Consider the following 123193-nt stretch of genomic DNA (forward strand, 5'->3'; position numbering starts at 1 on the left):
GTCTCGAAACTTCTTGGCATGCCCAAAGCGTTTTAAAAGAACATCTTACCCCTTCTACAGGGCCTCAGCACAGCTCTGCGTTAATGATGGCTTGTCAGTTTGAACTTCAACCCTTCCTCTGAATTATTTGACATGGCCACTGTTAGAGAAAATGAGAGAGATAATTGCTATCTGTGGGTTTTTTCATTTTTTGCATTTAGTGCAATCTAGATACAGGTCTTTTTTTCTCGTTATGATAATATATAACAGCATATTTCAAGAAGAGGAACATCACGAAATGGAGAAAAGGCCAAAACCACCGCAGAAGGACACGCAACCTGCCAATACGGACAGACAAGCGTACCTGGGGTTACTGTGAGGGTGGCTCCACTTTGCAGTGGAAAATACACGTTAAATACTCACAGAGACATTCTTAATAGCAGCTGGCTAGGTTGGTTACTCTCCAAAAGTTGAACCCAGTATATATACGAGTATCAGAGCCGGTTTTCTTTTATTAGTACTGCTGAATATTGCCAGATAGGTTTCGCGTTGGTGACTGCTTTGAAAACAAACAAAAATACCCCCTATTAACAACGGGCAGACTGGCACGAATGCTTAGTGTTGTGATGTGTGGGAGCCACTAAAATGGGCTGCGCAGCTTGGGGGAAGTAGACCGCTAGAGCAAAATCTTTTTAAAGTAAGAAGAAAACATAAGAGTTATTTTTAGCAGTAAGAGGAGCACTTTTTGCAAGGTCTGCCTGCTCTTCTCCACTTTGCTGCTCTGTGTGTGTGTTTTTGTGAAGTTTTTATACTTTGGTGTTTGCCAGGAGTAGAAACATTAGCTAGATTGTCTGCTAGTATAAATAATTCAGTTCTATGAACTGCTGTCTCTTACACCCACTGAGAATCTGGTCCATTTTTTTCAAGTATATATGGGCATATTAAAGTGACTAATCTTTAAAAAATGCTCTGTTCAACCATTGCCCACCCTTCCGCTTCTCAGCTGCAGATTTGCGCTTCTGAGCCTTATTTTCAGTTTATTTTGGAATAATAAATAAACTGAATGTGCAAATCCATCCCAGCTGCCAAGGTTTCCCTTATTGCTTACCCCCTCCCCTTTTTGAGCTATGATTTAATTGTTGGTGTGGGTTTTTTTTTAATTCATATCCCTTTCGCTATCCAGTTCCCAGCTGCAAATTCCCAACGTTATATTCAGCGTTTTCACCATATGTTTAAAATAAAGAGTCGTCCTTTCCCACCCTTTTGGAGAACAGATCACTCCAACTCAACCAATAAGGATGTGGGGAAGGACTTGCTCAATATCGTAAGGCTTGGAGGGGAAAAGGCAGCATGCACAAAGATCCTCCTGTTTCTTCTCCTGAGCAGTGCTTCCTCATTGCAGTTGAGCACAGGAGGAAGTTATTCCCATAGGGTTGTGCTTTCAACAGAGTTAAAATTTACATTATGCTAGCCCTTTTCCTTCCCATGTGTGCACACATAAAGGAGACTATTTTATCTCTTGGATCTTGCAAAATAGACATTAGCAAGTTGTCTGAACAAATACAAAGAGGACGTTTATCGGTGTGCAAAGCTTTTCCATGTTAAATAAGTGAAAAATCACTGCATTTACTTACACCTTCCCTCTCCCTCTCAGCATATGGGCACTATTCAAAGAACTGGAAACCAAAAATCACATTTTTGGAGGTACTGAGAAGCCTCGGGGTGGCTGGTGTCATTGGGAGCTGTGTTTAATGGATGCCTTTTAAATGAAAACTCCCCTATCTAGAATAGCTAAACTACTGGCTCTGCTAACACCTTCATATATCAGAGCTCCATCCGCTGTATGTTCTGTACTCCTGAGGGCCATCAGATGGAAGGAATCCAGGAGTCGTGGATGATAGCAGTCCCTGCCAGCCAAACCTTTCTCTTGCAGGTTGGTACAGGCTTGCCCAGGATGGTCAGCCAGATCACAAGCTCTCCACGGGCCGTGTAACTTCAGCAGTCCCTTTGCTTCACTTACTGCCAGTGCTAGGAATTTAGATTATCCAGCCAGCGCAATGCCTCACATGGGAACTGCTTTTTAGACTGCTCCCTTAGCAAAAAAGCCTCACGCTGGTCACTGGCATGTGCAGCAAACCTAAGGCATGCTCCAGAGTGCTAGTTTTCCACGCCAAAATCACAAGATTTTTCCAGCCCACGAGCACTGCAGCAGACACTTCAGGCTTTTGGGTACTGGCTGGTAGAGCTAGTTATAAGGGAACTGAGAGCGAGAGAAGACCAGCCTCTTCATACTCACGTGTGTGCTTTACCATTGTCAGATTCAGCGATCTGTTGCTTTTGCTGCCATCCTTACATTGACATCTCTCTTTCTGTATAAGTTCCAGATAAAGTTATTCTGAAGGACACAGATTTTATCTCAGAAATGATTCCGTAGCAGCTATGGTTGCAGGGTGATTTTTACCATGTATGGAAAATCTCAGTGTCACCAGGTAGCAGCCCTCTTTCAGTATTCCACCTGGCCTTTTCCATGCATGAGTTCAGAGTTCATGACATAGAATATACCAGTAAATGAACTCAAATAATATTTAATGCCCAGAGACAGCTATCCTAGAAGACTGGACACCCCCTACATCAGTAGAGGTAAAAATAATAAGCTTAATGCTTTTGCAGCCCTTGATTAAATGAAATAAAATTATTTCTTATTGCACCTTTAAAAAGATATATCCTGCTTTTCTCTCAGAATATATCTGTTGTCTACTGACAAAGTCCAGATGTAACAGATCTGGTCCTGTATCAGAGATGCCCCTGCTGAACTGCTGTCAAGAGCCACCTGTGCTCTTGATATTTCTTGGGTTCTTGACAAACTTTGTCTGTCTCTTTCCCAGCTGCACATGGGGCAATGGAAGAGAATTCCTCAGGTCGGTGCCAGAGTCCATAACTCTGGAGAAGAACCAACCATTACCCAGGGTTACAGACTAGCGACGCGCAGCATGAACTGCTGTCACACTTGTGATCCACAGAGATGATTCATTTAAAATTCGATTGTTGGAAAAGGCTCTCTTGGAAAGGGCCACAAACCTTTGAAACTCGCTTCCCGTTGTTGGGTGAGAGCTGGCCGGGTTTGTTAGCCCTCTGTCAAACTTTTATTCCTAGTCTACAGGCTGTGAAGAGCAGTGATTATCTGAGGCTCTGGGAATAGTTTTAAAAGTACAGACGTTTCAAATAGGGCAATGCTGTAAGTGACTCACTGGCAGTGTCTGTGGGAAGCATATTTTCAAGAGCTTGTCAAAGGTATCTGAAGGGGGGAACAGGCTTTATTTGCAGTTATAAAGAAATAATGGACTCAGCAGCAGGGCACCAGTATATTTACTTCGTAGCAAGTAATCTCTGGAAAAAACTAATCTCTGCATGCTATAAAGTAGAAAAGAGCTATAGCTTACTCATAACACTGTCATGTTCTTCTGCAGAGCTAAAAGATACATTATTGAAATAGAAATATTTCACTCGTTTTGTGAAATCAGGACTTAAGAATTATTTCAAAGATTAAAAATATTTAAGTCAGTCCTTTTGTAGCAGGGACAATTCTTCCAATCTTTGTAGTTATATTAATGTGTAATTTGGACCAAGACTAACAAATTAGTATCTCATAAAAGACTAATTAACAAAAAAAGAGGGCAGATGATGTGGATTGTTGTGAACAAAAATACCTTTTCTATCTCTCTAGCCTTCCTCTGCAGTCTCAAGTTATGAAAGAGCAAATTCAGTGTTAGTGTAAGATCAGTGATTTTCATGAGGCTGAATTAGGATTTGAAGTGAGGAGGATGGAAGTGATCTGTTAGTCTTTCTCAGCTAAAAGAAATTGATAAATGATGTTTGTGTAAAAAGTATGGAAATAGTTTTCTGAGGTTTAAATGCTTATGTAATTACTTAGCAACTGTAACTACTCAAACTCTTTTTCCAAAATACTGACATTAACTCCTTTGGGTGACTGTATGTGGTGAAAGAGAGTCTATTGTTTCAATCATTACCTCTCAGACAATTACTGGGCTAGTTGGGTACCAGAAACCAGTCTCAGCTGAGAATCTGGCCCAAAGTCTGCTGAGGAGATCTAAGGATGTCACAGACAGCTGTGATACAACAGTTGTAATGTGTAGTTAGGTGGAAAGGTATAATTGCTTCTTTACAGTCACATGTGAAGTTGTCTAAGTCAGTTAATTCCTCTGGAAGAGTTAACTGCCCAGACAGGGTTCTGGTAAGAATACTGATATTCTTAACCATATAATCTGTAATCTACTTGTGGGGTGTTTTGTTGGGTTTTTTTAAGTAATATAGCAGCAAGATGTGATGGAAACAACATAACATTACCTTCGGCTTTTCCATAAGTCCTACAAAAAATATGTAAGTAAATCATTACAAGTTGAAGGTTGTCTGGAATATGACATCTTGCCTTTGATTTTCGTGTCTCTGTAAAAGAAATGCAGTCATTTTTTCAGAGTATGGTCACTGTCATACCAAAGCCCTGGGCAGCAATTATCTTCCTCATTACTAGGCATGCGATTGCCAAAAATAACATTAAATGAAGAGCTGGTTGGCAGGAACGAGATTTGCTTTCTCATGGTACAGCTTTTTTTCTTCTTTGAAGCTCTAGGAAGAGGAACCAATTTCACTTTTATTGCAAAAAGTGACAGTTTCCTATTCATGTCATTGTGCCTAAGATCATACTGTGTCTTGATAAGATCTGATGAACCTTGATTCTTTTCATATCTGTGCTATGGGTGCGTTGTCTCAACGAGTATAGCCTTGTACAGGGTAGGGCCTTGCTTTATAGGTAACCTGGGGAAATAACTGAAGGTACCACCAAGGAAAGCACAATTTAATGTGCAAAATAGACCATTAATCATCCTCAAGGTAATAGCTATGTTATTAAAGGTCAGTGGGATGATGACCCCTGAGTACCATAGAGGTCTTTTTGTACAGTGGAATGTTCAGTCTTCTTTATGGACCTATTCCCTTAACCTATGGAATAAAAGTATTGTTTGCATTTCAGTGGAAGCAGAACTGAATTTATATTGTGAAAAAGAGAGTATACAGTAAATCCTGAGTCACCGGAGGGTGGTTTGGTGAGTATGAGGGTACATGTTACCCTCATGCAATGCTTATTTTGCAAACTTAAAATTCTAAATGTACTAAAGATTTCTGCCAGTATCATTTACTTATTTTTTTATTGAAACAATCAAAGAATAATTCACTTTTCTCATTTGCTGAAAACCTGGCTAAAGCAATACATTCCAGTATGCACAGTTAGTAAAAAGACATGGGTTACTTGAAAGCAGGACAAGAGAGTTTTAAAGCCAAAGAAGTCCCAAGAAAATAGCAGCCTTTTGACTCCTGCCAGGGACTCCATCTATCAACAGTGTCAAAACGGATAAAAATAGTGTGTCTTTCCATTAAAGTTCTGTGAGGGGGAGATAAACCAAGGGAACGGTAGCTGTGTCACGGTTTAAAGCAGATCTGGCCACTGGAGGGCTCCTGTATTTTTCTGGCTGGTTGGAGGCTGGACTGTGCTTTTTGCCAGTGATACTGGTTGAGACGATGGCTCTCAGAGCTGTTGGTAATGGTGAAGCTGTCTCCTCTTGTGCAGAATAAGCAGCAAAGAAAATAGAGTACTTCAGGCCAATCATGTTAACAATTCTACCTGCAACCAAAAAGTAGCTTTTAAAATCATGAAGATTCCTGTTGTTCTCATTTCTTCAACTCCAATGTCATTATACTGAACCTCTGCAGCCTGCAGTGGAAAGATGTTTAAACCAGGGAAATACCTGGCAACCCTGGGTAAGTGGAGCAAAGATGATGCCGTTGACCCATTCTAGTTCCAGTCCTTCTCCTTACTAAGAATTTCAGCATCACCAGCACCTCTACCCCCGCACTACTCTGAGGATTGCTCAGCCTGCTGAGCAGCCAGCATGTGGAAATTCATCTGGTTTATGCAACCTTTGTCATATAAACAGAAGTCAGACCTGAATGCATTTTTCCATTTGTTACGGACAAAGATTGGAATTGATTCCTTGGCTCTATAATGAATAACTATGTATGAAGGTATTAGCACAGTGGCGTATAAATTAAATTCAGCATTTTGGAAACGGGATATGAAGTAAAATGCTTGGAGCCAGAGGATTTTCAAGAACTTTTGGCTGCGCTCCCCTTTCCGAGTTAGGGCACTTAACATAATGGGTCCTTGTATGCGATACTGGCAGGAGCAGATCTGTGCAGACACAGCGAAAGAACAGAGCTGTGCGGCAGGAGCTCTTGGGGCTGCTTCTCCAGTGCCTCACACAATGCCTGGGAACCTGTAGTGATACTGATATTTCTTTAGAAGTCCTTTCATGCCACATCTTTTAAGGAAAAGGGTCAAGAACAGAACTGCTGTCTCTGAGCAAAGACATGGCAGGTATGCGGCTAATGAGTTACTAGTTAGGCAAAAGGAGGTAATTAAAAAGAAAAGCACCCACAGGATTATTATGAGAGCCTCAGAGCAGCTCTAGTGATGGAAGCTATTGAATGTTGAAATATGGTGTATTTCCTAGATGTGATTGAGACAGTGTTCTATTATTACAAATGCGCATTACTAGCCCATTACTACATCTATAGCTCTCGCTATAGATCAGGAACAGTTATGTTACACAGTGTAGAGGCTTCAAAGAGAAGGACGTTTACAAAGAATTTTCCTGCCCAGTTAGGAGATAATTAAATATGAAGTTGAGTATGAAGAACCAGTAAGACAATAGTGACTGCTCTGAGAAACAATTTGACGCAGATACATTAGAAACTCAGTTACCACAGGCTATTGAAATAAACCTGCACAGGTTTTGCGCTTACTGCTATTTACTTGCTTTTTGTTCTTAGTCCTTAGTGAATCTGATAATTCTGAGATCTCAGCGTTGACTAGATGTTTGTGCACAATTGGGATTTTCATTTGAACCCTTTATCTTATTGTGGATTCTTTTGCTAATGTTTTACTCAAGGCTTGTCATGTGAAATTTATCAGCAGTTTCCCAAAAGGCTCAGTGAAGTATGCGATGTGTTCTGCAGTTTATGTCCTTTCTCGAATGTAATCAGGAAGATTATTTTAACAGCACCTTCCTCTGCTGAAGCCGTGCTGGTTAGAGGATGACTGTACATGCTCTCTATATTCTCTCATCCCTCAGGATGTTATTATTTTTAATGTTATAAATATCAGGATAATGACTCAATGGTCTATTAGGTTTTCTTAAATGTTCTAAAGCACAGTGTGGTCGGAAGCTTCTTTGAACTTACCACTTGACTGATTTTTAGAAATATACCAAAGCCAACATTCACTCTTAAATGCATCAGAGAAGCACCATAGATATAGTTGATGAAAATCACAAGATCTAAGCTTACACAGAGATCTCAATCTTTCTCCCTGTGGACAGCAAAATGACAGGCTTATGGAACCTCTCCTGATAGAGGAAACAGACAAAACATCTTCATTGCTTCTCTGAGTTCATTTTCCAGAATAAGCACCGATGTCTCACTCCTCACATGTTTATTTTATCTGGTTTTGAGATTACCCAGTTTCTGAATTGAGAGGATCTTTGTGTAGAAACACAGAAGGACATGCTCCTGCAAGGAGAGGATTTTAGGGCAGATGTATAGAAGTACCTGTGGACCTGAGATCTGTCCAGTTCCCACTTAGGGCATCAAGTCCCAAAACACACTAAAATACTTCTGCTTTTCTGCTGCAGTGCTCTAAAAGCACCCGAATCTTTAGCTGATATTTTGTACATTAACACTGCATTTCAAAACAGGTCTGTAAATGGCTCTGTCTGGGCAGCAAATTATCTGAGCTTCTAGGTGACCTGCACGTTTTATCTGAACGGTTCGGCCTAGTAGATGCAGGGTGCAAAAGACTGCGACTGTATTTTACATTAGGTTGTCTACTTAGCATTAGGGTATGCGCTGGAAGGACTGACATCCAAGTCTCTCATCTACCAAGCAAAATCCCGAACTGTTATTCTATAGTCTCAAAATAGAACTTCAACAGGAACCTACTGATGAATTCTTAACCTAGTTGAGATATGTGATACAGGGTTTATCATAAAATTCAAGTGATCTTTCCAGCATCTGAGTAAAAGCTCTGATAACTGTTAAAACATAAACCCAGTCATTTCTTCTCCTACCTTTACAAGAAAGGGCCAGATCATTTACCATTTTTAAGAGAAAAAGTCAAAACTTGCCTCAGCAAGTGCTTTCAAGGCTGTGAAACTCAAGTGGAAGGAGAAGTAAGCCTAACATAAGACACCTAAATTTTTTACAAGGTAAAAGCCTTTTCGTTGCTACCTTTGGTGTCTTGTTAGCCGAGATGGTGGTGGCAGCCCTTACCTCTGCGCACTGAACAGAAGGAAATACAAGTACTTAGTTAAGGACTCTGAACTCGCCTGAAACTCACGTGTTGCAGCAATGGGATTTGAATTACCTAAACCTCTAACATTCGTTATTGTATTTCAATAAACATTATCAAAACAGACCAAAAAGTGGATGATTACAGGTGGATCTCGTATCTGAGACTATGCTTTTAGTTTCCTGAAACCCCTGAAAAATCTTTCTTCTCTCTAAGCTCTCTTAGGATGGAAAAAAATTTACAAGTTTCTTTTTGTAAATGTTGGCATCATTGTAATAGAAGTGGTGTTTTACCAGTGTGTTTTTTAAAGAAGAAATAAACCAAATTGGATTTGGAAGGAAAGAATTTGTATAGAAAGACAATGGAAAACCAGTACTTCTATCTCCTTCTGAAGAGATACTCTGCAGTGGGGACTGTTAAAGGTTTCTTCTTGAAAACTTACGCCAAGAAAGAAGGAACAGACTGAGATAGTGACCCAAACAAGTAGGTGTATGTGGTATTTCAGTGAAAGGGAATGACCCCTGCATGAAAAGCAGTAAATGTAAAAGGATTTACATGCTAAAGTTATTTTGAGAATCCCAGGGATATGTTTAGTGAGGGCTGTGGCAGTAATACCAGACTCTGGGTGAAGAACAGTTAAAATTAATTGTTCCCATAAGCTCATTCTGTAACTCTGAAAAATCACTTACCTCCTCTTGGTTTGTTTTTTTTCCTCTTGTCAGTGATCTCTGCATGGGGAAAATGCAAAAGCATTTATGAGTCTTCATTCATAAATATTGGTAAAGCGCTTTCCCTTCCCTGAACTGAAGATGTTATAATCATATGAATGTTGTGCTATTAATCATATCCAGGCTAGAAAGAAATGGTAATAGCTATGGGTGAATCAGCAGTGGGTGGTGCCTTGGGTTTAGGAAAGCGGTGTCACCTGTTAGGCTTGCAGCCACTACGTTTCAGTAAGACTTTTTTTTGGTTTCCATAAACACCCTGCAATGTTGAAACTCCGCTTTTTGTTGCTGATGGATAGAGTGAAATTTAACCCGAACTCTGTGACTTTACCCATTTGGCAGAGGAATCACTTTAACTATAGAGGAAGTGCCGGTAGGAAATTGTGAAGTATTTATTTGAGTATGTACGGTATGAGTGTTTCCTGAACCACAGCTGTAAGGACAGGCAGGGTCTGCACTGGTGAGAGGGAAATGGAGTTCTCCTGGTGGAAATAAATTAATTGAATGTCTATGAAACAGGAGAATTCTTCCTGTTATATGATTCCCATTCCAGCTCTCCTCTTGCTGTGGGTCATTTATTATTGCTGCCATGCTTTATTGAAAAGGATATTTTACACAGGGAAAAAGTTTAAATAAAAGCAAAAAAAAACTCAATCAGGAGACTGTAATATTACAATATTTATACTGAACATGAAGTGAATGGACTATAGTAAGAGTAAATAATAAAAGATTATATTCCTGAGAGAACTGCTCTAAACAGTAAAAAGTTAAACATGTAGCGCTCCGATATAAAGGAATGTACCATGAAATCAGAGAATCACACTGGAAGCAACTTCAAAAGATCATTTAGTCCATTCCCTTTCGCCCACCAAGGATGTACCAAACGTACTTGTCATTCCTGACACAGTTGTCTAGCTCTTCCTTAGTTTTCCAGTGGAAATAGTCCAAAACCTCCTGAACCAGTCTTGCCATTGCAGGGATTTTTGTAATATGAAGATTTTCATAAATCTTCCTTGATCCAATTCAGTGCTTTTTTTCCTTGTCTTATCCAACATATACGTGAAGAAAGAGAACACTATCTTCCATTTTACAACACTTATTTGTATTAGGAGTACAGGAATGCGCTAATATTTGCATAATCGTAATACAGCATTTATTCTTTCCTTGTGGGCCATGTCTTCCAGACCTGTTACAATTTCTGATGATTTCCTCTGAACTTTTTCCAATTGTTCCAAGTTTTTATTGAAATGCAGAATCTAAGCTGATCATAGTGCTCTAGTGGAGGTCTAATCAGTGTTAAATTCAAAGATTTTTTTCTATATCTCATGAATACTATGATACTGTCTTTAAATTCAAGCATAACTTATGTTCTCTTCATGATCCCAGATCTTTTTTATTTCTCCATCCTATATTTTTAGGCTAAAAATTTCTAAATAAACAAAGTCTCTCGCACTGGTCCCTACTGAATCACAGAGAAGTGGAGGGTAGACCCTTTCACTTGTATTCTCATTCTGTCCTCTCAGCATCCTTTAGTCACCCCAGTTTGCCATCTTCATAAACGTAGGCTCTGTCCCGTTATACAAGTCATCATTGGAAGTACTGAATAGCACCAAGAGCCAGTGTTGGTTCCTTTGGAGCTCACTTGATGCCAACTGCCCTTCTGATAATGAGCTGTTAATAACGGTTCTATGGAAAATTTTCTAACAGCCTCTCCATCCACCCTGTATTAGCTCTCTTGTTCAGGCTCTTTTTATTTGTTCATACGAATAGCATTTCAAAAAATGCCAAAAGCTCTTGCAAATTTCTCTCTTTCTACAAGACTTGTTACTTTGCTCTACAAGTAAATTGAATTGGCTTGGCTTGACTCCTCACTAACAAAGTCACGCTGGCTTTTAGTCATCTCTGTCTTTTGGCCACAGTCCCTGGTTATCCGTTCTGAGATTTGGGGTTTGTTTTCCTAATAAAGTATGCCATTCATTTTTATTTAAAAGTTTTGCTTGTTTCTCCTCTTATTTATGCTTGTCTTAAATAGCACTGCTTTTTATTTGCATCAGTGTAGAGGAAAAAGAAAACGTAGACCCTTGTATGCACTCTGACAAAAGTATTGGGTGACCTTCCAAAGCTTCTAAATGTAAAAGAAAGAGCAATAGAATTAACAATAGAGTCTGATATGGTGTAGATTTTAAGGCTTTCTAAAGGATAAAATACATCTTCTGTCCAGTGAAACACTACAGAATTAAAAATAAGATGACTGGAATCTCATGTACAAGTTAGAGCCTTGTAGTCCGCACAACTGGCACATTGATCCTGAATAGCAGTTTCCCTCACCTTACCCATTTCTGAAGGGCAACCACCACATCCACGTACAAATCAGTGATGGTACAGTTGAGATCTGACAACTCTTTAATAGGGTGTTCTTATTTGCTAGTAGAACCAGTTAAATACTCCTTTTTTTTTTTCTCTCCTTACTCTACATTGGCTTAACTTATTTTGATTGCTTTTTGTTCTGTGGTCCTTGTGTTTTGTTTGCTTGTGCCTGGTAGAACTGTTGTGACATTGTGATTCCCTTGAGCATGACTTCGTTGTTGCAGCCATGCTACTGTTGTCTGATCTGACTTCAGGCTTTAGAACAGTGTGGGGTTTTGCTTCGTGGAAATGAGACAATGAAATGAGTGTCATCAAATCTCCAAAATCTGTGTATTTTCATGACTTATGCTCATAAAAAGATTTGAAGAAGATATTCTTCAAATATACCAGTTGGTTTATAAAGGTAACAGGCATATTATAAGTGCATTGCTCCCTGAACAAGGAGAAACACAAAATCAAATGGCTTTTCAGTGAGATGTTGCGCTGTGCCTGCAACATGAGCTTACTTTTGGAAGTATAAAGATTTGGAGTTTGCTTATTTTATGGCCTCTGTAATCATATAGGAAACTGCTACTTGTTTATGTGCTAATTTCTATTGCCAGGTGGGCAATTGCTTCTCAGTTCTAAAGGAAAGAACATCTTGTTCTTTCTGTTCTAGTGGCACAGTACCCACATGCTCATTTGCATTCTTAGATATTCATTATAATTTACAAAACAAAGTTTTCTGTTTTATGTAGCTATTATTCATAAATATAAAGAGCCAAAGCTGTCAAAATTCATCCTTTTGGCAACCTCCCACAGTTGTGCTGAAGAAAAAGTAAGGATTGAAAACCCATAAAGGAGATAATAATAATGAGAAATCAGAACTTTTTGAAATTTTTGATGTTCTTATGAGGAACCAGATACAAGATTCGTAAGTTTATGTGTTCTGAATAATTTCTGAGTGACTTCAATCAAAAAAGAGAATGCAAAGAGTTGTGGCATTAATGCAATGACAATGAACCTGTATTAGTAAGCAATTTCAGAAAATTTTGGGGTGTTGTTCCTACATATGCCCAGTCTTCAGTAATCATTATCTACTTCGCTTTGCCCCCTGATCTGTGCTGCTGCCTTTGGCCAATTATTCAAACCCTCCTTAACGAGATTGTTAGCCTAGCTAGAGATTGTAGTTAAAGGAAGTGAAATGTTTGCTGTTTTGTGGCTGACTCAATCTGACCACAGATAAAGTGACCCCAAGGAAGCCCTATGCTGTCCATAATGGAAATTACAGCCCCTACCACAGCTAAGTTTGTTTCTGCTCTCACCTGTTTGCAGTTGACTATGATTTTACAGCCAGAGACTTTCCTGCTAGGGTTTGTTTATCCAAGAAAGCACACACACCGTAACCAAGGGTGTGGATTCACTGCGTGTAATTACAGTGTATTAAAATCTTACATGCATATTTTCATCTCACTGGGACACGAAGCGAACAGCTCCCCACAGAATCATTCTTGGTGCACTTTAACGCCGCACGCACACAGGGCCGGCGTCATGGATGCGTGCCACAGCTTGCTACCCGCTGTACTAATTTCCTGCAGAGCCTAGAAGTTAGTCTTCCCCAGGAGCAACATGTAGTTGAGAGTTTTTGCTCACAGAAGCTGATCAACTGTTTTTAGGGAGCGAGAACAAAGGTCCCTACAGAACTTCCATTGTTTTACCGAGTAAGTTTGGAGATAATTTTTGAACGGTCAGTTCAAATGAGCAAAGGCAAAAGGTAAATATTTGGTTATAGAAAGTTTTATTCACAGAAGTGGTCTTTCCAAAACAGATTTTTGACTCACAAGCCTTTTCCTTTCCTCTTAACATTTTTAATTAACTGTCTTGCTCAGTTAATGGAATTTGCTCCTAAGGAATTTGCACTGTACCTGGTAACCCAGGCTCCAAAAGCAAACAAACTGTCTCCACTAAGGTGCCTATTTTTAAAAATAATTTCATACAGACCTCCCAGGAGCCGGCAGTAAGAGATGTCTGTGCCACTCACTCGGCACAGTTGCTTCTCTGTAGGCTGCTTCACTTTTTTTCACTTTGGGGATTATAGAAAATAACCTTTTCCTTTCCCCACCTTTATCTTGATGCATGCCAGGACTTAGCACGCATGTGTAGACGTCCAGCATTCCCGGGAAGCGCTGGATTTACTGCCTGTGTGCTATGGTTGCCCTGGAGCCAGGCTCTTGATTCTGTCTCTCTGCTTTGGCTGACTTGGTTCAGGTTGGTTCCTGTGCTTTTTCCCTACGCAAGCATGTACAAACAGGCTTTAAAACTCAGGGCGTGCTATAACCTGGCTGTCTGGGAACAAACGTGTGGCTATATTTGTGCAATGTGGTGCTCGAGCTAATGTTCTATGCCTACCACTCATGTGGGTCTCTGAAAAGGAGAGATAGTGATATGAACCATTTTTTGTTAGGGTTAATGAATATACTAATGACCAGCAAAGTATCTTTTAAGAATGGCAGAATATACCAGATAGCGACCACTAACTCTCGCCTGACAGTGAGAGGGAATTAGGGAGAGGGAGATCCAACAGTCCTGAACTGCTAAACAAAAAGCCTTATCTGGCCAGTGCCCACTTTCAGTAGTTCAGGATTTCTGCCAGTTCATGTGTGAAAATGTATGCACTCAGCATGAACCTAATACAATTTTCCACATGGATCAGTAAGATCTTTATATGTGTTTTCCTGATCTCTTGGTACTTACCCAAGCAGTGACATCTCCTTCCACGTAGAGAGGAGTGGGAGATGTGTGCCTCTTTATTCTCTAGCTATTTTCAATCTCTGATCTCCTGTCACTTTGTGGTATGTAACCTAGACACTGATACTGGGCAGCACACATAACTGATGCAGTCCAACATACATATTTTATAATATGCATGTTTATCTGGAATCTACCTCCTTTGTCATCTGTGGGAGTATACTAAAATAATACAGAGCCTAAAATAAATCTTGTACGGAAGAGCAGAGTAGCTAACCGGTGATTTTTCCCCCTAAGTGAATCTTTCTTTCTTTCCTAAGTAACTGCATCGTATGAAGGGCTGCCTCTAGTCAGTCCAGAGACTGCTGTATTTCACGGATGAATGAGGTAATCTCTTTACATAATCTGTAAATTATTTGGTTATGTTCTGCCAAACACGATCTGGCAGAAGGCAGGACTTCTCTACCTTCATGTTTTATGAACCTCTGCCTAAGCTGCTGCTGAGGCTACTTTGGTGTACCATAAATATTTACTATACCATGAAGAATATTCCCTTTCTTTTACCATCCATTTGTCTCAACCCTGCAAACACTGTATTGCATAGTGCGGCTGGCAACAGTAATGCATATTGTTTACTCCATTCACTCAAGCTTTGCTTTCAGTGCTGGCTTTTAATGAGAAAGGTTCTCCTAGCAGGTATCTCATCTGTCATCCAGTATTTGTGTTTAGTAGTTATAAAAACCCTAAGCTTGAAAGAGGACTTCTTTTTATTATTTATTTAGCCTGTTGTTCTTCCTAGCACACACACTAATATTTGTCACAGTTGGATAACAGAAGAAGTGGAAGCAATTTGGCATGACAGTTCTCAAATGAAACACTCTTCTAACCTACCCAGTGGCCCCAAGCTCTCCCTCTCCTTGTAAAACAGTCCAGTTATCTCCCATTTAATGAGGTCTCACCCAGTGGTGCCAGGATTACACAGTAAGTGGCTTTATAGAGTAGAAAGCTGTAAAAGAAATCCAGCTGGGTAACAGAACTTGGTACCTTTATAGGTACTGAATCATTTTATCCCTTAGGCGTTATTTTCTTCATTGGATTTCATGTTTTTGGCAGCCTTTGAATCTGTTGTTGCAGTCTTCTGTCTTACCGAAATGCTAATGAAACCTGGTTCCAATAAACAAATACAGTGACAAGAAAGAGCTTCCAACTTAACTCCTCAAACAATGTAATTGTTTGTTTAAGTGCAAGATGCAAAGTGTGGGTGATGGAGGAGAGACAGTCACCAGGCGAAGTGACATTCTCAGCAATGATTTGGAAGCAAACATTGAGTCATTGTGGATAAAATAGGCCAATGACATAAAGACTCATGGAACGGAAAATAATGACAGGGACAGGACAGTCATACGGTGCAATCGGAGCTTTGGGAAGCAGGATCTATGTATGTAAAATATGATTAAATGCAGCCAAGATACAGAGCTGCTTATCCAGCAACAAAAAAATCATTCATTGTAATTGCTACAGAATGAGGAATTATCCTAATTTTTTTTTAAAAGTAGTAGGTAGAAGTTTGGGAGTAATTTTACCTCATAACTATCACCGCATTTTTAATTTACATTTTATTTCAATTTGGTTGTACGTATACTCTGTGAGGAGGTACGTGTGTCCTGCTCCGTTTGTGAGTTCCTAATACGCCTCAGACATAATATACTTAAAATGGTTACGTTATTAAAATTTTTTTGCTGGAAGACCTGAGTCTATAAGCTTGGGTCCTTAAAGTAGACTAGTGTTTAAATAAAATCTCCTTTTTACAGGTTTCACACATAGAAACACAATATGCAAATTGTTTATGTATATTGTTTATGCAGGGACACAGGGAACACAGTAAATAAATTGCAAATTGTTTAAGATCTGCTGTTGAATCATTTGTAGGACTTCAGTTAAAGATTTTGAATAACTTATTGTTGTATGTCAGGCAGTAATCAGTGGGTGGTATAGGACCTAGTCCTGATTAATTAGCAGATAACAAGAAGCCATGAATATATGCATAGAGTTAACTCAGTAAAAAAATATTCTTTGTCTAGTATTTGGTGGTTTAGAGTTTAGTAATGACATTGTAAATTTGAAATAAATTTTCTGTAAATTATTCTCTTAATCAGATGAAGTCACTAAAGAACAAAAATGTTTCCAGTACTTTTCAGAAATGAGCTAAATAGTCCATAATATAAAATGTCTGATTCTGTGTGGCATTTACTATCAAAAAGGCCAAAGACAACAGCTCTGTATAGCAAGTAGCATATTTTAATGGTACTGCCATGAAAAAAAAGGAGGAGGAGAAGGATTGGGCTTCTCAGAGTTTGCTGTGTCACCTGGACCTAACCTGTGCTTTAGGTTCTCCATCTCTAAAAATGGAACAACACTGCCTATATTTTAAGATGCCCCACAAAAGATAAGATGTTTAGAAAATAAATACATACAATCTGAACTATGTCCACATTTATATTTCTTCTTCCTCAGCATCAGGTAATCTTTCTATCCTAATGAATCCAGGTGGTATGGTGATATGTGGTGTGATGTGTGATGATGTGACAGCTTATGTTGTCAAAGCCTCATCTTCCCTGTGTAGAGGATTTGAAGGTAGAGAGTTGCGAGTGCTAGTCCGTACTAGGTGCATTCACTTTACGCTGACTTTCTTGCTCTGCCTCCCAGTTAGGAGTACAGGAATGCACTAACTCTCCTCCGTGGTCACAGACCTGGCACAGTTCAGCGGAGACGTGAAAAGGCGAGGGAAGTGAACCCGAAAGCTCCACAGAAGTTCAGCCAGATGCGGGCAGCCGCAAGGATTAACTTCCTGCCAGTGGTTTGCCAACTTCCCTAATTCTGATGTGGGGAGACCAACTTCCCCAGCAGCCTTAACCAAGGTCTCTCCTTCTGCTTGCCAGGCCACTGTGTACATAGTCCAGCATCACCATCGGGACCATTTTCATCTAGCTGAAAATTATATATAAAGTCTTCTAGTTCAGGAGATGAGGTGAAACACATACATCTCTGCTAAAGTCTGTAAATTGATTCTGAAAGGAAGAAGTATTGAATATTGCTCGTTGGAGCTAAAGTTTTGCTTTATGATTCTTTTTCCCTGTACAATTGTGTTATAGAATACTTCAAATTACTTCCTGTCTCCCAGTGTTTGGGTTTTTTCCACAGTAAACACATATTTGAATCTGTGAGAAGCTAGCTCTGCTCTCCACAGGTCCCTTCCATCCTTAACTCTTCTAATTCTGATTCAGCTTCCACAAGATGCATATTTTCTTTTTTTTTAAAGGCAAATATTCAGCTGGTTTTAGCACATGTGTTAGATTTCTTCCTAGTGTTCTTTCCTGTATTTCTGATGTAGAAATTCCCAGAACTGGCTCACTCCCAGGGCACCTTTCTCTGTAACACTTACCCTGCAGGACCACCTATTTGAGGCTGTATTGGACTCATGTGGAAGAATATTTGAGACAGTCTTCTGACACTGAAATTTCTCCTGGCATTACATATTCTGTCATCTAAAGTTAAGGAAGGCTTATAATCTTTTAAAGGCTATTCTCTTTTAAAGTCACTGGTTTTACAAGATCTCACAAAACTTTTTAATCTCCCTTATGATTTTTTTCTCATACTTCATTTTTCTTTCCCTGCCACCATTCAGCACACAAACAGTAGGGTTTTTTTCTGCTTCCTCACAGTGCATTCTGATGTATATAAGATGCCACTGCTTCTTGCCACTGGTAATAAAGAAAAGGTTGGTTATCAGCACTATAGTGATATTTTTAACTGAATGCTGTCTTAGAAAGGAAAGCAAAAAAGTTCTAGTGAAATGTCCCTTCTACAGAAACACCCAAGCTGGATTGTGTCTCAAATGTCTGTCTTTTAAAAACAATTCAGCTGCTTGACTCATGAACTGCAAAATAGCTGGGGCTGTAAGAAACGTGATTTTATTTAAGTTCCATAATATGAACAAAACTTCTCAGCAAAAACCATCATATATAAAAACATAAGCCAAGGATATACTGTGAAGAGCAGGACAAATCCTTTGAGAAAGACTTCATAAATATTCATTACAGTAAACTCAGAAATTTATCTTGCCTTATTCATTGCTTCTAACAATACCTTTCTCAAAATTCTTAACTTTTGTTTAAAATAAATGTCTGACAGTCAGACATTTGTGGGCAACAGGTAGGCATAAACAGTTTATTTTTGTTTGATGAAATAATGATTTGAAAGAAAAAAAACATACTTTAAAAAAATATTTTTAATCTATTAATAAGTTTGAGTGGCAAAATCTTACAGAAAGTTGCAGAAGAGTCTCTCAGTCTGAGTAACAGAACCAGAAACAATATTGTTTGGCAGAGAGGATTTAGGCAAATGCCATCTTTTGCTGCTCTTCTGACATATTTCTACCTAGGACTATAATGTGCTGATGAATATATAGTTGGTAAAACAAATCTGGAGATACGGATGTGACATTTGTGTGCTTGAACTTACTTGCTTGTCAGAGCAGGAGAAACATGAATCTTGTTGTATTTTCTAATGCAAATGATGCCATTGTGAGATTGTAGCAAAATGCTTCTACCTCATGAATTCAGTATTCCCTTTCCTATGCTCCTGCTGTTGATTTTGAATCAAACATGTTATTTATTCTTTTGAAAATCTCCCAGTAGTTAGGCCCAATCGCTCCAAATCCCAGCAAATCCAATTTGCTGTGACAAAGTAAAAAACTTAACTTGTAAAAAGCGTGGTTTGTTTTTCCTTGACTGTCTTGCTACAGTGAACATTCCAAAAATATTCCTGCCGTTAAGTTCTGGTGCTCTCTTGCTTTGTTTCTAAAAATCATTACTCAAAGCGCATCCCGTTCTTGCCACTGCAAGAATCTGATTTACTGTGTGGTGAAAATGCACCGTGTTAATTACATGTTAAGTGTTGCTTTTCAAATATAAAAATCATTAAAATTTTTGCATTTGACATAGCAGTAAGCCATTCCATTAAAACAGAAATTAGACACCAGCTTCAATTTTGCCCTTGACAGTTTTGCCACGTATTCTGCCCTGCGGACCTGACAGTATGTCTTGTGCTCAAATTCCTCATTAACAACCTGGGACAATTTCTTTTTTGGTGCACCATAACCAGCATATGATTACAGAGTGAACAAATTGCTGTAAAAATCTGTTTGCAAAAGCAGGATGCCTTGTGGTTTATTATGAAATGCTTCAGAAGCTGGCTTCTTCCAAACATGCCACATCAAGGCTTGATTTATAAGCCATCTAGGTACTTCATTTTGGCTGGGACCACTGTATGCTGGGTAACAATCCTTAGCCCCTAGGAAATGAGAGGAGCCTACCTTCTTGAGAGAAGAATAATTTAAAAAAAAATTGTTCAAATATGAGCTAAACCAGCATGTGATGTCTCTGCTGAAGACAGTCTTGGCTTTTTGGTACTGGTATTGCAATATATTTACTGAAGTCAGTAGTTATTTTGACTAGTGAAGTATCTGGTCTGTATCTGATCTATTAGACTTTCCAAAAATTTCAGAGTAATCTAATCACTATTGGAAGTATTAATGAATGTGCACTTGGTAAAAATATAACACCAACCATAAAGCACCATTTTGTGTAAATCAGGCAAAAGGCAAAAATAAAAACTGTAAATACGGGAACGTAGAAAGAGGTAGATTAAACTTCATTGTTTGTTCTTACCCCTAGTTCCTCCCACTGAATAGATGTTTCCTGGCCAAGAGTGAATATCTAACATGCGTTTCCTATCCATACCCTGCTACTGAAATAAAACAAAACTCCTTTGAATAAGTACAGATGTTCTGAAGCTCCTACACTGGAGAAGGATACCAGTGAAGAGGTGCAGGATGAGGTAATTCTCTCTCACAAAACAGGCAGCTGTTATAAATGAGTTGGACACTGGAGCCAGAGATGTTTTATCAAACTGGTATGTAAGGCAATTCACTTTTTTATGGGTGATTTCCATGGCTGTACGTGGATCAGTCTCTTCTGTGTTTCTGAGGCAGATTTTCTTCTGATTTCAGCTGTGCTTAATGCTTTCTCAAAATGGCCCTTCAGGAGATAGGAAAGGTCCTAAGGCTCTTGGTCTGGATTCTCAGGGGCATGTAGGTATTTCTCTGAACTATTCCAACTAAGGCAGGAATTCCACAGGTGGATGGTGAGCTCATCTCACTGTTCATTGCTGCTGAAAAGGACATGTCCCCTCATGCCTTTCCCTCCCCACTGTGCTCCCTTCCTCTTTACCTTGCATGGTCACGTTCATCCCAGCTGACAGGTAGAGAACTAGCCTAGGAAAAGGTGGGACCTCAGCAGCGTGAAAGCCACCATCCATGGTGGCAGGAGTTCACGCTGCCTCAGCCATTTCAGACACATTCCCTACGTCGCTTGAAGCAGAACACCTAAACACTACGAGCAATTTGGCTTCATATGAATGCCATAAACTCATCTCTTTTCTTTCCTCTTTTTTAAATGGAGGAACAGCTCAGCTGAGCTTTTTGTTCCCTTCGCAACTCTCGAAGGTTTGCCCTCAGTGTTTTACCACCCAGACAAATGGCAAATCCCAAAGAAGTTACACCCATTTGGTTTCCTTCCTCTCTTTCCGTCTTTTAACAAAAACGCTGCTGGATGCACGGTGCCAAAGCTCAGGTCTGAATAGAAAAGCCTCCACCCAGTTGATGCCACGAGGGAAGGGTGGTTTTAGATTTACTTGCAGGTTCACTGTAATTTTCAAAAGATGATACGGGGCTGACAATCTGTTGCAACTCAAGACAATAAATACTGACAGCATTTTATGTAACATTTCACTGGAGAAGCAATTTCAGGGGCAGAGAGCTACCTAACTGACGCTGTCAGTTGGGTTTTGGTACCCAGGTTTTTTTAGCAGCTTCCATCTCAGAATGAGAGGCTCTTTTACTGAGCGATTTGTTGTTGCCTTTAACAAAGATCACACTGCCAGCATTGGTCCCTGTTATTTTTCTTAGTTCATTAACCCAGTCATTTAATTACCAGGGTACTTCTGGAAACTTTCAGCACAATTAAATCTTCCCTAATACTTTGCAAAACACCATTTTTTCCTTTTATTTGAAGGGATGTGCTTCTGCCGCTGAGAGGGTGTGTATTGATGCTGACCTGATGGATCTGGGTGACCTGCACAGGGTGTGCAGAAATGGACTGGAGACCTGAGAGGAGAAGGCAGGGCTGGGAGAAGGGAGGCACAAAACAGAGCATGGGGGGGCTGGAATACAGAGAAAATGGTGTTCGATAAGAAGCATATTGATGGATGTAGAAAAGAAGCTGCAAAAGTTTACACCAGCTCTGAAAGTACTGCACGTGTGAGTAAATGTAAATAGAGAATGCACCCCAAATGGGCTCAAGGAGATGGATGTGGCTTGGGAGACTTGCAGATACAAAAGTTCTAGTTCATAAGTGCAAGTGTAGTTCTTAACATAGATTTCTTACCAGAAGTTTCCCATTAAGGTAAAAAAAAATTTCTAATTGTGATGAGTGTGCAAAGAACCTTAAGGCTCTTGAACTCAAGTTGCATTATCAGTCAGATGTGGTGACTGGAAGATTGAGCACAGAGGAGTCAAAAAGTTCAAGCTCTAGAACCCCCAGAGATTTTTGATGCTTGTGAAGTCTGAGCCACTTTGAGGACTGCTTTGCAAGGTTCACTCAGCTCCATCTCTTAACTTTCTGTTGCTTTTTACACACTTATGGTGTGTACAAGCTATTTCTTGCTCTAACCACTGTTGTGAAAGGATTCTGTTTGCCCTGTGGTATAAATCCATGTAAGTTATCCCAAGCAATCTGTACTTCTTTAGACACTTCAGTAGGTGACATCCCTGGACACTAAAAAGCTATCTTTATTCATAGAACAAAATCAGTGTAATAACCAGCATGGCCCTTCATATTTACTTGCTTTACTATAGTCCTGATTCACAGGGAGGACCTAATATTGCTCCTGATTTCATTCCTTTTATAAGCTCTATGCTTAGAATGACAACTAGTGTAACACACTTTGTCATGCACCCTCCGGGAATTACATTTACATCTATTAAATGATTTTACATATACTGGAAGTAGTACTTGAAATAGTGTTACATTATAGTCAACAGCCATAACTGGGTGCCACCCAAAAAGGCCAGTAAAAATATTTCAGGTTCATTTAAATGCATTTTATTATAAGACTTGCTGTAAGAAGTGAAAAAAAATCTATTGCGCACAGAAATTATGCTTCACAATAAAACTCAGGTTTAGTAGACACACTATCTGGGACTGGCTGTGAATTAAAAATGGCTAATATTAGGAAGTAATGTGAAAACCAGAAATATTATGAGTTACATTTTTTAGCAACATGCATTTTAAAAGCTATGTCATTTTTGTATCTTAGTGGTACAAGCGGAGCAGCATTTTCTGCTACTGTAAACGTGAAACATACTTATTGCTTATGAAGTCTTAAACATACTGATCTGTTCCCTTAATGCTTTATATGCACATCTTACGTGTGTGGATGGACTTTATATAATATATATACCTACAGATAAAATAATAAACAGGTTGAGATATTCCTGGGGGTAAGTGAGGCCCTGTTTAATAACAAAGTAGACCATATATAAATCTCTTGCACTTCACCTCTTAATATATTTAAGAACTTTGAGTTAAGCAGCCAGTGAAGCACTAAACCTAAACCAAGAAATTATATCTAAAATCCAGCTTCTTAACAACTGAAAACAAGGACAACAACACTGAGTCATTTATTTTTCAGTATAAAAAAAAATACTCAGATCATCTCAGTAAGTTGATTACTTTTGTGAGCATTTTAAAATTTTGGTTACTAAAGCACACTTTGAAGTAGGAGAGATACTGAAACTTGAAAAAATATCTCATGCATTTTTTTAGGAAGGCAACCATCTGCTATAACTTTATAGGACATTTCTGAAGGATTTCTGTGCCACTGGAAATAAAATTTTTTAAAAAACAGTAAATAATGGCCTGGAGAATCCCCTTTAAAAGGATTTTTTATAAATGATTTGAAGTGAAGTGAGATCTGTAGGCTTGGTGGTTTTCCTGGAAAACTATGTATTTTTTAAGCTGCTTTATTTTTTTTCACTCAGCTTGGCATTTTTTCAAGAGTATTTCTGTACGCAGGTGCTAATCCAGCCTATAGCAATAACCCGGAACAGAAAACTGAGTGCCTTATGCTGTTCTTAAAAATTAAGGAAATTGTATATATATTAGAAAGCAGTACGAGGTGTTTAGTCTTTAGAAAAATAAGTATTGTTATGATTACTGAATGTCAGTTCTTGGAGAGGATATATAAGGCTGATTTTCTCAGAAACCTGAAATAAAAAACAAGATCAGGTCATTTTGATTATTAGCATTATTAACATAGGTTCCTATATTTGACTGCATCCTTACGCTGTGGTTAACTTATAGTTACTTCTGTGATTGTTAAATCACAGGAAGGGAACTAAGGAAATAGAAATCACAAGAAATAAACCTATACTGAAAATCCTTCTGGATTCTGCTTAACTTGAAGGTGACCCTGACTCTTCCATAAAAGAAAGGAAATTGCTTTAGGCTCATATTCTGACTTGCACTGAAGGAATCTCTAAAGGCTTAGAGTTTTCACTTTAACTGGATAAACAGACAGTTATTCACATGCAGTGAACTATCTTTGCACCTGCCAAAATGTCCTGGAAATCCTGTGACAACAGGTTTTTTGGCAAAAGTGAGTATTTTGCTTCCAGACACGACCAGACCTAAAAAAATCTTAGAAGTGCAGAAAAATAAAAAGAGGAGAGGAAAAAGGCAATACAGGTTTTGATTCGAGAAGAATTTGCTTCTTGCTTTTTGTGATTGTTTAGATTGGTTTATATTTTACCTCATACCAGCTGGAGGTTTTTTTTTTAATTTGTAACGAAGTATGGCAACTTGTGTGTTTGCTCATCTTGTCATTCCCAAGCAGCCTACTCCTCCATGCTTAGCTCCAAGTAAGCAGAAAAGGTGTAACATAGTATGGACCTCTAGCCTGATACCTAAAAAGAAAGAGTGGCCTTCAACAATAATCTTTTAAATCTAGTTCCTTGGAAAAATTCAGGAGTACAAATGTGCAGAGTGACAAACAGTTGCTGTACGTTCGGGGTTTGGGGATAAATGAGGGAAAGTTTCCTCACCGGGAGGGTTTGTAAGTGTCAATCATATGATGGCAAAACAAGTGCACCTTCAGTGATTTCTTCTGCCATTTTATTTCATTTTAGAATTCTTTCTCCTCTTGCCCCCGCCCTACCCTTCAGCGACCTGTTCATTTCTGGGCACCTATGTACAGAAGCCTTCTTTAAAGTACTGTGTTTGCAAAATAAAAAATGAGAACTGTCCTATTTAATCTTGGAAATGCATGTTTTAAGCAGTTAGGGTTTGTTCTTCAATTATTTTGTAGTTACCAAAGAGATTAGGGAACAGAACATGAGGGGTTCTGGTCTTTGAAGCAAAGGTGTGCTGAGGTAGATTTTTAGAAAATTTCAGTTCAGCTGTGTGACTGGTACAGAATGTGCTGGGCTTGCAGTGAATGTGTCATATAATCTCATCAACGTAACACAGCCATGGTTTATACTGTTACTACTGTAAAGAATTAACTATGAGATAAGTCATACAATGCCTGTGGCGCTTTCTGTTGTTGTTATTTTTTTAAGAGTAAAAACATTTTTGAACACTCTTGTATATACAATTCCAGAGCCTGAATTACTACAGCATTTGTCGAAGTTTATTTTGGCATCAGTTAAAATGTTCTGGTCTACAGCATTTGTTTATTTGCTTAACTCTTGTCCTAGGTTTCCAAAAGAAACCCTCAATTTCCATCAGTCTTGCTTCTCTGAAAATCAACACCGTTGTGGGTTCGGGGAATATGGTAACAATGAAAATCAATATCTTTGCATGGATTTCTTTTTATTCTTATGTCACCCCAAGTCACTGTGACAAGTATATCTCATAGACTGAGACTCCGAGTATCCAAAGTCAGCCAGGATTTTGCAGTGGAACACCCTAGACTCACTGCTGTAGGGAATTCCCTAAAAGGAGACAGATGATTTTACAGTCCAAAACCCAAAAAATTTATTAAAAATAGAAGATATTTTAAATAGATCTTCAACATAAACTCAACAGAAACAAGAACAGTTTATACACAAGCCTCTCCCTGCCTACCATCCCTTACCAGACTTGATTTCAGTGCACTCAGGAACTTTCTGACCAACAATGCTATATTGAGTCCCTCAGGAGCTTTGCTATCACTTCTTTGCCTCCAGTTGTGTCTCATTTACCTTGTGGCTTCTTGAACCTTTTCCTCCCAAGCGTGCTCAGGTAGCTCACCTGAATAAGGAGCAGTTTCTCATTCAGAAGAAATGACCTGACCAAGTCATTTCTTCAAGGAACATAAGACAACTGTGAACGTAAAGGAACAGTTTAAAAAAATGGTTGTGGGTTGGGGGTTTTTTTTCTTTAAAAAAAAAACCACTCCAAAATGTTTGTCACACTGTGTTTCACAAGAAAATTAAGGTTTTGTAAGCACAGACTAAAACCTTGAAAGCTCAGAAGGAATACCCCGTTTTCCTACAACATTGCAGTAATACAGCAGCTGAAGTGTTGCAGTGTTCCTCCAGGTTTTGCAAGCAGTTGCAGGGAAGCCTAGAGGTGCTTGCTGACATCCTGAGAGTAATGATCATGTTACAGACTTCCCAGGGCATCGATTTCTGGCTGATATCATACAGCATCTTGCTCAAAAGATGATTGAAAGAGGACATCTCCTTGTTCTCTGGCATGGCCGTCACCTATTACTACTGTTCTTCAGGGTAGCTTGACTGCTTTCGAGTTAAATTGCCTTCACAGTGCATGTCCGAAGAAGCTCTGCCTCAGGAAAAAGCAAAATTCTTTCCTGCTATTTCCCATGATGCTGGCAAACATCTATTTCATGTGCTATTGTACATCCTGTTTTATAATCTGATTTTATTCGCTGCTCAAAAGTTTTTTCTTCAAGATGCACCTAAAGAGCTACTACTGATCACTTTTATCTTTTTTTAACCACAATTTTACTTGAAGCCATTCCTACTTTCTCCAGAAAGAGAGGAAAATATGATGGTATGGTTCTCATCACTGAAGTCAAGGTTGTGTCAGCCTTTCCATTATATAAACCCTTATTTTGAAGAGTTTCAAATTCAGCTATAAAAATTTAGTCTCAGCTGGAAACTGGCAAATTAAGTCTTTGCATGGGATGTGTTTCTGTTAATAAAAATACCAAAAAAGCCCTGCATTTGATCGCCTTGTTTCTTAAGGCCTTGAAAGGCCTGTCAAGCTACACTTAGAATGCTTTTTATATGCTTGCAAGATCAATTTTCAGAGGTGCTGAGTGTTTTTTAGCTCTCAGTTTGCTGCAATTGCTCAAATTTTGATTTTCAATATTTTTCTAAAATGTTTTGTTCTTCTGGTTTTTATTTTTCCTGTGTTGATCCTCCTACAACAATTTAAAAAATGCTTTCTTTCCTTTTAGTAACATATTTACATTAAGAATGTGCATTAATTTCTTGTTCACTTCTATTCCTATGCTATTTTTAAATAAAATGGTTCAAGATTCTTTGTGTTGGATCATAACTATAGTGCAGTTCTGGCTTTGACAGGTAATTGCTACAGAGAAGTGGGACAGGAATAATTTAACTGACTCCTTTTTTTTTACAGTCAAGAGCTCTTATTGCAACCTAGTCTGCTGCCAAATTTTACCCAGTAATTCCTTCATCAGAGCCAGTAAGATGTGAAGGACAGGAGGGATATGCCTCCAGGTGCTGACCAGGGGTTGTTCTGGGAGATCGAAAACCAATTTAGGTCAGATGTTGAGGGAGGTCATCTCTGTTCTCAGACAGAAAAATAACCGGTGATCAATGTGGAAAGAGATAGAAGAAAGGCGAAGGTGTACTTCCCAGAAAAGTGTGATCATTGATAATTCTTGTTTATAGTTACAGGGAAAAAAATATGTCTATTCTTCTGCATTGGACTTCTGCCTTGGTTAGGTGATGTCAAGTTTGAAAAAGTTCTTAAAACATGACATTTGTTATTTTACTCTTTTTTTTTTAATACCTGGTGTTGCTATTTCCATGTTAAGTGGAGAGGTATTTTACACAGGTAAACCCTGAATCACTTCTGGACGAAGGAAACAAACGGTGAAATGAACCCTGCAGAATGGGCACAATGCCAAAGGAGCGTAGGGCGCAATTCAACAAGCATTGAAGCGTATGCTTAAGTTTATCCCTTGCCACCAAAGGACTTACATGGGCTTAACTTTAAGTATGTGCTTACATCCCCTTGAAAGCACATGATTAAGTGCTTTGGTGAATGTAAATTACTTAAAACTGTAGTGGGACAACTAATAGAGATAGTATTTTGCAAGACCAGAAAATGTATATTAATGGTAGGTTACAGGTACGTGCTTACTGTCCCCATAGAATTCCTCTTTTATATGTATAGAATTATAGAATGGTTTGGGTTGGAAAGGACCTATAAGATTATAGCTTTATACTGCAACTGGTTTTTAATGACAAAAGCTTACGTTCTTCATGCACCCACCGATTTCGGGTCTTTCCTCATCTGCTTTGCTGTTTCAAAGCTGGACATTTTGTTTGGTTGGTTTTTCTTAAGAAAACTTTTCCTGAAATCACAGAATTACTAGATCGTTTGGGGAATGCACCCATTTTTATTTGAGAGCTCAGTTGTGGACTTTGGCTCTGAACTTTGGGTACTGAATTCCCAAACTTTTGACCTGACAAAATAGCCATAATAATTGGACTTAGATTCTTTGTGGGGAACAGCTAACATTAACCTCCTCTGTGTCAGTACAGCCATAGAGCTTTCATGTTATTATAAATATCAGCTGTTAAGTGATAAAGCCTTACTTCTTAATTGAAAACTCTTACTTTTTTCTTCAGTACAATGCTTCTGCTGTTTTTAGTCTTGAAGTTTTGTAGTTCTTTATTTTGCTAATCCACATCTTCTCCCTGGCAATAGCTCTGTGTTCTACTGTACTTCAAACAACTTGGCAACTAAATGAGAGTTTGAAGCTGATTTAATTACATTAGCATGAGATGCCAATTAGATATTTGTAGAAAGATTTTGCTGAATGTTATTTCTTGAATAGCTGAACAAGGCACACTGGCCCACAGTTACTCAATTCCAGCCAGACTAAGAATAATGGAAAGTGAATCTCTTTCTGCATGTAGTCACTCCACACAAGGAATAAACAGTGGATGTGCTCTAATTCAAATGGTCTCGTTTTAATCATTAAAAAATATAAACTCCCAAGAAATGTCCTCATTTAGTTGTATTTTGCCTTCATTTTTATATGAAGCCTTGGCAGATCGACCAATTTTAGAGATGAAAATTGGATAACTTAAAGGACTGGAAGCCACCTTCCTTCAAATCTCTTCCAGCTAAGCTATTCACTCAGAAACAATATATCAAAAACCATGTTTATGCAAGTTAGAGATAATAAGCAAGCACAGCTCTCATGAAGGCCAAGATGACAGATTTCCTAGTTTATTTCTAGCTTTTATGCAAAGAGTTTCAAAAATGGGATTGAAAGTTACATCTAACATCCATTCAGGCTGTCAGATGATGATGCTCTGATTCCAATAATGGCTTTTCTCCTGGTAATTCCCACTAAATCCCACTCTACAACCCTCAGGGCTGCAGAGTGTTCAGCAGTTCTAAAATATTCAACTTTTATTTAGGAGGCTGGTTATGAATTTTGAAGCCTATCTGTGGGCGCATATTTATGAAATCATAAAACCCAAGCAATCATAATGATAGTGTTATTGGAGTAAGTCAGGGCAGCTTCTCTGTATTTTCAATAAATTGATATAGTTCTAGTTTAAATATTGATATGGCTCTAAAGGTGCTTGGAGCCGTATTAAAAATTAACGAATTAGAAAGCATTTTGGTAACTAGTGTGAAACCTATGGAAGTAGAAGACTTTTATGTACTGTATTTAGGTACTGTTACCATTCTTTGGTCATGGAAAGTTTGTCTTTGGAACTTTGCACTGAAAGAATAAAGAGATTTGCACAAAGGTGCAAAACAGAGCAAGATCTGGTTGTATAAATAGCAATGGCTTTTGTGGGTCCTTTGCTCTGTTGTAGCCGTAGCGGTTGAAGAGTCTCATCTATGATCTCTTGGCAATACCCTGCAAAAGCCATACTATTGTATTGCACAGTCTGTTACTATGGGAACAAAAATATTTTTAGTAGTGCCTTTCAGCTGAAAAATCTGTCTTTCTCATGAACACTGCCTGAGCCTCACGGCACCTGTGGGGCAGGTCAGCGGGAGCGATAACCTAGGGAGAGCTAAATGACTTCCCTAAATTCACAGATAACGCTCCCCTCAGAGTGGAATCCCTATCTCTTGGCTCCATCCCTTGCTGTAACTGCCCTCGTGGAGCACCTTTGCCCCATGAATGTGAGCTGGTGTGCAATTCAGTAGATTTCATGAGCTAAAAAGATAAACTGGATTTAAGTAATAATGTCTTTTATTGCTGATCACTTGAAATATTTTTTTAATTAGGAGCGATAATAACTAAGTTAAATGTTTGGGGGTTTTGTCTTCGACTATTTACTTCTGTTTATAGAAATGTGAAAACAGAGGATGTCTTCTAGTGAGAGAAAAGAAATAATTCAAGGTGTGCTGTTAGTGGATTGGTCTACTATCCTTTTACCCTTTCCTTAATCAGAATAACTTCATCTTCGTTGATAGTTTCTTTTTGCTTGCCAATTCTAGTTTTAATCCAATCTTTGTAATTTAGTGCTTGCACAGAAACCTGTTTCACATGGTTCTTCGTTCCCTGTACTCAATGCCTGGTATTTTTGGTACAGCTAGGATGCATCACAAAACATGTGCCAGTACAATCACTGTTAATATGCAATGTCATCACCAGTTGCTGTAGATCATATAGACCAACCTATCTTCTTACTTGAGCCCCTACAAAGCAAGGCTGACGCGATATATAGCTGAGAAACCTGTGTCAATGCAATTTTTTTTTATTGTTGGGGAGTATGCTTAATTTTTTAAACAAAATTCCTGCACTACTACCTTAATTCTTCTTTCCAGAAAGAGCTGTCTGAATTTTCTCAAAACTGGGAATAACTGTACTACAGAATTCATTTTATACTCTTATAAAAATGACTCCTGAAAACTTCCGCAAAACTCCAACTACGTTGGCAGCTCAAGTGGTAAAATGAATCCAAAACATAGCAAAAAGCAGCTACAAACCAGCCTTTTGGCTAGAACCCAAGAGATCTGTTAGCTCTTCTGCAGTGATATGGCTATCCTCCCAGCACTGCCTTAAGAAAGAAAATTGAGAAGATCCTATGGACTGGGAAAGTGATAATTTTATCTGGACTGTCATGGCCAAATTCTGAGGACACAGCATGTAAATGTCTGTAGAGGGAAAAAAAAAGACCTGACTTCAAAATTACCTCATCTAGAAGAAATCCGACTGCCATATGTTGGTTTGGCCTGCAGTCGATACCATAAAGATCCTAAGATACATGCAAGGAGGAGAGAAGGGTGGTTTCTTTCATTGAGAGGAAGAAACATATAATGAAGTAGCTGTAAATCTGCGTCTTGGTTTGTTCATGCTGGTTTTGAATCTGCTCCGGAGGCTTGCTGAGATGTAAACCACACCAATTTTAACCGGAAAAATGGACATATCCCACAGCAACAGTTCACTGTTCTCCCTCTGCCAACCAGAGACCATCTAGTATGTAGCAAGCAAAGACCAAGGCACATTTGCCCTTCTGTAAACCTGGAAAGCAGAGGCAAAACAAATCAATGATCCTACAATACTGGGAGATTTGGTAATAGTTTTTCCACTGATTTTGTGGTCACCCTTAATGAGTTATAGGAATTTAATTTGTGATGTAATTGATGTAATTTTTTTTTTCATTGGAGTTTAAATCCAACTACTATGAAAACAATAAGTGGAATGCAAATTCAAGTTCTAAACTATTTCTCTCATATGGGAGAGGCTTCTGTTCCCATACCAGTTTTAAAATGAAACGGCTTGTTCAGAAACAGTGCTGCTGAGGGGCTTCCACCCAAAACACATCAACACTTAATTAACTTGTGGTGCTATCTGGGAAAAGAAGGGCAGCGATTTCAGTGGCTGACAGCTGAATTTACACACATTGATTTCGATCAGCTGAGGCTCTGGTTTCACGATGGCCAGGGTTTGGTGGCAATTTGACTTCATGGCACTGTGCCCTTGGCACTGCAGCTCACTACTCCTAGTTTGTGCCAACACAATCTAATTTGTCTGCAGGCCCTTTTTGTGATATAGATGGGCTGATGTGACTTAAAATCTCTTTTTTCCTTCCTCAAAAACTTCTCTAAGACAATTCACAGCGCAACCTTTCGAACTGTTGCAGGAAAGGTGCCCTGGAACCTGAAGTCAAAAACAAGTGCCAGGAGGAAAGCTGGGAATTGTCACCAATCCCTTTGTAAAGTGAAAACGCAGCCTGGGGCTACCTACGCTGGATTGCTCTGTAAATGGGATTGTGCTCGAAGCTGCCTGCCAGTTCGTCAGGGGAGGTTTATACCACACTCTATCATTGAACTTAGCTGTCATTGTTTCTTTGGAAAAAAAACCAAACACAATAAAGATACTATTCTCAGTTTTATCTTAGGTTGTGCCAAGGCTTGTCTTAGTGTAGTAACTGAATATTTTCTTTGAATTTACTGCTTCATTTCCATTGTTCCTTGTTGGTAGATATTAGAATGATGATAAAACTTTCTTCCCAAAGATTTGCAAGTCCAAAGAAGGGCAACGATGCTGGTGAAGGGTCTGGAGAACAAGTCTTATGAGGAGCAGCTGAGGGAACTGGGGTTGTTTAGTCTGGAGAAAAGGAGGCTCAGGGGAGACCTTATCGCTCTCTTCAACTACCTGAAAGAAGGTTGTAGTGAGGTGGGGGTCGGTCTCTTCTCTTAAGTAACAATCGATAGGATGAGAGGAAACGGCCTCAAGTTGCACCAGGGAAGGTTTAGATTGGATATCAGGAAAAATTTCTTCACTGAAAGGGTTGTCAAGCACTGGAACAGGCTGCCCAAGGAAGGGGTGGAGTTCACCATCCCTGGAGGGATTTAAAAGACGTGTAGATGTGGTGCTGAGGGATGTGGTTTAGTGGTGGACTTGGCAGTGCTGGGTTGCACTCGATGGTTGGACTTGATGATCTTAAAGGTCTTTTCCAACCAAAAGGATTCTGTGATTTTAGGACAGGGCAGTTGTAAGTGGTAATGAAATAATTCAAGTTTTTCAACTTCATGTCATCAAAGGTAACTCACAAATGAAATCCACAAATATCTCCAGTTTAGATTTCTGGGCAGGTGATGTTGGACAATATAGTTTAATACCATAACTCCAGCACTGAAGCTAGTTTGGACCCCAGCAAAATTTAGAGCAGTATCCGGATCCCAGCAGAATTCTTCTTGATTGAAACAGCCTTTGCAGGATGCTCCAATAGCCAGGGGTTGCGGGCTTATAAACCTGCAATGACCTACTGTCCTACGATACGAAATGCAATAAGGAGAGACAGTAGTTCTGTTGTACTGGGTTTATGCCATCCTAGTCAGGGGCAGCATCAGAGTCTGTTAATAAATCATATTTTACCTTTTTTAAAGCAGAGCAGGGCAGCAAGAGGACAAATTACCTCTTCATGTCCATAGTGATCATTTTTAAATGGGATTACTCAAGTGTTTGGGAAGTTACGAAAAGGTTCTCCTATAAAGTGGAAGAAATGTCAGTGTATTTGCTACATAGGTGGTAAAGGACTGGTGGAAGAAAAGACATGTGTGCCTCTGTTGTGGTAGTCTTGGAACAGGTTGTCATGATAATGCTGTAAGGTAAATCTAGCAGGTTAGAGCTAATAGCCTGCCTTAGAGTATGGCAGCTGGAATGCTCTTCCAGTGCACCTGGATGAAGGATGTATTTATTCTAACATGATCTAGGAGCTACGGGGCTGGAACAAGACATGGGCTCCCTGGATTGCATTTCCTCCTCTGCGTTGAGCAGTCAAGTCGCTGTGTAATTTAGAGGCAGGTGACAAAAGCGAGCACAGGTGGAGGGAAGGGTCTTTTGCCCTCACCACAAAGCCAAGTATTTTCTCCAGATCCTTTCTGCGAGCCTAAGGGTCTGCTTTGTGAAGGAATCATGGGCATCTCAGTGACCTGAACTTAAATAAGCCCTGGGAGCTGCAAAGCTAGGTAACAGTACTTGAGCTGAAGGCTTCTTTATCATCTTTTTTTTTTTTTCTTATCCCTCCCCACTCCATGTTAATGTCTATGTATTCTCATTTGGGGAAGTTGTTGATCTTAATTTTTTTAACGGTTGTGTTATTTCATTGAAAAAATGAATTCATAATGTATGGAGTTTTCTGTGTCTTCTTTTGAAAATTGTTTTGGAATAGAAAAGATGCAATGAAAGCATGATTCATTAATTTTAAAAATAATAGCATCTTTGATTTTTTTCTTTAATAGGATTTCTGTATTCATTCTTTTTCTCTTCAGTAAAAATATTCAAAATTCTTGTCATTTGTTGCATGAAAGATTCCTCTAAACACTGTATCAATTTGGATAAGCAACCTGGTCTTCCGTTTGGATCCTCTTCTTGCTGTCAATTCTCTTTTCAGTCCTAGTAAAAAATACCACCGTGTTTCCTTAGCAATTGCAAATCGCATTAATTGCAGATCATAGAATCGTTTTGGTGGGAAAGGACCTTTAAGATCAAGTCCAGACTCATGTTAAAGCAGTGCAGTAATACAGGATCTGCATATGTATTCTCCCTCCTGTGTCTCACCCACATTTACCAGGCGGTCTGGAATGATAGAAATGCGGGGAGGAACTCCTCAAATGCTGCTTGGCAAAGTAAGACCCTTCACATATCCAGCCTAATAAGGTTTGTGTAACAGAATACATGTGGAGTTCATCGCTGTACTTGGAGTGTCATATATTTAATAGTTTCTCTTCCTCTCAAATTTTCATCTGCTCATGTGTCAACAGGTAGAGGCCCAAGCATCCTCATTGTTCATGGGGAAATTAAATGTGCTGATATTAAGTGACTGCTGTAAAGGGGGAAAAGATCAGAGAGTTCTTGTGGTTTTCTCCTCACAAGCTTAATCGCCAGAAAAAACAGACGACCCTTTTTCACTCAGCCTTACTTTCAGGGAAACATGAAACTGAGAATAGGTGCCCCAGTAAGCGAGGAGCTCTCAGGAGCAAGGGGAGGTTTGTGATCTCTCTCCTACAGAGAAATATGGATTGCTCACGTTACATGGAAGCAGAGAGGTTTTTGACAGCTTGGTGATGGAGTTGTTGCGTACGAGGGCCTGTGCGCAGTGAAGTAAGAAGGAAATTGGAAGTCTATGGGAAGAAATTACATCCGGAGGGCTAACCCCACAAACTACACAGGAGTGATTGCAGTTGAAAGGAGAATTTGCTGTTTCTGGATGGTGCCCGATGAACCTGCCAGTTTCTCTCTCTGCTGATTTCTGGAGATCTCATCGCTCCTGTTCTGAGACTCCCTTTCCAGTAGTTACCTCAGTCTCCTTCCTTACGCATGCTTTGAAACCTTCATTTGAGCCCAGCTGTAGTTTTAAATGTACAGAATGCAACTGGCAGAACCACCTAGCTTTTTTTCTTTTTTTTCTCTTCTTCCCTCTTCTTCCCTCTTCTTCCCTCTTCTTCCCTCTTCTTCCCTCTTCTTCCCTCTTCTTCCCTCTTCTTCCCTCTTCTTCCCTCTTCTTCCCTCTTCTTCCCTCTTCTTCCCTCTTCTTCCCTCTTCTTCCCTCTTCTTCCCTCTTCTTCCCTCTTCTTCCCTCTTCTTCCCTCTTCTTCCCTCTTCTTCCCTCTTCTTCCCTCTTCTTCCCTCTTCTTCCCTCTTCTTCCCTCTTCTTCCCTCTTCTTCCCTCTTCTTCCCTCTTCTTCCCTCTTCTTCCCTCTTCTTCCCTCTTCTTCCCTCTTCTTCCCTCTTCTTCCCTCTTCTTCCCTCTTCTTCCCTCTTCTTCCCTCTTCTTCCCTCTTCTTCCCTCTCTTTTCCCATTCTCCTTTTTTTCTTTTTTTCTCTCCCCCCTCCCCCAAAGATGGGATCACTAGTAAGTCTGTTAAAAGGAAAAGGCAATTGGGTCCTAAGTGTCTGAGACCCCTTTTCACAAATGGAAGAGGGTTCAGAAAACACTGCTCGGGAAGTACCTTGCAGATTCAGAATGATGCCATGACTCTCTGGTTGTTCCAGAGTACTACGGCAACTTTAATAAAAGAAGAAATGATCGTTCTTTGAAGAATCTCCTCCGGGTCAGTGATCCCTGTGCTGTAGCCCACCCATGACAAATTGCACATTTGTAAGGCTCATTGTAACCCGCTGGGTCTCACACAGCGTATTAAATACACATTAAAAGCGTGACCCAGCGGAGGTAATGCTTGACATCTATGAATTCAGTCTATTCCCCTTTCTTTTGCTTACCCTTGAAAATGGAAAGCAATTCCTTGTGTTTCCAGCAGAATCCCCAAACAGTTTTTAACAAACGGCGGCACCAGCCAGTATCACTGATTTTCCTCTAGAGGCCTGGGAAGCTCTGCAATTCTATATTTATTTACTAATTCATTTGGCAAACTAAAAAGCTCTTATTGTTTCCAGAAATTGAACTGTAACAACTCAAAACTTCCTTTCCTTTATAATCGATCTGCTTTTTCTCCTTATGTAGTCATTAAGCCTGGTTTTTATCTTTGCAATAATACTTCCTTAGCATCTGAACATTCTTGTGGCTCTTTTCTCTTATTAGGCATGTGTTTTCCATAAATTTTGTCTGGTTCCCAAGTTATTTTTTTAGTCCATGAATATAATGTCTTACTAGAGAAACTGCCATTTTTTTCTTGATTTGGTTTGCACACCTGCTCGCCTTGTATCATGCTTGAGCACCAGAATGTGTAGAATTTGCTCTTTCTTACATGATGTTACTAATTGCTTCCAATCATTATTTCATTCTTAAAAATATTTTAAAGCTGGGAAATACCTAAGATTTCTTCTACACGTTTGTGGTTTTTTTTAAACAGTATCTGTGTGAACAAAGTGATTCACGTGGTGACACTTACTAGCTTGTACTGTTGTAATATCTAACGGCTCACCATCATACAAGCAATCTGTACCAGAGCTCAGAAGGGACCAGCTAAACCCCAGCCCAGTTTTTCAGCCACATCCTTTCCTTCAGCAGCATGGGCTGGAGAAACTCTAAAAGGAGGGGGGGGGGGGTGTAGAAACAGGACTGCTTTATAAAGTAAACCACTCCCTTTGCACTTTTTTTACATTCGTTTCTTTCTCACCTTTGCCAAATACAGTCTCCAAGCCCATGATTGTGTTTGGAAAAGCAGAAAGAGATCATGCTGAAATGATCTGGGTCTGCCAGAAAAGAGAATTAAGAGTAAGGCCAATGATTATCCAATATTTACTTCTGCCTGTGTTATACAACTTTGCATCATAAAGCAGCAGAGGAAAGTGTGACCTGATCTGTTTTAATCAGGCAATACCAGCTGGGTCTTTTCTCCTATGACTTGCTTTCCTTTTTATTAAACCTTTTCCTGAGAGATCTTTATTGTTTAGTGAGGGCATTGTGGCTGGTGTTAATTTTTGTGATTCAAATATAGATGCTGCAATTTGGTTTTACCTCACATTCCTTCTGTATTGTAAAACGTCAAAGGACCCGACCCCTTTCTAACCCATCGGCGATTAGGTGGTGACCCTAAAGAGGCGTGATTTCCACTTCTGCCAAAAATGGTGTCTGTGTTTTCCTTGCCTTACATGAGCAGTGGGACTGTTTATGATCGAAATTTTGAGCATGTGTATAAGCATTTGCAGGATCAGGGTCACAGTCAGTGTATGGTAAATGATATTATGCAGATGCCATTTCATTACACTCCCAGGTAATGTTAGGAGGCAGCAGGGAGAAGGTGTTTCCAAATGCCTTGAGGCACCGCTCATACATTGTGAAAATCCTTGTTATGCTGACAGACTTACCCTGGGGTGTTACACATGTACTGAATTACATGCGCTTACTACGTTTGTGCAAATCAGAAATGTGTTTCTGCATTTCTGCTTCCCTCTTGGTATTCCACCCATTTGTGTATGATAGTCCATCCAAGCTGGAAGAATTTCTGCAGAAGTGCATGTCTAGCATTTACAATCTGTGTTAACGATGACTATAAAGTTGTTTGTCTTCACGGAATTAGACGTAATCATAATACATTTGCCAGCTCAAATATGCTGAGGCAATAAAGCAAATTCTGCTCACATTACTCATGGCAGTAATTCCCAAATAATTAGTTTGTCATAGTAGGTAATGGGTCTGTGATATGTCTCAATCATAAACCACATAACACACGGTACGGACATAACACACTGCTGCTGCTTGAGAAATGCAAAACCAGAAATCGAATTCCTTAAGTTCAATAAGGAGCCAGCTTCAAACTCACCTGTTTTCATACCTTCTTGGGGAGCTTTTCCACTTCTAATGTAAGGAAAATATAGTCAAAACTTTCACTGGATGTGCTAGAAGAACCCTCCCTAGTGAATCCCCACCCTTTGACACTGCACAGTTCAGTCAAAAAACACATTGGCAAAATCTCACCTCTTTTGTATATCATTATACTTGCCATACAGTTTTTGTCACTCTAGAGAGAGCATCACAAAGCACAGACTTGTTAGCTGCAAGTGTTTCTCTTAGACCTTGCTTAAGTGGATTTCCTCGTTTTTCACTTCAATTTGCTTATTTGTTACTAATAAGCAGTTATTTATATGCATGCTTGTTTTCTTTCCCCCTCTTTACAAAGAGGAAGATCAATGCTTAAAAGCAGGAATGTGGGTGGGGTTTTTTGCCCACAATTTTACCTTTTGGCTGCCGTTGTTCTGTCCTGGCATAAAAAACTTCCCAGGGTGTAGTTCAGCCTGTGAAGTGTTGTACGTAGTGCTCACAGCGTTTAGTGAATGTTACATGCGTAGGAAATTTACTGTTGGAAAATAAATCATCCTGAACTGCTTCCAAAAGCATTCAGTAAGTGTGTGTGTATGTGTTTGTGCTTGGTTTGTGCCTATGTGAATTTAGTTTTCGTGTCCAGAAACTGGTGCTCAATTGCCATAGAAACAGGGATATTCATACATAGACTAAAATCAGTTCAGGACATGATATTACAGCAATTTGCATCCGTGTTCAGTCACGTTTTCTTCCTGAAGAATTGCTGAAACAAATAAAATACGTCCTGAAGCAAATCTATACCATCAGTGCAGTAACAAAAAAAGGAGAGAGATTGCTTGAAGCACAATGTGTCATGCAGTAATTTCCCAAGGGCTAATCATATTAACAGAGAAAACACTGGTGCCAGTTTGACTGAAACTAGTGAAGTTTTATTGAGTGCTACTGTCCCTAGCTGCTGCCCTTAGCTGGGTGTGATTACAAAACCATTTACGGTTTGGAACTGGTTTTATAGTTCACCCTTCTTAGAGGCGAACAGCTGGCAAAAAAATCATTAAATAACACCACCTAAAATGCAAAATGTGGAAAAAAGATCATAAATATAAAACATATTTAGTTTTCTTAAATCTGTGCTAATGACCTCACTGGGTTCTCCTAAATGCAAAATAATGTGGATCTGTGAGAGTGCCCTGAGTGTTATGAAAGTCAGTGGAATAACCTCAGCCTTGGTGAAATCCCACTGGGAAAGTCATCTTTCTAGTTGGTACTGTTTGTGAGCCAATGATAAATTGGGTTTGGGGGGATGTCTCCAGAAATAGGCATTCTCACCACTTTTCCTGTGCGTTGGGACAGAATTATTCATAAGGCGCAATTGGCTGTGACCCAGATGAACAATGTGTGAGAAAACACTATGCTAGTGTCAGACAAAACCTTTAAAGGTCCCTTCCAACCCAAACCTCTGTCAAAGCAAGCACTCCATGTCCCTTGTACACAGCTTTCTGTATCACAGCTTGTTTGGATTTGCATTTCTTAATTGTGTTAGGCAAATTACAGGCTTGTAGGAGCTTAATTGGTGGCTAAGGGCTCTTCACAAGGTACAGAAATGACTCAAAGAGAATTTGTGGCAGAAAATGTTTGGGGTCCCATCACTTCTAATTAAAAAAACTACCTATAATTGGTTTCATGCTAAACTAGTCCAACTCACCAAGTCGGTGTAATCTATTTGAGTGATGTTAACTGACGACATAGGAGCAAAAGCAGAGACAGGCTCTCTAGTGCAAACAATTACGTGTGAGTTACGGGAGGGTATCTTGGCAGTTTTCAGATGTCGGCACACATCTGAACAGTCTTGGAGCAATCTAAATCAAATTAAGGTCATTTTAACTGTGACTAGAAGTGACCTCATGGGGAGTTTAATCCACTTTAACATTCCCAGCTGCAGCTAACTCTGACTGAATTTTCTGGTGTATCCCCAAGCAGGCAGCTGTCTGGGTGTGATATACGGGAATTCTGCGGTTCAACAGTCTCTGCAAACCATTGGCAACCAACAGGTGAAGAGAAAGTCCTGTAGTTTGGAAATCATAGGAGTTACATATGCAAACCTTCAGCAACTATATGTTAAGTGATATAAGAGTCTCCGCTGACATTATATTACTTGTTACTATGAGCTAGATCCAACCTTGCACACTTAAATCTTTTTGCCCCCCAAAATTTTCCCCAAGGGACTCTTTTTCCGAGTATTATGCTGTACATTGGAAACAGACTTGGATCAAGGCTCCAGATCAAAGCCTGATCAGCATGATATCTTCCACTTGAGAGTTAATACGTCCACTGTATTAGTCATAAAATATGGAAAGGAACCAAGTTTCCCGTTTCATGCCATCAACCACATCTAAACTACTGTACCCGTGGAATTAGGGCCTGCAACCATGGGATAGCTGTTTGGTGTGTTTGAAATGAGCCATCTGAGAACAGGACTGAGGATTTGATATTTATTGTTAATAATTGTGAGGGGTCTGCTTTAACCAAGAGATTACTCTGGTTTACTGTAAACCAAGAAATTGAAATGAATGTTTTCATCGATACGGTTAAAACTAGACAAGAGGGAAACAGGAGTTGGTTGCAAGCAAGGCTGTTCCGGAAGAGACCTCCTAGGTTTTTGGCTCCAGGTTTCTGGCATAACAGGCAATTGCGTTTTCAAGTCACATTTATGCGGTTGCCAAGTCAATCTTTAATCAGTGGCAGTCTGTATATTAAGCAAACACAGGCCTCTTTGCTTCTTAGTAAGCAACTTGTGTGGTTTGCCTATATACAGACCATGATTTTTACAGATGAGTTTGAGCATCCAAATAATAATTTTAAGAACTAATTTTAATCTATGCATTCTGCTAGTCCAATCAAAATATATTCTGGGGCAAGCATGCATTCAATTAATCAATGTTTATGGTTTACCTTGTTTAGCTCAGTCACAGGTCACCTAGCGAATTACACAGCATTTCTTCTACTTCTTCCATAATTGTTCTAAACCTGCTATTTTCCTTCTATGTAAAATAGGTACCTATTTTTATCATTAATGCTGGCTGTCAGATTTGCATTTTGACTCTGATAAGTCTTTCTATTAACAAAACTCCACAGAGAGGAATGCAAACAGAAGGTGAAATACAGCTAAATGCTGGGCTACTGGCTTTTACAATTTTATCTCTATCTGAAAATTTACTTATGGCCTCAAAGCTGAGTGTGAGAGAAGAAACATGACTGGAGATTATTCGTGGTAAAAATAGCAGGGAGGTGTTCGATCTTTTTTCTTAAAAAATAAGAAGCTGAAAATACAATGCATTAAAAACTCAAAATTCAGAAGACATATAGGATCCAAAATGTATTAAATATTTTTTTTTAAATCCCATGAAAATTAGATGCCTGACCCACGCCCTGAAGGCACAGAGCTTTGGCAATACTATAAATGTCCATGAATCCATTTATAGTTGTTTACCTTAGAGATAATATTAGAAGGAATTTTCCGTAGTGGTAGAAAGAGAGCTTGTCTCTTAATATCTCTTCTCCCAAAACCAAAAGAGGGATACAGCTTTAATGGACTTATAAGTATACATTTCTACATGTCAGGAAAAAAGGCTTAGACATTCCTTCTTGGTTCTTATATTTCACACAAGCTTATTGCACAAAATACAGTTCATGTTTTTAATTTATGACAATTGTAGTGGAAGTTTAGACCATACATATTATTACTGTGACCCAAAATTCTGACATTTTATAGTAGCAGGAGTTATTGGTCTTATAGTGTGGATGAAAGAACCTGTGGAATAAAGAGCACCAAAAATCAACAGAAACAACTAATTTTTTTACCCATATGTTATATATATGTATAAAAACGTGTGTGTATATGTATATAGAGAGAGTATGTGTACATACTTATACATACACACAAACATTGACCTACCAGCAGCTGCAAATTATTTAAGATCTAAGAACAGAGTTTACCAAATAGATACAGTTAAGTCTGTTCCCAGGGATGAAACCTAACTTGTAGATCAAATAGCTCGAGACTTTTGTAGGTTGATACCGAAACTGCTGACACTCATTTGAGGAAATTAGTTTCTTGGATTTTTTTCCTCTGTTACATGTGGAGATAGTTTCTATTTCACAGCATTTATAAGGCCTATCACTGGGGAACGGAGAAAACAAAAGCCATAAAATTCCCTCTAAGCCGTGGCAGTTGTTTTAACAACTGCAGAATCATGACGCTACAGTGGCTTGTGTCATTCCAAGGGCTTCATCCATAGCTCACCAAAGCACCATTTTCACAGGCTTAAATGGATTTCACTTCAGGATTTTTCAGGACCAGACAAACCAACTATTCCTTAGTCAAAATACGTTCCTTGTATCTGCAGGCACTGTGCAACAGCGTGTCTTCAGTTGCACACTGCAAAGTAAATTATTTTTTCTGAGAAGATACCTGAAGTTGTGAGCACGCCTACATCTGCTCACACAAGGGGATTTGCGCAAAATTTCAACTCCTCTTCAGCCTGTGGCACAAACTCTAATATTGGTGGTGAACTCTAAGGAAACTTCAGAGAAATAGGAGATGCCTGCTCTGTCTTGTGAGCCCTTCTAAAAGAAAAGGCAAAGGTTGCTCTATAAAAGGAGTGAAGAATCTGCATGGGTCATTCATCCCCAACGGCAAAGCCAGGAGATGGTGAGGTTTTTGTTTCAGTTGCTCCCTATCTGTGGTGGAGGCAACGGTCACACACCCGGGAGAGGAACTTGATTTTATTGCAGGATGGTGTCCGTCTAAAGTCCTCTCCCAGGCTGCTTGCTTGGAAAGAGGACGAAGGAATGAGCAATTAACGAGAATAGATAAGAGCTGATCCATGCTGAGGTTAGAGGGCAAGATAACAGACAACACTGATGAATCTCAAGTTTGTTTTTATAGTAAAGGAAAGCTTTCTTTCGGTGATCTTCCTAAAACAGGAATTAAGTTTCTTCTTTCCCCATGGTGTTTGGTTACTTGTGGAGATGTTTCAAAAGGCTTGTGTGTAATTGAAAAGATACCTAATTGAAATGGGCCATTAAACATGCTCGACAGGAATTTGGAGAGGAGGGTGGCACTGTTCGGAAGAGAGAATCAGTGGGGCATCATCCGTGAGCATGGGACGATGCTGGGGTTGTAGCTAATTAATCCAAGCAGCGATACGTGTGATATTACCAAAGCAGAACGCTACAAAGGGTCCTCAGAAAATTTGTAATTTATTATGCTTTCAGTCTGGGGAAGTAGGGGATGGCATGTTTCATAAGTTCTGGCAACCCTCCAGACCCCACTGAAATCCTGTTTAACGTACGGGGCTATTGCCAACTTCCAGAATGCTCCTGAATTCCCAGAGGAAGTGATAGAAACCCCCCACCTGCAAAATTTAAGCTCATTGTTATTACCTGCACTGTAATAGTGCCTTGAGGCTCTAATTTGCACGACATGCTCTTATCCAGCGTTTCGGCTGGAACTTATTGCCCTCTGTAGAATCCAAGAGGTCACATTTTATGCTTTTTAATTACTAATTGAACTTAATCAGCAATTTTTGATTGTCCTAGTGCTCAGAACATGCTGCTGCCTGTAGATTTTACATTTCTGCATGATACAATGTCAAACTGAATTTCATTCTGGCCAACTTTTGCAGTATAATTTGATGAATGCGTTCTTTTTCTTCAATACCTTTTGGTTCCTAAGCAACACTTATTTTCTGCCAAATTAGTTATCCCTTTACCTGATGCTCTATGACACAAAATATACAGTAGATCTGCTGAATACTATAAGTGATTTTAGGGTTGCAAGGGGTTTTTTTTAAAAAAGGTTTCCAGACTTGGATCTGAATCAATGTAAAAATGGTTAAATGTCACTTACATATGTAGCTGCTGTATTAATTTTGGAGAATTGCTGATTTCATCCGAGAAAAAAAGTGCTTGCATCAAAAAAGGCACATGCAACCATTATTCATAACAAGCAATAACACACTTCTCCTTAAAAGCCTTGTGTTTTTTTTTTTCCCCCTCTTCTATCGTGTTCTATCTCTTAATGTGTGTTTTGGTTATGTGTGTAAGCAGCGAGTTTACAAACGGATGAGGAATACAAGTAGTTGCCTCACGGACTGGACAGTATCAAATTCAGACTAGAAATAAAATACAGGAGTTTGAGTGATACTGATTAACAACTAGAACAGTGTATCAGAAAAAAAAAAGACAAACTGATGAAATACAGAATTTCAAGTAGACCTGGATCTAATAACAATCCTTTGAGTTCCTTGTGCTGTTATACAGATCTTCAGGATCTCCTAAGACATCTGCATACCTGTTGTCAGCTCTTGGCAGGCCACTAGATATGGCTTTGCTACATACAAGAGCTCAGCCACATCTGTTAATAACTACTGGGTTTTTACATACCCATGACCACTTAGTGCACGTTCCCTTTCTTATGGCATTTTTATTGGTATAAAACTGCTTTCTGTAATATTCCATGAAATATTTATTTGCAAATCTTGAACCACCCCAACCATATATAGCTTTTTTGTTTGACCGTGTGATTAGTTTCTAAGCACCCATGCTTCCTCAATGACACTGAAATAATTTTCTCACAGTAGATGTTTCAGTTCAGGCACAATTGTTTTAATTTTTCACATTAATAAAATGTCAACACTGGACAATTTGTCCTGCACTGGGGCTTTTGTGTGATACAGCACTATCATATTCAGTCAAATCTTTATTAGAAATGCTCTTGGGGGGTCAGTGGGGCATAAGAAGGTTAATGGTGTAGGGATAGTGGGAGTGGTAAAGGTGTAAGAGAAATAAAACTTAAACATGTTCATCTTTAGCTGTAAGTCTAGTTGTCCAATAGGTGATCTGTAACAGATGTCCAAGAGTTTTCTGTTTATAAATTTGTTTATAAGCTTTACTTGGATATTAGAATTCAGCTGAGCAATCCTGTCATACTCCTTCATTTCTGAAACTTGAAAAGCTACACCTGTGAAATCCTGTTCCCACTGCAGTTGCCCTGCTCTAGTCGCGCTAAAACATTGCAGCCACCGTTCTGTCACATTCTGGCCATCATTCGCCTTCCCAGGCTGCAGCAACATAAACCAGACTGTGTTCCTTCTTTTTTGCAAATGTATAGAATCATAGAATCGTTTTGGTTGGAAAGGACCTTTAAGATCATCAAGTCCAACCATTAACCCAGCACTGCCAAGCCCAGTACTAAACCATGTCCCTCAGAACCACATCTACACATCTTTTAAATCCCTCCAGGGATGGTGACTCCACCACTGCCCTGGGCAGCCTGTGCCAATGCTTGACAACCCTTTCAGTGAAGAAATTTTTCCTGATATCCAATCTAAACCTCCCTTGGCACAACTTGAGGCCATTTCCTCTCGTCGTATCACTTGTTCCCTGGGAGAACTAGGAACCATTATCATTCCATGTGTGCGTGTGCCCCTCCTGGAACTTTTTTGACTGGTCAGGCATTCTGAATTAAATATGAAAGAGAGAAAGAACATCGTCAGTTCTGTCGATTAATATTGGTGGCCAGGTAGAGGAAGGAAGGAAGGAAGGAAGGAAGGAAAGTGGGTAGAGCCGTTCCTGCAGCAGCAGCAGGGAAATTTCCAGAGGCTCTGAAGACAGTATCTTCTTTAACAGGAGTTCCAACAGTTGCATAGCCTGAAAACGTTGTAGATTCCTAAGAGGCCAGCAACCTCTAAAACATTTTGGGGCAGGACAAGACTATAAATATCAAAGTGGATGTGGGTTGTGCCAGAATATTTGTCGCCGTTTTTAAACACATCTGAAAGGATGAAGCCATTGTTGGCTATACTTCCAAAAGAACTAAGGCAAACCACTGACAGAAGGGTAATGTTAAGACTATGGAAATGCAGAATGAAAACATAGACATACCTGTGAAAAATCTTTCCCATTGCCCTCCAAGGGAGTACAGGACAGTAACTATAGGAAGCACTTAGAAGTGTATGCAAACACATTTGTATGTGCTTGTTATAATTATGTTGTAACCTCCCTTTTGGTCAGGCACAGCTGGTTGAACTATGGGACCTTCTGAAAATTTATTTAGATTTGTTTTAATTGCCAAACATTACAAACTATAATTAAAACTTATTACCAAAGTAATCTCTGACATTACAATGTGTCAAATTTTATATGCATGACCTGAAGCTTGGATTTGGTATAGCAGTGGGTCATCTAAATGCTATTTCTAGTATTTAACAACTATTTAAGACATCCCGAGCCTTACAAGCACTTCATTGGCGTTATTCCTTCTGAAGGCCGTGCACCATTCCAAGTTAAAAGCATCCCTCTGCCTTAAAGCTCCCATTAGAAAGGGACAGCTTGGTTGCAGCTGTGCACCCGTAACCTTGAAAGCAAATACTTTACGAGGCCAAAAAGCAATACTTAGAATTAGGTTTTGCTACAGTTGTACCCTTTTGACCAAGCTGTATTTTCAGTTTTACTGTTGTCTGGGAAAAAAAAACCCAAAATGTAGTGTTTTGTGAATGACAGGCAGTTGGTAAAACACTTGCAGCAGGCTGTGGTATCATCCCTCATGAACTAGAAAAGATTTTTTTCTTTACAAAGAGAAAGATTTCTCTTCCACTCTAAAGCTTTAGTTATTTTGAAAAGATCCATCCTGTTTAAATTTTCTAGATTTATGTGGCATTATAAGGTCATGCCTTGCCCCAGTTGTCTTGCTCTGGCCTTTTTAACTGCACTAACATTAAGACAAGTTTTAAACAAGAGAAGGTGACCTTGTGCGTAAAAACCCGTGATCTAGGAACAGATGAGACTGTTCCTTCTGCAGTATTTGTCGCAAGGAAACTATGTTGGAGGTTATAGCTGCTCTCTGAGAAAGTGATTTTAACAATAGCGTGCCAAAGCTTCAAAGCAGTAATGTGCTGATGGCTATTGTAGCCTCTAGATGTGCACTGTAACCTATTCAGATCATTTGGCTCTTCAGAAACTCAGTAAAGCCAGAAAAATGTCCATGACCCTCACAAACATCCAGACTGTAGCATTAAAAAAAAAAAAAAAAAAAAAGGAGATTTTGTGTCTACCTTTGTATCTGAGATTAAGGGTGGCCTTAGCTGAGGACTAGCATTAGTGGTAAACCCAAGAGTATCTCTGTCCAAGGACGCTTCCTGTGGAGTTGTGGGGGTTGATGACAGTATCAGAGATGTGGGTCCATGGCCAAGCATGGGCACTGCTGCAGCAGACCACCAAGCGGGGTCTATAAAGCTCACTCACTTTTCAGTCCTGCGAGGTGCTTGGGATGGTGTGCAGAAACACGCGTCAGGGAGCTGCTCCATTGCCCGTGCAAAATAAATTACTTTGTCCTCATTCTTGGAGCAGCACAATTCTATTTTGCCATTACAACTGAGAAGCCCTAGCTGTGAATAGATGGGATAAATGCAGCAAATGCACCTCCTTTGCCTCATAATTGGTGAGTAAATCTAACTGCCATGCAGTGGCCATAGCCACTTGATGTTGAGAGGGGTTATATCACCTCTAATGTCATTGAGAACTGTGTGACCCTTTTCTCAGTGAGGACTTTCCCTGACATCTCCTACTAACATGTCCCCTTTTCCTCTGGAAGGAAGGTATTCACACTAGGCAGCATATTATCCAGTTGCTGTTCCTGGGAGCAGTTGTTTCAATAGGACTATACAAATTTAAAGGCTTGGTTCTGTTTCATTTAGGATCATGAACCTTAGGTAACTTGGAAATTGGGAGGTTCCTCCAGAAAGGCAACCACCAGCTCTGAAGTTTTGTTGTTTCAGTCATTACAGAGTCTGACATGAGAGGTGTATCTAAGGTCAAGTCCTGAATTTCCAGAGTGACTTTATCGGCATCAGTTGAGCAACTGCACATTTACATCACTGCAGGCAGCTGAGATCAGAATCTGGACCTTTGCCCACGAAACATGGCAAGGAATTGAGGAAAATCTGTGTTAAATATAGAATGTCAACAGCAAAGTTCTGGTTATGTCATCACAAACCAGGGAGTAAGCCACGGGTGGAAGCTGATAATTCACAAGTAGCACATCTGTAGATTAATTACCAGGGTCCACCAATGGAAGGCAAAGGGAATGATATACGTCCCATAACTCACCGGGTTTTTATTCGTGTTTCTAACACGCCGTTTCCAGTGATCAGTGCCTGGCAAAGGCACAGCATCCACCTGGGAAGCAGAATGTGGTGAAGCCCTGCTTCTCCCCTTCCCCGCTAGGAAGGTGTGCTGAGGACTGGGCTGTGCAAAACTTAACCGGGGTGAAAGGAATCCCTAGTTACATTTCCTGCTCTTGGAAATACAAAGAATATTGACTGTGTGTGTAGGCCAAAGCCTGCTTGGCTTTTACTGTAGATGTAGCTATTAAGCTAAAAATAACAGTTCAAAAAGCTGTTCTTAACGCAGACAAAGTTTTCTGGCCTCAGGCATAACCAGAAGAGCTCTGGAGTGCACATCCTGAATTGCAACCTTTCTTCTTACCGAGAGCTTTGACTTGAAGGTAAGAAGAAACACGTAGTCTCCAACTAGTTAGAATGGCCTTTCTAAGATTGAACGGTTGGAAGAACAGTTATGGTGTTATCATAGGAGTGTTAGCATTTGAATCTATTTTTTCCTACAAACTGTCTTCTCAAGACCTCGTTTACCATTATTGTTCCTGCTTCTCATGAACTTGAAGTGGCATTCCCTCCCGGGACATGTATGGCACAAGGAAGGAGAGATGGCCCCTTCCAGCCTTGCCACACTGCTCACCCGGGATCTAGGTGCCCGTCTCCCACACCGCAGGACGGCCTCATCTGTGCAGGGCCTGGCAGATGGGGCTGGGTAGGACAGAGAAAGAAAATATACAGAATCCCAGAATCAGTCAGGTTGGAAGAGACCTCTGGGATCATCGAGTCCAACCATTGCCCTGACACCACCATGTCAACTAGACCATGGCACTAAGTGCCATGTCCAGTCTTTTCTTAAACCCCTCCAGAGATGGTGACTTCACCACCTCCCTGGGCAGCCCCTTCCAATGGCTAATGACCCTTACTGAGAAGAAATGCTTCCTAATGTCCAACCTGAACCTCCCCTGGCAAAGCTTGAGGCTGTGTCCTCTTGTCCTATCGCTAGTTGCCTGTGTTATCTTCATTTTTGGAAAACATTTTTATCTGCACCCTCCAAGGTGTGTCTCATTTTAAAACAGCTTTTTTTTTCCCTAAAAAAAAAAACCCTTTAGATTCCGTGGCCCCTGAACCTGACCCAGTCCAGCAGCAAGCGGCTCGGTAGCGTGGAGGGAACGGGAGCGGAGCTGTGACCCAGAGCATCCCTCCAAGTCACACATCCCGGGGCCGTGCCTCAAAAGCCAGGCTTGGGACAGAAACTCCTTCAACCAGACTAATTCTTTGTTGTCTGTGCTAGTACTAACTCTTTGCTCTCTGTCGTGATTGGCTTCGAAGGAACAGTCTCCTTTAATTTTTCAGCTGCGCTTCACTTTATCAGCTGCTGTCTTGGCTTATATTTGTACATCAAATGTGTATGTCTCAGAAACAGGAAGGTTAGATGTCAGCCTGACCTGAAACATCTCGCAAAGGGCATGTTTAATGGCCCTGCCTTGGCTGAAGGTAGCTGCAGATGAACCTTCAGCTAAAGTCATCTTCTCTGAACATATTTAATTGAGTTAATTTTATGGTCTCAAGAGACTACATAACAAGTACTAAAAATATATCATTTCCTAATAGTATAATAAATCCAATTTTAACTACTGCGTATTTGAATTAACCTATTCTATGCACTCAAGTTTAAATACCTACGAAGGTTCTGGGTTTTTTTTTCCCTGAGGGAAAAACACTTCCTCCAGCTTTCACAGCTCTCCTGTTCCTTTCGCTGAGCATCCTCAACGGGCTGTATAAACTATGCTTGCAACTCCCCAGTGACTACAAATATTGTCTTAAGGGGAATATTAATAGCACGTTATCTCTCAAGGCCTCTTGACTTGAAGGTCAGCAGGGTATTTTGCTGACATAAGCCTGCTTTTGTTTTTACAAAAGTAGGGAAAAAAAAGGGAGAGGGGACATTCTGTCAGGCCCATAAAGGTGATGGGGCAGCACTGGAAAAGGGAAATATTTTGATTATATAAGCAAAATCATACAGGGCTAATTACAGATGATTATATGTGGGTATCATAATGCATGGATTATATCATGAGTGATATACTGTGATATACTGTGATAGCTGGTGTTTGGTATGTTTTAAAACAAACAAAAAGAATTAATTAAAAATATATTTAACTACTAGAAAATATTAATACATTTGATCAGATATTTAGTGTGATGATTTAATGTGTGTCCAGGTCCACGGTACTATTACAGCTTATATCAAAAGGACATTATGTGGTGTTTGCCATTGTACAGTAGATGGGTTAAAGGCAAAATAGCATTATTAATCTAATTTGCTATTTGTAGTTTTAGGTTTCTTTATACATTCTTTCACTCTTGTAAATGTGAAGGAAAAGCAGGAGTAAAAAATTTTATCAGAGAGTTCTTTTAAAGGGAATGTCACTTCAGTATATGAAAATTTAAGGGTTTCTTCAGTTTAAGGTTTTGGAGGGGTTTTCGTTTTGGAATGAGCTTGAGTTAACATGCTGTAAAGTTTCTCCGATTTCAGAAAAAGATGTTCTGCCTCAGGAGTTACACTTGGGAGGTGTTACAACGCAGATGTAATTTTATCAATATCGCTTTCCAGTGTGGGCAAGCCCTTAGGCAGCACATTAAAATCACTAAATCCACTTTTACTTCCATGTTCTCCCTGCTGCAGCGTTATAAATTGCAGCACAACACTTAGTTACTTCTGAATAGCTCTTTTTCAGTGGAAATTTGAGAGCGGGGACATTTCTGTTCACATTAGGTTGCACAAAATCAGTTAGATTGAGGGAACTTAAATTTGGGTCGAATCTAACACACTATGGATATCAGTTAAGAAGCCGCTCCTCGTGTCTGCTCTGTCAATTTAGTGCACAGAAACTTCTTCAAAGCATCCGTTGGCAGGTGTACCTGGGTGAAAAATATGAACTTTGGGAACTATTAAATCAATTGTCATGCCACCTCTTCTGCTCTTGTACGGTAACGCTGATGTTAGGAACGGTTCATTAGAGAAGCTCCTCCAGCTGATTTGGTTTCTCGTGCGGTGCTCAAGCGAATACCACGCTGTGCCAGAGGGAGGTTGTGCTCTGGGAGAAAAGCAGCCCTCCCTGCTCCCTCCCCATCCAAAACTCTTCTTGTACTCTACAGCAGGCCCTTCGAGGTGATGTAACTCAGAGCCGTGGGGAGCAAAGGGAACTTTTTAAGAGCGTTTTGAACTTTCAGTACTAGAATCCATCAGCTCTCAAGAACCGAGAGGCAGAAGGGTTCCTGCGGGAGGGCTACCAGCCAGCCGGGACCAGCCAGAGCTCCTGCGGGCCGCAGTAATGGCAGGGGTTCATCCAAGTGGCTGTTTAAGAGTTAATGCTTTATAAAATGTAGTTTGAGTAAAAGTTGTTCCTGTCGTGATGACTCATGTTAGACAGGTCCAACCTGCACATTTACTTCAGTTCAGCCTCATGACGCATGAATGTTAAGTTTCTGCTCGCTTCGGTGTCTTTCAGGACTGGGGTGAAGTCGTATTTTGCAAGTGCAGCACATTCATACTTTAACCCAAATTTTAAAAAATGATAGTACTTGGAAAAAGCACATTCCTCGCATTGGCCACAGCCTTACCAGAACTGGGGGGGTTTGGGATTTGGGACTGGTTTGTGGCTGAAAACAAATCTGGTACGTTTCATACCTTCCAGATGTTTGTGGCACTTAAAACAATATTGGGGGGGGGCAAAACGACCACCGAGCTTTGGGAAGGAGAGGGGGAAAGGGCTGCCCTTTGCGGGGGGGCAGATGACAGCAGGCGCTGCCCCGGGGCGGGGGCTTCGCCTCCGAAATGCGGGGGGCAGCGGGGGCGAGGAAGGGGAGGAGGGGAGGGAAGGAAGCACGGCCGAGGCTGCCGAGGGGGCTGGCCGGGGGGAAGGCGCAGGCAGGGGATGGGTTTGCGGAGGGGGCGGGCAGGGGGGAGCGGGGCTCCGGCTGCCTTCGGGGGGGCGGCGGCGGGGAGGAGCGGGAGCGGCCCGGCAGCGCCGGAGGGGGCGGGCGGGGGAGGCAGCCCGGCCCGCTGGCCGCGCTGCGCCGGGGCGCCCCGGACTCGCCCGGCCATGGGCACCGGCCCCGGGACGGGCAGGCAGCGGCGGCCCGGCGCGGGGCCGGGGGCGGGCCGAGGCTGCTGCGAGCCCCGGCGGGGCCCTGCCCACCCGGCCGGCACCGGGAGCGGCCCCGGCGGCAGCGCGGGGCAGGGCGGCCTCGGCAGCCGGTGAAGTTGGCGGTGGGTGCCGGGAGCGGGGCTCCTCTGCGCTGCCCCGCCCGGCGGCACCCTGCCGGCCCCTGCCCCGCCGCTCCCACTCTTTCGGTTTGTTGTTTTGGGGTATTTTTTTTTGTTTTCTTTTATTATTATTATTTTTCTCTTCCGTCTCGCCCTCGCTGCAGCCGAGGTGGATGGCCCGCAGTGGGTACACCTGGCCGCACCGCCTCTGCAAGGGGAAGATGCTGGCCGTGGGGGTGCTGGCCGGCCTCTCGGTGCTGAGCCTCCTCGCTTACGGCTACCTGTCCTGGGACAGCCTCGGACTCCTCGGCCCCGGAGAGACCGAGGCGACGAGGACCGGGCTGGGAGGAGAAGAGCTGGGGGCCGGCGTCCCCAGCTCGCAGCCTCACATCATCTTCATCCTGGCTGACGATCAGGGATTCAGAGACGTGGGGTACCACGGGTCGGAGATCAGGACGCCCACTCTGGACAAGCTAGCTGCCGAAGGGGTTAAACTGGAGAACTATTACGTTCAGCCTATGTGCACACCATCCAGAAGCCAATTTATCACTGGAAAGTAAGTTTACTACTGCTTCGTCATTCACCCCCCCAGCTTAAACGCTGGCCCTGTTGAAAAGAGCACGGGTCGAACCTGGCTGGGCACAGCTCTGACTTGGCCTGCAGGCAGAGAGGTGCCTTCCTGGTTCGCTTAAAAACTTTGAACAAAACGGACTTTCTGTTTGAAATAGCGCAATGAGAACTCGGGCTCTGTGAGGCAGGGAGGATTGAGCCCTGTGAGCTGCCCCTGCGGAGCGCTGCCGTCCCTTCACGTGTGCCGCATGACTAACATACGTGCTGGCTGTCAAGCAGCGCCGCTGGGACTGGGAAGCGATCAGCTTAGGTTTGCTGGGCCGTTTCAGAGGGACGTACAGGAGGAGCCCGTGTTAGGGAACCCAAAGCGTTACGTTTTTTCCAGTGCATTTGTTGCAGCTGGCGTGTTGGATCCTGGGTCTCGCTGAACCTTAACTTCATGCGAGTTGTCTCTGAGGATTATATAGAATTCACAAGATGATTCTTCCCCATTATGGGGCTGAGTGCAGGGAGTCCAGATGCTCTTTCGGGATCCTCTGAGCTGTAGTATTGTTCTTGTCATGATGCAGTTGCCGCTTTGCAAACAATTAGAAACTTTTAAGTTGCTAAAATAGGCACCTCATTAAATGGTGAATGCAGGGAGTTGGTGGTGTGTACTTTGCTGTCTCTGGTAAATTGTGTTTTAATGTGGTCTGTTAAGTAAATAATTAATTACTCAACCCAAGGGCCTTGTTACATGTGAAGGTTCCCTGTCTGTGGTAGGGGGTTTGGAACTAGATGATCTTTAAGGTCCCTTCCAACCCAAACCATTCGATGATTGTATGATTAATATGGATTAGGGGTGGGGGGTATGCATTTGAGCTGGAGGAGCGGTTCCCAGATAACTCCAAGTATGGACACATTTACTCTGGAACAAGCCCACCTTGTTTCTGTTTAGCTTAACTGGCTTTGACAGGAACAGATAACTCTTAAAAGAGCAAAACAAAATGAGGGGGAAAAAGTTACTTAGTTTATTTTGTCCTTTCCTTAAGTATAAACAGGAACAAGGCAATGTTAATATTGCTGGTAAAAGAAACACATGTTTAAATAAAACAAGCGACTGGCCTGGTGTCTCACATCTCCATATGGTAGGGCTGGAGGTAATTCCTGGTCTCAGCCTAATTCCCAGGCTACTTGCTGGACCAGGGAGATCTCTGTGGGGAGCTGACTTCCCCACGTGGGTTTTCTTTCTTTTTTTCCTTTTTTCTTTATGCAGACACCTACTCACTCATTCACAAGAACATAGTTGCCCTGCAGCAACTAAAGTAACAGCTTACAAGGGAAACGGGTATCAGGATAGCGTTTAATGCGGCTCGGTTGTCTTTAAAGCCGCGCAGCAGTTGGAAGCGAGGACGCGTGCCAGCAGCGTGTAGCCAGCCAGCTTTCTGAGGCCGGTGGTTTGGGAAGCAGGGCTTTACAAAGGGGACGTCGTGCTGCACAGTAATGACTCACGCAGCGGCCGGAGGCACGGGACGGCTGCGCTGCAGGGGAACCAGGGCGCTGCGTTGGCTCTTGGAGACCGCAGAGGTTGTCTAAATGCGACAAAGAACAAAAGTAAAGTAAAGAATAACAGTAACTTGGCTTATTTTAATCCTTCGTTAAATATAGAGTGGTTTGGGTGTAAATATGTACTAACAGTAAAAGGTGGGCATGTTCTGAGGAACCCTGCTCTTTTCATCGGCTCGTGGGGCGGAAATGGTTCTGTAAATCTGCCTACTTTGGTTTTGGAACCTTTTCTAGGAAAAAAAGAAATTTGCTTATACTTCGTTTTTATTTTCTTAGTCTGCTGGTCTAAACCCCTTAGAACATTTTTGTCATGTTGTTCTACTTTGGGAAAAAGGAGCAGCAGAAAGAACTGCCTCGCACGACTGTGAAATCAGAGAGGGAATGGTGAGGGGTTAACAGGCTTGGGTAGAGCATTAACAAGGCAGATTCAGAGCATACTATCATCTGTTTTGGCTGAAGATAAATGCTAGCGATAACTGCTTTTAATGCTTTCTTAGTAGAGGCACATTAATTAAAATGCCAGCACTCAGAAACTTCTAATGCAGGAGAATTGCTGGTATTTCTTGAATTCCAAAGTGTGTTAAGTCCAAGGCTAAAAGCCTGCTCATCTGCTGAGGGATCACCTGGATGCTCCGTGCCTCCCAATACACACACTATGCTTAACATGTTCCAAACGTTACCTGATCGATCGGTGAGGAATGGGGGATTTGTGTAAACCAGACTCATCGGGGAGCACTGACTCACGTTGCCAAGTGGAAGTTAAGACTTCAGGCAGAGAGACTTTGACTGCTCCCAATTCTTCCTAGGTCTCCAGGCAGCCCCTGTAAGGTTTGTGCTAGTAGAGAGACCCTTCTCTTGGTAGCTGTCCTGTGCTGGTGAGTGAGCACAGGGAAGGAGGTTAGAGGGAACATGTTAAAAGGAAGAAGCAGAAATAGCTCTTTTTCCCCTCATCGTGCCGTACCGCAGCATCACAGCTGGTGAGCCTGTCTTTGTCACTTTTGCTTCCCTCTGTTTGCTTTCTCATCTCCTGTGCTTGAGGTTTTGGCCCACTTTCATTTCTTGCTTTCTGCCAGTATTACCTTTTCTCCCCCCTATTCACTCCATCAAAAGCCGTTGCTTTTAGGCTAATCTAAGGCTGGCTCCCACAGCTTTTCTTTATTTGGGGCTTTATTTATGGGTGTGGGGAGGGGAGGTGCAGCTGAGCTGAATCTTGGGAACAGAGAAGAAAAGCATGAGCCAGTGGGCTGAGTGCCACGTGCGATGTGCTCTCCCGGGCAGCCGCGCTGGGGCCAAGGCGGGAGGTAAGGGACACGGCTGTCGGGAAGCAGCTTGGCTCCTAGCTCCCCTGCTATTATAGAGTCATAGACTGGTTTGGGTTGGAAGGGACCTTAAAGATCATCTAGTTCCAACCCCCCTGCCACAGGCAGGGACACCTTCCACCAGACCAGGTTGCTCCAAGCCCCATCCAACCTGGCCTTGAACACTGCCAGGGAGGGGGCAGCCACAGCTTCTCTGGGCAACCTGGGCCAGTGTCTCACCACCCTCACAGTAAAGAATTTCTTCCTAATATCTAATCTTAATCTCCCCTCTTTCAGTTTAAAACCATTCCCCCTTATCCTGTCACTACTTGCCCTTGTCAAAAGCCCCTCTCCATCTTTCCTGTAGGCCACCTTCAGGTACTGGAAGGCTGCTATTAGGTCTCCCCAGAGCCTTCTCTTCTTCAGGCTAAACAGCCCCAACTCTCTCAGCCTCTCTTCATAGCAGAGGTGCTCCAGCCCTCTGAGCATCTCCGTGGCCCTCCTCTGGACTCGTTCCAACAGCTCCATGTCCTCCATGTCCAAGGGAGTTTGCTCAGCCTCGTGCCACTCCTGGGGCCACTGCGGTTCCTTGATGGAGCTCCTTTGGCTGCATTGAAAATTTGATAATCAGTGGTTATTTTGGAAACCCATCCCTGGTGTTGCTCTGTACTGGTTTGAGCAGGGTAGTGGCCTGCGTATACTCAAGAGGTTATTGATCTGCTGAGAAATTGTAGAAAGACTGTTGGCATGCCTGCCTCTTTTTTTTCTTTCTCCCAAAAGATGTGAATGAGCATGAGTTGTTCTCCAGACCAATTGTATTGAGTGATACAGTATTTGTTTGGTTGTTTTCTTCTTGGGAGTAACAGGCATGCCTCAATAAACTCAATAATTTAAGCAGAACAGCTCAGGATCCCTAGCTTTAAGCTAGTGCTGAGCTAAAACCTATCTTACGCAGGCACTGAGTTAGGTGAGAAGGAATTTGCGTGTGTGTTTACATCAGCTATGCTGGAGTATCCTTAAGATACAGACAGGTATGAATGTGGTACAGAACGCAGCTAAACTAAAAGACTACTTTTTGGCTCATCCGTGAAAGAAATGAAAAATAAACACATTTCTGTTGTTTGTATTATTGTAATTTACATAGAACATAAAAAATAGTGGCTCAGGCTTAAAGTCTTCAAGTTCTCCCCCCTTAGGAAAAGGAGTTAAGAACACGTGAGGATCCTCAGCCTGTGCCCAGCAGCCGGCTGGCCAAGCCCTGACTGAGTTACATGTTGTATCTCTGTGCTTAATGGCATTGATGACTTTTTCATTGCATCGATAATCTCGTAGACCAGTTTGGTAGTATGGTTTAAGAACATCTTGATTTATGCAACAATACTGGTCACATAATGTACTAAGATAATCTAATATTAGTGTGTGAAGTTTTCTGCGTGTGCGTGTATGAGAGTGAATGGAGATGAGGTAGAGAGTATGAGATTGATTAGTTATGGTCACATGTGGTATTGCTTATTTAGATCATTTGTTAAGCTACATTATCATGAAGAGTCATCTCCTTTTTAAACGAAGAATTACTGAAGCGTAGTCAGCATGTGGACAGTTTCCCAGAGTTTTTAAAGAAATTTTGGAAGACGATGACCAAAAGGAGGAGTATTCCTTTGAGCTAGTGAGACACAAAGACTGTAAGCTTAGATGGACATCTGTTGGGGTAGCTGACCCCATTCTATAGAGGGTATTATGCAGTGTAGTTGTATTTGCTGGAGCAGTGCTTAATTTAGCAAAGGAATTTGAGAAAGAAGACTGATAAGAAAATAAGGAATCTAGACATAATATACTATAAATTTTTTTGGCATTTTGTAGGTAGCAGGCAACTGCTTCTTCTTCTAGGTTCTCAGGTTTCTGCTGACCATCAGACTTGTAACCTTAGGACCATTATGTGCACTGGAATCCCTTTGGGCCACAGGAAGGTTCCTGACCTACACAAGAGTAGGGATCTCTGTAGAAACCAATGCACAGACAGGGTTACAGAGCACTAAGGAATCTGAGCTCTCTGTTGCAGTGAACGCTTATGAATCATGGAAGCCCTACACTAGTCTCAAGAATGAGCTTTGCATGATGGATGGAGTGTGGAGAGGGAAGACGCTGAGAAATGTTGAACGTCTGGGGAAATAAATCCTGTTTTTCTCTGGGATAAAATGAAATATTGAGAATTTGCTCATCCAAAGCAGACAGAAACAGATTGTATAATCAGTAAGCATAATCAAAGTGTTGTTTTAATATAAATAATTATATCTGTTACCAATTATAGAAATATTAGACATTTATAAATATATATAGCTATATATACCTAGTTAGTATGTATTGTCTTGCAGGCATCCCTGTGTAGCAATACACAGTTCCCCATTAAAAATGACAGTGTCTCAGCAAACAAAGAGTTCTTTCGACAACCAGAAATGGAATAGAGGAAATTTAAAGTACTTTGAATTTAAAGCAGTGCAGGTGACTTGTAAACAAACAGAAATATTGTATTCTGGGGGTTCATACTTCCTGGTCAGTCTTCTCTTTCCTTGCCTCCTGCGTGCGTAATGCTCCCAACTGCAGTTTCAGGAGTTTGGTTGCTCCAAGAAGGATCCGGTACAACGGGGTGTGACTGGGAGGTTACTTGTGATGGAGAAGGGGAAGGACTCCACTCGCAGTCCACCTCCCCACACGCACGCATAGGTTTAAGATGAGGAATCTAGTTGTGCAGAGAGAAATCTAATGTTACAATGTGTATTCAGAAGAAATTTATTATACTAGAGAATAAATACCAGGAAACGTATGTAATACTCCATTACATATATTCCCTATTTTGTAGTTAACAAAATATGAAGGACTGCACAGTATCAGCCTTAAGTATCAAGAACTGGTCTGATACTTCATCTGCTCTGAAATAAAGAGACTTGGCAGTCATCAGTCCCGAGTTTAATTCTGATCAGTGTTTCCGTTAAGAACCTGGATGATGAAATGAAATGTTCTGATTAAATATGCCACTAAGATAGGAGGGACTGCCAGCACTGAGGGAGCGTAGTGATATTGAAAATCATCTTGATAAATTAGAGAAATAATCTGAAAAAAAAGCAGAATTAAAGTCAGCAGTGATAAATAGAAGATACTATGCTGAAGCAGGAATAACTTCACAAGTAGAGGATGGTGAACAACTGCTTCAACAGTGTTTCTTTAGAAAAGTAGCTGGAATTATAGTAAATCATGCACTGAGTATAAAGTCAACAAGTCACGCTATTACAAAAAAGGCAAACATCATACCAATTTGTATAAACAGGGGAGCCTAGTAGAGATGAGAAGCAGCCCTTCTGCTCTACAGCTGGAGCACTTGTGCCCAAACTTGGGCATCGCTCTCCAAGAGCAATGTGCATAATGGGATAGTGTCCAGATGAGGGTGATCAGATATCTTAGAAAGATAAGTGTGGAAAGGAGATCAGAAGAAATGGAGTTGTTTGGTCTAAAGAAGAGAAAAATGAGAAGGAACCTGATAAGTCTTAAGTATTTTAAGAGCTATGCAAAGAGAAAGGGCATAATGTGTTTTCAGTGTCGTGACAGATGGTACGAGAAATGAGGGGCTTCCTTGAGTAGAGAAAAAACTTTAGGGTAGATAATAGGGAAAACTTTTAGATGCTAAAGATTGTGAAACGCTGGAATAGCTGGCTTTGGGAAACTGCTGCGTTTCTTCACGGCAGTCATTAAGAACAGACAAGACAAGTATGTCAGGAATGACATAATGTAGTTGAATCTGTCTTGGGGAAAAGGGTTGAACTGGATGGCTTCTCTTCCAGCTCGTATTCATCTGTGGCTCATTTGAAGTACATATTAACTACAGAAGGCGTTCTGAAGGAGAGCGTTCATAAAATATTTTTGAATGCTAGAAATGATTTCAGCATTCATTCTGAGAGAAAACAGTCTGTGTGAAAGTTTCCTTTCAGTTTTCTCCTAGAAATTCCTCTTTTCCATATCCTCATTCTCTGAAAATTTTCGAGATCTTTTCCCCCTAGGCCTTCATAACTCTTGCGGTATGTAATCATTTCTTTCTGCTGACTCCTTTCGGGACAGTTTGTGGGACTGCTGCCAAAGATGTTGAGGTATCTTTTTCCATGTTCTTGTTATGTCTTTCACTTAGGATGACATTGTCCGCATATATATGCAGCATACACAGAGAATGCATAAATAATTAAATGCAAGGACTTCCTTTCCTTGTTTTGTTCTGCCTCTGTGCTCTCCTCTGTTCATTCGGCAGAAAATTAGATCCAGGTACTGAACTGCTCTGTGGTCTTCAGCTATAAGAAGTCTTTTCATATCACCATAATTACTAATGCACTGTACAAAGGAGCACTTGGAGGAAAGAGCTGGATGCAAACAATAAAGATTAAAAAAAACCAACATGGAGGAAGTAGCAAAGTGTAGTACAGGTTGTGATAAGTTTTTCTTGCGTCACTTTCTGGTAACATGTAAGAATATTATTTGACAGTTTAGGTCCGCTGCTTATAAGACAAACATAGCATTATCTGACATATATAACTAGATAGTGAAAATTGATTGAGTTTTTTTTTCATTGTCCAATTTATACAAAGTGCAGTAAGTTAAAGAAACAGTTGGAAATAAATTTACAAAAGCTGTGATGGTAAATTACCAGTATTCCGAGGAGTTTAAGTTATAGACTTTTAGCCTGTGGTTTGGTGTTTTTTGTTGTTGTTTGGTTTTGCTTTTTGTCTTGTTTTAAACTAGAAAAGAGAAATTATATTCCATGGAAAAGTTAGGCTTAAAATACTTAAGGAATTTTGCTCATTCAGCATTGTTCCTGTTACATTTGCTTTGTAATTGATGATGCATATCGCTGCCTATAAGAGTCACTGGAATGAGTGGTAGCAGTGGACTCCTGTTAGGACAACTCTCACTTTTCACTCTTACTGTTCCTTCATGAGACCCTTTAAGCCAATCAAGATGGACCTGGACAGGTTGGAGAGTTGGGCGGGGAGAAATTTAATGAAATATAACAAGGGCAAGTGTAGAGTCCTGCATCTGGGCAAGAACAACCCCATGTACCAGTACAAGTTGGGGGCAGAGCTGTTGGAGACCAGCGTAGGGGAAAGGGACCTGGGGGTCCTAGTGGACAGCAGGATGACCATGAGCCAGCAGTGTGCCCTTGTGGCCAAGAAGGCCAATGGCATCCTGGGGTGTATTAGAAGGGGTGTGGTCAGCAGGTCGAGAGAAGTTCTCCTCCCCCTCTACTCTGCCCTGCTGAGGCCGCATCTGGAATATTGTGTCCAGTTCTGGGCCCCTCAGTTCAAGAAGGACAGGGAACTGCTAGAGAGAGTCCAGCGCAGAGCCACAAAGATGATTAAGGGGGTGGAACATCTCCCTTATGAGGAGAGGCTGAGGGAGCTGGGTCTCTTTAGCTTGGAGAAGAGGAGACTGAGGGGTGACCTCATTAATGTTTATAAATATGTAAAGGGCGAGTGTCAAGAGGATGGAGCCAGGCTCTTCTCAGTGCCATCCCTTGACAGGACAAGGGGCAATGGGTGCAAGCTGGAACACAGGAGGTTCCACTTAAATATGAGGAAAAACTTCTTTACGGTGAGGGTGACTGAACACTGGAACAGGCTGCCCAGAGAGGTTGTGGAGTCTCCTTCTCTGGAGACATTCAAAACCCGCCTGGACGCGTTCCTGTGTGATATGGTCTAGGCAATCCTGCCCCGGCAGGGGGATTGGACTAGATGATCTTTCGAGGTCCCTTCCAATCCCTGACATTCTGTGATTCTGTGATTCTGTGAAAACCGAGATGGGTGTCTGGAAATAAAACTGAGTAGTAAGAAGATGGGGTTTACTTTCACGTCAAAGGATTTAGACCAAGGTGATCAAGTTAGATGGGACTTAAAATTTGGACAAGCTAAATTAAGGTTTTAACTAAAATCCTTAACATTTGATAGAAAGATTTGCCAGACGTGAGCTAAAGGTCAGAAGAAGGGAAAGATCTGCCTAGGTTCTTTTTGTGACACTTATGTTGGTGATACTATCAGACCCAGGGGTTTGTTCTCATAATTGTGTGTATCTTAGTTCTGGTTTTGATATTTTCTGCACTTTTGTTTTTAAATCAATTTTGTATTTGTTTTGTTGAATCAGGGCCTCTGCACAGGTTAGTACAATATTGGTTTAAGGTAATGGAGATCTTTAAGCTTATAAAATGTTTGATCAGTCTTGGATCCATTTAAAATGTTCCTGTTTTTTTTTTCCTATGATGTGTGCCTAGCAAAGCAGTCCTCATAGAATTGGGGACATTCTTCTTGTACTGTTTCATAACCTTAGAGTAATATTTCATTGAGATGTGCACAGGCAAATAAAAATCACAATAAAATATGATAAATGAAAAATATAAGCATTTGTTTTGTATTACTACGTGTCAAGAAAGATGAGTGGATGAAAACTGAGCCATTAGATTTATGGAAATTGTGGTTACCTTTTTATTATTTTTTTCTTTTCAACAAACTAACACAATAATCTATTTCAATTTTTTTTTTCCTGTAGTAATTGGTGTGAATTGATTTTTATATGAAAAGGGTATGATTTGTTGTGGAATCTGGTCATTTCCATTCAAAATCTAAAATGTTAATGTTCAGTAACGGATACCGTTTGCCACACGTGAGCAATTGCCTCTTCAGTGCATGACACTCCACGCTGCTTTTGTCCTGTTCTACTCCAGACTAGCAGAGTTTCTTGCAGTGTGAGGAGCTAACACTTTCTCGTTCATTCCTAGGTGTAAATCTTGGAGATTTCCTGTTTCCCCTGTAATTTTTGCCTTGTTTTGCATTGATTCATAGTCAGGTTTTCTATCCTGAGGCGAGTTTGCTTAGTTTTGGGATGTATGCTTGAGAATGAATGAGGTAATTTCACCAGCCTTAATTCATTAGAATAATATAAATAGTATAACGTAAACGAAGATTGCGCCTGTGTGAGTGATCCTACGTGGGATGTGTTTGCTTTCTCTGTATCAGTAGTCTTTTTATAATAGCCACCTAATTTGTTAGTTTTCTTACTTAAAAGCCAGTAGATCTGGCTGGTGACCTCAGCTTGTCTCTGTAAATGTAAATTACTAAGCTGAAATGCAATATGAAGAGTTCAGAAAGAAATCAAGATAACGCTAGTGGGTAACGTATTTAAAATATTAATATGAAAGATGTTTTAACCATTGAGGTTTGACTGAAATAGCTTTTGACTTTTTGTGCTCTGTGATGAAATTGAAAAATTTGAAGTAGAGAACTTCAATTGTACTTGCTTATAACAAGAAATAAGTTAAACGTGTTTCATGATTCCAGTTCAACTGCAATTGTAATACATTAATTAACTGTGTCAGCTGTCACCTGCTTATTAATTCAGGCTGTTATCGCCATATTATCAAGCTCTGGGTTGTGGGGTGGGAGGGAAACGTTGCTAGAGTTAGAAAGCAAATCTGGGATAATGAAATACTTTTTAATGTGCTTCAAATATGAAATTAACTTCCCAAGTGCATATATGAAGAGACTATATTAGATAATAAGCATTAAAATAGACATTATTAATATTGTAAGTATGCTGTGGCCCAAGAGCCTTTAGTTCCAACCTAGGGGCAGAAAATCAACGTATAGGAACCAAACCTTATTTTTCTTACACTTAAACACCAGATTAATAAAGACATGTAGTATTTGTAGGGGGTTGGTTGTGATCCACAGATGGACTGTGTCTTGCCCATGGACAGGGGTGTGAAAAGAAGGAGGAGGCACCAGCAAGCGTATGACCTGGGGGGTCCTTGCATGCAGGGGAGGGAGGAACACGAGAAAGAGCGTGGAGCTAACCATGGTTTACATCTGCGTTCCCATCCCATGTGTTGGAGGAGAAAGAAGTCCAGTGCCTCCTTTAAAAGCCATATAATAAGTCGTAGAAATGTATTTGGTTATTAAGATTTATAAGTATGGAAATGTTTATTCCACTATTTGGAAGCTTTAAATGATATTAAAAGCAGCGCAGAAGAAGGTCCCACAAATCTGAACCTTGCTTGAAGTCACAATCCTCAGCAGATACGCAGTCAGACCTGAACTCCCACCTTCCGTCTCGGTTTGCTCATGACAGTAAGTGAAAGACGGGCTTTGCATCTTGCTGGGTCAGCAGTTCCCAGCTTCTCTTATACGCATTGCATGGTCTGCTTATCATTTTGTGTGTAGACATCCACCTGATAAAGGTATTTCAAAATACCATTTATTAATGCTATCAAGTTCTCTTCCTCTGAAGTGTTTGTTGTATTATGGCACAGTGTGATGGCACAGGGGCAGTTTCCGTGATGGACAGTGGAAAACCAAAATTTCCCATTGTCGAACGTTAAAATATTCAAAAGAATCGAAGATATTTCTTCTAATAATTAAAAATACCTGATATTTAGTACTAAAATCTAAACAGTGTCCTTAGTTCTTGATGATATTTTAATCTAATTATAGAGAAATGCAGGATTCTAACTAAATTGTTCTGGCTTTTATTTTACTTTTTGGAAAAAAATAATTTTGAAATAGTAATTCAGCTTTTTGAAGTACCTTTTATTTCCAGTACATCCATTTATCAGAATATTTGCTGTTTTCTAGGTAAATCTCTTGTGTCCGTTTTCAGATTCAGTCCATCTTTCTCTTCATTTATACATTTTAAAGAGTTTCTTCCCTGGTAGAGAATGTTGTACCATTATCAGATAACATTATGTAATTTTTCTTAGCTTTTATAGAACATAAGTGGGTACCACGGTACTAGTGTAGAGGCAATCTCTGTGATAATAAGCTCTCAGAAGAAATTATTTCCCTTCTGTTTTGAAGAAGGAGAAAATTACAAATTTGAAGAAACATTACAATTTGAGGGAAACGTGAAGCTGGAGGGAGTGGCGAAAAATAGCGTTGGGGGAAGCAATGTAGTACCTTTAGACTAAATATACTCTAATAGGTATGCTGTTACCTCACAAATTGTGCCTCTCTGATTTTAATAAACTTTGTCAAAACAATACTTACAGTCACATTTTACATACTTGGTTTTGCTTGTCATGTATTACAGCTCACAGAATCACAGAACACTGGGTTTGAGGGGCCTCTGGAGGCTGACTCTTTAGGCCTCCTGCCAACTTACATTACATAGCAGGGACACACTGACTTTATAAACTCGCTTTTATTGTTTGTTTCCTCCTGGAAATAAGAAAATATTGCAAATTGTTCAAGAAATTGGAATGTAGGCTGTTGTTAGGAAATTCCCTAGCTTTGCCAAGTTACCAGTTTTAGTGCACTTGACAAAACTGTTTCACGACCTTTTTCATATTTCCATTCATCTCTTGAAAATAGATTTTTTTTTTTTCCCCATTTTTAAGGGCCAACTGATGAAATTTAGTTTGGTGTATTTGATAATGATCACAGCATAATGACAGCTCCTTCCTTAACTGTTTTTGGCCCCCTTACTACAAGAAAGACATCGAGGTGCTGGAGTGAGTCCAGAGAAGGGCAACGAAGCTGGTGAAGGGTCTGGAGCACAAGTGTGATGAGGAGCAGCTGAGGGAACTGGGGGTGTTCAGTCTGGAGAAAAGGAGGCTGAGAGGAGACCTTATTGCTGTCTACAAGTACCTGAAAGGAGGGTGTAGCGAGGTGGGGGTCGATCTCTTCTCCCAGGTAACAAGTGATAGGATGAGAGGAAACGGCCTCAAGTTGCACCAGAGAAGGTTTAGATTGGATATCAGACCAGACCATAAGTTATTTTATGGTTCTGATTTGTCACAATAAAATTGCTGGTGGAGGGGAGGAAGGAGCAACTTACTTCTGTGTTGTTTCTCTCCCTGTAGAAGTACTCTAGGCAAAAAATAAAGTATTTGGAGCGTTTGCCTGTTTGGTTTATGGCCCTCTTAACCAGTCTGAACACTCGCTCTCCTGAGTCATCATAATTACCACGCCATTAAAGTCTTGTTTCTTTAAGAACACAGCATACTGATAAGAGTGCAACACCACTCAATTTAGCATTGTATCTCAAATTCTGAAGAGTCGCTGGTACTTTTACCAGGTCTATGCAGGAAGTATATACGTTACTGAAGATAGAGAGACTTACGTGTGTCAGGTGTGTCCTTCACTGAAGCGGTTATACAATTTGTGAGCTTTATTTCCATCTTCTTTCTTCTTAACTTTGTTGTTGCAAATTCGTTTTCATAGGAATTTAATATGGAATTCATTTAAGATGAGAATTTGACGCTGTATACAGTGCAGAAGAAAGATAACATTTCCTTGGTTCTTAATTTTGTTACTATACAATTTTGGCCCTTTTGCATTGCGAAACCTTGAAGGCTTCATTTAAGATTGAAAAGAATGAGCTTCTGTGATAAACTGAGGAATACTTGGCCATCTTGGTAATACTAGGTGTATATGCGGTAAGTGATGCAGTCTTATGGAATATTTAAGAGCTTAGGTAATACTGTTTGGTGCTGTTAGAGCCCTGTTGAGTCTTTGTCACAGATTTCATTTTATAACCTTTGGCAGTAATGTGCTTCCCACGGTGAAACTGCATGTAGCATCTCTCGGAGTTGTACGGTTCTCTGTTGATGTCAGTGTTTTGTACGTCTTTGTCACCTGAGATGACTGCATGATTTATATATTGGGTCTCCATTGCTACCAGCTTCTGGTTTTGTGTTCCTTGTATCAATGTGAGATTTTGGGACTGCTTTATCTGGTTGTGATGAGGCTTTGCAGAAGGAATCTCGCCAGGGTTGAGTTGATGGCAGGTGGGAGCCCAGCAGCAGCAGGCTTTTCAGCCTCCATTTGGAGGAGTCAAGTACTTCCATGGATGTTTTCAGCAGTAACGCTTCTGCGCGCTTTGAGCTCAGAGCTTTCTGTATAGTACATTATATTTCTGCCATGCAAAACATTGGCTGTTTTCCGCTGGGGAAATGTAGCTCAAGTAGTGTGTTAATGTCTTCTATACCAAGTGGCTTTCTTCAGTATCCTTTTGGTACTCTGCCTGCTGCTGCTAAACGGGACCTTGAAGTGCACTGGAGTTTAATAGTCTGAATTCTAGCTGTTATCTCCTACACTGCACTTCACCATGATCTTTACCAGTAAGCTGATTTAACGGTTTAGTTTGTATAGATGTAGCTTTTCTGTGCAAGTCCTTACAGTGCTTTTGAATCTGAAATACTGTCACGTCAAGGTGATGCTTTAGTATTCAACGTGCTTCCTCCATGTAACTGAGTCATACCTGTGCAGTGCAGTAATAAAAACATATATTTTGCTACCATTAACCATGGTGAGTCAGCTTTAGGTAAGGCAAAATTAAGTTTGTGGACTATTTTGCTTTGTTTTTCTTTATCAACAAGTCACAGTCTGAGACATCTTGAAAGAAAAAAAAATCAGAGTAACGCATTTCTGTGTGAAATAATTTCATGTCATAGCTGGGATTTGGGGGGGCTTGGGGGGCATTTCTGCTCCTTAGAAAATTATTGTTCTTCAAAATAAATGTATTTAGGGTCAGAAGCAGATATAGGAGAAAAAAAAAGTAAGCAGTCAGATGATAAAGATTTGACTTTCTGCCCCTGGGATCATTTGCCCAGGTTCATGTGTTCGGAAGCCCTCCCTGTAGGGCGAAGATGCCTGTCATGTAAGAGGGAAAATGGTGAACAATCCCTTTTCCTTCCCTGTTAACTAGGAGAAGGCTGTTTCCCGGTTTGTTTTCTCCTGTGATGCATGTGTGTTTTAGAAAATAAGATGAGAGTGGCATAGACATGATGGTAGGGACGCTTGTGTGAGAAAAGAGGTTTTTTTTCTAATGAACACCGAATGCAGTTAGGTTGATAGGAATTGTAAATTAAGAATAAGTTCCTGTGTCATTGATTTAAATTATTATATGAAACATACGAATGGAAAACAAAAAAAAACCCAAACATTTTGAATGTTTTCAAATTCAGGTATTCATGTGATACATTAATTTTGGTATTCATAATGCAAAGTTTTGTGTAAGAAGAACAACAGTAGTTGAAAATAATATGTCTGGCCCCATGAAAAGCAGCTTTTTTGTGCGAGTTCACCCCTTAGGGAGTAATCAAGCCATTACACATACCCTGCTCCTGGCATCTAACCTATATGCAAATGAAAGCACCAAAGCTGGGACCCTATGTAGCCATATATATATATATATATATATATATATAGTCAGTGGAGATAAATGGACATGTCTGAGTTCTGCTGGACACAGTTCTTTCAAGAAGGACAATGGCAGGTTTATTAACTGGGGCTGGGGAGAAGTGGGATAGTAGTTAGAGCATACTACGAGGATTACTGCATCTGTCCTGGTCCAGACCTTCTCTTGGATTGCCTTTATGGCCGCAGGCAGGCAGCATAACTTGTCCAAGCTTCAATTACACATCTTCATCAGTGAACCTTCTTATGACGCTGCTGTTACAGGTTTGGGGCGGCAGGGGAGGTTTCTGAAATTTAATCAACATTTATTACCTTGACCCAGTTGCCAGTTCCTTCTGCAGTCTCCCGTCCTTCTGGGGGAAAAGCACAGGAAATGATGATGTCCATAGAAATACTGCTTCTTTGTGCAACACTTCCATCCTTCAGGATGCCTCTTGAACCTTTTTCACACCATCCCCAAAATACATTTGAGCCTTTCATGTTATTCCAAAATCAGCTGTAAAACTTTGCAACCTCCCAAATATCTTCTAGGCTTTCCTGGACTCCCTTTGGAGTCCTCTGTCTCCTTCCAAGGCCAATCGATTTGGCTGCCCAGACTTAAATCCATTTTCTCTATTTCCCTCCTTATCCTGTCTCCGGCACCAAGCGAAGCGGGAGCCAAACCAAGTCTTCTCCACAAGAAAGAATCATATCACCCTGTCCTTTGGTTCTATCTCTAATTCTTCAGTTATTTTTTGACTGAATAGCAAACTGGATGTATTTTTCAGACACAATGAGAATTTTTGTTTACGTTAATCAGCCACCAGCACACATGGGTGCAGCTCTTGTATCTGTAAGGTAAGAAGAACATTTATACTTGCCTTATCAGAGTATTTTAAGGCTGGATTAATTATAGTTGATCACAGTAGTAAATAGACTTGAAGGAGTATCATAGATAATACCCCTTGCACAGTTATGAAAATACTTTAAGGCAGTTTAAAAGCCTGCTGTCAATGGAGATTTTCTAATAAATATTTGATTTTTACCCCGTAGCTTGTTATCAGCGTAGTATTTTAAAACTGGAAGAGAAAAGATGATACTAACAGGGAGAAGAAGGAACTTTACAAAGGTTGTGCTAATCCTAAGAATGTTTGAAAAGAAAAGAAACCTAAGGCACTTGGAAACAGTTCAGGGGTTTCTAATTAGATATGACATGATATGATATGTGATGCGATATGATATATAGGCAAGATTATTCACCTTTTAAGTTCACCCTTTTTTGTTCAAACCAAACCACGCTTCACTGATTTACTACAAGTCCTGGAATTTAATTCTCTGCTACTGCCAGCTTGTCTTATTAGCGTAGGGAAATTTGTTGTGCTTTGGTTTGCAAGCTGATAGGAGAACAAGGTGTTTTCAGAAAGGCAGATGTTCTTTTGACAACTGCCACATCCTAGGTTTAGCCCCTCTCCGCGATGGCTGGCTTTGCTGGACCCAGCTCCTGACAGCGTTCCCATAGCGAGGAGGAACTTGCTGATTTGTGCTAAAGGAACAAATTAAATGCTGTGCTGCTTGGACTGATATAGCTTTTAAATTGTCTAACTTCCATCTTTGTTGCTGCAGTTTAAGCCTATGATCTTTTGACTGTTCCCAAGTGAAGAACTTACTTTGCTACAAAAAGGCGATAAATCTCCTACACGTCTGAAATCTATTATCATGTCTCTGCTCTTCCCTTCTCCAGCCTGAGTAAAATCAGTTCTTTCCATCTTTCCACATAGATCTTGGTTTATAGACCTCTGATGACTCTTAATGTTCTCCTCTGGACTTTTTACATTTGGGTCTATTTTTCATGAAAAGTGACGTCCAGAACAGGACACAATGTTCCAGTTGAAGCTTGACCAGCACTGCCTCGATCTTCTGTTCTAAATCCCAAAGTTGCTAAAATATTTTCACTGTTGAATAATTGGAAGGCAGTACATCAGCTCCTTTACTGGCATGAACGTACCTCAGCAGAAAATCTCGCCAGCGCATCTGTGCATCAAAGAGCGTATGGCTCTTCTTCCACTGCTGATGGATAGGAAATGTCATAAGAACAACAGATCTCGGGCTATTTTTACCAGTTAAGCTGTGATCTGCAAATTAAAACAAGATGATTATCCTCATGGGTTTGTTCCTGTTAGAACACCCATATTCTGGTGCAGCACAGGGCAAAGTGTACTCAAGCCACCCCAAAACGGAATAAGATAACAGCAAAGTTAGAGGTGTGTACCCTCTCTAGTCTGAATATTTGGATATGAAGCAAATGCATTTCCTTTTCCTCTAACAGACCTGAAAAACGTTTGTCAGCTGTTTTATTGCCTTACTTTAAACAGGACGTCACGTGTTTTACTTGTCTGATCACTTTTATACATCCCAATAAGATGCGCTTTTTTCACATCACGTCGTTGCTGACTCATCTTCAGACTGGGTTATCAGCAAGCCCCAGATCTTTTTTTTCTGTGAGAAAATATGTTTGTGCAGTTGATTATTCCCACCTAAAAGCACTACTTCGCAGTTGTTGTAAGTGAATTGCCTTCTGTTTAGTTCAGGCTGTTCCTCTAATTCGAGTTCATTTTGAATTTCAACTCTCCTCTCCAAAAGGCACTGCAGCAGTTCTGCTAGTGCAAATTCACAGTCTGCACAGGTAATGAATTTTACTATGTATAAATTTCACCTTAAAAATGTATTCACAACCCAGATGAAAATAATCACTATGAATGTAATTAACCCAATTGCTTTTACTTATTCCTCACAGATGTCTTTTAAGAATGAAAAAGCCTGTAGCTTATATATATTTATTCCAAGTTCTTCATCTTAGAACTTGAAACTGAATATATTTTCAGGATTGGTTAAGGAAATCATATGGGCATTTCATGATGTCATTTTCAGCCTTGGGCTTTTGGAGTCTTGGGTGTTTGTTTTGGTTTGGTTTTGAGGTGTTTCTGCTCTCCCTTCTCTGTGTTCCTGGTTCATCAAACGAAATATTCATTTCTAGTTTTGGCATTACGATGTCAAATGAACCATGCTGTTGTCAATGCATCCTGCTATGCTAGAGTATTACTGGATGTCACCTGCAGGTATTAAATGAAGACAGGAATAGGTCAGTTGTCCAATCTTAATTTGTTTCTGTATTTCTCTGAAGAAATGAGGCAAATAGTTACCCAAATAAGTGGACAGAACGTTCTCGGTAGCCGTGGTGTTGTGCTGAAGCTGGCAGAACAAGGCTGGTGCAAGCCAGGAAACCAGGCTGTCCTGGAGTGAATCTCAGTTGGGTACGTCCAATAGCAGGCAAGGAAGGGTTTGTCTTTTACAAGTTGTAATTTCTCCATCTGTGGGGTCGAGCCTTGTGGCTCGTAGACCTTCAAGGTAAAGCTGCTTGAGTATATTTCTTCACAAAAAATTGTTTGTATTGCAGGTTAAGGTGATCATAAATCATATGCAGGACCAGAAAGCTAATATGCAGGTACAGCTCCTGTATTCAACAATACAGGCACGCTTGTACTCTTTAATATTCTCATTGCTTTGTTCCTCTGCTGGGGAAGGACCAATATGGTGAATTAATGGACATTGACCTAAGAAGGCATCTTCTTAAAAGACCGTTTGAAGCTTTCAGGTCTTTTGAAGTAGACATATGGTGCTTAACAGCAAGGACATTTTCTACAAAAGTACTGTTGGGGCCTCGTTAGTTTTTAATGATTAGAGATGACCAATCAGGCATGCTCCAGGTGTTTCTTGTACTATAGTTAATACCTGTTTTTATTAGAAATATGGCCTTTATTTTCTTTTTAATTATGTCCAGCAAAATGGGATTGTCTCTTACTATCAGAGAACTGGATTTTGGCTTCAGGAATAAACTATGCATGTTTTTAATTGTGCATAAGAGTTTCTTCTCTTCCTCTTCAAAGAACATGAATTATGATGAAGAAGGTAGGAAAAATAATCCCTTACTAGCTTGAAACCATCAAAATTACATCACGAAAAATTGAAATTGTCAGTTTCTTCATTTAAGCTAGCATTACTGGAGAGGGCAGTGTCTGTCGCTCAGCCAGGGATTCCTGGGTTTTGTATATCAGCAGGTTTTGTTGTCTTTTTTCTTTAACATTAATAAAACATCTTTGTGAATTGGCCAGATTCCGTGCACAGTATTGTAATTTAGCAAAATTCAGTGTCACTCATAATTTTGAGACGAGAGTGCTGAAGATTTTAAACCTTCACTATGCAAAATAATAAGTGCTAAAGAAGTACCCAGCCTTTTAAAAAGGCTTCCTAGAAGAAAAACTTCCATGCTCAAAAATGCATTACTCCTAAAAAAAAAAATACAGTCATTTCCCTGCAGTGATGATAGAGCAGTCTGTAGAACAGATGTCTGTTGACCTTCTTAATGTATTGTCTGACCTAATTTTTGTAAAGTGCAACTACTGTATTAGGAATCGTGATCCAAATGAAAATTATGGCGGAAGAGTTCTAGTTTTAAAATGATTTATACCAAATGATCGTTTACGTAATTGGAAGGAGTTTTTAAAAGAACTGTCTTGTGTCCAATTTAAAAGGGAAGATAATGGAATTCTGAATGCCAAGTAAAGTTTTGGTATCTAGAAAAAGATTAGCAAGGGAGAAATAAAAGTTTTCATTTTCTCTACCACCATTCTTCTATGGAAAAGAAATTTGCTGTCTCACTTGAACTTTCGGTCTTCTGGCAACAAATGTACATGGCCATAGTAGTTGTCTTCAAAAAATATGTACAAAAACCTCACCCTTGTCTAGCCTAATTCCCTTGGCTTGCACGTGGGAAATTTTGAATTTATCGAATGGAACAAGCATGGTCTGAATCTGCTCTGTTTGGTAGCAGTTGATAAGTTGTGTCAAAACAGTCCTGCGTACTTGGAATTAAATTCAGCCCATTTTTGAAGGAAACACTTGCAAATATTACCACGCTGCAAAAGTGTCTGAAACAGTTGGTGCTGGTACAACACTGGCCAGGCAGGAATGGAATTAAAATATTTCCCCTCCACTGTCTGCTCTAGGCTTATCAGCTGCTAATGCAGTACAGAAACTGTGTCTGTCTATACTACGCTGATCCAAACTAAAAATATTTTCCTGCAGAAACAGTTTTCTTTTCAAAGAAATCTTTCAGCAGTTTGGGCTTTAACAACCACGCTTTAATTGCAGTCGATTTGCCTCACCCCAAAACCTCCAATGCATCAAAATCTGCTGCCCTTCACAATTAATAACTTAACATCAATTGCATTGACATGAATGGAAATACTCCAGGTTTAACGTGGTCTGGTGCAGACTAGTTAGTGAGTTCATGTTGGAAAGTACTCAAATTCTGAGTCTAAATGAACTAGACACCGAGCATAAATTTAACTTCACATCCTTTAAAAGTCTACTAAAATATTTTATGCAAATGGCCCAAACACTGCAGACTTCATGTAATAAGCTTCAATCATTTAAGAAACCTTAGCAAATGAAAGAGATTACTTGGAAATGAATGCCAGAAAAGCTTGCTGTAAATATAAATCAGTATAAACAAAGACTTCTTTTAGTGGTTCTTGTGGTTCAGAAATGTATATTTTGTGGGTCCCTTCCAACTCAGGACATTCTATGATTTTATTCTTTTTGCCAAAGACAACCAGTGACTGTACTTCATCTCCCACCCCTGTGCTGGGCGTATGGGTCACGCTGAGTCAACGTACGTAACTCATGTGGGAAAGTGTGTTTCATGTTTTCCTCTGCGTTCCCTTCCTCTGTTCCCATTCTATCCAGAGCGATGCTCAGTCAGAGTCAGGGACTAGGAACGCAACATGCTCAGCCCATGCCTTCTGTCGTGACAATGTCCTCTCCATGCCTGCAGAAAGAAGTGGGGGGGAAAGGTGATATACAACCATTATAGGAGACGTTTACATTTTCCACACTCATCGTGACTCTTCAGATGCTCAAGGCAGCCTTAAAAAGCTGGTGAAGAGCCAGAAACACAGTGAGGTATGTTGATAATGTCAAGTACATGGGTCCATCTCTTGCATGGTACACACAGGAAACAAAGCCAGCGGATGACCTTAGCCAGAGAGAAAACTTCATCCATCTCCAGAGATGAAGTCCCAATTAGATGATTTACTAATTTTCTTAACTGTTAATGACTGCACTTTTCCTAGGGTTTGGTGTACGTTTTGGAAACATCATTTGTCTGTTAGTGCATTTTTACACTAATATATCTTTGTTTTGTTAGCTAGATGAACCTAAATGTAAGAGCCAGTGAAGCTGTTATTTACAAGATTTTATTTAATACGCACACACACACGTGGTTTTACCATGATTAATGAAAAAGATATGACTTATTAAAATACAAAGAATTTGTTAAACATGAAGTGTCATCCCCTTAAAGCCATAACTTGATATTCCATTTAGAAAGAACAATGTGGATTTTCTTCAATTAGTTGTTTAGTTAAATAAATCTAAATAAACCCAGGCAGTCCACTTAGGTAAGTGGTAGGCACTTGAAGACAGGTAATGCACAAAAAAGCAGAGAAATACACACATGCAAGCACACCAAACACTGAATGCAGCTGAACTGTATGTCCCCTCCTGTTTTCTGTCCTCTGGTGGGACTGAGGATCCTGGCGGAAAAAATGAGTGTTCTGAGTTTGCATGGTACGACTGGAGACTGGCATGCTAGAAAACATGACAGGGAGGGAACAGATTGCTTCCCTTCACTGAAATAGATGGTTTAACCTATTTACTGTGTACGGGGCACGGTTTTTAGTGTTTAAGGAAGTGTTTGCTGATACCACTTTCTTCTGAATTTGCGCCTTATCAATGCATTATTTAGGGAAGTGAGGAAGGAACAAAACCATGCCTGAACTTGTGTAGGTGGATTGATAATGCAAGAGGGGATAACCCATGGCTGAGCCAAGAGCAAAACGTTTTCTAGGAGGGAGAATGTGGTGCTGTCCTGGTGCTGCCCGTGCTTCTGCAGGGCAAAAGAGCCCCAGTAGCACCAGTATGCTGGTTGGTGCTGCGGGTAAACTGTAAAAGGGAAGAAATAGGAAAGATGGGCCTGACTTTCCCCTCTGTCTGTCCTTCTTCGCTGTAACCTACCCTCCTGCCCTGGACCCACTGTAGGAATTTTCGAAAGCCATTTTCAGAGGTATAAAGGATGAGAAATCCAGTATCTGTAATTCATAGAATCACAGAATGGTTTGGGTGGGAAGAGACCTTAAAGATCATCTAGTCCAAACCCCCTGCCACTGGCAGGGACACCTTCCACTAGACCAGGTTGCTCAAAGCCCCATCCAGCCTGGCCTTGAACACTGGCGGCATCCACAGCTTCTCTGAGCAACCTGGGCCAGTGTCTCACCACCCTCACCGGAAAGAATTTCCTCCTAATATCTAACCTATATCTCCTCTCTTTCAGTTTAAACCATTACTCCTTGTCCTATCACTCCATGCCCTTGTAAAAAGTCCCTCTCCAGCTTTGTGATTGTCATCACAGACATTTGCAAAAGTCACTGAACCATGGAAACTGCAGCTTCTTCGGTCCTAAAGCTTTGGCCTTCCGTAGCTGCTTCTGTCAAAGGCTTTGACACAGCTTTAGAGACATCAGTAAGGTTGGCCTCACAATGCTCTGCAAGGGGAGGATGACTCAATTCTTATTATGGTTTGCTAAATGAAGACCGGTGATGGGCAAATTCATTTTAGCTTAGCTATGTGGCTTAAGATACTTTTGCCTTGCTCAAATCTGTCGCCTTTTTGAAGTCGGAGGTTGTTGCCCGGGAGCAAAAGGGAACGTAATTTTGTCTTTGCCAACTCGTACCACAGTCCGGGGTATTAGCTTAAACTATCGTTGAAGATAAGTTTCTGCTAGGACCAAGGCAAATTTTCTCCTGGGTGGGCAATCTCTGAGAGAGGGTAGAGAGAATAAGATCTCAAGAGGATGCCACTATTTATTAAAGAGTTGGAGTCCTATGTACTTCGTCCTACATCTCAAGGGAAGTTTGAGACACATCAAGAGAGAGATTCCACCTTTCCTGAATCCATATTTTGCTGCTTTAGCTACTGTTTACTTTAGGATGGAAAAGTGCGATGTGCAGGCATAGAGTTTCATTCTTTTGGGGTTTCTTCTCTAGAAAACAAACTATCTGCAGGTAATAAAAGGCCATCAAACGCTCTTTTAAACAAGCAGCTGAAAACATGGCCATAACTGGGAAGAATTTTGAAGTAGGAGTTACTGAGTCAGGAGAAGTGGAGTTTTGTAAGCACATTCCTGAGGGAGTGAGTGGGAGAAATCATTCTTTGTGGTGAGAGCGTGAAATAGCGTATGTGCATTTTGGGGGTTTTATTTAAAGGTATAGTATGCTTTATATGATGCCACTTGTTCAGCAAGCTAATTTAAATCTTTCTATTCCATATATAGGCTAATCCAGAGTTCCATAATAGTCACGCACTTGAAATTTTTAACATTGTGAGGTTGTTTTGTTTCATTTTTCCTCTCAGTAACACACCTTGGAAACTGCAGATTTGAAGAGAGAATGAGAAATTTTTTTTCATTCCAAGAGAAGATAGCAAAAAAGAAAAATATTTTTTCAGCTAGAGCAAAAAAAAAAACAGGTGGATGAGCAAAATACAGTGCTTTTTATTTTCTTGACTCCAGGATTCTCTTTGTTACCACTAGAATATCTGCAACTATGTTAGAGGTTGTGTAAATGTCTGACCTGTGTGTGCCTCGATCGAACTCCTGTTTTGCCGTTTCTGTTTATGTCCTTCTGTCATACTAGAGCTAGAAGTATTTTTCTCTGTTTTCTTCTTCTGAGATTTGAAAAGTGTCCCACCTTGTGCTGATGCATAAGAGAAAAACAGAGTTTCAGGTGGTGGTGGGCTTTCTTATTCCAACACATAAAATCCTTACATGTAGCTGATGCAAAGGATATTTATACACTCAGAGGAAATACTGATGAGAGATTGTTATGGAGCAAATGAAATAAAAAGAAGGTTTGTTCATAAGCAAGTGCTCTAAATCATAGTGAAGCTAACGTCTTAATTTTGAGTTCAACTGAGAAACAGTTGGGACAGCTATTTCAGATCTTGTAGAGGGAATGCAGGTAATCTCAGAAGACAACTAGATGTTTCCTTGTCAAACCAATCATACTAGCTTAGATTCTAGAATTGCAGTTGACTGTAACTTCAAGCATGGGTTTTTTTCCTTAATCCCATAGGAATGAGAATGAAGACAGATGGGGAAAAAAGTGGAGAGAAAAAAAAAAAAAAGGCACTTTTTCTGACCTGGAAAAGTTTGGAGGATTCTAGAAAGTGTAGTTAATGCAGACCTATTTATCTATGTTGGACTGAGATACTTGGATGGGCTGTATAAAATGCCTTGCATTAGATATTTATTTTTCCATACTACTACAAAACCTCGTGCACTTTATGAAGCAGTGAATGTTAGCCTGAAACAGCCACAAAACAGCCTGTGGATCACTGTCATCTATAATTCGAGGTACGCTATAAGATACATAGACATATACAGGCATGCTTTTATTTTTCCTGTAGACATCAGGATTTACATTAATCCACACTGAAAGAGAAGATATTCTTCGCTTATTCCTTTTTTAATTGTAACTTCGGGAGTGGCTAATTTAAGGTATGTAAAGAATGAATTAAAAGCTTTACTGCTTCTACTATATCAGAATACAATGGTCTCCACGCAACCCTGATATTAAGTGGAAATTTATTGTCCTTTGAGTGGATCTGTTGCATTGGCAACAAACAGAATTACTGTTGTGGGGTTTTTAATTGCTTTTTTTTGACGGACAAAGATGATGAATTTCTCATGGCATGAGATACAATTTCAAAGAGACGAATGAGAATCAGTCAATGGGTCAGAGAAACACACTTCAAAGCCCCATAGTTCATAAAATATTTATGTACAATTATGAAAATAAAGGGCAAAGGGAGTTTATGTAACACACCAAAGAGCTGAAGAGCCAGCATAGAGCTTTCTTTCGCGTCCCACAACCGAACCTAACTTACGTATTTCAAGAGAAAGTGTGTCCAGCCACGGCTTTTCTGCAGCTGTCCCAGGGTGTCTGCCATTTCCAAGCATCATAATTCAGTTCTTTGCTATTCTGTTGTTCCTAGGCTGCTGCATCACTTCCAAGCTATGCTCATTGTGACCAAGTGCAGAAAGCTAGTTTGCCACAAGGTTGGTTTTTTTTCTTAATTTCCAGGCAATAGGAGCCTGAGAAGTAATTCTGTTATCTGTTAGCTAGCTCATGGCATCCTTTACACTGTTACTACATATCGTCATGGCTAGATTAGATGCTTTTCGAATTTCTTTTGATTTTAGATACATAGCTATTTGTTTTTAAAATACTGCACTTATATAACAATAGCTACTACTGCCTTTATGTCTAAAATATTATTTACTGAAAGCTGTAAAGAAAAGTGCACAAAAAATAATGAAAGACTTAATTCAAAGTTTTGGGTAATGTTAATAACTGGATCAAACCGTAATGAAATCACTAAGTTCCACTGATTCTAATGCAGTTTCCGTGGATTTTTCATCTTTCCCTTCTCTCTTTCATCTCCTTTCTTCCTAATACAGTGCAGCAGTCACCATTCTTACTAGGAGAGATTGATGCAGCTTCCCCAGATGACTATCAGTACAGGCAACTAGCGATAGGACAAGAGGACATAGCCTCAAGCTTCTCCAGGGGAGGTTCAGGTTGGACATTAGGAAGAATTTCCTCTCAGAAAGGGTCATTAGGCATTGGAAGGGGCTGCCCAGGGAGGTGGTGGAGTCACCATCTCTGGAGGTGTTTAAGAAAAGCCTGGACATGGCACTGAGTGCCATGGTCTAGTTGACATGGTGGTGTCAGGGCAATGGTTGGACTCGATGATCCCAGAGGTCTCTTCCAACCTGATTGATTCTGTGATTCCCTCTTGGTTATATAGATTATATCAGAAAGAGAGAAGAAACTTCATTTTCCCAAGTCAGAGCCAAAACTGCATGTTTAGCCCAGACTCTTAGCTCACCAAGGGATGTGAGCTAAGGCTTTACAGATCTTTCGCTGCTATCCTATTTTGTTGCTGCTGACTCTTTAGCCACGTCTCTTGCATTTTGATTTTGAACATGCCTACAGGAGCCTGGTTTTGAAAAGCAGATGTTTGATTTTAACGCAGATAAAAGCGAAGAAGTTGGTCCTGCAGTTCATAGAGCACTGCTCACGAAAAGCTGGGCATAAAATGAGCTGTTGAGGAATTTTACAATCGTGCAGCCAGATTGCTAGAATTCAAAATATATTATGTGCTGAACATCGAACAAGTCAACTGAGATGGTTAGCGAAGAACTGGTGCGTGTAGGCAGCATGGTTAGGTTGCAGGGGCACATTCGCAGAACAAGTTGAAAACGTGTTATGTAGTGCACACCCACTCTTGTGAGAAACCTGGATAATTGATCCTTGATAAGCCCATTGCTCTCAGACAGTATTTGTGAAGTTGGCAGTGACTTACTAAGCTCAAGTTGTACCTAGTAAGGAAATGCAGTATGGAAGTTTCAGGTTTGGTTCATGTAGATGGATAAAAATCTGTAGAGAAAATTGTCAAGACACAGACTCTAGTTTGTAACTGAGAATGAATTAGCATCGTGCATCCAGCTGTGTTCTTGCTTTTCTCACCTTTCCCTGTGTGAGGCTGCCTTTTTAAGAGCTCTCTCATTTTCCGTCTCTGGGGCACTGAACCTAATTGTGGACTTTTCTTATGCCATTGTGGAGCCTCAGGCTGAGATTGGGAAGACCAGGGCTCTTTCTACAGTTATGCCTTTGCTGCTGGGTTACTTCTGTGAGATGCTTCATTTTTCACTGTCTCGGAGTGCCTATATTTAACAGAGGGATGTTGATTTATCTATTTTGTGGGACGCTTTGAGACTGAAAAGGAAAAGCTGCGTAGATGAGTTATATATTGTTATTACTAATCGGAAAATACAGATAAGAATTTTGTTACTGAGTGAGCTGACAAGCTCCCTGAAGGGTTTACAGCTTCTTCTGGGCTGCTTCCCTCCTATGTGACCTATTAGAGCTACGCTGAGACGACAGATTTGTTCAGCGAATGGAAAAGTCTGGTACAAACAAAACCAAACAGATGCGATGTTCTGATATTCGGCAGTTTTATTAACATCTTCACGTTCTCCCAAATGAAGATAGCTCTGTGGTGTTGTCACAACTCATCAGCTCTGTGTGATACTGTACAGCTGTAATGCAGACAATACTATACAATGTCAGCAAATCACTGTGTGTGCGTTCAGTTGTGCTGATTTTCTCCTCCTTTAACTCTCTTGGTTCCTGAAGAGGAAAGAAATGTTTTGTCTTCTCACTCATGACAGATATGAAGCATGCCTGATTCTTCTTTCTTCTCCTTTCCTCTTTTCCCCTTACAATCCCCACAATTCCCATATTCTTTTCCCCCCACACAGATGAATGTTGAAAATAACAAGAACAGACTCTAAATGATGATGCTTCATTTGTTCGGCGTTACAGTGTTTTGCTCATTTTGACGTTACTGCCATTATTATTAACCACTGAAATCCATAATCTCACAACCTTGAAAGGACCTAAGTGATTTGGGAGCCACAAGTTATTTGCCACTGATTAATGTTCCACGTAGTTAATGATGCTTGAAAAGGAGTGATGGGTTCTGGTCTTACAGCCGTCTTTTTCAACAAATGCTTGGCTCCCACAAGAAACCCTAAGGTTGAAGATCAAATGTGGAGGAGTTGCTTTTCTGTGATGATGATAGTTTTGGTTTGGAACCTCTGAGAAAACAGAATATGCCCTTTTAATTTCCCTTTTGCAAAAGAAAAAAAAAAAGAAGCGGGGGGACTACGTCATTCATGTATTTACTTATATGATATACAGTTTACTGGGGCAAGAGGATTACAAGTCAAAATAGAGAACAATTTACTGATCTCCTTTGTCAAATTAAGCATTTTGGGCAGTGTACATGTTTTCTCCTAATAAAAAAGCTGCCATGCTACTATAAGGACCTAGATGTCATATTAGACCTCTCCATGCACACACAAGTATGCGTAAGCTTGTACCCACCTTAACAAATCACTACTTCTACTTTTCAGTTTTAATTTTTAAAAGGGTTTTATTTCTCATGGCTCCAAAAGAAATCTTTGAAAAAGTAAACGCCTCACATTCTAAAAGATCACAATTTAAATTAGTTCATGTTTTCTTAATTGTTTTTAATTTACAATATTATGTTGACTTTGTCTTTCAGCCGTTGAAGTTAGTGGTGGAAATTCATGGGCTGTGACAATATATGCAATCAATTAGTAACACAACACGATAATTTATGCTCGTTCTTTCTGTATAATATACACAGGTGGGACGTAGTGAACTCAAGGATAAGAACAACATACAGCTGAACGAGACAAATATGAATGTATGAGCATCTTTTGGTTTGATGGTAGAACAAAATGGGTTACTATCAAGCGTCCCTCTCATAGTGACCCATTTGAGTGCCTTAGAGTATGGAAAGGGCAGCTAGGTCCGAAGTATCAAAATAAGAGATCTGAACAAGAGCCCTGTGAAGTCTGTGAAAACTTCATCCTTAGTTTTGATATCTGAATCAGGCTGATAATCCCATCCACCTCTGCCCAGTTACTCTTTGCCTTGAAGTTCTTCCATAGTATGGTACAGAATACTATATATATAGCATAGTGTACCTCCTACCTCAATATGAGGGACCTACATTTTCAAGAGGGTATCTGTCCTTAAATCTCTTATCACAGGGTATGTGACGCTAATATCGCTCTATTAAACAGATGTTTTCAGATAGGGGGGAAAAAGCCCCATAGAAGGCAGGTGTACAACGTTGATGGCATCAGTACCTAGGTTCCATGAATGTATTAGGATTTAATTGTTTAATATAATGAATGCAAACTGCCAAAACTTTGTGTGTGTCCAACGTACACCTCACTTATGCTTATCCAACTCACTCCATCACACAAGTCATTCTTGTGGTATTTTATCTGTGATCAAAATCACCTGCTAACATCATAAATAAGGCATGGTTTCATTAATATATTAACAGTTTATAGCAAATATTTTATGTATGCTTTGTCTGGGTTTAGACATAATTGCTATAAATGTAAGAGACATGATTTCTGGACTTTTTTTTGGACTAGCAATGGTTAAGCACATGTTTCCATTCACCTCCTATCTTATACCCCATTTTATTTCGAGCCTATTGCACTGCAGCCTCAGTTTCTGTTAAGCTTTTGGACACTCCTGCAATGCAAACAGTAAAGCAAGACGTGCCTAAGGAGCAGTATAAATGGGACGTTAGCAATCCTTGGAGAGGATTAGAGAGTGCAGCAGTGACATCCAAGATAGCACTACTTCTTTTGCTAAGCTGCATTTAGGAGGGAAATAAAGAAGCATTTATCCAAATTACTTCATTACTCAGTCACATGGAGACCTAGAAACAGACGTGCTGTTACCTTCTGTCCCTTATTAACTACAGCGAGCTGGGCACGGTACCTGCTCAAGTTGTTTTGTTCCTTTTGGGTTCCAACATATGGAGCTTTTAAGAGAGAAAGAAACTGATGACCACAATGTTTAAGGATACGTGGGAAGAGGGCTCAATTTGTCTTCATACTTTTATTGCTTACGGAGATTTGAAAATCCCTAAAGTAAGAAAAAACATCATGCTTTGAATACAGACATTTTACTTTCCTTTTTATGACATATTATACAGTATGTTAGTTAAAAGTTGTCACATAACTGACTGACAGCCCTGCACCACTGCTCCCCACTCCTTCCTTCCTTTGCTGCAAAAGCACACCTACATCTACATCCACTCGGATAATGGCAGCGAAAGCATTTCATTTCCATGTTGAATCTCCCCTGTGAATAAACAAAGATGTTTCATTTCCCCATATTGTCAATCAGGAACCTTTCATCTGGGACCCAGGTTAATAAAATACTTCATTACCTTAATACATCATTTCTTTGGGAACTGCATACAGTACCCTCAACAGTAGTCATTGTCTTAACCAAAACTGGACTGGCATGTTGTGGTCAGTTCTGGAAAAGGGATTTTAATACAATATTTCTCCAGTGAATTGGGAAATAGAAAAGAAAATCCAGGAGCACTAATAACAGTCTGAATTTAATGAGGGAGTAGGATCTAGTTCAGTAGCCAGCAATACGTGACAGAATTTGTACATAACTACCAGTAATCCTTGTAAATAAGTAGATGCTTGTAAGTGCTGTGTTTTAACAACTCCAGTTACAAACTGGTTTTAGCATCAGGGTGATGTGCCTTTGCAACCTGCCAATGTTTTTCATCAGAAGACCCAAAAAAGCCCATTTTGAGCGTTAGCTGTGTTGTGCAAGTGACACGGTGCCATCCCTGCTTAGAGGGGTGAGAAGCACAAAAGGCAGAGAAACTAATATGAAAGTGTCAGAAGGACAAAAGAATTAGAGGTCAGTTGTAAAGCTCAGGCTAAAAACTCTGCAGAGCCCAGGAGAAAGCGTGTCTCTTGGCTCCCAGCCCTCTCCTTCAAGTCAAGGCGATTCCTTTTGCTAACGATGCAGTGCCACTGCTGTCACCAGTAAAGGTCAGCCCAGAAAACTATCCACGTTGCTGAAAAGTCAAAGCGCGTTTTTTTCTTCAATCCAGATAAAGTTGTTCTTCGTATTATCAGGGCTGTAGCTTTGCTTGGAAAAATAGCCGAAGTTCTGGAGTGGCATGAAACAATTTCTGGCGTGTGTCTGTCCCAGGAAACCTGTAGAGACAACAGCAAAGGGCATCATTATCTTGCTGACAAGAATGCTGGTGTTAAAGATCTTAAACTGGAGGTGTCCGGGTGGGAATTGCAGCCTGTGTAAAACAAAGTTATGTTGTGTAAGTGGATTGTGCGCTCTCACTTTTTCAGTTTTGAATAACAATTTATCATTTAATATGCAACTGGTGTGTCAGCAGTATCAATTACAAGTGTCTAGAAACGTGTAATTAAGCTTTAAACATAAACGCTCACCTACATCGTGTTGCTCTAGGTGGATATCCTGCTATGTTGAATTGCTGTGTGATACATGGGAGATGAAGGAAGAGATAATAATTTCCTTTTGAGGCAAATGTACACGTTTTGCAGTAACGTTATACGATAGATCGCATTAAGCAGAACAAATAGAATAGCAAAGTTGAGATGAAACAGATATAATCATCCAAGAATATTTCTTAATTAATCAGCATTCACAATGAATCCCTACACTAGGAAAGGGGTTTCATGCATTCATCCAGGGACTTATTTTGGTATTTTGATGACACTGAGCAAAAATTTATCTAATAAAAGAGTATTCAGATGGAACTGATCCTTTTATTTAAGTGGCTACATATTGATTAAGGGGCCTAGAATCTGTTCTCTCTTTCCTGTAATAGGTACTTTGAGACAGTTGAGCTTGAGACGTGTCATAGAGCAGGATAATAGGAATATTATAAATACTAAAGAGAGATCGTGGCCATTACTATTTGATTAGCATACTCTCAATAATAGTTTATATCTCTAATTTTAAATTAGAGTCTTAAACTAAGGTTTCAAAAGAAGCTTAATGGCCTATGATATACTTAGGCTCGGTAAGGCGATGAAACTATGACATTCTCCAATGTCACGCTCAGAAATAGGATGTTTATGTCGTTGTTCAGTGGTTAATGGAAAATTATAGCTTTCACAAAGTTTCGATGTTGTGTGAAGGTATCTAAAACACTTGAGATGTCTCTGAAGCACCAAATAATCCTGATTTTTTTCAATGTCATAATGTTCTTTAATTATAAAGCAATTCTCTCTCTCGAATTATGTCATATAAAACCATGGTATGGTAGTTGTTAACTTATAATTTACATCTTGTCATTTTGTCCTCAGTCATCCTTGCTGCCAATTCAAGGTCATTTTACAGCATTTAGATTGATATAGACTCTAAGTAGTGGATATATGAATAATACATGAGGGCAATATTAATTAAGAAATAGTAATAAATGGTCAAAATGGGTACTTTAATTAAAGTGTAAGGTAAGAAAATAACTGTTTGGCTTCTACCTTAAGGACTGCTATCAAGTATGTCATTTTTGTGAAAGATGTCTTCTTATGAAAGGCAACCATATAATGAGTATCTTTCACGTCCCTTAGGTGCGTTCACTGAATAAATTCTTCTTATATAAAGATTAGCTAATTTTCCTAAACTCTCACAGAACTATGAGTTTCAGCCTTGAGATTTTTAGCTGAAAAACATTTCACACGTTTACAGGGCAATTGGGTTTGTTTCTAGTCGTGTAAAAATGCCCATGCTCTTACCAATTAATGTATTCTTTTAGGCAAAGTACTTCAGCGAGACACACTGAAATTTACCCTATCTGTAAGAATGACTAGTCCAGGATATTAATAGTATGTGAGATGGTATTCTCTCCAGCACAGCAGTGAACGCAGAGGTTGAAAGGAAGGCCGCTTTCCCACACTTGCAATGCTCAGGAGTTACGTGCTGTAGCACAGAGGACAACCTTTACAAACTGGTGTGTGCCGTGTCCCTGTTCTGACACGCTGGTCTTGCTCCAGCCTCGTGCAGTGCTTGCAACAGGGTCTGCAGACCAGTTTTTGAAGTACCCAAGGGGGGAATTCTTCTGCGTGCCTATTTATGGCTTTTAGACTCTATTTATCTCATTTTCTTCTGTTTTCCCTCCTGTAAAAATGACTGAAGCAGGACAAAAAGAAATCATCTCACTAAAGAATTGGTTTTCCTTTGCTGTTGGCTTGCCTTAACTTCAGAGAAATATGCAGGGAGAGTCTGTCTACGTGAACTCCTCTCCAGTGTAGCCCCTGTGTACTCCTGAACTCACAGCAGTGCGTTCCTTTGCCTTGTAACATGCTGATTAGGTGTAATATCTGATGGGATCTGGTTTTGCTGAGAGCCCAGAATTTGGTGGCAGTCTGGCTTTGTGGTTGGCATGCAAAGTATTTAGTCAAATTGTTTTCTTCTCATGTCGCTTACGTGTAGACATGAAACCGAGAGCGCTGATTGTGCAATCACACATTTCCCCCCCCTTTTTCCCCTAAATGAATAACATTCAGTGATAAAGCTGGAAATGTGCTCTGGTTTCCACAGCTGCAGCGAACTTGGAGCAAGGAGAACAATAGCTGCAGATGCACATGTGCATTCCAGCTGCTGCCGACTCCCACGTTCTCCTTTATCCTTTTTGTCCTCCCATTTGAGCAGAGAAATTGTCTCAATGACAGGAAAGGTCAGTAGCGGATGCGTTGCCTGCTTAATAACGTTTTGTAAAAAATCGGAATTAGTGTATGAAAATACTAATTACAACTCAATTTGTGGGGTGATTTAAAGATGAAAGTTCTGCTTGAGTTTCATTATGTGATTTTTGTTTTTCCCTGCACTAACCGCCCCTCGCAACCAGGGAGAGTAACCCCAAGGAAAACGCAGATAAAGGTTTCTGTTTCTTTCCTCTCCCAACGTGGTGCCACAGTCGGCTATTTTTCCTTTAAAGCTCAGAACTCTAGAGACAAGTTTCTTTCCCGCTCTTCACCAAGCTCTGCTTCGCTCCCAGGGTGCCAGTTGCATCATCAGGACTTGGGAAGATAGAGTTGAGCTGACACGTATCGTTGGGATGCAAAGTTGGTCGGAACGTAGAGCCATAAAGAAGAACATTTTCTGTCTTGGATCTCCAGCTTTCGAGCAGCAGGGTCCATCGCTGTACCAGGGCTACTGCACCACCTCAAGGATTTCACTGGAAGTCCCTCTGGTTCTTACTATTGATAAATGTTTATTTTAGTTAACGTAACTCTGCGTGACATTTCTAGGTGCCAGATGATAAAAATACATTCACGGTATAAGTGAGAGTGGTGTAAGGACATCATTCAAATGACCAAATGTCAGGGCTTGCATGAGATCAGAATTTCCAGATGATTTTGAGGTTGAGTTAATGCATCAAAATCCAAATGGCATTTGGTTAAACAAGGGTACCGCAACTCCTGTAGGTCCTTGGAAAAAGGTAATTGGAACAAAAACAGTAACATTATTAGTCCATTAATAAATCACTACTTTTTTTTCCTTTTCCTGTATTTGATGGAAGAGCCTTAGCTGATTTAAAAACAAAAAAGAAAAAACCCACCACCCCCCAAAAACGTGAAAGTAGGGCAAGATTCAGAATCTTTCAAGTGAAATGTTTGCAGTAGCACTGCCAGAGCGAGTAAAAATAATTTTCCTTAGACTTTTTATGTAAACACATGGTTTAGAAGTGGGTATTTTTCTGCTCTGATTTATAAGCACATAAAAATTCAAGGAATAGAGCTGAAGATTAAATGAATGTGTGCGTATGTCGGTGTGTGAAAACTTCAGGTTAGTTTTATGTGGGCCGGCACAGTGAGAGACTGCAGAGGTTTGGAGTTCACATTTAGTCTTTAATGGTGCATTTGCTTCTCTGATCCATCTACATTCATACCCTGCCTTCCCCCAAAAGATCTTAAAGTTATAAGCTAGAAGGTAAAAATGGTTAAATGGTAGATTCATAGAGTTTTTTCTGGAAGGTTTAACATTGACAGAAGAATTGAGGAGAGAAAGGGTTTGTTTGCCAAGGACAGGGGGAAACCTGAGGCAGCGACATGGAGCCAGGTCTCATCCCGGTGTGCGTTCAGCGTTCAGTCAGTGGAGTAGCTGGGAACCAGGACTACGGGGACCAGAGGGATCATGCCTGCTTCAGAAAATGGACAATCTTTGCCTCCCTCAAATATCTTAAAAAAATGAAGCAGTGTTGGTCATGCTGTGGCACAGCATTCTGTGTGTCATGTGCTGCAGCAGAGCTCAGCTAGACCCTCCAGCCATAACTCATATCCCAGTGAAGAACTGCCTCCATACTCTGGGAAGAAATCTTTGCTCCTCTTTTTTTCTACAAGGAGATTTTCTTCTCTAAGTCGTGCACCCACCATCTCAGAGAGGTAACTCCCTCGCTATAGTACCATTTGCATGTATCCATAAAAGTATTTCATATCTAATTCTAAACTGGGACAATATTTTAGATATGCAGAATATCTTACCCACAATCTTAAGCGGGTAGAAAAACAGGCAGCACAAACCAATACATCCTTTCTACCCTTAATTTATATTATTCAGCAAAAAAGTTACATTTTGTGACAGATCATGTTCTAATGTAGAAGGCATTTCCTTCACTCCTCAGGGGTGTTCAGAATTTTAACCAGGACAAAATGCTGCACAGCTGACTTGGGAGTTCTTGCCATACCTATAGCATCACTCATGTTCGTGGCACAAATTTTGATTGCTTACTTTGGTCCTGTTTCAGCCAACTACCTGGCTGAAATCACATTCTTATTTAAACTCTCTGTTGAACTGCAGCCTTAGCTGTAACTTTACGTTGGAACCAAGTATCCTGAACTTTCTCCCACACTGCTGCATCGTGGCTGTTTTTGAAAGACAGACTGTAACTTGTATAGGCTCAAGGCTCCTTCAGATTGGTCCTGAGAAGACTGTATTGCATGAAAACTTAGAAAACATTTTGCTTATCAGTAAATTTACTTAATACAACATGAGAAAGCAGCACTGTGGCTACAGGCTATGGCTTTCCTTGTCATCAGCCTGAAGGGACTTAAGGATTGATACTTGCCGACTGCTATGCAGCAATTCATGTCAGGCTGCGATAGGTTTATTTGCATCTCATTTAAATCAGCTTAGCTCTATCTCTCTGCCCCAGTGTCTCCTGTATCAGCCTGCCCCTTTTCCAGCTTTACTTTCTGATTTTAGTTTTAAAAACCTTAGCAGATTCAGCATAAAACATTTAGGTTTTATGGCAAATATTTCTGATGCAAAATGATTTGAGTGTGATTCTTTCATGTCAGTCCAAGTCTGATGAGGAGCTTTGCATCTCTCTGCCATGCTCTCTAATGATCTCAAATCATCTAATGATTTGCTGGCGGCAAGTGGGATGTTGGGGTTTTTTTCTCCACGCTAATTTGGACCTCTGAGGACTGGCAACCTCCAAGCAAAAAATGTCACCGATTTCTATATTCTTTACTCATCTGGATTAGCTGTATTTCTAGCTGTTGTGTTATACAAACAGTGTCAGATAAGATGTCAAAGACTGCTCTTTAGCAGTCCCTAAACCTGCTTTATAAACTGCTAGCTACTTGCTATATATTTTTATTTTTAACAAGGAAATGCATAATCATCAATAATGATCCCTTTAATTAAAGTAGCATGCATACCTCAGTGCTGTCGTTCTGTTTGCAACTCCTTCTGGCAAATGATTTTTTTTTTTAATATAAAATATTCTTTTCTAAATCCTAAACTAGAGTTTATTATTTTAAAAATTGAGAAAATTTTTTGGCATATCCTGAGCTATGTAAGCATAATAAAAATACATTTTCACCATGTACTAAGTAGAACTGTTCTAGCAAAAGTTCCTGAAATTACAAACTTCAAACTGTGCTGCTTTGTTAATCTTCAGTGACCCTTAAAAGGAACTCGGTTTGAAGACAATGCAGTATTTTAACATTATGAAAGCCTGAAATCAATAGTTTTGTGCATGCACATTACAAAATTAGAAACATCCCAGCTTCTTTCTCAGTGCAGAACCCACCCCGAAGTTAAGGGGGAAAATACTCAGTAGAAAACTCCTTAGGGAAACGTTTTTTAAGGAAAACTGGGTTGGCCTACATGTGTTTAAGACTGCATGAGCACCCAGGGGACGTGAGACATGCCAGGAGAATCTCTTCTACTCTACAGACCCTACGTCTTCCTCTCTGCTTCAGGGGAATGGTAGTGACAATGTGCAATGATTACTGTCATTGATCTGCTTCTCTGCTTTGGTTAGCTCTCCCCATGAGAAATGGGAAACTAATTTAGCTTCACTAAGGACTTCAGAAGGGGGAAATTAAGCCTCCAAATGTTAATGCATTCCTCAAGCTCAGGTCTAATTGACTTGAGTGTCCCCGTGGTGATTTACATCCACAAAGACTCTGGCACTTGAATGTACAGTTGACCTTTAACAACTCAATGGTCTCCGCACCTTGAGACTGAAGGTAGGAGTAATGCAAAAGCCACTGGCTTAGCTTTGTGTCTTCTAGATTAAAACAGGAAGGGAAATCATGTTGGAAAGCAGCATCATGAGTTCAAACTCAGGATGGAGGACTTATTTGCTTATTTATTTTAAGAAACCTCTGAAATCTTTCTCTCAGCATCCAAGAAGCAAAGGACCTATGAAGTCATCAAGATACTCCCTCTGGGAGTCCGTTGCTTTAAAGTTTCCACTACAAACAAGTAAACAAAGCGGTGTAACAGTCAACTAGCATTAAACAGCTGCCTCAGCTGGAACAGTTATCATGGTGTTTTCACTGTAAACATCTGAACAACTTCCACACTAATAAAATAGAAATGAGACTAGCAAATGCACAAAGAGCCATCCCCATGTAGTGAGGATAAATTAATTTTCATTATGCATTTTATTAGCTGAACATTTCACATAAATTTTACTTGTTCTGCAAATTTCGAATTTCAGGTGTCTGATAGACAGCCATGAGCTAGAAACTTGGAGGGGTAGGGCGAAAGAGAGCATAGTACGTGCATGTAAAGTATTCACAAGTCTTGAACCCCTGTGCTTTATACAGAATATTATCAGGCTATTACTTTTATGTAAATACTGTCCATAAAGGTCATAAAAAACTGTGGAATTAGGTTCTGTGGCCTGTCAGCATTTGCTTATATTTAACTGATTGCTAGTGTTGTAATTATCATAATGAGTTCCAGACTGTTCCTGATCATAACTTACTTTCTGCATTTGGGATTAAATTCAACCCATTTATTCTAAAGCATTAGCTAATCCTGTGGTAGAGAGCGATGAAATCTATAGAGTGTATTTCACAGACGTTTCGTGGCAGTTAGTGAGCTCGTGAGTTTATCTTTTAGAGAACTCCCCCAAAATCAGCATCTGCCTCTTATTTCCTTTATGTTTTTCCTTGTTCAGTTGTTTCTTCTCTTTCGCAGTCTAAATACAGTTTCAAAACAGACGCTTTTCCTGTTGCTATCAATGCCATTTACTTCCATATAATGCCTGTCTTTTGCTCAAATTACTTTGTTTTGCCATGCATTGTCTGCAAGTCCTTTGAAAACAAAATACTTTCACTGAAAAAGTAATATCAGCACATAATGGATCCATTAGGAAGGCACGTGGCACCGACAAGTGAACAAACCTTGACCATTTTTGTAATAGCAGAGAATATCCTGGTAATTATAGTTGATATTTCTTTGAAGCATTTCTACAGTTGAAATATTTTTACTTAAAATTGATTATTTTGCAGATCCCCTTTTACATACATGAATATAAAAATGCATATCTAGTTGTATGTGTGCATGTACGTACATTCAGAAGCACAGCTGTGCCATAAATAGCGTACACATATGGGAAACACACCAAAGTCTCATGAAAAAACACAGCGACCAAGAACTGAAGCAGGGCTGCTGTATCTGCATCGTAGCCAGCCTATTGCATAACTTACTGGGGGGACTGCTGAAACAGGATGCGTTGCCATAGGCCAGATATTTTCCTAAGAAGAATATGTATAACTGGGGCTAATTCTTGATATTTTTTGATTCAGCATTTATCAGATTAATAGTGTAGGAATTTTGTGCTTGGATATATAATTGAAAAGCCCTAGCTGGGGGATCTACGTGTTGTTTATGAATTCTTGATGACAATTAACTTTGTATGAATATCATATTTTCTGTGTAGGCTTTGTCAAGAGGCAGATCAGTTTGCAATGCGTTGCAAATTCTGTTGCCCGTTCCCCCCAGGCTCAGCTTCTGGGGTGAGGAGAAGGGTGGAGGAGTCTCTATTACAACAACATCACTTCAGAGAAAATTCTGATTTCCAGCAAAATTAGCTTATTGGGGAGAAACTGTCTGGCTGGGACTGGGGGTTGATCTCAAGCTGGTGAGGTTTAAGAAGGTAGTCTACAACTACCTGAAGGGAGGTTGTAGTGAAGTGGGAGTCGGCCTCTTCTCCCAGGCAACTAGCGATAGGACAAGAGGACACAGCCTCAAGCTTCGCCAGGGGAGGTTCAGGTTGGACATCAGGAAGCATTTCTTTTCAGAAAGGGTCATTAGCCAATGGAAGGGGCTGCCCAGGGAGGTGGTGGAGTCACCATCTCAGGAGGTGTTTAAGAAAAGCCTGGATGTGGCACTTAGTGCCATGGTCTAGTTGACATGGTGGTGTCAGGGCAATGGTTGGACTCGATGATCCCAGAGGTCTCTTCCAACCTGATTGATTCTGTGATTCTGTGAAGAAAGCAGAAGCTATTTACTCAAATAGCAGGGTGGGGGCATGGACTTTTTCAGTTGGATCAAATAAGGGGATTTTATGTAGAGTTTTAACAAGGCAGAGGAAAGAGAAGGGGAAGGAAATTAAATGTCTTGTGAACAAAGTTCCCTGAGGACTCTCAAAAGATGGAGTGAACTGAAGTACGGGGCGCTGCCGTTAGCGTGGGTTTCTTATTGTAGTTTACCTGTTTTAAAAGGAGAAGAACATTATACTCAAACCATGGGAAAGATGTGGGTATTTCTGTGCACGTGACATTTCTTTCAGAAAAGCAAAGCGTATATCCCAGAAACCTATAATTTTGCGAGTATGCTTTAACTCCTGCAGTATCTCCTGTGTCTGCACCAGCTTGTGAGGTTGGGGACAGTTGGGTGGAGGGGCTCCAGATCCACAAACTGGCGACAGAAACAGCGCTAGCTTAAAGCAGAGGGGTGCAACGCCCAAAGCTTCTGCAATGAATTAGTTAGACCAGAGCTTCTGGTTCTGTGGAAATAAGTTCAAGAATAAAATGGGAGTTGCACAATTATTACAGATTGGCAGGCATTAAAGACATCTCTGGTGCCTTCAAAGATCTTGGCCAGGAAGACATCATATAAAAGCAGACTTTAAGTTATTTATGGACAGGCAGAGCCTAATGTTTTTAATTTTCTAGATAGCTCAGGAGGCCCATCAGATTGGCAATACTAGCAGAATGTGGCTGGAAGTCCCAACTCCTACTGCCACAAATTAATAAAAAAGTGGTTTTGGGGAAGATTCATAGTATTGGTGGACCCAGCTGTTCTAGTCGTGACTGAGAATTTAACCTATTCTCACACTCAGGGAGAAGTCGTCTTCGGTTTCCAATGTGCTGTTACAATTTATTTTTTAGTGTCAAACTGATATAAATGGATTTGTCCTTGATTTTTGATACTTGCTACTTCCCATGCTGAATTCATTTTCTAATCATATGGAGGCCATATGTATTCTTTACACATCGACTGTGCTGCACCGCAGAATTTATTATCCTTCCTTTAAATATACTGCTGTTACATGCTCAAAGTCCAGCGTATTTATACGCTGTAGAGATGTTTGCCACTAGCAAATTATGAGGCACTGTAAAAATTGTAGTTATCCACATCATCTTCTATAATCATTGTTAGATGGGGACGTGTGGAAGCTTTCTGTGGAGGGAAAAAAGAAATCAAAATATCTGTGCTCCTGTATATATAGGTATTTTGACTAGCTCAGTTCATGGAGGGAAACATTTCATCTAGCAGTTAGGCAAGGACAGAAAATGACTGCTGAACGAGAGATCCAGTGATTAAATTATCATTTCCTTTGGAGGGATCACCCGTAAACCTCTTCCACTGTAACTGCATATGCGTCCCTGAGTTTTGGCCAGGGTACTTGCCGTCCACGCGTACTGCGCCTCTTACTCAGGAGATAAATGGCCGGAGCGTGGGACTGTAGGTGTTTCAGGAGAGAGCAGAGCCAGGCTCCATCGTGTGCGTGCTGACAACTGACTCAGTTGTTATAATATTAGTAATATCTCTGCTAAGTCATAGCCCATACGCATATTGCACGATGGATGACCAGCAATCAGACCGTTGGGCTTTCAGCATTGCGCACGCCACGAGAGTTGGTCCCGAGTCACTGCTGCAGGACTTGTTCATGCTTGGAAAAAAACAACGCCATCGTTCTGCTTTCTAGGGTTTGTATTATACTTAAGGGATACCATAAAGGTCTGTGAGTTGGACTGCTAGCTTTAAAACAGCAGTGCCCAAATAATGGTTCCCAGGCAGCACGTTGCCTTTGAGATCCTTTGACATTGCTCACAGCTACAAGGAAATTAAAACATTAAAACTGAGGCCAGCAGGGAGAGAGGCGTGGGATGCTGCTGCGTCACGTTTCTTGTTCAGTATTGTTGCTCACTGGCCAAAGGAGGTGGGGGAACTGCTCTTAAGCGCTTGTGAAGAGAAACAGATGCTGTTCTCCTGTTTCAGCAGGTTTAACAGCATGACCTTGGTAGTTTTTGACATATGTACTTCAAAATATTTCCAGAGAAAATTGCTGCATGCACAGGAATATCTTCTGTTACAGTGACACGCATGGGTGTCCATGTGTAGGGTCCTGAGCATTTCTTCCCTCCCACCTTGCCTGATGCCTGTCTCCTCCCTGCCTTCAGGTACCAGATACACACCGGCCTTCAGCACTCCATCATACGGCCCACCCAGCCCAACTGCTTACCTCTGGATAACGTCACGCTACCTCAGAAGCTGAAGGAGGTCGGTTATTCAACGCACATGGTTGGCAAATGGCACCTGGGGTTTTATCGCAGAGAATGCATGCCCACGCAGAGAGGATTTGACACGTTCTTCGGCTCGCTCCTAGGCAGCGGTGACTATTACACTCACTTCAAATGTGACAGCCCTGGGATATGTGGCTATGACCTGTACGAGAACGACAACGCAGCTTGGGATCATGACAACGGCATCTACTCGACGCAGATGTACACACAAAAAGTACAACAAATCTTAGCTTCTCATAACCCCAGGAAACCTATATTCTTATATATCGCTTACCAAGCTGTTCATTCGCCTCTTCAGGCACCAGGCAAGTATTTCGAACATTATCGATCCATAAATAACATCAACAGGCGAAGATATGCTGCGATGCTTGCTTGTTTGGATGAAGCCATAAACAACGTAACCCTTGCTTTAAAGAAGTATGGTTACTATGAGAATAGCATTATCGTATATTCTTCAGATAATGGTGGGCAGCCAATGGCCGGAGGAAGTAACTGGCCTCTCCGAGGAAGCAAAGGGACCTATTGGGAAGGAGGTATCCGTGCTGTTGGGTTTGTCCATAGCCCGCTTCTGAAAAACAAAGGGTCTGTGTGCAAGGAGCTTGTGCACATCACAGACTGGTTCCCCACTCTGATCACACTGGCAGAAGGGCAGATCGATGAAGATATCCAGCTGGATGGCTATGATATATGGGAAACCATTAGCGAAGGCAGACGTTCTCCACGGGTAGACATCTTACACAACATTGACCCGATTTACACCAAAGCCAAAAATGGGTCCTGGGCAGCTGGCTATGGGATCTGGAACACTGCGATTCAGTCTGCCATCAGAGTGAATCATTGGAAACTACTGACAGGAAATCCAGGATATAGTGACTGGGTACCTCCCCAGGCCTTCAGTAATGCGGGCCCCAACCGCTGGCACAACGAACGCGTTTCTTGGTCAGCTGGCAAGACAGTGTGGCTTTTCAACATAACCGCTGATCCGTATGAACGAGTGGACCTCTCTGCAAGGTATCCAGACGTAGTGAAGCAGCTGTTGCGGAGGCTTTCACAGTTCAATAAGACTGCGGTTCCCGTTCGATACCCACCTAAGGACCCCCGTAGTAACCCGAAGCTGAATGGAGGAGTCTGGGGTCCATGGTTTAAGGAGGACGAAAAGAAAAAGAAATCAGATAAAAGTAAAGGTGCGAATAAGCAAAAGAAGAAGAACAAGAAAAAAACAAATCGGAAAAAAGGGCAATCATTACATTGCCGTTCACGTCTTGCTGGTGGATAGACTCTAAGCACGCTCTTTTGCCAAGTCTGAGTCAGCTTGGCCCAAGTTTCTTGAACTTCTGACAGACTATACTAGAAATGCTAGCTCTGCACTATGGATGAAAGTTGTCATCTTTTAATTTTGTCTCTGATTTCACCAGCACAAGATATCTCAACACTCTGCCTTGAGTGTACATCAACATCCCCATGACAAACTTTCTCCTCTACAGGTTGAATGGTGCTCACCCATCACAGCTACATTCCAGATAACAACAGCGATAACACCTAATTTCAGTGAACTCCTTTTTGATGGACAAGTGGTGGTTCCTTGCCTAAATTAGTTGGAATATTTGGAGAGTATGGAGATGTTAATAGCAGATGTTCTCAAACTGACAGATGATTCATAGAGAGAAAGGAAAAACAAAACTTGAGAACCTCTGTGGGTCAGAAAGTGTTGGTCACCAACCTATGATATTTTTTGATACAACACAGCAAAAACATGGAGCCATCAGAGGAACTTTTTAGAGGCGCTGGGGAGGGGGGCATGATAGGAGGAAAGCTGCTTTGAATTAGACTTTGTCTGCCTTACATAAATCAGAAATATTTTTAAAATTTCCTAGATGTGCTAAGCTGCCCCTATTTGTAGTAAAACCAGAAGGTTGTTATTCAACACATGTGAACAGGTAGCACACGCCATGTATAATTTATTATAGGCATAGACAAAAACACATCACCAAAGTGAATGTAATATTTAAACACTTTAAGATAACTATACAACAGTATGTAAAAGACATAATTTATTTTACAGCACAATACTTCTCTTCCATTAAAATTTAATTAGTGGGTGGTGCAAGGTACCCCTTTGGATGCTAGGGTTGTTTGGGGTTTTTTTCCCTTTGATTTTTAATTTTATTTCCACTCTATCACTCAGAGTTTTATTTAACAGATCCATATCCTCAGAGTACTGTAAAACAAGAGAATACTGTATACACTGCTAGGATGAGAAGGGGGAGTGATTCAGGTGCATCATTTCCTTATGTATTTCCCTCCAATTATTTTGAATGTAACAAAGTGATTATTTAATTTAGTAGTCACCTGAACATTGTTCAGTTTCTGTACAGAACCTAGGCCATCTTTATGTTTGGGGGGGGAAATTCTACTTTAAACCTTTTATTTATATATCTATTAAAATAGTTTATTTTTATGGCATTCATAAAAGTCGTCTGCCTCTTTTTTGCATCAAAGATAGCAATCCTGTCCTTGTTTATTTTAAATGAACTCAGTAAGCTTTTTTATTGCTATTATTTTTGGTGTAGGGATGATTTTCTGACACTTCGCTTCTCAAACAGAATTTCTTCTTCCAATACGTATATAACTGGAGACATGGTTCAAACTTTGCCCTTTTCCAAGGTGTCTGCATGGATGATTAATGGATGTACCAACTGCATATTCTTGGTGATCTGTGATAATTGATACAAAGCATATGCACATATAAGTTTCAAAATGAGTTATGTTAAGTAAAATTGATGATTCATTTGTTATGTATTTTGGTAAAATTTAAAATAAGCATGCTTTTCAACTACATCTCACTTGACTCAGAAATCACGTTTATATAAATTACAGTTGAAAAATGAAACATTCTTAAAATCAGTGCACACTAAAATCTGAATCACGTCCAACACTCCCAACACCCCCTGACCTTTTCTGAAAAGAACCTTAACTGCAGATATATGCTGCCAAAACCTAGTAAATCGCCTGTTTTCAGCTGTAAAGCAGAATAAAACTGTCATTAATGAACACTTAGAAACAAGTTAGTCATATTTAAGAGTTAACTTTTGTAATGGATATACTGGGGAAAAGATAGAAATGGACTTCTTGAATAGTTACCTATAAATAATAATAATTATGAAGGGAGGACGTGTATCTGCATAAGCGTTTAACATTGTCATTGCTATTTTTCATATTGTGTGCTCCTTAAGAGGACTAATTAATTTGCGTAGAAATCTGTCTAGCTTTACTCAAGATCCAGACTATTCAATGAGTAATCAGGAACTCACATGTTCTCTAATTTCTCACTTTTTTTTTCAAATGTACCATTGATGTCCTTAAAAGAAATGATAATAACATCTTGAGATATTATACTCCAAAATGTGATGTATAAAACTCATGTCTTTGAGAAAATATATGTCTTTTTTTGTCTTTGAGGAAAAGTGAAACTTCTTAAGTTAGTCTGAATCAGCTATCGATACAGAGGTATATGTACAAATTAGACAAATGTAGAAATGATGACTTTTTATGATGTACCTTTTCTAGTTGGGGAAAGAATCTACAGTTCAGTAATAAATGTTAGGAGAGAAGTGAAGGAAGCAAGAACTGATTTTGAGACATTATACTGTCTAGTTTACAACTTAACACATAAATCATGATGTTTATGTTTGAAACACCCCTGTGCTGCACACTGAGTTCAGCATTAGAAAGAAATAGTAACATTTCTGACTTTCCAAAGTCATTTAAAAAGGCCAAAATTAGATGCGTAAGCTAAACTATACATAAAGGAGGACTAAGATATTTTATTTTGGCATAATAGAAACAAGGCACTGTAATAAAGTGTTATCCTCATAGAATCAATGATTGCCCTTTTCCATGAAAGTTTTATGGTTCCTTTGGCTTTTATTGGACTGAAGCACCCAGGGAGCATTATTCTCTGACAACATTTTATTCTGTAATTATTTATATCTGTTGTCTCGCAGGCAAAATGGGAGACCTTGAAAGTAATCGGTGCAAAGCAGAACAGCGGATCAGTTCTTGCATGCCTGTATATTAAATAAATGTGCCACAAGAGTGTTTGTAGAGTACGACAATGGGAGTATGTTTTCTAAGGCTGCATTGGCTTTTAGTTAGGCTCATTCCCTTGAAATTGATACTCTGGGTATAGGGCAAAAGTTGGATTTGGAGTGGGTTAGAAAATACCCACGATTTGGAAGCCTTCCTGAATCTTTTGCTGTAAAGGTCCTGATGTGAAAATAACGTGTTGCAATTTTCCTGTCTGCTCTCACGCAATGCTTATTTTTTTTTCACTCCAGCAATACAGTGGTCTCTAGGTTTTGGTGATACCGTGTAGCTCTCAAACCTGACTTTCTGTTTACAGAGTTGTAAGCAGTTTGTACACTCTCACAGAAGGATTTCACAGGTTATTTGTGTCTCAGAATGTGTTACGTGCCCAATGTCAGGGTAAGTATGACAGGTAAACACTTCAAACAGTTCAAGAAAGGCTCCTAGACTTACTGAAACCACAGTTCTATATTCTGAAGAAAAAACAATAGTCGTCCTAATTGCTGGGCAGGCGTAGCGAGGGAGTTATCACTTTACTCGGGCTGATGTATTTGCACAAAGTTGTCTCAAGCCTTCTATTCTCCACATGCTATAAGGGTGCAAGAAAAAAGCAGGTCTGATAGGAACGATCTGGTCTTAGGGACATCCACACCTCTGGGAAGGACCAGCCTGAGCAAGGGGACAACATTTCCGCCTTTTCCATGTATTTCTGATAGCTGTGATCCTGGATCATCATTTCTACAGCGAGGCAACCTGAAGAGTGAGAAGGATAACTGCAGGGAAGAGAGGAAGGAAGAAAAACTTGAGAAAGGAAAAAAAAACACAACAGAAGCAAGAAAGCCTTGCCTTGTGATCTGTGCTCCCTGAACACAGTATGTCATGGTGAATTGCTTTTTAAAATCTTGTAAGTGTGAAAAATATTTGTGTTGTCCTTTTCAGGTTTTCTCAATTTTATTCTAAAGCCCTTTAAATGACTTGGTTAGATAAATTTATCATGTTAACATTTTGTTATTGTTGTTGTTGTGTTGTTATTTAGTTTGACATAAAGTTGGAGACTAAACATTATCCTGGCTACAGATGAAGACCAGTGGAAGGAAGTGCCAAGAATGGTAAAGTAAATCTAAATGGTAAGTAAATCTAAAATGACAGCCTTTATGCATGGGTCATGTTGTAAGATGTGAGGGGAAGTCCATGCGGTCGTGAAGCTCAGTCAAGGCATATGAGTTACCATAATAATGGAGTCATTAGCGTCTGAAGACATCCAAAAGGTTCCTCTATCTGCTGGGACACGAGGCTTTTTGGAAAGTGAATTAGGCCATTAAAGCCAGCAACATTCTCTTTCTCCCTGGAAGTAATGGGTGCTGATTGGGTTTCAAGCTGATGAAGGAGCACTCATGTTTCCATCCGTGTAGGATTGTACATAATGGGTTACCTGAGGTATCGTCTAGACAACATTGAAACTTAGGGGTTTGTGATCACACTGCACAGAATAAGCTGCTTTTTCTTTCTCTGTGTTTCATGCACTGCACGTTCAGCGACCGACACTCACGCTTTTATACAGCCATCCACATTTTGAAAGTTGCCTTTTATAAAGAGCATTAGCTTTCTGCAACAGAACATGAAACAGCAGCAGAAGTGAGAACAGCCCAAATACTGGGCTGCAGCATTTAGGGAATAAACTAGGAATGGACTTGCTGTTAAAACTTCTTTCAGTTCAAGGAGCTTCAGATTTGGTTGATGGCAAAGAATAAGAGTATTTTCCACAATGCAATTAGACAAAAGGAATTAGTATGTCTGAATTCTCCTTAAACTACAAGGAGATACTCAATTCCTCCCAGTGGCATTCTACAGTACAAATGGGGGTACTGGATCTACCAGCTTCTACTCCAAAGGTGGTTCAGAAAAACTCTGAAGAAAGAAAAAGGAAGAAAATAACATACAGAATGTTTTATAAGACTTTTTTTTCAGATATGGAGATGTGTGAACAAAGGATTGTACCTTTGCTGACTATTGTTGTGCATTATACGCAAGCCCTGGAAAAAACACTTGGTAGCTTTCAGTGTGTAACATTCACAGACTAACTACAGGTTCCTTTTGTCATCTTGCTTTAAACCCCAATATTCATCAGCGAAGTTCAAGCAAAGCAAGTAAAATCTAGTTTACTTCATTCTATGTACACTATAAATTATACTATCAATGTTAGGACCACTTTTCCAAAAGATAACGTTAGCTCAGAGAAAGACGCTGGAATATACATGTACCTGTTGACTACTGACTTAATGAACTGTGCTCTCGGGACAGCAGTAAATTCTCTTTTGCTGCTCTCAATCTTTTATTTCTTTGTTTCCAAGAACAGGCAAAGAATGCATGTTCCCACAGAAAGAAAAGAGCATGAGATTTAATTTGGCAGTTAGATAACACAAGCTTCACTTCAGCATTCCATTCCTGTTCAGCAGAGTACTCAATAACTTACTTCATTTAATTTCTGTGGAACGTACATCAAGGCCTTGATGAAGTGGAGGGGTTGTGTAAAAGGCAGGCCGGTGTGAAAACACAAAAATGTTCTTTTTCCCTGAATTACGCTTGTTTTCAACTCTGCCAAGCAAGTTAATAATAATAGATATAGATATAAATACAGATAACATCATGAAAGAAGATCTAATGAAGTGCCTGGATTTGAATTAATGTTGCAACAAAGGTGTATTCCATGGTATGGTTAAAAGTTATTTCATAAATTCCATTCGTTTCAGTTATAATCAGGGCAATATTGCTAAAATTTAGCTTGCAACTGAAGTAACAGAACTGATTAATGACTGTTATTGTGAATTTCCATAAAGAATGGAGAACAGGGCCCTGAAATGTCATACCAATATAGCCTGAAAAATACATTTTAAAAATTCCTTATGAACATCAGAGACTCAGTAAAAGTCAAGTATTTAATCACCTAAAATTAGTGCAGGCCGTGATGTTTGTTGTCGTTCCCTAGATTTGCTTAAAAAGATCGCTTTTGGGAATTGCTTGGCAAGGCCATGATTATTCCTTCTTTAAATGCAGCTTTGCTTCTGCTAGTTCAGATTAGCCAGCACAGAACTGCGTGCAGGAGAAAGTCAAAGGGGCTCTGAAAGTAAGAATGGTTCTTCATTATAGGTGTATACAGCACAGTTTGGAAAAGGACATCGCTAGTGTCAGAATCCAGTCCATTTGGAGAGATTTGCCAAAATCTAATGCCATAGACCAACTCATTCCTTTTAGATAACCAAGACATATTTTTATTTTTTAAGATGGGTGGAGAAGAAGGAGAAGCGTGGCCCTGTGAGAAAATGAAGAGTACCAAGCTGTGACTGGTATCATACATGGGATGAAGAAATTGCAAGTTGCTTAAAAGGAACGTTTTGGGGGAGTGAACTGAATGTCATTAAAGAAATACTTCATCTGTCATCATCTGGTTTTCTTCTTAAAAACCCCAACCTTCAAAGCTCTGAATATTGGCAAAACTTTAAGGCCAAGGGTGAACTAGTAATGTCTTATCTTTGGGCAGCCCTCTTCAGTCTTTCTCTGACAGCATACGTTTTTCATAGTGATTGGTTCCAGTTTCATTTGCATTTTCATTAGCAGATTTCATTACATTTTATCACTCAAGATGGAGAGAAGATAGTGTTGATAAAGAGCATATTGGAGCTATTTGGTCAGTGTTGTTTACCAAATTGCAATCTCTTACCAAGACCTATTTCCAATATACTTAAATGATCTCTTATTACTATGTGTGCAGCTACTGAGGATTTGAAAATTATATTTACATCATCTCCTTCCATTTGGACAGCAGAGGACAGTATCTGCAGTTCATGAACGTTAAATTCCACAAAGAAGGGTTTGCAGAGGGAGCACACAGCCCTGACCTTCAGCAACTCACAACCTTTTGTCTTTAAACATGATTTCTTTGAGATTTTTACTGCCACTAGATGTTTTTTTTGCTTCTCTTTGAAAGGAAAAAGGCTAAATGATTAATTTTGCTTTCGACATCGGATGTGAAAGTCTGCTTGGAAACCTCCACGCGTAGAGAGGCAGCACAAGAAGAACAAGAAGTGCCTGGTTTGTGTCAGGAGGAACACGACGTGCTGCTTCCACTCCCACTGCTCTCCTCAGCCTCCCGCAGCCCCAGCTACCGAGTAATTAACAGGAAAGTCATTAAACTTTTTAGCATGTGAGTATGCCAAGATCCAATAGCTATTCCCCAATAATGAGCAAGTTTAGATGAAACCCTTTCTGGTTCCTACCCTTTCTTTCCAATCACTTTCTTACTTCCACGCACTGACTATACTTGTGGGATGGTTATATTAAAATCAGTGGAAGATTTTCTCTATTACAGATTCAGCAGGCTGACATCTCACCGACATCTGTTCCCTTCTCGTCCATGCCAGCAAAGACCAGCAGGAGGACTTCTACTAGAAGACAGTCCTTGAAGTCCAGCTAAAATCGTGTCTTTCTCATATTAGTCATGGTTGTTCCTCAGAGGTACACAGGAAAGCATTTCCTATAACGTAATCCTAAATTCAGCCAAATTCATAAACAATACTGCTCTTATTGTCCTGTCTGCTTATACATTAGACTCGTTAAATATACAGTGTCTTGCTAAAGACGCAAGCTTGCCAGGTTGCCATTTCCTATACTTTTCTTTAATTCCCATTTCATTACTCAAACCTAGTAAATTCTCTTGAACTAGAAGACAACTGGTACTTGAGTAAACATGAAGAAAAGTATCCAGTTCTGATTTAAAGCAGAAAAATATGAAGAATCTATTACTTCCCATTGTAAATCTCTTGCATTAGTTAATATCTGAGTTAAAAGTCTATACACCTTCCTTCTAATTTCATTTTTTGCCTGGCTACAGATTCCAGCCTTATGTTACCTTTATCCTCAAGACTAAGAGTCCTTCGGTACCTGGTGTTTTCACGTCTGTATTCCAATCTTTAATTTTTTTAGAAGCTGAACAGATCGGGTCCTTAGAGTCTAATCATTGTATGGCACTTTCCTGAATAGGAGCTGAGGCGTTTTTGCACACCTTCACCAGTTTTTCAGTAGGCTACAAAAAATGTGGACATCAAAATTAAATACAATATTCTGGTATTAGTTTCACTCAAGCTATATAAAGGCAGAAATATCACCTCCTGAGAAGAAAGGAGTACTCCTCTGCCTCTAATGAATCGCGTGTCCTTTGTGACTCTCAAATTGATTTAAGGTTCCTCCCCACTCCAACCATTCTACTGGTACGCCTTCATTCCTTGTTACACATATTCTGTGCATCAGTCCATAGCTGGTTCCAGTAAAACGTTATCTTGTTGAAGAGGCTGAATTTCTATGGTACTATGAATTTTTCAGGTAATCTGCATCACTTTGTGGTTGCCCTGTCCTCCTTGGTAGGAGGTAGCCATTGCTCATGCAATTTGGCACATGCTCCGCTTGTATTATCAGAGTTATTTTAACCTGTTGATTGCTTGATGCAAGTAGCAAAACAGTTTGGCTTCCAGGACTCTTGAAAGCCTAAATCTGGTGTGATGGAAGGTAGCTGTGATGTTCAGACTCTGCCCTGCAGCCTGCACTGAGCCTACAGCATCCCCTGCTGCTTCAGTCTCGGGATGGCACTCCCAGTAGAGGAGCCCAGGCAGGGAACTGGCTGTGTAGTTTGTGTTTATTTTTGTTGTTTCGTGTGAGGCAATCTTTTTACTCCTTAGGTGGTCTTTATTCTTACTCAGAAAAAAAAAAATATCAAGCTTGAAACTGTCCTGGAAAAAGGATTTGATGTTTTCTCACAGCAATACCATTATTTTTCTCAACTCCTACAGCCATTTTCTAAAAGCCCCCTGTGCAAAACAGAAGATGAAAATGTATAAAATAAAGAGGATACAGAATAAACTCTCTATTTCATATCCCAAAATATACTAACAGCAGCCATGCCTATAATGTCCAATTCAGGAAAAATATGGATGTCGTCCTCTAAGGAGTAGATTTTCAAAAGTCACTTTTCCACACTCCATGATTCCAGAGGGTAGACACTGTTTAACTCTCACTTATTTAAATCAGATATATTATATTTATTCAGAGATAGCCTTCAGGGTAGCATGCATTACTGAAGTGTTTTAGCGGTTGCATCTTCCCAACAGAACATGTTGAAGATCGTGTAGGTGAGTAATCAATGCCATAAAATAACTGCTTCATTTTCATTGCTACAGACAATTCCTCATTCTGATTTTCCTCCAACACTTCATCTGGTGGCATTCCGTAGCAGCAGTGTTTCAATCAGTGTGCAGTAGTACCATGGTAGCCCCTCGATTTGGAGAGCAGATTTGGATGTTCTCACCATCATCCCAATGGACTCATCCGACAAGATGAGTAATATTTTCCCTATGCCAATATCAAATATATTTGTAGAACTGTCCTCTAATTCCAGAGTTTGTTCAGTCTGTAGTTGCCTACTGATATTATTTCCCCAAAGATATTTTTTTTTTCACCAAGTACTTTCTGAAAATATAAACAAAAGTAGAGTTGCACTGCAAGGGCACCAGTACTGCTGGAAAACATTAACAGCTTTAATAATGGAAATAGGGCAGGTCGGAGCGTTTGTAGTTACTGCTGTTTCCAGGTCCTGGTGAGATACTTACTGGCTTCAATGGGCATTTTGCAAATTACTGAGGTAGATGTGACAGCAGTAAACCAAAATTGCAATTTGTTTATTACGGGGAGGGTAGATAGAAGAAAAAGCACTGTAGGTGTAATTACCAACACTCTCTTTTCTTGCCAGAGGAAAAGACGTGTCAATGACTCTGTTCTGCATTGCCTCCTGAGACAGAAGACTTCCCAAGGTATGAAAGCATGTTTCTAGTGCTGTCGTTGAGATTTATCCATCCAATACTGTAACTGTGCTATATTATGGTTCCTTAGTTTACCTTAAAGAAACAATGAAAAAGTTACTTTTTATTGTCTATCAAATGTACTGCATTTACCCAACACTACTTCCACCGCAACACCTCGGTGATATTTAGGTATCTACCATTCATTATAATCACGTTAGGTTTCACCCAGCCCTCAATCTATCATTCTTTTCTAGAATTTTATAAGTCTTGTTTGTTTGTCTCTTCACTTGCAATTTTAATTTATTTTCATTAAAAGCAGTAATGCTGTTCATAATTCTGGATCTGCACTGGTCCAGTAAGCGTGTTAGTTTTTAAGCAACGCAGATATTTCCTGATCCATAATACTCAATAAACAGGTTACCCCATGCAACTAGATGGAAGATTAAATTGATGCTTTTGTTAGCTAGTTGAAGCACAGGCTTTTGCTAAATTATCCAGAACGCCTTTGCTTGACCATCTGTTTCAAACAGAAATGAATCTTTGGCTTTAATTATAAATCTCTTATGAATATTATTTTTCTTTTCTAACCCAATCTGCCCTTTTGGAGATTGCTTGAAATGCCCCTGTGTTGTATGAAAGGTGCTGGGATTACCAGAGTGGCTGATAGTGTGATTTCATTTTTTTAATAGCCTTCTTGTTAATGATTTTAAATCTTTTTATGCACTTGCTGCGAGTTGAAGTAAAAATCTGCATTACCAAGCTGTGTTTACAAATTTGCTACAAGATACCATGTTATGAAGCAGTCTAAGTACAAACATGTTAAACCATATGGAAAATCCACCCCAATCTTGCTAAATTGTTCCAATGTTTAATTACCCAGATAATTAAAAGCGTGCACCCTCTCTATAATTGTTTTTTCTAATTTCATGGTCTAGCCCTCAGATCAGATTATAATTCTTTATGCGTTCCCCATGAAGGTGTGTGTAGATTGAGACCAAACACAAAAAAACTCCTACTTCAGGTGCTGTTCTCCAACAAAGAATTACTCATCTCTGTAAGGATTTGTCATTAAAGCGCTTTGTAGATTTTTTTTTTTTCAAAGAAAGGATGAAGTCATTCTTGTTATTTTAAACTAAATGGGAATCGGGGAGGAGGAAACAGAGAGCTCTGGACTGGGACGTCAGGGAAGGCCTTGCTATTGGTAAGAACCTCTCTGGGGCTCTTTGCTTTCATCTTGTAAGGCGTGGGAAGGGGAGCTCTCCTTCCTCTTCCTCCAGTAGAGCGGCTTCCTTTTCATTCTTGTTGTCAGCAAACCATTCTCTGGTTGGTTTCTTCTAGCTGGATTGACCAACATGCCCTGTGCATCCAGCACATACTTTTCTCTTCCGCCTACCCAGTCTGAATCATAGCACTGTCCTAACTTGCATCCTAACTTGCATCCTTGCAGCAACTCCTTTTTATGACCAAGAAAGAAAAGAAAAACAAACCGAGTTACGCTTCTTGGCACATTTTCCAGCTCCACTAGAGAACTTGGCCCTTGCTAGTCAGTAAGAAGACCTTGAGCAAGCAGAGGAATCTTTTTTCCTGCCAAGCTGTCTTCCCGAGCAGAGGCCAACTTGTAGCAACGCAGTGTGGAGATGAGTCAGTGAAAAATGGACTTAGGTAAACCCTGTTAACTGATGTTACAGAAATTTCTGCCATGTCTCCAGAAACAGCTGCACTTATTTCTTCATCCAAGAACCACTGAGGTATGGGGAGGTATTTGAACATTCCTAATTGAAATCCTAGACTATGTGCTGGTCTTCCCCTCATAACTTTTACCCCTGCAAATTTCAGTTCCCATCATGTCATCACAATGCAGGCCTACAACATAGTGCTGTTGATGAAAGAGTTCAGCTCATTCTCTTCAAAGGATTTCCAGTTTAGAAGCGTGCCAGATTACCTTTTTATCTTCTTGAAGGTATTTTCTCTTCAGGATGACCAGAGTAACTTTTATAAAAATGTACTTTATTCAAATGGTTTCATAAAATTCTTAAATTAAAAGCAATATTTTTAAAAAATGAAGATAAAAAGACATGAAAATGAGAGGTATTTCTTGTTTTGTGTAGCTAGCTTTCCCTCTACAGAAGTTGATCTAGGCAAGGCATACGTAGGATACTTGCATTAAATAAAGACCTTTAATTTTTAGGAGAGAAATTTCTCCACTCTTCCCTCCTCGTCACTTAGACTGTACTCGTTAGGCCCATTCTAAGTGTACATTTTGTACCAGTATAATGTGTTGGTGTGATTTTGATGTGATTTTGCACTAGTGTAATTAAACCAATACAACATCTCCATGATCCTTTCTACAGCGGTGTAAAGGTGTTTTATAGTAACATTGCAACAGTTTTTTCCCCCCTTCCTCTATGATTTTGCTCTAATAAGTTCTTGTACAGAAAGTCTATCGACACTAAATGTTTCATACAGCTTTTAAAGGAGTCCTGAGAAGGTTTAGCTGTTACTTTATAGAATGACAAAATCTTCACACTCCTCCCTTCCCCCCCATTTCTGTACTATATTCAGTGAGTGAAAATGATTCACTATGATTCATTCTCATTCCCTCCCAAGCTGTGTTCTTCCTTGAAAAGTACAATATTTCTTTTCGTATTCTCCATGAATACCGTAGCTGTGACTTATTTCTCCTGTGTTTCTCATAGAGAAGTTTAGCAGCAGCTTCTGTGAAGAACAGGCATCTGAGCAGCATGAGAGAAAAGCTGGTATTCTATCTGGAACCAACTCTCTGCACCTCCCAGAGAATAATATATCAGCTCTTGGCAAGAGGAAACATGCTCCGAGAATTGTTCAGCTGGACCTTAAAGTTTCTGGGCTATGAAATGCAGAATAATAGCATTAGAGAAGCAAGAGATGGAAGGTAGGTATCTACAGAGTTCTCTTCATTTCCCTGCAAATGAAGGCTATGGCTTTACACACTCAGTCTCTTAAAAATAAATCTATCGGCGACTGCACGGATACAATTGGCTTGTGTAAAGCAGGAAAGATGTTGATGCTTCATCCCATTCTTCATCTGTGTTTGAATGAAGACCTCCAAACAACAAAAGCATTCATCTGGATTTTTACACCAGTAGATGACTGTTCAGAACACGTATTCTCAATCACTGTCTATGTGTATATTTAGTACAATAAAAGATATTTAGGCAATAAAACATAAGCCAAGAGACTTGCAAGCATTACATATGGTGTCAGCAAAGTTATTCTCGCAGCAAGGCAAATAGTTGTATTAAGCAACCTGACCCCGGATTTTGGGCACTTTTACTTTTCCATTCCTAAATTCTACTAAATCAATGGCTTCTGAGTGTTTATCGCTGGCATTAGGCCCTCTCTATACACATGGTCCTTAGGAAATGAAGCTTGGAATATTTGTTTCAGGTTCCAGCTGCTCTGCTTTGGGATGTGAGAAGTGTGCTCAGACTCATTAAACCCACGGGGCTCGGAAGCTGTTCTCGTGGTTACGCCACAGACGATATTGCACGTGAGACCCAAGTGCTGTAACTCCTTGGCACGCAAGAGCTCAGCAGCAGCTCCAGAGCTGATGCTAACATGTCTGCTTGATTTTCAGACGAAAAGGTGCCTTTTAACAAAAGTCAGAAGTTAAACACACGTCCTCGGAGAAGCTGAAGACGGAAATATTTCTCGTGTGAGCAACAGGATGGAGGCTGCTTTGGTAGGTTTCTCAAGACACCAGCCACCTTTCCTCCAGGTCGTGGGGAGCAGAGCTGCCTTGTTGTCTTCTGCCTTGAGTTTTGTGGGTAAAACATGACACGGTGCTTGACGTTGAATTCTTAAGCACATAGAGGATAAAGTCCTACAGGACTAAATTTTCCCAGGCTAAGAGGGGACAGTACTTCTTAAAAACATGGCTAAGCCAGCTGTGCTCCTGTCCCACTTCAATTGCTTCCAACAATAAGCAGAGATCCAGGGGCTGTTTGAAATCCATGAACTGAATGCTTTTTGTCTGAGAGGTCCAGTTGCAGTTGCTAGTAAATAACAGGTAAAGTAGAAGCAACTTCTGTGCCACTACTGACAGATGGCAGGGAAATCAGAAGGAAATATTAAGTAAGAAATTATTAGTTGGTGAAGGGATGGAAAAAGAAGGAATCTTTTCCTTTAAGCTTGCTCATTTCTTGATAACCTGAAAATCTCTATTTCTTTTTAACTCCGCTTCTCGTTTGCTTTTGCATTGCTTTCATCTACAGCATGAAATTCCAAGTCCCTGTGAAAAAGCTGCCTTAGGAATATTCTTGGCAATACTGCAAGCAGAAAGTACAGGAAACCTCACGAGAGAGTTTGTTCCAGCAACGCTGCCATCCACGTTTCACAGCTGCGAGGACATTCAAAGCAAATCTAAACACCGTCTTTTCCCTTCTACAGAACCTGGCTGAGGTAACAGTACCTGGGACCAGAAAACCAAAAAAGGTTTGTCCTAGCAGGCCGGTGAGGTTTTTTTAGGATGTGCTTTTAGTAACTGATCATAGGTTAACTTTCTGAACGTGTATTTAAGTAAAGAAAGAGAGTGTACACATTTATGCGGAGTTAACCCTTCCAGTACTCTTACAGGTAGCCTAATTCAGCTGCTAAGCTTTACTGCACAGGTATATTGGCTTCATCAGTGAACGAAATGACGTCTATTACTGGTACAAGATCTTAAATATCATCTTAATCTCTGTGCTCCATCTAAAAAGTCTGTGAGATGGAAGGGGTCCTGACAATCCCATTTTGACCAGGAGATTATTCCTTCAGAGAGGACACAATGGAGGAGACACAAGGCTGTATTGTGAAGACCTGGCTGCCTCTTGGAGAGGCCAAGCCAGGTTGACTTTGCCATTAAAATACAGAGGCCTTCAGCGCTGAAACTGCGTAAGAATTGGAACAAATGAGATTCAGAAATTTATTAGCTGGTTTCACCCTGTGTTTAAGTGCTGTCTTCTTGAATGACACAGAAACTCAGCTTTGGCTTGTATATACTATGCGACGGTTTTCGAAGCTCCTCAGGGTGCCCCTAAAGGAAGGGTAATATAGCCAAAGACATACTCAGAAGCATGCTGGCATAATTGCTCTTCTGTTTGGTTTTAATCTCAGTTTTGCTTCAAGTTTGCAATATAACTATCACTTTTTAAGTTCATTACTTTTAGAATTATTTTGCTTTTAGGCAGTAGATGTGTTATTTGTGGCTATTACTGAATTTTCTCAATTCTCTGTTGAAACTGACAGTTCTAACAACCACATAACCCTGAACTTGCAGTTTAACCCGCTTGTGTTCATTTAGGGAGAGAGAGGTCTCCTGCAGTTTAAAAAAATATCTGTATAGCAATGTGAATGTGTATATGTGTAAAGAGTGAGGCATATCAGGAAATAATTTATCAGTAATTTTATCAGTAATTTTTATGCAGAATTCTGACTCATTTTCTAATATATAATACTGGAATAATGTTAACTAGGCAAATTAAGTGCTGAGTAAAACTGTGAAATGCGAAGATTTGGCTCAATATATTAGAATGCTCTAGTGCTAGCCAGAAAAAAAATGCAGAAAATGGTCAAATCGTAGGCTGGTGAATTCATTGTAAGTAAAGTGTAATCTCTAAGTAAGAATGACTGTTGATGGGCTAAAGTCTAACTGGGACAGGGTTCAGGAATTAAAAGCTGGCCTCAGCATTAAGAATAAATCACATATAGAAATAGACTTTTGGTACAGTTCTGTTACAGCTTTTGAGGATACGGCACTGACTCCAAAAAGGCACCCTGGAGCCTGGCTTTATTTTGTGATGCCTCAGCTCCAGTTCGATTCAGAGAGAAGTTAACTAATAGCATTTAATTATAGCTACGTCAAAGGCTTGTGTCGAACGGTGTAGGTAAGTCAAAATGGAATGAAAGTCAACCCTCATGCTTCTGAGACAACATTTCCAAATATATTAAACCTAAGAAAATATCTAAATGTATTCTTAAGGTATTACAGGAACAGGAGATGTAATTTTCTTGCAACAAATGACTTTCAAACAGAAAACAGTAATCATGTAGAAGGGAAAAGCATTAACAAATACTCAATTGCACTAAATAATCCTCTTTAAAAATTTTCCTGATTGTCATGACCTTTTCTTTTTCTCACTTAGCTGATCCACATGTTATGAGTTACTTGTTGAATTGGGTGTAAAAATAAAAAACAACAACAAATCTTTCAGAATGACTTAAGTAAAAACAGATGATTGTTAGAAGATAGCTATGCTGGAACAACAGTATTCATTATTAGGGAAATAATATATGGTGAGCTATATAGAGCACTGGGGAAAACACTGGGAAGAGGGAGTATACATTTTTTCCAGTTGTTATATTATCTTCCAAAAAAATAGTCACATACACACACACAATCTTTGCAGTAAAATTGACACATGGGAAAAAAAAGGTCCTGTAACAATTTCAGCATTCAAAGAAAACGATTTCTTGTACACTGGGCATACACACACACAAATCACCAACAATCAGCTTTTGTTGTTAATAGTAGCTTTCCTTACTTTTTTTTAATAAATATGAAAACTTTGAATTATGCCATATTGGTCAAACTGTTACAAACAGAAAGGAACATTCTGTGTAGTTATATAACTGAACTGATATGGCAAGGAAAATAACTAAATTTATGTACTAGGGTAAAAAAGAAAATACGCAATATCTTTGTGCCCTACTCTTACTCATTTAACTTCAAAATCAAATGCTGTTTTTTCTCCTGTAGCATCTGTGCCCGGTGCTTCAGGATAAGATGCAAGAACCTATCTATATTGTGAAGTATCAGTGAAGTATGAAAAAGGGTTAACTGATTAGGAGGAGATATAATTTACTAAATGTATTCAAGATAAAAGAGACCTAATAACTTTTTTTGCTCCCAGAGTGGTTATAACATCGCAAAGAGGCAATATACACTTTCATCTTTTGCTAAGGTTTTACTTTTTTCTCGTTTTCCTTTGTTTTCCTTGTACATAAAATAAATAATCTCTGTAGAAAATGAACAGTAATGGTGTAAGTACTGAAAACTAATAATCATACAATAGGCAGTGGAAGGAGAGAGCTATCTGGAGGGAGAGGGTACTCTCAGGGCTTAGATACATGTATCTAGATCATTTACTTTTGTTTTAAGAAGCTGCTTGAGTGTCATTTTAGGTCACTTTACATTGAGGTAACTGTCATGCTTAATTTGTGTACATATTCTCACATTAGCAATTGTACAACATTATAGAGAGGTGAAAAAGATACCTGGCAATTTCCTTGTAACTATAGGAAAAGTTTGTTATGTACCATTTATATTGCTGTGACTTTGAAACCAATAGGAAGATGCTGGCAGGACAAGTATCACATCTGGGCAAGCCCTATCTCCTGTGCATCATGTTGGTTGTTACCTGTGACCGCCTACTTTAGCTCTAAACCAAAGGCTTGGCAAATGCAGCAGCAAAGAGAAGTCAGGTACAAAGTGAAAGCAGCATCTTCGAGCGGTAAAAGCTCCAGGCAGCAAGGCAGGATTTGGTAGTATGAAGTGCAATGGCCAAGGGAATGAGTTGGACTAGGCAAGAGTTACCAAGTATTCGTATCCGCCACATATGGTAAATGTATTCTAATATTGTTTTCATATGTTGCATCTAATCAAGTGGTTTTTTCCTGGGAAGGTATGGGAGTTGTAAGTTGGGAGTGGCGATGGTTTTCAACCGAGTCACTCATAGTAGGAGAAGTGTTTGGAAAAAGTTGGCCTACCCCGTTGAAACGCTGAGAAATTTCTAGGCAGCTGAGATGCAGAGGCACTCACGAGATTGCAAACTCAGGTTCTGCATTACTAAAATGTTATGAGACTTCTGTTTAATAGGGACGCCGTGGCCAAAATGCAGTTTTACATCTCTGAAAGATTACATTCTGCTTTCCTACAGCAATACCATAGTGCTACACAAGACCAGGCTCTTCCTGCCGGCTTAGAAAGCCATTTTACCTACTGCAAACATGAAAACCCTCTGCAATAAACAGAGCTACAAATGAGTTCTGCAGACGTTGGATGAGGTACAAAATGCCGCAGCGTGACATGGTTACTCGTACGCCTGCACAAAGACCGCACAGGCGTCTCTTCAGCTTTGCTAAGAAGCTCTTATCTGCAAAAACTTCCAAAATCTCCATTACTGCTCAGAAAGTACCAGTATGGACTAGTAAAACTAGTGGGTTTTTTAATAACTTGGCTGGAATCACCATAATGACTCTCAGCATGCAATAATATTTTCCCTTTGGAGCTTGGAGAGTAAGAGTTAAGAGAGCTCAAATCCTTTATTATTCTGGGCAGCTGTAAAGGAAAGTATTTTGCTTTTGGTTGAGAGAAATCACTTGAGCATGAATTTAAATTGAAAGCGTTCACAAAACCGAAGTGATCTAAGTTGAAACGATCATAGTTGTTCACAAGCTTTAATATTTCCTTTAATTTGATCAAGGAGGGGGGGGGAAATTATTACTAAAAAAAAAAAAAGTATAACTCCCTCCTTAGTTTACTGTCTTGCAATTTTTTAGGAAACTGATCATTGTAAATTTTATTCCTAGAAAGTGAATCAAACTGTTGTTTAATTCATGTAGCGATCCGAATATTGCGACTGCAACATTTTCTATCAAATTTCAGTGGAACAGCTATGGAGTTTATGTAAACTGCCAAGGGTTATTAGGCTTCCTGGTTTTCATAGGATTGGTAGCTGAGCTGTTGAAGCCTAAAGCTAAAGGGAACTTCTGCGTGTCCTGATAGAGACAACGTTCAAAATTACTTATAGTTAAGAATAATGCAAAAAAAAAAGAGAATAAATGAAAGATATATCAAGAATGTCAGAAACTTACTATCTTTAGAGAAAGGGGGAGGGAATTAATATACAAGTTGTGGCGTAAATGCTTATTTCTTGCTTTGATTTCTCCATTTAAAGCAAGCACGTATCTAAGTACTGCTTTTACTGAGACTGAAGCAAATGGGTATCTTCACTCACGTTAGAGGCCAGGGATGTTCTCTAGAGCCACGGTATGACTGTGCTGCATTCAGCATTTGTAATAATGTCATGCTTTTCCTTCCAGCACTGAGCGATCCTGGAGATGCACTTACTCCATTCCTACCACAGCTTCAGTTTTCTTTTGATTCCTGCAATAACAAACACGGCAACGATGTTTATCTCCTCAACATGACACAGCAAATGGTAAGTGCAAATATCCATTCTGTCGGGTGGTGGCTGTGAAAGCACTATCCTACCTGAAGCACCAGTAAGTTATGTTTTCTGACTCAGTGTTAAATTTATCCTTGTCCCAGGCAGAGAGTCAGTTCGTTCCTTCCTCTGGAGGCTGACAAGGGGATTTGCATGTCTTGTGCTTTTACTTGATCGTCTCCTCTACAAACAAGCAGCAAATTTCAGCAGCTGGTATGGCTGTTACAGTCCTTCCATTATTTACACTAAAAGGAAAGGAGAGAAGGAAGAGGAGGATATCTGGGGGAAAAATAAAAGGAAAAAAAAAACCTGAAGCTGTAGGGAAAGTAATTAAACTTTCTGAGTACAGCAATTCAAATGTGTCATAAAGGGCGTCAGATAAAAATAAAAGCAAGGAACCATACCAAATACGATGCGCACTTACTGTTCTGTAATTTTATGGTTTCATCTCTGGCTTTCTCTGGGAAGTACCCCCTATGCCATGATTATCACCAGTGACAGCTGTCATTTGCTGGTAGCTCCTCCCCAATTGCTCAAGGCGCTCAGATAAACGAGCCTGCTCGCTTGCTATTACCAGTTCTTACCTGTTTGGTTGCACATTTTCCTTTATGTCAGAACTCACTTCTCCGACCAGCACGCTCGAGTATTAAATCAGGAAATTCAGCCACGATTGGTGCAGTCTTTATAGACAATGAAGTATTGACTCATTGATATATTATGTTTCTACTTTACACTTAATGAATGTATATATTTTAAACATTTACTCTCTTAAATATCATCATTATTTTCACCTAGAAGCCTTTGTAACTTTTCCGTGGAAAGATTCCTGTGTCAGATAAGGGAATGGCTACAGACCAGTTATCTTCATCTACCTAATCTGCCTACAGCAGAGGGAAAATTATAATGCTTAATATTTTTTTCATGACCCGACATCAATCTGTCATTTTGAAAAATAAGAAGAAGTAGTTAAATTAATTATTCTCATATTGATTCCCCTTTGCCAGATTCATTAGGCTATCCTATCCCTGCATAAAAACCCCCCAAATACCAGTCTGGGTAAAACTTGGCAGGAAAATGCATTGCCTCCACCAAATGACTCATTTATATTTCATTGTTTTAAGAGGTTTCCTCTGTAAATATTTAATAGATGATGTATATATCTAGATGAATATCGAAGCAGAAAACTTAAAAAACCTTGACTGCAAACTTTCATGGTTCCTGATAAACTTTTTGTTTCAGAAAGGAACTAACAGCTCACTCCTAGCACAAGCTGATGAGATTTTTACAAATTGCAATTGCATAAATACTAACATCTGTCCAAATACTTGCCATTAACCAAAAGCATGAATTAGTAAAAGCTTGCAAAGAAGACCATAGCAGTGGTTCACATGCCTACTTGCAAATGAGTTTTATTATTCACATCAACTGTACACGGCACAAGTTGTATCATTTGAATCAAAATTGAATTTGTATCTCATGATGTAGAAGAGAAGAGATGTCCATGTATTTCTTCCACGCTTCTAACACTTGACTAACCTTAACTGACTATTTATTGGCAATTTCTTTACATTTCAGCTTATTCAGAGAGACCGGTGTGCTTCAAGTTTATCGTTTACATAGAGGATGAAGATGGCTATGAAGTAAGTACAGCCTTAGTAGCTCACAAAGTAGTGACCCAGGAAGAGAGACTCGTGTGGTAATTGATAAAAAAATCTAAACGTTAGACTTGTAAGCACGCAGGGGCCATCAAAATTCATTGTACTTGAGTGTAAACTGTTGAAAAGCTAAATCTCTTCAGGGAAGGATTTGCCTAAGTGCGGCATTCTTCAGGGAACCACTCAAATCTGCATCGCAATAGCCTGTTTCCTGAACTTTCCTTAGGGATCATAGAGAATTTATAGGAAGGCTGTGGTTTTTTGTAGTTACACCACCTTTACCAGCTGCACAAAATTCCTTCTTGAATGCCTGCGTTCCATAAAAGCAATTAGAGAGAATCCTGGGATTCTTATTTTAATTTCCTTTAGTAGTTCTGCAGAGACAACTTCTCTTTAATAAGTAACCAGAGCATGCGCATGCAGTGACAGGGAATGCTGTGAAAGAGCCTGGATATTTATCCTTCTTTACACTGAGGATATTTGGAAAATGCTATTATGTTTTCATGCGCGCTGTATGCTATTCAATTGCAACAACGTACGTAATTTTATGAGAAATATTAAAAAGAGCATCGGAAGATTTACTTGTGCATGTGTTGGGTGGAAGGCACAAAGGGAAATACTGGAAGCCTTCAGCGCAAGCGCTCTTTGAGGAGGGACTGGATACCTAAGGCTATGCAGGGCAGAGATTTAATTTCTACTCTTATCTTTCAGGTGTTGGTGCTTGGGAATGCTGTACTCTTATCAATGCAGGAAAAAAAGGTCTTTTCTTTCAAAGCAACAGCACAATAAAAGAAAGCAAAACCTGACCTTTGTTTTTTTGTTGGTAGCAGTGTTGAGATGAGCTGCAGCTCTGACCTGTTTCTCCAAAGTTACAATTATCTGCTGTACTGGTACCACTTTACTTTTTAAATCCTGGATTACTGTACTTCGAGATTTAGCAAAGTTACTCCTTTTCTGGTTACAGACCTTGTTACTTCAGGGGCAAGCCAGCATGAAGAACATGTGAATGCACATGAATGAGCAAAGACAAGGCATGTGATCAAGTCATCATAATTAATTTGTAATTTTTATTTGAATGTGTTTATATATATATCATTTTATAATTTATATCATTTTATTTATTTATATACACTTTAATGTGTGTGTATACATATAAAATGGACTTCTATATCCATATGTGTCCCCACACAGAATGATCTAAACTGAAGTCATGTGGTGTGGGATTTGGGTTTTGTTCATTTGTTTGGCAGACTGTGCTTTGCTGAGATACGATCAGCCTCTATGCAACATGGGAACAATAAATAGGAAAGATTTTAAGAAATCAAGTTCTTACATATTCAGAACCAAACCCCTTGGAGATAGAAGTTGACGTAGTTGCCTTTAAGTCAATTTACTACTTGCTTAAATCAGTGGAAGGAAAGTGAATTACATTACATGAGGATCTGGTATTTATAATCTGATTTTTTTTTATTAACAGTGTATCCAACCTTACGAAACAAACTTTTTTCTCCCTGAGTTTCATATTTATCTATGTCACCAAAATGAATAGAAAATATGTTCTTACTTTTTCCTCATGTCAAATTTCCTTAGTAAATTTTCAATCTTCAGAACATACCATTGGTCTTTTTTTGTTTTACCACTCAGGATGCAGCATTCACAGCAACATTGCGCTGGGAACAAACATTGAGTCCTGCCAAACCCAGTCACACAGAAATCATGAATCAGGTTCTCACAAAGCATAGGATTAGCTCTAAAACTGAGTTTTCAGGAAAAAAAAACAAACCATAAAACCAAAAACAAGTAATGTCTTTTCATTTACCCCATTAAACTTTGCCCCGACCCGTAACACTGATAAAACACTTAACACCACGAGTCTTACACAGTCGTATGCCAACAGCTATAAACACAACTCTCCACTTTCAACAAGAACAGTGCATCCATCCATCCAGGCCATTCATTTCACGTAGGTTAGACTTATTTTATCCAATCCTCTTTATTTTTGTCTGCCTTCAGTTTGATGGAAAATCATTCCTGGTTTTGGTCACAGATCAGCTCTAGACAAGGTGATCAAATAAAATGGTTGCTCAGGGCTTGTTTTGCCCTGTTGCCTTTCATCCCTGCCAGTAAGATGATACAAGCACCATCCACAGAATACATGAATTTTAAAGAGAGAAAGCCTTTCAGTGATTGCAGAAGGCTGAGTTCAAGCAAGGATAAGAAAGTAAACTATAACCTGAATTCCTCTTAGTGAGGGGCCTCGTTTGGTTTTTTGATTCCTACGCAAAGTCATTAAGTTTTGCTGCGAGGGGAATGGTGCTCGATGCGGTTTTGAGGAGGACATTTATGGCTCCATCCCCAGAGGGCTGACACGCAGGGTAAGCGTCTGCTAGCATCAGCTAAATATGCAGAGGAGAATGCAAGTATTTGGAGGAGCATTAGGATAAGCTTTGGCCGAGGCAGCTGAGAAAGATGAAAAATTGCTGCTATTTAAATTACTTAAACAAATTTTAAATCTTTTCCCATCAAGGTGGCAAAGAAGTGATTCAGATTCCGCTAATGGGAGGTTTTGGAACAGAAGTGAACAGAAGATATTGCCGTGGTTTGCTCAAAAATGAGACAGAACATTTTCATTACTCCTGAGGGACATTTATTGAGAACAGGCAAAAGGTGGGTGCGTTTGAAGCGACAAAAGAGTTTTGCTATAAAAATGAGAACGTACATAAAAATCTCCAACACTAGCTATAAGAACAAAACAAACGTTTTCTTTGTTCTCTGAACAAAACAACTCAGAAAATACATCAGAAAAGGCAGATGAATAATCGACTCATCTTGGTTCTCATCTCTCCAGGGAATTTCACGTGCTCTTTGAACCTTGTGGCTCGTAGCATAGCAATAACGTGCATTTCTTAGATAGGACTTCTCTATCATTTTCTTCTTCTTTTTGTCTACGTACAATTTTTTTGTGATAGCAAGATGTATATACATTAAGATGTCTTCCACTGTATAATCAATTACATAGTTATTATGGTTATTATCATCATCAATTACTTTGCTTCCTGCTTTCAAGGTCAAGACAATTTATAAATGTCCAATGTTTAACTATTGCTCAATGTATATTCAAGTAAAACCCCTAAGAACATCAATGGAGATCTTGAGAAAAACTTAAAATTGTAAAGTTTGTTAGAAAAATTTCATGACAGATAACAATTTCAATTAGAAGAAACACACATTTAAGCCTATGATATAGTTGGATCAAGTCTTATCAGAGACATTCAGAGACTAAAGCAGGTTGTATTGTCAGTCACTCTGTAGATGCTGTTGACTCCAGCTGAATCCAGTGTATTACTCCTTGCATGTGTTTAGAATAGGACACAGACATCAAAACAAAAGCTGTTGCGAAATGTATGAGCGAGTCCAGAGGAGGGCGACCAAGCTGGTGACGGGTCTGGAGGGTCTGACCAATGAGGAACGGCTGAGGGAGCTGGGGGTGTTTAGCCTGGAGAAGAGGAGGCTCAGAGGTGACCTTATTGCAGTCTACAACTACCTGAAGGGAGGTTGTAGTGAAGTGGGAGTCGGCCTCTTCTCCCGGGCAACTAGCGATAGGACAAGAGGACACAGCCTCAAGCTTCGCCAGGGGAGGTTCAGGTTGGACATTAGGAAGAATTTCTTTTCAGAAAGGGTCATTAGCCATTGGAAGGGGCTGCCCAGGGAGGTGGTGGAGTCACCATCCCTGGAGGTGTTTAAGAAAAGCCTGGACATGGCACTTAGTGCCATGGTCTAGTTGACATGGTGGTGTCAGGGCAATGGTTGGACTCGATGATCCCAGAGGTCTCTTCCAACCTCATTGGTTCTGTGATTCTGTGTGATTCTGTGAGCTAAATTTCACCCACCATTCCATGTCTGCAACACACTGTACTTTTCAAGTATGTTATCCTCAGCATACCACCAGCAACGCAATAATCTAATAGAGACAGACAGACGGACAAAAAATACATGTATCCATTTGTACAGATGTAATATAAGTACTAACTATCTCTTATGTGATGCAATGTTTAAATATGAGGTAATGTTTCTAGACTATACATAAAATTCTGGATTATGAAGTGTATCCCATAGACATTTTTTCAGCTGTTTATCTCATCTTTCTAGAACAGAACACGTTGCTACAAGGAAATTGTAGCAATAGCAATTCCTTGCTAAGAAAAAAATATAAACGCATTTTTTTACAATGTAGCTTAATTTCTTTTTCATGATTAAAAACTTAGAGTAACTTACCAATTGTATTTTGACATCACTATGTCCTAAAGACAAAAGCAGATGAACTTTATAAAGTAGTGAACAGTTTGTAAGTTTGGAATTGGACTTCAGAGTATGAAATTTTGGCCAAAATAGGGAAAAAAATTGCAATTAACATTTAAAACCTGACCGGTTCTATAGTCAAATGGTGATTAAAAACAAATATGTTTAAAATCTGAAGCGTGTGTCCAGCTCTCCCCTCTTCTCACGGTTTCCCCACTGGCTCAAATGATAGATTTGGAAGAAGAGGAAATAAAATTTCTCTTCGCCATCTGTTATCTAACATTTGAAAAAAGTCAATTGTTTGACCAGTAATGAGACAGTTAGCAGCATCTGGGCTATAAATCATTAGCCTCTAATTTGCAAAGCTGGTGCATTTTTAAAGGCAAAACAGATAATGCCCTATGTAGAAATGGCCACATCACCCAAGATACAGAGCCTCATCCAAGCATGAAAATACAAAACAGATGGAGGAAACTTTCCAAGTGAATACACATATGGGAAAAAAAGTGCTGTGAAATATAAGGAAAGCAAGCTCTGCCAAGCTCAACAAGACCCTAGAAAGCGTTAACGACCCAAGGATTATCTTTTCCAAAACTAAACGAAAGATGCAACTATGAAGAAAGATGTTCTCCTAACACAAACATCTCACCAGAAAATAGCATGTATCAACATGGGATTATCCCCAAAAGATGGCATTGGAGAGGATTTCCCATCCGAGTTACATCAACTTTCTAAGGATCAAGTTTAGACAAAATATCCCAAAGCTGACTTGACAACTTCAGAGAATAAGGAAAAAATTAAAAAATAAAAACAGATGTTCTGTGTTACAGGAGACTTCATATTAACGAACCATAGGCATTGCATAAGCAAAGGATGAAAAAAAAAAAGGACCATCTGAAGGCCACGAAATAGATCGCTATTGTGCTAGGCATTGTGAAAACACGGAGTATGAGACAGCTCCTGCCTCAAAGAGGTTAAGCTGTAAGTAGAAATTTGGTGGGGAAGGTGGTAGAAGGCCAAGTCAAGGAGAACAGTGTTGTAGCAGTAAAACTGATGGGCATCTGGGCTTATTTCCTCTGCTCCAGGGTGGTTTACCTGGGAGGGGATTAGGTGATGCAATGGAAGGGAAATGAGAAAGGAAGAGAAGACTGGGACCGCTGCAGAGGGCTGACGGGGAAGGGCTGTGGGAATCGCAGAGCAAGGCGGAAGGCAATAACTGACCTTCCCGAGATGGCGAGGGTTTAGTCAGGGCTAGAGAAAGTTTGCTGAATGTCCAGAGCCCTGGATTTTCTGGGCGTGCGGCTGTGCCCAGGGCTGGGGCATCTGCCTGGCTTCAAGTTCAGCGTGATGATGAGGAACGAAGGTACCAGCTGGGTTCTACTTGGTGTGAATGTTGTGTTAAACCAATGATGGTTGTAGGGATTTGTGGTGCTATATCAGAAGATGAAGGATAGGTAGATGGACAGATGAACAGATATATATTCTTTTTTAGCAGAACTAGAAAAGGTAGATCTCACTGACTGCAGTAGAATGTGATTTCAACAAATGTAAACAGCATTTGGGTAAGAAATCTGTGAATAATTTTTGTTGCTGTTTTTGCATTCTATTTCATTTGCTCATAAGAGATTATTAACATGCATCAACATTGTCAAAGAGTAGAGGCTCTGAAGGTTTCACTTTGAAGCCTGTGAAGGTCCCCTCTAAATCCACACTTTCCACACACCTAAGGCACAGGTCTTGGTGTTCATACCTGCTCTGCTATGGGGGCACAAACATACGCTCTTGCATCATTAGATTAGCAGATCACTAACTGTCAGCACCTTATAACAAGACTTCCACAATGAAGAAACCATTTGCATTACACAGACCACAGGGATTTCTACATGTGTAAGGGTGAAACGGGCACCCTGAAAATAAGAATTGACCACGTCCTTCTGTTACTGAACATGAGATACAGTCTGTACACTCCATGAGTGAAAAGGGAATATGTTTCTTCTTCAGACATCCAAAGCGAATGGAGTGGAAGGGAGGAAGAAGCAGATCTTTCCCCTTAGGGCTGTGTTAAGAAAGCAGCAGGACTCAGTGACTGACAGAGAAAATGGGTCTACAAGTGGAGGGTCCATTCTTCACGACAGTCACCTCATTCTCCTGGTCTGATAAAACGCTCTGGAAAGGATTAGTTTTAGCTGTTTGGCAGAGAAAATATCATGTGTAAGCTCTGTAAAGACATAAACTGTTCAGAGAGGAGCTGTGCTTTGCTTAATCACAATATCTTAACTGTCTCTTGCTCTGAAAGAATAATTTTCTACATCCTTTTTTTTTTTACTTTCTACCTTGGCTGTGGCTCTCCTCTCCTTCTTTCCTAAGGTTTTTATTTGCTTGCTCCAGGGGGAAAAACCATAGGTAAGAAAAGCCTAATTGAGGCAAGATGAATGCAGTTCCACTGAGAATAAGGAAAAGATTTATTCCCTCCCTCCCT

General features: G+C 40.1%; 1 protein-coding gene across 1 annotated transcript; it reads left to right on the plus strand.

Annotated features, from left to right (window-relative positions):
* Positions 1-52425: 52425 nt before the first annotated feature.
* ARSJ (arylsulfatase family member J) lies at positions 52426-96972 on the plus strand. Its single transcript, XM_068403693.1, has 2 exons — positions 52426-52808; positions 94456-96972. The coding sequence occupies exons 1-2, from the start codon at positions 52426-52428 to the stop codon at positions 95852-95854; spliced, it is 1782 nt and encodes a 593-aa protein (XP_068259794.1). The 3' UTR covers positions 95855-96972.
* Positions 96973-123193: the final 26221 nt, after the last annotated feature.

Source organism: Nyctibius grandis, chromosome 6 (assembly GCF_013368605.1).
Source record: "Nyctibius grandis isolate bNycGra1 chromosome 6, bNycGra1.pri, whole genome shotgun sequence".
NCBI lineage: Eukaryota > Metazoa > Chordata > Aves > Nyctibiiformes > Nyctibiidae > Nyctibius > Nyctibius grandis.

Excerpts from the sequence above, each read along its gene's own strand:
- ARSJ (XM_068403693.1), top strand. The coding sequence starts at position 52,426 with ATGGCCCGCAGTGGGTACACCTGGCCGCACCGCCTCTGCAAGGGGAAG. Across the intron at positions 52,809-94,455 it reads AGCCAATTTATCACTGGAAA|GTACCAGATACACACCGGCC; the intron begins GTAAGTTTACTA and ends CCCTGCCTTCAG.